The sequence below is a fragment of the Pinus tabuliformis genome, chromosome X, assembly GCF_031772625.1.
Source record: "Pinus tabuliformis cultivar Carrire ecotype Pingquan chromosome X, CPIR1, whole genome shotgun sequence".
Classification (NCBI taxonomy): Eukaryota; Viridiplantae; Streptophyta; class Pinopsida; order Pinales; family Pinaceae; genus Pinus; species Pinus tabuliformis.
Window position 1 is genome coordinate 940,911,748 of NC_142308.1, and position 144,179 is coordinate 941,055,926.

A 144,179-nucleotide genomic window follows, 5' to 3' on the forward strand; every position below is an offset into this window, starting at 1 on the left:
TCCCCTAACAGACAAACCTTGGCAAAAAGTGCATTGGGAGAAGATCCTAGCCAATTTGGAGAAGAGATGTCATCACTGGACCCATAGAGCTCTCAATTTTGCAGGGCGGTTAGTGTTAACTAAAGCAGTTCTGCAATCCATTCCTCAATACTTGCTCTCCATAATCCCTGCTCCAAGGAGTCTTGCAGAAGATGAGGGTGATTCAAAGATCCTTCTTATGGACAGGAAACGCAGAGAAGAAAAAGTGGGCACTAGTGGCATGGAATAAATTGTGCAAACCCAAAAAATTAGGAGGGTTAAACCTACTAGATCCCTGTACCATCAATAGAGCCTGTGGGGCTAAGATCTGGTGGAAATGGCTGAAGGAGCCCAATCTTCCTTGGGCTAGACATTGGAAGGAAAAATACGCTTCATTGCATAGCACTCAGAACTTAATCAGGATGCAAGAGAATCTGGAAGGATCCCCGATCTAAAACCTTGCAAAGAATAATCGAGGTATTATACAGGAGAATAGCTTTTGGGAAATTCGTAATGAGGAAACGGCCTTGTTTTGGGAGGATGTCTGGCAACAACTCCTGAAATTAGAGAGTCCAGAGTTTGCAGACCTGCAGAGAAATTATCAAGGACTGGGGAGAAACACAGTGAATCACTATTGGAATCCTAATAGCAGGGACCTGTAATGGAAAGAATGGACGATCAATGACACAAAAAACTCAACTGAGGCTAACATCGACGTCCGGAACCTGCAGAATCTATTAAACAAAAGAAGAATAAGGAAGGTTGATGACAGAGATCAACTAAGATGGGGAAAGCAAGGAGGGGGCTACTTCACGCTCAAAGAAGCCAGGGAGTGTATCGAAAACTCAGAGCCAGTCGAAGAGGTTCAATGGAGCAACTAGGTCTGGGATTCTCTATTCTGGCCGAAAATTAAAATCTTCCTCTGGCTCCTAATGCGCAGGAAAACTCTCACATGGGAGAATCTCCGCAAGAAAGGGTTTTGCGGCCCTTCCAGGTGCCCCATGTGCAATAAAGAAGAAGAAACTATGAATCATCTCTTCAACACTTGCGAGTGGGCTAACCACCTGTGGAATTGGGCGGAAAACACTTTGCAGCAAACGGACAGAACCAAAAATTCCATCCAAGAAACCATTGAGAAGTGGCGGGGCAACTTTTCTAGTAATCAGAGGATCAATACCATTTGGAAAATAATGTCGGGGTTCATCACATGGACGATTTGGAAAGAACGGAACAGGAGAGTATTCTTAAATGAAACCAGAGATATATTTCATGCTCTAGAAATTATTACCCAAAATGTAAGACAATTGGTTCTTGTCAAAAGCAAAGCAGACCAAGATAACAAAGTATCAAATCGGGACTTACAAATTTTAAAAGCCTTTAACCTGGATAATGGAATGAATGTGGCTACATCGAATCGCCAACAGGAGATGAGCACCACGTTGAGTATCTGGAAATGACCACCTGCAGGCTTCCTCAAGTTAAATTTCGATGGAGCTTCGAGAGGTAATCCAGGAATGGCCGGCATCGGGGGCATTATAAGGAATAGCGCAGGAGAAATTCAGCATATCTACAGCAGAGCCTTGGGAGAAGGAACGAACAATGAAATGGAGTTCGCAGCTATGGAACAGGGTCTCAGAATTCTCAGAAACTTACAGGCAGGCGCAGCAGTGGTTGAGGGGGACTCTCAGCTCGTGATAACAGCAGCCAGAAAGATGTATGCGGGAGCCAAAGCTAGTAAGGTCACTCAGCACTGGCGACTGGCTAAAGTTACAGAAAACATAGCTGAACATTTGGGGTGGCTGAAAGGTTTGATCTTTCAGGCTGTTAGACATAAAGCCAACGTAGTTGCGGACCATCTGGTGAATTATGGTATAGAGAACCCCACTAGCATATTGGACAGTTGTTGGCAGGACGTCATATGCCCAGAATTAAGAGATAGGTGTACCCTGCTCTCAAGGCAGGATTTGATGAATGAAAAGTAAGGCCGAAGGTCGGCGCTTTAGGCAAGGTTTACGACATGAGTAGGATCATGCATACAACAGGTAGATTTAAAGGTTGGCAGAGGAGCGAAGGACAGGTAGTTCAGGAGCATTCATTGCTCGAGCAGGAGGATAACATTCGCATCCGATACATGATCAAAAAGAATGTGCACCACCGACGCCCTTATAGTAGACAGTACACTTGGCATGCTTTGGAGGATGGCAAGGAAGGTGACCGTAAGGAAAAGAATTCGAGCCATAACCAAAATAATACACTTCCTCGCAGGAATAATGATGAAAAGACCTGTAGGCAACAGGGACTGGATCGGCACACAGCTAGTAAATCCCCCAATCATATCTATTTATTAGTAGCTCAACGCAGAGGCAAAGGCACTGTTTCTTCGATTTGGAGGCTGAAACTCTCTTCCTTCGGCCATAGAACGTTGTGCTGCCTGGCGAGTGTGGTTGAAATCATGGCGGGAGAGGGAAGCCGTAACGCTTCGACCAACAGAGATTTAAAAAGAGCTCACAAAGCATATGAGACCTGCATCTCACAGAAAGAAAAATGGAAAATCGAGGAGTTGGAGGCCATTGCCACAGAGGAGGAGGAAAATTTGAAGGCTCAAGAGCTGGAGAAGGAGATTGACTGGATTCAGGACCCTGGTTCGATTACAACGCGTGCAACTCAGTTTGTGAGAACGCAAGCAGAGGTGTGGAGAATGAAGACAATGTTGGCCAAAGCTCTGAGTATGCAGGGGAACTATTCTGACCAAGTGCATCAAGCCCAACAAGCGACTGCAGCTGCGTCAGAGGAGCACATTGCAATTCTAGAAAGCTTGGAGTTCAAGATAAGCGCACTGGAACAACAGTTTGACAACATGTCAAAGAAACTCTCGGTTCTAATTAGTCTCCTGAGGCACAATATAGGTCCTAATGCCAGGTATGTTGAGGATAGGAGGGAGGAGTGCACTGGCGATACTCAGAACACTCGTCCAGCGCCTGCTCAGACAGGCAAAGCTAAGACAGCGTCTGCACCGGATACCTCCAAAAATTATATTGTTCTTGAAATGTAACGGGTCTTGGCTTTCGTTCTTGCTGAATTCATGAGGTTGGGTCAGTTGTTGTATCTTCCTACCCTGGTGGGTTTTCTTGGTTTTGTTATAATTTTTCTCAAGAACTCACCGTTCATGGTCTGCGGCTCTAGTTGTTTAGAGGTCTGGTCTCTACTACTTTTGTCAACCCCCTTTTTCTCTGCCGCCCTGCGTGGTGAGCCCGGGTCGTTTGGCTGGTCTTTTTGGTCATCTCTTGGTGAATGCTATGTAAAATGGTAGTCTGTTGTCTGCTCGTGTAGACCTTTTGTAAAATATGTATTCTTACGCTAATATAATACGCTGATTTACACACAAAAAAAAGGAGAAATGATGGACCTTTTTCGTAGAAAAAACAGAGGAAAGGAACCTTTGATAGATCAAAAGGAATTCAAAGGGATTGGTTCAGGGAGCCTTGGTCAAAATTAGTTCTAATCATCCAGAGATATTTCACTTGTGGCAGTAGGCGCAACATAGTTTACCTTTGTCATATAAAGCTGTTACAACATATTAAAGGAGACTGCAAAATCAACATCCCTTACTTCTTTTTGAAGAGTTTGACTAAAATGATAAAAGGAGCCAAAAACAAAATAGAAGCTCAATACCATTGTGGGTTGATTAAAATACTTGTTCAATATCAAGTGAGAAACAAAGGGACACCCTGGAAGGAGTTATTGGCCAAAAATAATTTTGAAGAACAGGAAATAGGGAATGAAGAAAGACTTGAGTAGCTACATATTACAAAAAAAATATGAATTCCCCTTCATATCTTAGGACAAGATCTAAAAAGAAACAAGATAGTGTTATGGTAGTGTTGATGCCTCTAAAATTGTAGCACCAACATTGGGGGATAACCACCCGGTCCGGACCTTACTCCTTTTTCGTTTGGGATGGTGGCTCCGGCTGGGAGTTATGGGACCAATTTCCTAATAATGTGTGGTTTAATGAATGAATGTTTTAAAATGTATGTCTGAGATGGTAGATGGCTTAATATATGACTTTAAAATATACAAATATACCTATATAACCTAGGTAATCTTATAACAATGCGATTCTTGATAATTCTTATCAGACAAACAATCATATAGATGATTTTTCTTATCCATAGAAAGATGCATTTACATAATGATTACTTTGTTTAAGAAATTAAATAAAGTAATTATATAAAACATATCGCATGACATCATAATATTTATTGCTGATAAATATCTCTAATGTATCAATTCTAAATCATTCAGAAGTGACTCAATATAGAATTTCTTGAAGTGTGTGAATACATCAACAATAGCAAATTAAATGAAATGTTAATTAAGTCAAGACAAAAGGAACAATGATAAAAATACCGCATGCATTTGAGTCTTGATATGTAAATACCATTCTGGTTCCACCTCTTTATTCCAGAAACTTCCAGGAGATACATAAATGCAGGTCTTGAAAAATTTCTTTCACAAAAATCTGAAACCTTGATCCACTACTCATAAAAAATAAATTTAGAAGTACAGAAGTGAAACTTCTCAAGTCTAATTTTTATACAAATTGAGGACCCCTTCTTCAATAACATAAAAGGTTTTATATAATAGAACTAAAGCAAACTGTCAACAAAAATCTCTTAGAGTTGTTGGAACTGTAAACATTAAAATCTGGGATTTGAATTGCAAAAATAGTAGTGTGATTGCCATTGAAAAGATTCATTGTATCTATTTCTTCTCCTGTATCCGCAACTGACAAATTGGGAGCATGTTTTGAATTTCTAGAGGATGACTCATCCCGGAATGTAGTTGTCCCGTGTACGTGGCATCTAAAAGCTCGGGCACCATGCGATCAACACTGTCGACAAGGCATTTGATGGTCGTCTGTTGATTGTGTGGCTTGACCAAAAAGGACCAATATGCATCCCAAGTAAGGCTTTGTACTCTACTGAGTTATTCTTCTTTGGTGGCCAAATCCTGCTTCCATTGATTTTCTAACATTTTCTCTTTTGGGAGCTTTCTAGGGGAACAGTCATAAATAAAATTGACTCCATATAAAATATCATTTACCAGCTCTATCACATTGTTCATTATAGCTCTAGCCCTGGAAGTAGCCCTTTCTGCCTTTATTAACTGTGTTTCCCATTCTGAAAACAATACTTCTTTATGTGACTCTTGAATTTTCGGTAGATTAGCAGCTCTGCCTTCCACTATGCTTTGCCATTTGAGGAAATCTGTGACCTTGACATTTGCGTCCTCAAATTCTAATCAGGTATTAACTACCTGATCGATCAACAATGTAGTTATGATGCATAATGGGTCGACAAGTGATATTTTATGGCAAAGGAGATTGAGCTGTTGCGATAAGGCCTTATTTTCTTCTAGGGCTTCCTTCTTAAATTCCTCGACCTTAGGAGAATCTCTGAACTGTTCAGTATATAATTGTAGCTGTGAGATTTTCTCCTCTTTAGCCTTCATTCCTTGTTGATGTGTCAATTGAAGTTGTTCGAGCTACTGGGACAACTGTTGTTGTTTCTGGATGGCATGCTGGTCAATCGTTTGTTTCTCTAGGTTTAATTTCACTTTAAGTTGCTCGTTCTTCTATTTTTCTTCAGCCAATTGTTCCTCAATCCGATTAATCTTCTATTTTTCTACTGTTGTTTGCTCTTCAAGCTGAGTAAACCTTTGATATTTTTCTTTGATTAATTGGTAAACTTCAGTGGTCTTATCAATTATGGCAGCTGTGTAAGCTACTGCATATTGGGATAACTTAGTCAAATCCTCAGAAGGATTGACCTCTAAATCCTTCCATATAACATTCATAAATTCAGATTGAGGAGCTATGGATGATGTGTGGTCAATTTTCCTCTTTTTTCTCTATTTCCTGAGTACAGCCCTATGCTTTGGGTTGTAAAAGACATCCATAGGTGGTATTTCCTCAATATTTAATGTTATTTCACCTGAAGGATTTTCAGGGATTATTTCAATCTCTTTCTATATTGGGTGTCCTTTCAATCGCACTCTTAGTAACGATGAGTTGTTGTGTTGCGGGCGATGTTGATGCGATACTGTTTTGGGGGTCGCTATGGCTTTTGATCTGCTGATCAAATTGCTCCCATTCTTTTATCAAGATGGGGTCAATATTAACATCTATGCTAAGGGGTTCACTTGTTTTTTCAATTGTTTCCCCTTCCCCGGAAATCCCTTCAATAGTTTTCTCCCTGCTGTGCTCTGCTTACTGAACAGTAGGGGTAGTATTCAATAATTCTAGAGGCAATGTCTGTAACCTCCGTGTCCTGTATTCCATGAATTTATCCATCTTTTCAGCTTCTAGTTTGAATCTTTCCAGATGAGTTACTTATGAGAATAACTCTGCAAAAGCAAATAAATCATCAAACTCATCCTCCTCATGGATGAATTTGTTAATTTTCCCCTGACTGGTGAAATTGTAAGCGACCTTATTTGGATCATACTGTCTCTTAGGAATCACTACTAGACTCAAGTCCTTAGTTTTCTCTGCTTCTTTATCATTATGTTTAAAATCATGCAATGTGTAAGTGCCACAGTGGAGGGGAAATGGAGGACACACTTTGTTTTTAGGGTCTTTAAAGTTTCTAGTCATCCCCTTTTCCACTATTATGTATGCTATTTCCCTAGCTAATAGCTTGTATGGGATATAGAGTGGAAGGACATGAGAGCCTGTAATACTCCCAAAAACCCTAATATAGGTGAAATTCTCCTCCCCGAACCTACTGCCGATTGAAGTTAAGTCAATGCTTGCTTCATCAGAGACCCAAGGAGTAGGTTTGTTACAAATGGCTTGATGAACAGGTAAAACAAAACCATGGAAAATTCTGTATATATGATTCTTGTAGTGAGACTTCCATAGATACTTATGATAAATATGAATGGGGGTTGGATCTTGAACAGTCCATTTCCAACCCAAAATGGGAAAGTCATAATTAAAACAGATTGTGTCCATTATGTAGGCACTCATATAAAATGGGGGTACAACTTGGATGGTGACAAATCTGTTTCTTCTATAATCTAATATTTGACTAACCATTTTATCTGATAGAATGGTTTCCCAATCGATAATAAAAGCTTTTACTATTGCTTCTATTAATGGGACCATTTCTATATAAAACCCAGCAGAATTTGGGCTTCCAAAGAGCCTACATACCACAATACAGAGATGCTAAGGATTCCACAGAGTACATACCCAAGGATTCATGTTTATGCTTGTTTGGAAAATGTCTCCACTATTTGATAGGGTCTGACTCTATGTCATTCTCTTTAGCGAAAGCTTCCATAAATACCTTATTGTAGTGTCACTGGGGATCCGACAAGTGATACATCTTCTTGACATCTTCAGGCTTGAATGTCTCGAACATCCTCCCATCGGCTGTGAAAAAAGCTTTATCTGTTATATTAATACTTTCGATTACCCATCTCACTAGATCATTATATGGTAACACTTTGGCTTGGGCTGCTATTTTATGGAGGAAGGAGCTGGCTAAATCATTGAGCATGCTTTTTGTTTGATCGGTTCCATCCGCTATTGCTTCTTCTTCTATCTCCATTGCATTTTCTGCTTCGAGTAAAGCATAGATGCCTTCCCACAATATTTTACCAAGGCCTAGATAGGTAGTATCTACAATTACCACCAATTTTGTTGGTGCTTCTTCTACCACAACAGGGGCCTTTGCCTTCTGAGATTTCTTAGACATCTTGCGTGATTATGTGATTCTCAGTTAGTTCTGCAAAATGAGAAAGAGGAGCGTAACAGTCAAAAAACTTGAGAAGAGATAATACAAATTACGGACCAAATGCAGTTAAGTGCATTAGATGCATGAGATGTTATATTGTACTTAGCTATCACGGATGAAATCTTCAAATAATTTACCCATAATTGCTCCTTAATGTTTTACTATAACTTCCAACGTGAAACTTTAATGTTGAAACCATATGTCGCGTCACAAGTCTTGTAACAGTCTTTTGTAGAATAGGTGTCGTGACTCTACGATTTGCAATCAACGATTGTATTATTTTAATATTTGTGTAATAATCGCGTATCACAAATCAGGAGTTACAAGTGCCACACTCAAAAGGTTTGTTTGCATAGTTGCGATTGTGATGAGTGCTGAGCTGGCATGGGGAGACAGTGGGTTTTAATCTTGGAAAATCACATTATTTCTTTGTAATCGATTTATCCCTTTACCGCATGTATTCATAATATTTATCACTTTATTTTTATCGAGAGCGCGACATGCGATAATTAAATCGCATCGCGATTCTTCAATGCAGTATATTGGATGCTTCCTTATGAATCAGCGATATGCGATTGCGATAGCCTTATCGCATCATAAGATTTCAATGGAGTTTTTTGGACGCTTCACTATGAATCAGCGATATGCGATTTGCGATAGCCTTATCGCATCGCAAAGTTTCAATGCCGCTTTAAGTCATTCCGTGGGATTAATGTTGTGCGAGATGCGATAGTTTTATTACATTGTGTGTATAAAAGGCTTACCTTGATAAAACTTTGCGATGAGGGTTTTGTTATGACTATGATCGCATTGCAAGCTCTCCAAATGGATTTTCACGGGTTCTAAAGAAATGTGATTTGCGATGAGCGGTCCTAAATACTCTAAAAGCAATTTTCATATGACTTTTATGGAAAATCTATTACACTCAAAAGTTTATTGCTTTTATTTATATTCTAAAGGGGACCCATTTCTTATTTGGCATTTTAAGACTAAGAGTTTAAAAATTGAAATGGGGGGGTTGTTGTATAGCACAACAATTGGCGATTCACTGGGAGAACCAGTTATCTCTGAAAAATAATGAAATTTCTAAAACTTTCTTATGTAGAATCAATTGAGGAAAAAGACAACTATCTAAGAATTGGTTAGATAAAACTTTACTCTGAAATAAAAATATATGAATTTTGCAACTTCTTGTACAAACCCTTATGATAAAATAAAAACATTTTTTGGTTTCTTCAAGCTTTGATTGGTTGTTAAAGATAAATTTGAGGGCTCCTCCAACTTAGCTTGTTTAAATTTACTCTTTTGTCACAGGTAGTGCCTCTGCTACCAGCAAACATCTATAGTCTCAACAGGGTTACCTTTTAAGCATCAGTCATTCATTGTCCCATCCATCTAAGAGTATAACTTCTTGAAAGATAAATTCAAAAGATATGTTTACATGTATTTTTTTTTTTTACTTTTTCATTTTTTTGGGATAAAAGCCATTGTCCTGGTTTGGGAGCTAGATGATGACAATTCCATTCACTAGTTGTAATTGAACTGAACAAGCTGGCTCGTAATGAGACCTCTTATCTTATGATTATAAGCCATTACCCTGTTTTGATATGCAGTATTGGTAATGTCAGTTTAATTAGTTCCCTATGATCATGGTAAGCAGGCTTGTCATGAGACCTCTTATCTTTTAAATCAGATATATTTTAGAATTACACTCTGAAAAATCATAAACCTAGTGGATGGGGTGAATGACTTACTCCTTAAGAGTTTGTGGATGACAATTTTAGAGTTGTGGATGCTTAGCTGGAGAAAGTCTTTACCTTTTTGTAAATAACCTTTCTTAACTTTATAAAACTTCAAAATGTTTTACTTTATTTTCAAGGTTTGGAAGATTTCAAAAAATTAAAGAGGTTCTCAGAGTTTCATGTTTTATCTAATTTCCAAAACTGTAATCATTTCCTTAAAAGGTTCTATTTTTGAAAGCAAGTATTCACAATATTCTTTCAGGGAGCTTTTCAATAGTGAAAAGCCAATGGGAGACTATTTACAACATTATTTCCTAAAAGAAACTAGTTTGCACAAAGAATATGTACAGGTAAGAAGGGGTTCCCTCCTTAGGAGAAGAATTTCTTTAAGCTAAGCCCATTCACAAGAAGAGAATCTCTCTTTCCTGATAAATCTTGTAGTAGAAACGTTGATGAGCCTATCTTTTCAACTATTTGAAATGGTTCAAGCCACATCTTTTGAAATTTGGTATGCTTACCTTTGTCTTCATGTGCTTTATCCCATTTCAAAACGAGATCACCGATCTGTAATGATTTTGAGCCAACAGAACTTGCATCAAAAGAAGATTCAATGATTTGTTGATGTTTAGAATGAGTAATTTCGGCCTTTTCTCTTTCCTCATCCAATTTAGGGATTTGATCAAACCTCAATTGAATAGAAGAAGGGATTTCTTCAATAAATTGCACTAGGGCTAGAGATGGGAGTGCTAAATTTGGAGGTATTACAGCTTCTTTCCCATACATTAAGTTAAGAGGAGAAGTACCTATTGAGGTGTTATGAGTTATGCGATTTTCCCATAATGCAAATATCAAAGATTTATGCCAATTATTTTGATTTTGATCAACAGTTATTTTGATAATCTTGATGAGATTCTTGTTAGTTGACTCTCCTTGAGGATAGTAATTTGCAGAGTATTTTAACTTAAAACCTCTCTTAAGAGCAAATTCCACTATACTATTTCCAGAAAAATAAGATGCATTGTCAAAAATAAGCACGTTAGGCAAACCAAACCTTGTAATGATGAACTGATCAATAAATTCAATAATTGCATCAGAATTGGCTACCTTTAGTTTAGAGGAATTGCTTCTACCCACTTTGTGAAGTAGTTCATGGCCATGAGGATGTATCTTTGTTGCTTGGAAGAATGTGGGATAGTTTCTCCTATAATATCAAGTCCCCATTATTCAAATGGTTGCTCAATGTTTACTGGTTGTAGAGGAAAGGCTAGTATCCTTTGTCTTCCACTAGCAGTTTGGCATATCTTGCATTTCCTTACGTAGTCATGGTCATCTTTAAACAAAGTTGGCTGATAATATCCAGCATGTAGTATTTTGTGAGCTATAGTGTCTCCTCCAAAATGTCCACCTGCTGGGCCATCATGTAATTCCTGCAAAACAATTTATGCTTCAGTTTTTTCATGGCATTTTAATAAAATTGAATCATAATTTCTCCTGAATAACACATTATCAATGATTTCAAAATGTTTGGCTTTTAATCTTAAGGCACGTTTGTTTTTGTAACTAAATTCAGGGGAGCATATCCATTTTTCAAGTAAAATATCAAATCAGCATATTAAGATTCTGAATCAGTGATACTTATCTTGTTTACTTGTGCAGTATTATCTGAATCTTCATGGTCTGGAATATTGGAAGTTCCTGCCAATAACCTTCTAAAACCTTGCCCTCTAACAATTTTCACTGGTTTAATATCAATATCATATTCTTGTAAAGTTTTTACCCAGTTACCTCTCTTCTCTCCTACTTCTCTTTGAACTAGCAATTGTCTCACTGCAGAGAATGGGACTATCACTTTAGTGTGTGTTTTTAGGAGAAATGGTCTAAAGTGTTTGATAGATTTAAAAATAGTGAAAGCTTGTTTTTCAACTTCGGAATAGTTGAGCTCAGCACCTTGCAAATTAGAACTAAAGAAGGATATGGGTGCTTCTATTTGTTGGTCATTGATCTGTGTTAAAACAGTTCAGCGTAAGATTTTTCAGTGGCTAAAGTATGCAAAATAACATGACTAGAAAAATTCGGAGTATTCAATGCAGGAGCATTAATGATTGCTTGTTTGATCGAGTCAAAAGATTCTTTTTCGTTATGTCCCCATTTGAAAACTGACCTTTTCTTAATCATAGATTGCAAGGGTAAAACTATCTAAGAAAAATCAGGAACAAATCTTTTCACAAAATTTATCTGTCCCAAAAATGATTGCATAGATTTCTTGTTATGTGGCAAAGGAATATCAAAAATCTCTTTTATCCTGTCTGGATCAATGTATATGTCATCTTTGGATAAAATAAACCCTAAGAGCTTACCTTCATTAAGAGCAAAGAATGATTTCTTGGGATTTAAAGAAATCCCATATTTTTTACAATGTTCAAAGATCTGTTTTAAATCATGCATATGATTGGTCCTTTTCTTAGAATAAACAGTTATGTCATCTAAGTAAACAACAATTGTTCTATTGATCAAACCTTTTAAGGCTATATCCATTGCTCGTTGGAAAGTAGCTCCAGCATTTATCAAACCAAAAGGCATTTTCTGATAAGCATATGTTCCCCATTTAGTCCGAAATGTAGTCTTTAATCTATCATCTGGATGTACTAGTATCTGATTATATCCTGAAAAACCATCAAGAAAAGACATTAACTTTGAGCTAGCAACTGATTGAAGTATCTGTTCCATGTTTAGCAATGGGAAATTATCTTTCTGACATGCTTTGTTGAGATTTCTAAAATCTATAAAAATCCTAATATCACCATTCTTTTTCCTTACAGGTACTAAGTTTGAAACCCATTTAGAATGTCTAACAGGAAAGATTATTTTAGCTTTAAGGAGTTTATTCAACTCTGCTTTGATTTGACTTTCAAGATTTGGGTGAATTTTCCTTAGCTTCTATTATACAAGTTTCTCATCAGAAATCATTAGAATTGTGTGTTGAACGATAGAGATATCATACGTTTTCATATCTTCGTAATTCCAAGCAAAATTTTGTTTGTATTTCTTTAATAATCTGAGGAAAGAAAATCTTTCATCTGCTGAAAGTCCAAGTCCTAGATTGACATTCTGGGGTTTGGCCTCAGTGCCAAGATTTACTAATTCAAACCTTAAAGTAGAACTTTGGATTTTTGCATTAGTGACCTTTTTGAATCTATCCTTAATATCATAAAGGTCTTATAGCTTGACCACAGTTTTAGGAATAGGATTTTCATTGAGTCTTTGTTTTAATTGAAGATCATGATTGCTTTCATCGATAATCTACTCATCATAAGATCCTTCAGAAGTCAAGTAATTTAGGATATCCTTGTCATGATTAAATACACGCCAATTGGTGACATTATCTGGGACAAATGGTCGAAAAATTAATTCAATTGAAAATCTATCTAGACTATAATCCTCGGATGGAAGGAGCTTAGAAGCAACATTAACCAAAAGGTTGGCTGCTACATTCTGTGATCTAGGAATAGGAGATATGTCAAATGCCAGAAAATGAGTTATGAGATCTTGAACAAGTGACTGATAATGTTTGAGATGACCTGAGAGACAATGGATAGTATTTCTTACTTGCTTAATAACAATCTCAGAATCACCAAATAATTTCAGATATTGGATATTCAGGCCTATTTCTTTATAGAGCCCTTGAATCAATGCCTCATATTCCGCAGTGTTATTAGTACACTCAAATTATAATCTACATTATAACATGGTTTTTCCCCTTCTAGACTAACTAAAATACATCCCACTCCTGCACCGTCATTGGATTTTGATCCATCGAAATACAAAGACCAAAATAAAGGCTTATTTACAGGCTTATTTACAAGTTCATCCGCAACACTAACACACTTTGAGGTATCAACATGAGAGAAATTTTCAATTTGCGATAGGACACTATTAACAGGAAAAGGAGATTGTTGAGCATTAAAATTCCCAAAAAATGACTCAGAAGAACATTTGAATAGTTTCCGAGAATATTATTATTGAAGGCTACAGGTTGATTTTCTTGTTCAAACTCAGTTACTATATGATTCAAATGTTTTTCACGATCTATTTTGATTTGATTTGGTTTCCCATTATAGGGAAGCCACATGTGAGACCAATCAGTCGAAATGTAACTGTGCAGTTTTTCGAACCAATCTCTCTAAGGATCAAACCATAAAATTCAAGGATGTCAGCAATTAATATATTAATTCTTTGGACAACCTTGGGATCAGCTGCTAATCTTATAGTAATTGAATTTATCTCTCCTAAAACTTGTACCTTCATTCGATCTAACTGAACAATGTGAATTGTAGACTTCTGGGGTTCAATATTTAATTTGGAGCAAATGAAGGCTGGCATTATATTTGATGAAGCCCCTGAATCTATCAAGCAGTTATGCAAATTTCTATTGTAGATCTCATAAGTCAAGAGAAAAGGAGGAGTATGAGAATTTGACCTGTGCCTGATTAAAACCACATCAGTAGCATCTACCTTATCAGATGGTGGCTTACCTGATCCTTTAGCAACCTTGGATAATACACTAGTTGGAAGAGGAGAAGAAGGTACGGCATTTAATTCTTTGAGAAACAACTTTTGTTGATGTTTGAGCTTGCTAAGTTCATGCAAAGAAATATTTTCTCGAGTCTTCTTCATATCTTCCACAATGTTATAATCCATGAATTCTGAAACTACTAGCATTTTAGATGATGAGGGAGGATTGGAGGATGATGGTTGATTGTGGGGAGGTACAACTAGAGTTTTCTTTGTGGGAGTTTTGTCTCTAGTAACAGTACTTGAGTTTTTCTTCTTAGAATTTACCTGATTAGGCTCAGATATACTTTTGCTTCTGGTATTTACTGGGAGAGCTTCCTATTCACTTTCATTATCATAATTGGGTAAGATAAAGTCCCACATTCCATGACATTCAACTATTTCATCTTCTTCTGTTTCTTCAGTTGATAAAACTGTATCTTCATCTTCATCATCTTCCAGATCAGATTCAACATTAGATATAGCATTAGGTGGTTTAGGATCAGTCGGCTGATTTCTTTTAAAGTTCCTAAAAGGTTTTTTGGTAGAAGTCTCAGCTACCTGCTTTTTTATTTCAACCATTTCATTTGACATAGTTTTAAGAACTTTTTGTAAACCTTCCATGTCATATGGATCCTTGACTACTTTCTTCTTTGAATCATCTCTAAAGGTAACCTTTTTGTATTTCCTTTCTTCTATAGCGTTTTTCTTTTCCAAAGCTAGGATACATTTTTCAACAGCGATTGCTTCCTTCATATTTTCTACTAATGTTGGTTTAGCAGCCCTATCAATGAAAATGGCTATGTTTGAAGGCAAGGCAGAGATATACCATTCATTTCGGACTTCCTCACTAGGCTTGGATGTCATAGGAATTTTATTCAACAGCTTATTGAAGCGTGAGTTTAAGTATTTGATGGGTTCCTTTGATTTGGATTTAAGATTAGAGAGATCATTTATTAGAGTTGTTGTAGACCTACAATCTCCAAACTTAGTTAGAAATTTCTCCTGGAAAGCATCCCAGGTATTGATAGAACCTGGTGGCAATGAAAAGTACCATGATCCTGCTGCTCCTTGTAGAGTGTATGGAAATAGTCTAACAACAGCATCTTCTTCCGTTACCCCATTCAAGTTGATTGATAACATGAAATTATTTATATGTTCTTCTGCTAACAGGCCAATGTCAAGATTAAATTTTGGTAACCATTTTTTAGGATGAGCTGGCAATTGGCCATTGTGGAGCTAACAGTAGAAGAGGGTGATGAAGGGGTAGAAAGTGATTGGGTAGGGGGTGTTGAAGTTCCTATACCTGTTTGAACTATGATTTGAAGTTGGGAAAGGGATGACTGATCTTGCAATGGCATGGATGGAATAGATGGTGATGATGGCAAAGTCTCACTATTAGATTCAGATGGTGTCTTCCTAGCCCTTTTTTGATTTGGTAGAGGAAATTATACTGGTGGAACACCAAGTTTTTCACTCTTCGCTCTAGTAAGCGGCTGCCATGGGATATATTGTGAAGTCACACTGCCTTGGGATAACTCAGATTCTTCTTGGGATATTAAAAACCCTTGAAGTTTATGAATCAAAGACTGTGGGTTCAGGAGAATAATTATCTGGTGTGTTTAGGTTTTAGCAGTGGGTGTTGTATTATTCTTTTCAACTTATCCCTTAGGAATAGGAGATTTAGAATGCGAAGGAGAAGTTGGAGGAGATGATGAGGGAGTTTTACTCTTAGAATGGCATGTGGATTTAGATTTACTCGCCATTCACAATTAGGCCCTCCTTCTAGCACCAAAAATTTTGATGCCTCTAAAATCGTAGCACCAACATTGGAGGATAACCACCCAGTCCGGACCTTAGTACAATACCTTTTCCGTTTGGGATGGTGGATTTGACTGGGGATTATGGGACCAGATTCCCAATAATGTGTGGTTTAATGAATGAATGTTTTAAAATGTATATCGGAGATGGTAGATGGTTTAATCTATGACTTTAAAATATACCAATATACCTATATAACCCGGGTAATCTTATAACAATGTGATTCTTGATAATTCCTATCAGACAAACAATCATATAGATGATTTTTCTTATCCATAGAAAGATGCATTTACATAATGATTACTTTGTTTAAGAAATTAAACAAAGTAATTATAGAAAACATATCGCATGACATAATAATATTTATCGTTGATATATATCTCTAATGTATCAATTCTAAATCGTTCAGAAGTGACTCAATATAGAATTGCTTGAAGTGTGTGAATACATCAAAAATAGAAAATTAAATGAAATGCTAATTATATCAAGACAAAAAGAACATTGATAAAAATACCGCATGCATTTGAGTCTTGATATGTAAATAACATTTCGGTTCCACCTCTTTATTCCAGAAACTTCCAGGAGATACAGAAATGCAGGTCTTGAAAAATTTCTTTCACAAAAATATGAAACCTTGATCAATTGCTCATAAAAAATAAATTTAGAAGTGCAGAAGTGCAACTTCTCAAGTCTAATTTTTGTACAAATTGAGGACCCCTTCTTCAATAACATAAAAGGGTTTATATAATAGAACTAAAACAAACTGTCAACAAAAATCGCTTAGAGTTGTTGAAACTATAAACATTAAAATCTGGGATTTGAATTGCAAAAATAGTAGTGCGATTGCCTTTGAAAAGATTCATTGTATCTATTTATTATCCTGTATCTGCAACTGACAAATTGAGAGCATGTTTTGAATTTCTGGAGGATGACTCATCCTGGAATGTAGTTGTCCCATGTACGTGGCATCTGAAAGCTCGGGCACCATGCGATCAACACCGTCAACACGGCATTTGATGGTCGTCTGTTGATTGTGCGGCTTGACCAAAAAGGACCAATATGCATCCCAAGTAAGGCTTTTTACTCTGCTGAGTTATTCTTCTTTGGTGGCCAAATCCTGCTTCCATTGATTTTCTAACATTTTCTCTTTTGGGAGCTTTCTAGGGGAACAGTCATAAATAAAATTGACTCCATATAAACTATAATTTACCAGCTCTATCACATTGTTCATTATAGCTCTAGCCCTATGTTGAAGCCCCGAAAATCGGGTCGACAACAAGGGGGATACCCACCCGGTCCGGACCTTGGTTGGCAGCTCCTTATCCGTTTGGTATAGCGGGTCCGACTGGGGATAATGGGACCAGTCTCCCAATCTAAGGGTGTGTGTGTGCAGAGTTGGATTATGCTGATCTAAGAGTTCTGATCTAAGCTACTTTAATCTAATTCTATGCTATTGTAATCTAATGAAAACAGCACATCTAATCTATGCTAACCCGGGGTGTATTTCTTCTATTATGCGATCTAAAGAGATTTCAAACAATAACTAGTAATAAAGATCATTCAGCTATCATAAGAATGGAAATCAATTAAGATGAACCACTTTGCATAAAAAGTTAGGCAAAACAGTTGTGAACAGCATATCACATAATAAGTTATTCATATATCAAACATAAATAAATGACTCCACCGTACAAAAGTGCCAAATGGTAACTCACACATTCATGCAATAACATATAAACAACTAAAAACTGTATATCACTTCAAGAATATAAGCAAAAATGGCCAAGAGATAAAAGTACCATTTATGACTGGTCCTACTCATAAGCTTCAAGTAATAATGATTTATCTCTCCTTGTTCTGATATCTACCAAGAGTACAGAAGTGCAACATCAGTAGCAGATATCAAATGCAAAAATTAATAAACCTTGATCCTTTCATTCATCAAAACCTCCTCTGAGGGTGCAGAAGTGCATGTTCTGAGGACAAGTTTTTGACAAATTTCCGGACCCTTCTCCAAATGCATGAGAAGGGTTTAAATACTGCTAATTAAAATAACTTAATTACATAAATTTCAGATACGGTTCAAAATGACCGCCCTTTATCTAAGTAAACTTATTTCTAAAAATTGAATCTAATTTCTAACTATTTCTGCATTTACTCCTTAGTGCTATGAGCATGCAACATTTGCCTGGGAAGAGTCGGTTGGTCGTCTTCTGCTTTTGTTTGAGCTACGAAAATAGAAATGGCAAGCGCTGGCGCCTCTTTTTAGTAAACTAGAAGATATTTTTGAGAATTATCTTCTGGTTGAGTGAATTTACTGCGTGTATGCTTGGTAACAACCCAGATTCCTCTTAGTTGCCTCTGCTTTTGCTATCTCGGCTTCCGGACTCGTGGATCACTAAGCAAGTTAGGGACTTTGCTTTCTGAACAATTTTCTTAGCGATGCGCGATTAGCGCTGCCTCCGTTCTTTGATCTGGGCCTTTCTGGTGCGTTTTCCGCCTTTAGCACTTTTTCCTTTACCAGAAATGAGCTTCAGAATTTTGCAAACATGCTGCTTTTGTGAGTTTTTTGACCTTGAATGTCGAATCGCCTATTGATATCAACCTCTGTTCAGTAACACTCTGAAATCCGCGTTTCTGTTGCATGCGGTATCCGTTTATGAGAGCATCTCTTCTCTGTTCTCCGAGCATCGGCACTTTCCCCTCTTTCCTTAGATGTTTCCTGCAGTTCACGCAAAGGAAAAAGTAATGATAATAAATTTTGACATGAAAGCTTCAAGTTCTACGAATGTGTAAAATCATGACACCCACAGTGAACTGACTCTTCGAAAAACACAAAACTGTCCTTCATGAATACCTTGGCGTACATTCATTAGTTTTCTTTAAGCCGTGCACTCAATTTTTGGTTTAGGGATAGCTTTTCTTGGGTGCTGAGTCGAGGAAAATTTGCGATGGGTGATTTCTACGACTCGCAGATCGCAGATCGCATTTATCGTAGCATCGCGGCATCGCGGATCGCATTTATCGCAGATCGCATTGATCGCAGATCGCATTTATCGAAGCATCGCATTTATCGCAGATCGCATTTATCACAGCATCGCGGCATTGTGGATCGCATATCGCAAATCGCTGCAATTTGTTAAGTTATTCGTGTGCTGTTTATGCGACGTTGCGATATGCGATGTCGCATATCGGCCATCGGAGATTTCTTAAGATTCTCATTTATGGGCGCTTCTTAATGTACGCGATGTGATGAATTTAGCACCACTTCTTCGCAGTTGTTTTAATGTGCTCATAAAGAAATGCTTCGCTCTTCTCCATGTGATGTATTTTTGAGGAGTATAATACAAATTTTTTTTATTTTTTATTTTTGGATTTTTTACTAAGGGTCCCCACTTCTTTAGCGTTATTGCTAATACTAAAGGAGGAGGGGGGTTGTTGGTGGTCACAACAATGGCGATTCACTTGGAAGAACCAGTTATCTCTGCTTTTCTATTGAATTCTTTAAACTTCCAAAACAGAAAAATTTTCATAAATCTAAACTTTGTTATGGACAGACAGAGTACATTATGCCTTATTCTATCAATGATATTTTGTTTCAACTTCTTTCTTTTCTAATTGTTTGCTTCCTCAGTCTTGTCCTTGTATCTACATCAGCCATTACTTGGTCATGTAAAGAAAAATAAAGTTTTCTCTGTGTGCTAGCCTTAAAATATGCTCATTTGCCGTAGGTAGAGCCTCAGCTGCCAGCAGGCGTCCATAGCCTCGACAGGGTTACCTGTTACCCAGCAATGATCCTTTATCCTGTTTAAGGTTATCTACAACCCTCAAAGAAAAATCCATTTTGACACTTTTTCCTTTTTTATTCTTAAAGAACAATGTCTTGGTTTGGTAGCCAAATTATGACACAGTCATTCACTTGATTTACACTTTTGTTGAACAAGCTGGCTCGTGATGAGACCCCTTGTCTTTTGATTTCAATAATCTTGAGTCATTGCCCTGTTTTGATGGACAGTGTTTGGAAAAGTCAGCAAAGTTATAATATATGTGATCATGATAAGCCAGCTCGTGATGAGACCTCTTATTCTTTGAGATATAGTGTTTCTTGGATCGTCCCTCTGAATGCTGCGATTTTCTTTAACAGGGAGGATATCATTGTTTTCCTTAAGAAAGCTCTGGACAACAACAATAGAGTTTGCAAATAGCAGTTTTACAGAGAATCTTTATTTTGTTATTGATACCTTTCATTGTGCTGATATAAAACAATTCCTTCGCTAAAGGTTGCTTTCATCAAATTTTTTGAAGTTGAAACTAATATCATATCTAGGCTAAAGTTTTTTAACTGTGTCTGTCAATAATAAAGATCAGATTTTCAAAAAATTTCTATTTATACAAGCGAAAAGCTCAAAATCTGAAAGAGAATTGGTGCCTTTTTCGCGAATACCGATAGTAACCATTAACAACAGGTTTTTTATTATGAAAAAGAAAAGGAAAAAAAACAAAACTATTCTACAAAATAGAAGAATAATCTTCTATGGAAAATATATTTTAAGGATTTGACCATTAACAGGCAAAGAATCCTTTCTACCTACTAGATCCTGTAAGACAAACGTTGATGGACCTATGACTTCAACAATCTGGAAAGGACCAAGCCACATCTTTTGAAATTTTGTATGTTTGCCCTTTTCTTCATGAGCCTTATCCCATTTTAAAACTAAATCTCCCATTTGAAAATTTTTTCTGGTCATTTTGTTTGAATCGAAAGAGGATTTTATTAGCGCTTGATGATGAGCATGGGTTGTCTTAGCTTGTTCTCGCTGTTCTTCTAATTTGATTATTTCCATTTGTCTTAGCTGTATGGAGGAAGTAGGTACTTCATCAATGTATTGTATTAAAGACAAAGAGGGAATGACTAAGTGAGTTGGAAGAATCGCTTCTTTCCCATAAACTAAATTAAAGGGGGAAGTGCCGATCGAAGCTTTTTTTGTTATTCTATCTGCCCATAAAGCGTTTATCAAAGCTTTATGCCAATTCTTTTAGTTCTAGTCAACTGTTCTTTTAATAATCCTGATTAGGTTTTTATTTGTTGACTCAGCTAACCCATTACCTTGCGGATAGTAATTGGCTGAATATTTTAGTTTGAATCCCCTTTTAAGTGCGAACTCAGTCATTGCATTTCCAGAAAAGTATGATGCATTATCAAATATTAAAGCCGTTGGCAATCCAAACCTAGTGATTATAAATTGATCTATGAATTCGATAATATTTTCAGAATTAGCTGCGTTGAGAGGAACCGCCTCTACCCATTTAGTAAAATAATCTGTTGCCGTGAGGATGTATCTATGCTGCTTAGAAGAGTGAGGAACGATCTCACCTATTATGTCCAAGCCCCACTGGCTGAATGGTTGCTTGATGTTTACCGGTTGTAGTGGCAGGGACGGCTTCTTTTGTCTTCCAGCAGTAGTTTGGCAGACTTGACATTTCCTCACGTAACTGGGTGAATTTTTGAACAGCGCAGGCCAGTAATATCCTGCACATAAAATTTTATGTGCAGTAGCATCTCCAGCATAGTGTCCGCCTGCTGGTCCATCGTGGAGTTCCTGCAAAAAAAATTCGGCTTCAGTTTTTTCAAGACATCTAAGAAGAACAGAATCATAATTCCTTCTAAAGAGAATATCATTTATGAGCTGATATTGTTTAGCTTTCAATCTCAGAGCTCTTTTCTTAGTGTGATCCAGGTGTGATGGAGCATACCCGTTCTTAAGATAATAAATGATATCAGCATACAATGATTCTGCATCGTTCAGGCTTACCTCATACATTTGTACCTCTTCGGATGGAATTTCAGGGATTTGCGATGCTCCAGCCAACATCTTGCAGAAGCCTTGACCTCTTACAATGTTTGCTGGTTTGATCTCAAGATCGTATTCCTGTAAAGCAGTGATCCAATTCGCTCTTTTCTCGCCCATATCCTTCTGTACTAGAATATTTCTTACCGCTGGAAACGGTACTATGATCTTAATATGGGTTTTGAGTAAGAAAGGTCTGAAATATTTAACTGCTTTGAAAACAGCATAGGCCTGTTTCTCTACGTCTGAATAATTGAGTTCAGCACCTTGTAGATTTGAGCTAAAAAACGCAATTGGAGCTTCTGTTTTTTCTTGATTTGCTTGGGTTAAAATCGCAGCATATGATTTTTCTGAGGCAAATGTGTATAAAACAAAAGATTCTGAAAAATTCGTGGTTGCTAAAGATGGAGCATTAATAATAGCTTGTTTGATCAGGTTGAATGCTTCATGTTCATCTTGACCCCATTTGAAAGTTGAATTCTTTTTAATCATGGTTTGCAAAGGAGACACAATTCGTGAAAAATCTGGTACAAATCTCTTTACAAAATTGATTTGACCAAGGAAAGATTGCATGGCTTTTTTATTATGAGGTAGGGATATTTCTGAGATTTCTTTGATTCTGTCGGGATCAATGTGAATACCGGACTTTGACACTATGAATCCTAGAAGTTTTCCTTCACTTAATGCAAAAAAAGATTTCTTCGGGTTAAGTGAAATCCCATACCTTAAACATCGTTGAAAATTTTGCTTTAAATCTCTGAGATGGTCGCTTCGCTTCTTGGAATACACTGTTACATCATCCAAATAAATCACTACAGATTTGTTGACTAAACCCTTAAATGCGATGTCCATGGCTCTTTGAAATGTAGCGCCGGCATTAATCAAACCAAATGGCATCTTCCGATATGCGTATGTGTCCCATTTAGTTCTGAATGTGGTTTTCAACTGATCATTGGGATGCACCAGCACTTGATTATATCCTGAAAATCCGTCCAAGAAAGACATCAGTTCTGAGCCTGCTACTGCCTGTAATATCTGTTCCATAGGTGGAAGAGGAAAATTGTCTTTTTGACAGGCTTTGTTAAGATTCCGAAAATCGATACAGATTCTAATATCTCCGTTTTTCTTTCTAACAGGTACCATATTGGAGACCCATTTGGAATGTCTGACGGGGAAAATTATTCTGGCTTTTAATAACTTATTTAGCTCAGTCTTTATCTGATTTTCTAAATTGGGGTGGATCTTTCTCAGTTTCTGTTGGACAGGTTTTTCGTTGTCAATCATAGGAATAGTGTGTTGAATGATAGAAGTGTCGTATGTCTTCAGCTCATCGTAATTCCAGGCAAAAACATTTTTATATTGTCTCAAAAGACGAATATACGCTAGTTTTTCTTCAGGGGCCAGGCCTATGCCCAGATTAATGTTTTGTGGTTTATCATCGGTTCCTAGGTTTACTAATTCGTAGTTCAGAGTTGAACTGTAGAGCTTTGAATTGGTAGACCTTTTAAACCGATTTTTCAAATCGTACAAGTCTTCTAACTTAACCACCAATTTAGGTATAGCATTATCAGTGTTATTTTGTTGTGTTTGTCGATCGTGATGGTTTTCGTCAATTATCTGATTGGAGTAGGATCCTTCAGAAGTGAGGAAATTTACAATATCAGGATCGTCATTGAATACTCTCCAATTTGTAATGTTGTCAGGGATGGATGGTCTAAAGATTAATTCTATTGAGAATCTATCTGGACTAAAATCTTCGGAGGGAATAAGCCTAGAGGCTACGTTAGCCAAAAGGTCTGCACTCGCGTTTTGGAGTCTCGGGATTGAAGAGATATTAAATGCTATGAAATGCTCAGTCAGATCTTGTACTAAAGATTGATAGTGTTTTAAATGACCTGATAGGCAATGTATAGTGTTACGTACCTGTTTGACGATAACCTCAGAGTCTCCAAAGACCTGAAGATACTTGACGTTTAACCCGATTGCTTTGTATAGGCCTTGCACCAAGGCCTCATATTCTGCTGTGTTGTTTGTGCAATTGAATTCGAGTCTGCATGTAAGCATGGTCTTGTTTGCTTCTGGACTAATCAGAACGCATCCTGCTCCTGCTCCTTCGTTAGATTTAGAGCCATCGAAATATAATTTCCAAAACAAAGATGTATTTACAGGTTCATCTATAAAATTAACACACTTTGAACTATCAGTTTGGGAAAAAATTTCGACTTGGGACAAAACTGAATTTTCTAAGTAAGGTGATGCGTGAGCATTGAAATTACCGAGAAAAGAATCTACCAAGTAATTGCCTATGATACTGTTGTTATATGATACTGCTTCATTTTCTCCCTCTAATTCCGTTACTATGTACTTCTGGTGTAATTCTCGTTCAACCTTTATCTGATTCGGTTTAACGTTATAGGGTAACCACATGTGCGACCAGTCGGTTGCAAAGTATCCGTGGAGTTTCTCGGACCAATCCCTGCTAAGAATTAATCCATAGAATTCTGGGATATCGGCCACTAGAATGTCAATAACCTGACATACCTTCGGGTTAGATGACAATCTTATGGTTACTTGATTAATTTCACCAATCACTTCGACTTGAGATCGATCAAGCTGAACTATACGCACTACGGATTTTTGTGGCTGAACATTTAGCTTAGCACATATTGATCTGGGTAAAATATTCAAAGAAGCACCGGAATCTACCAAAAAATTGTGCACATTTTTGTTGAAAATCTCATAAGTGAAAAGAAACGGGGGGGTGTGAGATCTTGATCTTCCTCCAATTAAGGCGATATCATTTGGATCAATCTTATTGATCGCGTTAGTTGGAGGTCTTCCCATGTTATGGGAAGCTTGAGAGAGTACAACGGCAGGCAAAGGTACAATAGGCACAGCATGTAATTCTTTCATCATTATCTTCTGTTGATGCTTCAATTTGCTCAATTCATAAAGGGTAATATTAGCCCTAGTCTTTTTCATGTCATCAACAATATTGTACTCCATTTCATCCGACACTATCAGTGTTTTTGATGGAGTTGTTTGATCTGCTCGGACTGGGCTAGACTGAGTCGCTTTAGTTGTTGCTTTCTTTTTTGTGACTTTATCTTTTGTTGTAGGGCTTGCGCCCTTCTGCTTAGGGGTAGTTTGGGGAGGATCAAGCTGATTTTTGCTTCGTGTGCTAACCGGAAATACTTCTTGATCCTCTTCTTGTGGGAGGATGAAATCCCACATTCCTTGTAATTCTACAACTTCTTCGTCATCGGTTTGCCCTTCAGTGGTACTTTCTTCTTCTTCCTCTTCCTCAGTTTCAGCATTGGAGATGGCATTGGGTGGTTTTGCATCCGTTGAAGGACCTCTTTTAAAAGTTCTGTAGGGCTTTTTTAAAGAAGTTTCTGCTACTTGTTTTTTTATGTCAATCATCTCATTAGACATGGTTTTTAATACTTTCTGCAATCCTTCCAAATCGAAAGGGTCTTTTGTTTGTTTCTTCTTGGAGTCTTCCTTGAAGGTGACTTTTTTAGACTTTCGTTCCTCTATCGCGGATCTCTTTTCCAGGGCTATTACGCGTTTCTCTACTGCTATCGCCTCTGTCATGTTTTCAACTAAAGTTGTTTTATTTGCTCTATCCATGAAGATTGCTATGTTTGATGGTAAAGCAGTAATATACCATTCACATCGTACTTCTTCGCTGGGTTGGGAAGTAGTAGGAATTTTGTTGAGAATTTTATTGAACCGTAAATCGAAATCTTTGATAGGTTCTTTAGCTTGGGCCTTAAGATTGGATAGGTCATTGATTAATGTTGCTGTTGATCTGTCATCACCAAACTTGATAAGGAATTGATTGTGGAAGATATCCCAACTTGTGATAGACCCGGAAGGTAATGAAAAATACCATGACCCGACTGTTCCTTGCAGTGTGTAAGGAAAAGCCGAACAACAGCATCTTCATTAGTAACTCCGTTGAGATTGATAGAAAGCATGAAATTGTTTATGTGTTCTTCTGCTAGCATGCCTACTTCTGGATTGAATTTAGGCAGGCATTTCTCAGGATGGGCCGGTATTGGGCTCAAGGGTGTAGGCATCAAGACTGCCCCAGGGTTGTTCCATGGAGATTGGGCCATCGTTGAGCTGCTAGTAGAGAAAAGTGCAGGAGATGATCTCTGCGGTTGGGAAGATGAGGATACTATGATCGTGGATGATTGAAGAGGGATTGTGGTAGACGGATGAATGATGGTTTGGAATGGAGGTGTGGGTGGTTGACTTCGCAGTGAGGTAGTTGAAATGGGTGATGTAGGCGAAAGAGTCTCACTATCAGACTCTTGTGGTGATTTCCTCGCTCTTTTCCTGGTGGGAAGAGGCAACTCAGTCGGCTGGACGCCAAATTTTTCACTTTTCAATCTCGTTAGGGGATGAGCATGATTGTACTGCGAAGTCACACTGCTTTGAGATTTATCAGACCTCTGAGGAGAAATGGAAAATCCCTGAAGTTTGTGAATCAGAGATTCGACTTCAGGAGGTTTAATGGTAAATTGGTCTGAAATATCAAGGTGTGCAGCAACGATTGATACTCGAGCGACTTCCGATTCTGGATTTAAATATACTGGAGAAGTCGGGGGAGATGATAAGGGCGATTTACTCTTAGAATGGTATTTAGATTTTGATTTAAGTGCCATTCATAGTTCGGGCCCTCCTTCTAGCGCCAAATATGTTGAAGCCCCAAAAATCGGGTCGACAACAAGGGGGATACCCACCCAGTCCGGACCTTGGTTGGCAGCTCCTTATCCGTTTGGTATAGCGGGTCCGACTGGGGATAATGGGACCAGTTTCCCAATCTAAGGGTGTGTGTGGGCAGAGTTGGATTATGCTGATCTAAGAGTTCTGATCTAAGCTACTTTAATCTAATTCTATGCTATTGTAATCTAATGAAAACAGCACATCTAATCTATGCTAACCCGGGGTGTATTTCTTCTATTATGCGATCTAAAGAGATTTCAAACAATAACTGGTAATAAAGATCATTCAGCTATCATAAGAATGGAAATCAATTAAGATGAACCACTTTGCATAAAAAGTTAGGCAAAACAGTTGTGAACAACATATCGCATAATAAGTTATTCATATATCAAACATAAATAAATGACTCCACCGTACAAAAGTGCCAAATGGTAACTCACACATTCATGCAATAACATATAAACAACTAAAAACTATATATCACTTCAAGAATATAAGCAGAAATAGCCAAGAGATAAAAGTACCATTTATGATTGGTCCTACTCATAAGCTTCAAGTAATAATGATTTATCTCTCCTTGTTCCGATATCTACCAAGAGTACAGAAGTGCAACATCAGTAGCAGATATCAAATGCAAAAATTAATAAACCTTGATCCTTTCATTCATCAAAACCCCCTCTGAGGGTGCAGAAGTGCATGTTCTGAGGACAAGTTTTTGACAAATTTCCGGACCCTTCTCCAAATGCATGAGAAGGGTTTAAATACTGCTAACTAAAATAACTTAATTACATAAATTTCGGATACGGTTCAAAATGACCGCCCTTTATCTAAGTAAACTTATTTCTAAAAATTGAATCTAATTTCTAACTATTTCTGCATTTACTCCTTAGTGCTATGAGCATGCAACATTTGCCTGGGAAGAGTCGGTTGGTCATCTTCTGCTTTTGTTTGAGCTACGAAAATAGAAATGGCAAGTGTTGGAGCCTCTTTTTAGTAAACTAGAAGATATTTTTGAGAATTATCTTCTGGTTGAGCGAATTTACTGCATGTATGCTTGGTAACAACCCAGATTCCTCTTAGCTGCCTCTGCTTTTGCTATCTCGGCTTCCGGGCTCGTGGATGACTAAGCAAGTTAGGGACTTTGCTTTCTGAACAATTTTCTTAGTGATGCGCGATTAGCGCATCAAAAACTGCCTACGTTCTTTGATCTAGGCCTTTCTGGTGCGTTTTCCGCCTTTAGCGCTTTTTCCTTTACCGGACATGAGCTTCAAAATTTTGCAAACATGCTGCTTTTGTGAGTTTTTTGACCTTGAATGTCGAATCGCCTATTGATATCAGCATCTGTTTAGTAACACTCTAAAATCCGCGTTTCTGTTGCATGCGGTATCCGTTTATGAGAGCATCTCTTCTCTGTTCTCCGAGCATCGGCGCTTTCCCCTCTTTCCTTAGATGTTTCCTGCAGTTCACGCGGAAAAAGTAATGATAATAAATTTTGACATGAAAGCTTCAAGTTCTACAAATGTGTAAAATCATGACACCCAAAGTGAACTGACTTTTCGAAAAACACAAAACTGTCCTTCATGAATACCTTGGCATACATTCATTAATTTTCTTTAAGTCGTGCGCTCAATTTTTGGTTTAGGGACAGCTTTTCTTGGGTGCTGAGTCGAGGAAAATTTGCGATGGGTTATTTCTGCAACTCACAGATTGCATTTATCGCAGCATCGCGGCATCGCGGATCGCATTTATCGCAGCATCGCGGCATCGCGGATCGCATTTATCACAGATCGCATTGATCGCAGATCGCATTTATTGGAGCATCGCATTTATTGCAAATCGCATTTATCGCAGCATCGCGGCATCGCGGATCGCATATCGCAGATCGCTGCAATTTGTTAAGTTATTCATGTGCTGTTTATGCGACGTTGCGATATGCGATGTCGCATATCGGCCATCGGAGATTTCTTAAGATTCTCATTTATGGGAGCTTCTTAATGTACGCGATGTGATGAATTTAGCGCCGCTTCTTCGCAGTTGTTTTAATGTGCTCATAAAGAAATGCTTCGCTCTTCTCCGTGTGATGTTATTTTGAGGAGTATAATACAATTTTTTTTTATTTTTTATTTTTGGATTTTTTACTAAGGGTCCCCACTTCTTTAGCGTTATTGCTAATACTAAAGGAAGAGGGGGGTTGTTGGTGGTCACAACAATGGCGATTCACTTGGAAGAACCAGTTATCTCTGCTTTTCTATCGAATTCTTTAAACTTCCAAAACAGAAAAATTTTCATAAATCTAAACTTTGTTATGGACAGGCAGAGTACATTATGCCTTATTCTATCAATGATATTTTGTTTCAACTTCTTTCTTTTCTAATTGTTTGCTTCCTCAGTCTTGTCCTTGTATCTACATCAGCCATTACTTGGTCATGTAAAGAAAAATAAAGTTTTCTCTGTGTGCTAGCCTTAAAATATGCTCATTTTCCGTAGGTAGAGCCTCTGCTGCCAGCAGGCGTCCATAGCCTCGACAGGGTTACCTGTTACCCAGCAATGATCCTTTATCCTGTTTAAGGTTATCTACAACCCTCAAAGAAAAATCCATTTTGACACTTTTTCCTTTTTTATTCTTAAAGAACAATGTCTTGGTTTGGTAGCCAAATTATGACACAGTCATTCACTTGATTTACACTTTTGCTGAACAAGTTGGCTCGTGATGAGACCCCTTGTCTTTTGATTTCAATAATCTTTAGTCATTGCCCTGTTTTGATGGACAGTGTTTGGCAAAGTCAGCAAAGTTATAATATCTGTGATCATGATAAGCCGGCTCGTGATGAGACCTCTTATTCTTTGAGATATAGTGTTTCTTGGATTGTCCCTTTGAATGCTGCGATTTTCTTTAACAGGGAGGATATCATTGTTTTCCTTAAGAAAGCTCTGGATGACAACAATAGAGTTTGCAAATAGCAGTTTTACAGAGAATCTTTATTTTGTTATTGATACCTTTCATTGTGCTGATATAAAACAATTCCTTCGCTAAAGGTTGCTTTCATCAAATTTTTTGAAGTTGAAACTAATATCATATCTAGGCTAAAGTTTTTTAACTGTGTCTGTCAATAATAAAGATCAGATTTTCAAAAATTTTCTATTTATACAAGCGAAAAGCTCAAAATCTGAAAGAGAATTGGTGCCTTTTTTGAGAATACCGATAGTAACCATTAACAACAGGTTTTTTATTATGAAAAAGAAAAGGAAAAAAAAACAAAACTATTCTACAAAATAGAAGAATAATCTTCTATGGAAAATATATTTTAAGGATTTGACCATTAACAGGCAAAGAATCCTTTCTACCTGCTAGATCCTGTAAGACAAACATTGATGGACCTATGACTTCAACAATCTGGAAAGGACCAAGCAACATCTTTTGAAATTTTGTATGTTTGCCCTTTTCTTCATGAGCCTTATCCCATTTTAAAACTAAATCTCCCATCTGAAAATTTTTTCTAGTCATTTTGTTTGAATCGAAAGAGGATTTTATTAGCGCTTGATGATGAGCATGGGTTCTCTTAGCTTGTTCTCGCTGTTCTTCTAATTTGATTATTTCCATTTGTCTTAGTTGTATGGAGGAAGTAGGTACTTCATCAATGTACTGTATTAAAGACAAAGAGGGAATGACTAAGTGAGTTGGAAGAACCGCTTCTTTCCCATAAACTAAATTAAAGGGGGAAGTGCCGATCGAAGCTTTTTTTGTTATTCTATCTGCCCATAAAGCGTTTATCAAAGCTTTATGCCAATTCTTTTGGTTCTGGTCAACTGTTCTTTTAATAATCTTGATTAGGTTTTTATTTGTTGACTCAGTTAACCCATTACCTTGCAGATAGTAATTGGTCGAATATTTTAGTTTGAATCCCCTTTTAAGTATGAACTCAGTCATTGCATTTCCAGAAAAGTATGATGCATTATCAAATATTAAAGCCGTTGGCAATCCAAACCTAGTGATTATAAATTGATCTATGAATTCGATAATATTTTCAGAATTAGCTGCCTTGAGAGGAACCGCCTCTACCCATTTAGTAAAATAATCTGTTGCCGTGAGGATGTATCTATGCTGCTTAGAAGAGTGAGGAACGATCTCACCTATTATGTCCAAGCCCCACTGGCTGAATGGTTGCTCGATGTTTACCGGTTGTAGTGGCAGGGACGGCTTCTTTTGTCTTCCAGCAGTAGTTTGGCAGACTTGACATTTCCTCACGTAACTATGTGAATCTTTGAATAGCGCAGGCCAGTAATATCCTGCACGTAAAATTTTATGTGCAGTAGCATCTCTAGCATAGTGTCCACCTGCTGGTCCATCGTGGAGTTCCTGCAAAACTTTTTCGGCTTTAGTTTTTTCAAGACATCTAAGAAGAACAGAATCATAATTCTTTCTAAAGAGAATATCATTTATGAGCTGATATTGTTTAGCTTTCAATCTCAGAGCTCTTTTCTCAGTGTGATCCAGGTGTGATGGAGCATACCCGTTCTTAAGATAATAAATGATATCAGCATACAATGATTCTGCATCGTTCAGGCTTATCTCATACATTTGTACCTCTTCGGATGGAATTTCAGGGATTTGCGATGCTCCAGCCAACATCTTGCAGAAGCCTTGACCTCTTACAATGTTTGCTGGTTTGATCTCAAGATCGTATTCCTGTAAAGCAGTGATCCAATTCGCTCTTTTCTCGCCCATCTCCTTCTGTACTAGAAGATTTCTTACCGCTGGAAACGGTACTATAATCTTAATATGGGTTTTGAGTAAGAAAGGTCTGAAATATTTAACCGCTTTGAAAACAGCATAGGCCTGTTTCTCTACATCTGAATAATTGAGTTCAGCATCTTGTAGATTTGAGCTAAAAAACGCAATTGGAGCTTCTATTTTTTCTTGATTTGCTTGGGTTAAAATCGCAGCATATGATTTTTCTGAGGCAAATGTGTATAAAACAAAAGATTCTGAAAAATTCGGGGTTGCTAAAGATGGAGCATTAATAATAGCTTGTTTGATCAGGTTGAATGCTTCATGTTCATCTTGACCCCATTTGAAAGTTGAATTCTTTTTAATCATGGTTTGCAAAGGAGACACAATTCGTGAAAAATCTGGTACAAATCTCTTTACAAAATTGATTTGACCAAGGAAAGATTGCATGGCTTTTTTATTATGAGGTAGGGATATTTCTGAGATTTCTTTGATTCTGTCAGGATCAATGTGAATACCGGACTTTGACACTATGAATCCTAGAAGTTTTCCTTCACTTAATGCAAAAAAAGATTTCTTCGGGTTAAGTGAAATCCCATACCTTAAACATCGTTGAAAAATTTGCTTTAAATCTCTGAGATGGTCGCTTCGCTTCTTGGAATACACTGTTATATCATCCAAATAAATCACTACATATTTGTTGACTAAACCCTTAAATGCGATGTCCATGGTTCTTTGAAATGTAGCGCCGGCATTAATCAAACCAAATGGCATCTTCCGATATGCGTATGTGCCCCATTTAGTTCTGAATGTGGTTTTCAACTGATCATTGGGATGCACCAGCACTTGATTATATCCTGAAAATCCGTCCAAGAAAGACATCAGTTCTGAGCCTGCTACTGCCTGTAATATCTGTTCCATAGGCGGAAGAGGAAAATTGTCTTTTTGACGGGCTTTGTTAAGATTCCGAAAATCGATACAAATTCTAATATCTCCGTTTTTCTTTCTAACGGGTACCATATTGGAGACCCATTTAGAATGTCTGACGGGGAAAATTATTCGGGCTTTTAATAACTTATTTAGCTCAGTCTTTATCTGATTTTCTAAATTGGGGTGGATCTTTCTCAGTTTCTGTTGGATAGGTTTTTCATTGTCAATCATAGGAATAATATGTTGAATGATAGAAGTGTCGTATGTCTTCAACTCATCGTAATTCCAGGCAAAAACATTTTTATATTGTCTCAAAAGAGGAATATAAGCTAGTTTTTCTTCAGGGGCCAGGCCTATGCCCAGATTAATGTTTTGTGGTTTATCATCGGTTTTGTGGTTTATCATCGGTTCCTAGGTTTACTAATTCGTAGTTCAGAGTTGAACTGTAGAGCTTTGAATTGGTAGAACTTTTAAACCGATTTTTCAAATTGTACAAGTCTTCTAACTTAACCACCGATTTAGGTATAGCCTTATCAGTGCTATTTTGTTGTGTTTGTCGATCGTGATGGTCTTCGTCAATTATCTGATTGGAGTAGGATCCTTCAGAAGTGAGGAAGTTTACAATATCAAGATCGTCATTGAATACTCTCCAATTTGTAATGTTGTCGGGGATGGATGGTCTAAAGATTAATTCTATTGAGAATCTATCTGGACTAAAATCTTCGGAGGGAATAAGCCTAGAGGCTACGTTAGCCAAAAGGTCTGCACTCGTGTTTTGGAGTCTCGGGATTGAAGAGATATTAAATGCTATGAAATGCTTAGTCAGATCTTGTACTAAAGATTGATAGTGTTTTAAATGACCTGATAGGCAATGTATAGTGTTACGTACCTGTTTGACGATAACCTTAGAGTCTCCAAAGACTTGAAGATACTTGAGGTTTAACCCGATTGCTTTGTATAGGCCTTGCACCAAGGCCTCATATTCTGCTGTGTTGTTTGTGCAATTGAATTCGAGTCTGCATGTAAGCATGGTCTTGTTTCCTTCTGGACTAATCAGAACGCATCCTGCTCCTGCTCCTTCGTTAGATTTAGAGCCATCGAAATATAATTTCCAAAACAAAGATGTATTTACAGGTTCATCTACAAAATTAACACACTTTGAACTATCAGTTTGGGAAAAAATTTCGACTTGGGACAAAACTGAATTTTCTAAGTAAGGTGATGGGTGAGCATTGAAATTACTGAGAAAATAATCTACTGAGTAATTGCCTATGATACTGCTGTTATACTATACTGCTTCATTTTCTCCCTCTAATTCCGTTACTATGTACTTCTGGTGTAATTCTCGTTCAACCTTTATCTGATTCGGTTTATCGTTATAGGGTAACCACATGTGCGACCAGTCGGTTGCAAAGTATCCGTGGAGTTTCTTGGACCAATACCTACTAAGAATTAATCCATAGAATTCTGGGATATCAGCCACTAGAATGTCAATAACTTGATACCTTCGGGTTAGATGACAATCTTATGGTTACTTGATTAATTTCACCAATCACTTCGACTTGAGATCGATCGAGCTGAACTATACGCACTGCGGATTTTTGTGGTTGAAAATTTAGCTTAGCACATATTGATCTGGGTAAAATATTCGAAGAAGCACCGGAATCTACCAGACAATTGAGCACAGTTTTGTTGAAAATCTTGTAAGTGAGAAGAAACGGGGGGGTGTGAGATCTTGATCTTCCTCCAATTAAGGCGATATCATTTGGATCAATCTTATTGATCGCGTTAGTTGGAGGTCTTCCCATGTTATGGGAAGCTTGAGAGAGTACAACGGCAAGCAAAGGTACAATAGGCACAGCATGTAATTCTTTCATCATTATCTTCTATTGATGCTTCAATTTGCTCAATTCATAAAGGGTAATATTAGCCCTAGTCTTTTTCATGTCATCAACAATATTGTACTCCATTTCATCCAACACTATCAGTGTTTTTGATGGAGTTGTTTGATCTGCTCAGACTGGGCTAGACTGAGTCACTTTAGTTGTTGCTTTCTTTGTTGCGACTTTAACTTTTGTTGTAGGGCTTGCGCCCTTCTGCTTAGGGGTAGTTTGGGGAGGATCAAGCTGATTTTTGCTTCGTGTGCTAACCGGAAATACTTCTTGATCCTCTTCTTGTGGGAGGATGAAATCCCACATTCCTTGTAATTCTACAACTTCTTCGTCATCGGTTTGCCCTTCAATGGTACTTTCTTCTTCTTCCTCTTCCTCAATTTCAGCATTGGAGATGGCATTGGGTGGTTTTGCATTTGTTGAAGGACCTCTTTTAAAAGTTCTGTAGGGCTTTTTTAAAGAAGTTTCTGCTACTTGTTTTTTTATGTCAATCATCTCATTAGACATGGTTTTTAATACTTTCTGCAATCCTTCTGTTGGATACCTATACCAATAGGTTTCATATTTCATGATTGGCAAGGGAAGGTCCAAATATGCTCTGCTTTGATATCACAAAGATCCCATATTTCCTAGAGGACAAGAGGTCTGTAAAGTGTTTCAATGTTGATGACCTTATTTCAATTTTGGTGGATGATCCAACAGTTTAACCTGGATCATGCCATGTTTTCAATTTTCAGTTATAGAATAGAGAAAGAAGTCTGTCCAAACTGCTTAATCTTGGCAGACAACTAGTTCAGGTAGAGAAAAAAGGCTCCCAACAGCTTAATCTGGGACCTTGGAAGACATAAGGGTAGAAGTAGATAGAAAAAGCAAAAGAAAAAAGCCAAAGAAAAGAAAAGGCAAGTAAGGGTTTGCAAGTCCAAGTGCACCCTCCAAGAAGAAATAAAAATGCTAGGCAAGTAGCTGGGTAAGTAGTTGGGGTTGCAGAAACGCTATCCCTACCATTGCAGAGATGGTAACTGTGGGTATCAAAGAAAAGTCAATTAATTGACAAAGGTGTTCTTCTTCGTCGAATTGCAGCAGGAAGCATGACTAATTTCCCTCGTTCCCCTCCAATTTCATTTCTAACATTCCCCATCAGCTAAGATTCATGGAAAAGACTAAGCTTTCATGGTGGTTCTCAATCTTTAGAAGCCACATTTCTTGTCTAAAAATCTTTTCATTTTGATCTACTCTCAAAACCAAGTTTGTTTCACATAAACTTAAATGGTTTCCCCTCCACTCACCCTCTCATCCATATTAACTCTAATTCTACTATGTAAATCCCCTATATTACCTTTTCCCCTATTACTACTAACACCATGGTGTATAAACCCCAAGCATTATATAAATACCCACCCCTTGGTATTATAGCCAATAAGTCTTGAGTCAGGGATCGAATGACACCTGGTCATGTTGATAAACCTAGGCCAAGTACCTCTACCCCTTCATGAGCTAATTCCTTCATTTTGACCCCCTTTTTGCACATAAAAACCCCTAAAAAAGCCTAATTTCTACCCTCACCCGCTTCAAATGGCCAAAAATCATGAAAAACCGACATCTTCTCTTTATGCTAAGTCTAAAGGGCGGAGCTATTTTCAAACAAAACGTGAAAACCCACTTTTACATAGTCTCCGCCATCGCACAGATTCCCAGAAAAAACATTATTTTAACCCTCCCCTTCCCCGTACTTGGTTGTTACTTTGCTTGTCCCGATCACCGTCCGATTTGGCCCCTCCAGATCTGACGGCCACCATAGCGTCGGAGCTCATTCGATGCCCGAAGATTACCTCTCGACGGCCGTATAAAGGTTACGTCACGCTGTATCCACGCGTCGGCTCCACAATCCGTCGGAGGTACTACTGCTGCAAACCGCCATCGTACCGTAGGCGGTGCGATATCAAACCGCCGCGGTTTCTGGTTTTGCCGTTCCCGCCTATGTGACCTCAGCAACCCGTCATCGCTCCGTCACCCCAGGTACGCCGTCTTGTCATTTCCTTGCCCAGCCATTGGTCCACCTGTCCTGCCATCTCACTGCCCCAGTGGACCAACCAGACCCCGCCACCTGGCCCAATGACGTCCTGCTGACGTCATCCGGCCCCGACCCCACTCATGACGTCATGATGACGTTAGCACGAATTCGCGCCAAAATCACCAAAAAGTCTATTTTGGCTGAAAATTCGTGTTTTTTGCCATTTTGAGCGCATTCATCGTTGTTTATCCTGCATGCATAATTACGACCAAACCTGCACCAGCCGCGGAAAAGTGTTTCCTGACCGCCAGAACGTTCATCTCTTCAGCGCCAGCAAGCTCTAAACCAGTCCAACTCTACAGGTATTCCTCATTTGAGCTCTGAAACTCCATTTTCACTGCATTTCGCGTATCAATAAGTAACAGACCTTAAGACCCGAAATTCACCGTTAAATGCCACTGAATTGACATTTAGACTGAACCAGAGCCGTCACTAAACTTCTGTCGAACCACTGTGGGTAATTTGAAAGAAAACTGTCGCTGGTTCGCGCAATCGTGAACCCGTCACCTGCAGGAAACAAATCCACCACAAAAAGCATACTCTGAGCATTTCTGCCACCCACCTAATCACTCAAAGGCAGTATTTCGACTGCTGCAGCCTTTCACCTTCACCCTTCACTCATAAAACCATCATTCTCTGCAAAGAAACTTTGTTGGTGTTACTCTGCATAGTAACAGCAGTCTTCAAAGAGAACCACCTCCCAAGAAGAGTCATGGATCCCCCTGTAGCTCCTATAGCCCTCAATGTAGCTCCCCTGAATGCCCCTAATAGAACATTGGACACAAGAGCATTAGCAGACCTGGACTACAAGATATCAGAGGAAATGTTGAGCAAAAGCAGGTTCCATTTACAAATCCTAAATGAAATAAAGATCAAACATGAGAGGGGGACAGACATCCTGGGAATTTGGGATTCATTTCTCCCAATATTCAAGCTTCCTCAGGTTAATCAATTCCCTGAGCTTATCCACTTAGTTGTTGACTACTATGATGCATCCCAGAGGGCAGTGCTTGATTCTTCGGGCGCAATTTTGTTTTTCATTACCCCTGAAGCCATCAGGGAGATGCTGCAGTTCAAAACAGATAAGAAGTTGGTCCCTCTATCACTAGCTGATTTGATTATGGAGGGAGCCAGAATGACAGAGGCCCAGATTACAAAACTTAACCAGTTATTCATCAAAGCTGACACTGTGCAAGTCCCTCCCATCAACTATGTCTACCTCAACCAATTGGGCCTGGACCTTGTTGACATGATCAGTCCCATCCTGGGATATGATTCAGTGGAGTATGTGGATGAAACAGTTATGCACATAATGCTCATGTTTTCTCCAGGAAGAAAACCAGTCTGCTATGACTATGCCACATACATATCAGATAAGATGCATGAGCAGTTGATGAATCTGTCAAGAGAAAGGGTATTTAAATACACCTCTTACCTATATCATCTGCTCCTATACTTCCAGTATGATAAGTTCTCCTTCCCAAAGAAGAGAGAAGATGCACAGGGCAATCTGAGATCAGTAGTGTATTGGACATCCGTTTTTCACATAGTAAGCTGTTCTCCATACACCTACTGCGAATTTATTGATCTTTTCATCCATCCAGCCTTGACTCTACTGTTGGGTTCACCTCCTCCCAGATTGACAGACGAAATGCAAAGACTCCTGCATTTATCAAAAGCATACAGTATAGGGGATTGGTACTTCTACCAACACCACACCGTTATCAGACTATATGGGTGTGAGTTGCCCCCATTTAAACTACCTAGATTTGTGCCTATGAGGCTACTTGCCTTGGAATACTTCAGGCAGTTTGGTTATGTGGATATGCTCCACTTTTCAGGAAAAGGTAAGAAGGCACAGTTAAAAGTCAGAAATCAACTTGGCCATTTCCTTCTCAATGAAAGGGATGAAGGGTGGAGAGAGGCAGATAGAATACTTGGGTGCCTTGGTCTCAAATACAGCTTCATATGGAAACCCTATGACCCCAACAACTTCATTACAATGAGGAGGCTCAAATACAAATTATCTGCTTATGGTCATTATAGCCTTCCTCACTTAGAAAAATATGCCAACCAAAGCAAGTGGAGAAGAGGAACTTTAGAAGAAATTGTGACCCAAGAAGAGCTTAATCAAAGAGCTCTAAGAAACCTCAAGAAGATGGCTGACCTTGAGTTTTATTCACAGGTCACCTCACTGCCAAGCACACAAACTGGAGCAGCAGCGTCCTCCTCAACTGCCCAACATCAAGCTACAAGAACTGGTGAAAACATCTCAGAAAAAGGCAAAGGCAAAGAGATGGAGCAGGAACAGCAACAAAAACAACAGCAGCAAGCAGAAGGGCTGCAGCAAGGGCAGCAAGAAGAATCAGAACAGCAAGAGCGACAACATCAAGAAGAACAAGGGCAGGAGCAGTCTGCCCAGCAAAAGGAAACAGTGGAGACTCCTCAGACCACTGAAAGAACGGTGCCTACGAGACAAGACACTACCTTTGATGCCTCGGTCCTCCAAACCCCTCAAAAGGAGGATACATTTGTCTTCAGAAAAAGGGACAGAGAAACTCCCCTGACATCCTCTATAAACCAGGGAGAGAAAAGGCAGAGACTAAATGATTTTCCAGAGGAGGATATAGCAATAAGAGAGGCATTGGGCATGGGCCCACCCAGCAGAGAAGCTTCAGCAAGTTCCTTCCAGCAGGAACAGGACAGGATCAAGGAGCTTGAGAATGAGCTCAAGCTAGATAAAATCATATCTGAGATCAGAGCAATGATATGGTCCGATATTGGTCAATCCATCAACAACCAATGGCCATACATCGAGACAATCCATGAGCAACTACAGCTCATCCCAAAGGCACAGAAGGAAATCCGAACATCAAGGGCCTTATTAGGAAATATGCCTGAAGTTGCTACAAGAATGATCAATGTGCTTAACCACAAAACAAGTTCTCAGTTAGCCACCATTGGAATCACAAATAGAACTGAGACCATTCAAATGATCAAGAGGGTTCTTACTCTTAGAAATCTGGTGCAGACATTGGACAGAAGAACCCAGGATATGCAGACAGAGGTAAATAGGTTCATGGAGAAGTTTCAGGTGTTGCAGAGTAGAGGACTCCCTAGCTTACTGAACAGCAGAGGGAAATTATTCACCCATGAACAGTATGCTAAAAGAATAAATGTTTTTGCCTCAGCACAGGTCAATGAGAAGACCAGCACTTCAGAAGACACAGGGCCTATTACAGGACAGATTTTCTATAGTAAGATAGAAAATCTACTTTTTATAATGAATGAAATTAATCATTTGTTTGATGTAGCCCCAAATTTTTTCAAATATACAGAAGCTGAAGAAACAATGGAGGCCATCCTCAAGCATCAGCTCCCTACACAGGAATGGTGGACAGATGCAATACACAGAATTTTGTAATCAGTAAGGCATTCACCAAATTTCTGTTTTATTACAATTTTTTATAAAAAGCACAGTTCAGCAAAGTCAGCATGCAGCATAAATCAAAGCTGAGCCAACTCAGCGGATGTAGCGGCCAACAAAGCAGAAAAAGAGAACCACAGCTGGCAAACCCGAGAACGCACTGCGCAGCCAAAAGTAAATGCGTATCTCCAGAATTAAAACAGAGTAATGCAACCGACTCAGTGACTCTCAAAAGTCAAAACAATCCTCTGACAGATATAAAGGGCATTTACGTTGCATTTAAAATTGTAATAACTCCTTGCCTACTTTCTGAACGTAATAATGTAGATATTTTCTCTCTCAGATGACTCAATGCCTGAGATATTTTGTATACGCATTTCTATAAAGTCCCCTTCGCATAAGATTGCAAGGGTTGTTGTTGATTTCTCCTGAAGAAGTTCTTATGCTGTAATCCTTTTCAGAAGTTAATAGAGCAAAGCAATGGAATTTCTCGGATTTATGAGGTGTTGGATGCGTTCTGGTGTCTGTTGATAACTACTGGATCCCTGTGTATTTCATCATACAATAAGTCTCTGTATCTCTCTCTGTTATTTAGTTGTTTGTTAAAATCCATATACGTTATCTGTTTTCAATACTAAGCAACAAGGAAAAAGAATAGCTTTCAGGATTTATTCATTGAGTAACCTGAGTTCAATCTGCGTTGTTTATCAATGTTTTCTTCAGCGGTAATCTAGTCAAGTGTAATTCTTAAATGCTGTACTTTCGAAATACATCTATCACAGTGACCTTTGTCACAGGAATTCAGGTTTTGCTCCTATGCAGTTCACCTTCATCCACCAGCTCAATAGAAAATTCTTAAATGCTTTCTGTTGATCAACATACATCACCATTTGATCTAGTTTGTCTGTTTAAAATACACAATAGGCCCTGCAGTTTGAGCACCACCAAACCCGCGTATCAGATCACTTCACAACTTCAGACTCCATTGCCCAATGGTATTATACTGTCTAAACACTGCATCATAAGACCTGAAAGGAATCCTTCAACCAAAACATAAACCAAAACCTGAGCATAATAGCTAGCCTAAAATACCATCATAACAGAGACAAATCATAAAGAGAGAGCCCTCTCTGGTTGCAGTTAGGCTAGGAACTGTAACCCAAAGATTGGTTAGTGGTTACCCCGGCCGTATTCCCTTGGGAGTCATAGGGAACAACCTGGGTGTTAACATTATTGGCGACTCCACTGGGGACTTCTTAGGATTTTTCAATTACTATCTGTTTTCCAAAGCTACCATCAAACCTGAAACCAGCCAAGAGGCCTTAGAACTGTTTCTGCATCACAGTAACAGCTTTAAGGAGGAGCTTGTTTGGGGAATCTTCGTCTTAGCTTTGAGAATATATAGCCATTCCAAAATCTTCATCCAGTCCTTGCAAATATAAAAACTTCCTACAAAATCCAAAAAAAAAAAAAATAGGTTGGAAGCTGGCTCCTAAGAAAAATCCAAGGCATACTAGGGCAAATCCTGACCCTAATCCACCCATCATTGTTGATAATCCAAATACCATCCGAAGAAACATCCGGAGACAGCAAAAGCAGGAGGAGCCTGCTGATGCAAATATAAGTTCGGATCATCCCAGCCTCATTCCCACTCCTTGCAAAGTTCTTTTCCGGTCCACCCCTAGTTCCCCTAGTTCACCATCAACATCGCAAAGTCCTCCTCTCACATCTTCATCCACTGCACATACTCCTTTAACCAGTTTCCCACTAGCTACTCATCCCATTAACCCTGTTTTACCAGTGATCCCTGCTGTCCCGTTTGTTCCTATTAACCCTCTAAACCTCATAAATATGGCTAACAGGTATGCACCTCTGCAGATACCAGCTAATGCTGCAGCTTTACCTCAAGATTATCAAAGCAAAATCTCATATTTTGACTCCAATGGCTCTCTAACAGCTGTCCAGCATGCCAAGAAGATGCAAGACCATTTTGAGACCTATGAAATAGATGATGACAGTGTCCGAATGAGGATGTTTGTTCAAAGCCTTACCGGGGATGTAAGAACTTGGTTTAGATCCCTGAATGCAAACTCCATTGCAACTCCCAATGATCTGTATCAAGCCTTTACTACCAGATGGGAGAAGAAGAAAGATCCCCTGCACATACTTGCTGAATATGAAACAATCAAGAGAGGTCCGCAAGAAACCGTTCTGGAGTATTGTGCTAGATTCAACAATGTGTACAATGCAATACCACAAAACCTAAGACCTCCTCCTGATTTGGCCTTGTACAAATTCCCTGATGGATTTGATCCTGACATGGCATATCAGTTGAAGGAAAGAGAACCTGAAACCCTTGAAGATGCCCAGAAGGCTGTTGTCACAGTGGAGGCAAACCTGATTGCCAAAAGGAACAGGGCAAGGTTAGAAAAGAGAAGCATATACAAAGAAGAACCTACAGCCCTTGATCAAAAACTTGATGCAATACTTAATGGTATGAAGAGATTGGGTGATAGGGTAGAATCGGTTGAGAGAAAAGCATCATGGGAGGCGCCACAAAACAATCCTCCTAGGAATCCAAATTTTAGGAGAAACCCAAACCCAAACATTGGCAAGGCCAATGCTGACCAAGACATAAGACCCCCTTTCCAAGAAAATTATGCAGAAACTTCAACATCAACTGAGCCCAATGAAGATCCTGAGATTAATTTAATAGGTCTGGATGGTAAAAGCCAAGTTTTTCTAACACAAGAAGATCATGAGGATGATGAAAGTAAACTATTCCAAACTAAATCAGGTGAATCCTTTGATTTCAAACAAGGCTATGACACCGCAGTTTATGAAGTCCATAAACAATATAAGCTGAGGAGCAGAACGGTAAATATTAACCAGCCTGAAAAGAAAAAGGATAATCAGCAGCCTGAAAGAGTCACAGGCACAGAATCTGGTGACAAAATAAATTCACATACACAAGAAGTGATTGTTGAAGAGATCATTGAACCATTGCCACCACAACAACAGTCTTTGGCAGCCTCATCCTCTTGCTCTAATCTAAACTCTGTTCCTCATGAAATGGGTGAAAAGGGCAAGTCTCAAAGTCAAGATGAAAACCAACAGGAAGACCTAATCAACAAAGAAAGGACTGTTATCCATAACCCCAAAACCCAATCTGATAAACCTTTTGACTTAGGTACAGAAATTGGCAAACTAAAGATAGTGATTCCCCTCTCAGAATTAGCTAAGCATGACATCTATAAACGACAGATCAAGAAATCTCTACAACTCACTAGTAGCAAAGATGATGTCAATGTGCTGGATGACACTCCTGAATTGCTGTTTGGTCCAGAAGTGGATGGAAAAACAGTAGTTGCAGGAGTATTACCTTTTTATGTTAGCTTACACATCCATGATAAAGTACTACACAATGCAATGTTTGACTCAGGTGCATCTCACAATCTTATGCCAAAAGCTGTCATGGAAAGACTGAACCTAGACATAACAAGACCATATAAGGACCTATTTTCTTTTGACTCCAGCCAAGTCAAATGCCTAGGGCTCATAAAAGATTTATGTGTGTCCTTGGTTCAATACCCAAATAAGACAATCCTAATGGATGTGGTAGTTGCTGACATCCCACCCAAGTATGGGATGTTGTTATCAAGATCATGGGGAGCTAAACTCCAAGGTTCTCTGCAATTAGACATGTCATATGCCACCATCTCTGTTTTTGGGCAACCAAAAAGACTGTACAGAGAAACACTCATGAAATACATGGTCAGCAGTGAGGAAAAGCCTCAAAACTTTCCCATATATGCTATCCACTCAGACATAGACTCATACATTCTCTTCAACGACACTACAATCCCCTCAGAGCATGAAGTTGAAACCAAGATGTTCATACAAGAGGAAGACTCAAATAAAAGCCTTACCACCCATGAAACAAAAGTCAAACAAACACAAGATGTTGCTGCTGCCCTAACTGCCAAGATCATCCAATCAGAAGCAAAGATAGTCCCGGAAGACAAGATAAAGAAAAAACCACAATTGCTACTCACACTACCAGCCCATGAACAGATCACCAAACCTCCCCCACAAGAAGACATACTGTGGTTCCTAGAATTTGATGGCTCAGTCAACAAATTAGGGGCAGGAGCTGGAGTTTGGGTACACAATAAAGAAAATAGCTATGCAGAAGGCAGAGCCTACAGATTGAATTTCAGATGTACTAATAACATGGCTGAATATGAGGCTCTTCTACTAGGCCTCAAGTTAATAAAATCCCTACAAGCCATGAAAGTCTCAGTCATGGGTGATTCAGATTTAGTTATTCAACAAGTAAAGGGAAACTTTGTTACAAATGACAAAAGACTAAGGACTTATAGGTCTGCTGTAGCTGAGGTGCTAAACCTTTTTTCCGAATTCCAAATCACTAAGATTCCTAGATCCCAGAATCTGCATGCTCACAGTTTGGCCACCTTTGCAAGTACCTGTAAACTGCCTTTTGAGGCTCATCATTGTTTTACAGCTGAGGTGAAACACAGACCCTCCATTCCAAACAATGTTAAGGATTGGCAAGTATTTGAGAATGACAAGCAAATAAACAATTTCTTGACTTTGCAGCAGGAATTTTCAGGAATAAATATTGACAATGACAGAGCAAGTCAATCACAAATACTGTTTCAACAAATGGTTCATCCAATATCACCTAGAACAGCAAAACAATTACTGAATCCAACCAATTTCAACAACGAAGACATTCAGCAAATTCACCAAATTGACTGTGAAGAGGTGACCAGCGCTGAGGCTGAAATCATAGAGCTGAAAGACAACTTTTTACCCGCTGGTTTGGCTCCTTTGGAAGACATTTTTAATTCAAATGATGTTCCCAGCAAGCCAAAAATGCAGCCCATCAACAATGCCATAGAGAGTACAACATAGGTACAATTGACAAACCCAAAATAATTAAATTGTCTGCATCCTTACCTCCTGATCAAAAGCCAAAACACGTTGACCTTTTTAAAGAGTTCCAGGATGTCTTTGCATGGAGTTATGAGGACCTAAAGTCCTATGACACCTCTGTTATCCAGCATACTATCCCTCTCAAGCCTGATCAAAAACCCTTTAAACAAAAATTGAGAAGAATCAATCCTATGCTTCTCCCAGCAATGGAACAAGAAGTACAAAAAATGTTTAAGGCAGGCATCATAGCACCAATCAGATTCTCTGAATGGATATCCAACTTAGTCCCTACAAGAAAGAAGACCGGTGAAATTAGGCTGTGTGTGGACTTAAGGAATCTGAACCAAGTATCCCTCAAAGACAATTATCCCTTACCTAAGATGGATCATATTCTCCAAAGAGTGGTAGGGGCCTCAAGGATCTCATTACTTGATGGATTCTCGGGTTTCAATCAAATCCTAGTACACCCTGATGATCAAGACAAAACTGCATTTACAACCCCATGGGGAACTTTCAAGTATGTTAAAATGCCTTTTGGGTTGAAGAATGCTGGGGCAACATTTCAAAGAGCAATGGACATTGCTTTCGCAAAGGAAATTCATGATTTCCTTGTCATTTATTTGGATGACCTTACACCTTTTTCTAAGTCTGACCAAGAACATTTGAAACATTTGAGACAGATCTTCCTAACATGTAGGAAATATGGAATTTCGTTGAATCCCAAAAAATCCCTGTTTGGTTTAGAGGAAGGTAAACTATTGGGCCACATCATCTCTAAAGATGGCATAAGAATTGATCCAGACAGGATACAAGCGATCCTACAAATGCCCCACCCAAGAAATATAAAAGAATTGCAAGGATTCTTGGGAAAAATCAACTTCTTAAGGAGATTTATTCCAAATCTGGCCGAGTTGATCAGATTGCTTAACAACATGTTAAAGAAAGATTCAAAGGTCAAATGGACTGTTGAAGCCAAGCAAGCCTTTGAAGGAATAAAACTGGCCCTTACCCAAACTCCAGTGCTGACCAATCCTCAGTTTGACAGAGAATTCATTATCTTCTCTTTTGCCTCCCAGCATACTATTGCTGCTGTTTTATTACAGAAAGATGACCAAGGGAATGAGAAGCCTATTGCCTTCTTCAGCAGGGCTCTTAGAGATGCCCCTCTAAAATATCAAATTATGGAGAAACAAGCATATGCTTTGGTTAAGGCCATTAAAGACTTTAGGATTTACATCCTTTATTCCCATGTTGTGGCTTATGTACCAAGCCCTATTGTCAAAGACATTCTCACCCAAGAAAACTTAGAGGGCAGAAGAGGAAAATGGATTGCCAGCATACTAGAATTTGACATTGAAATAAAACCTACAAAGCTAATAAAAGGGAAAGGCTTGGTCAAATTAATGACAGAAACAAATTTCCAAGCCCTAGATATCAATCAGCTAGACAGTGAAACAGAGCTGGCGACTCCAAAGATCAATGTAGCCTTTGAACAATCTCCTTGGTACTCTGACATCTGTTATGTATTACAAAACCGGTGTGCTCCCCCAGGACTGTCCAGAACTAAGTGTAGATTCTTAAAAATGAAAACATCAAGATTTTGTGTGATGGATGGAAATCTGCTTTGGAAAAACCATGAAGGAATATTGCTGCACTGTTTAATTGAAAATGAAACTAACAAAATCATGGAAGAATTTCATGCAGGTCATTGCGGTGGACATTTGTACTGGAAGTCCACTGTGGACAAAATACTGAGGGCTGGTTATTACTGGCCCACCATGTTCTCTGATGTCAAGAGATTCACTACCTCATGCCACAAATGCCAACTGTTTGAGGGCAAAAGACAGTTGCTCCCACTCCCCCTAAGACCTATTGCAACAGAGAGACCTTTTCAACAATGGGGCTTGGATTTCATTGGGGAAATTCATCCCTCATCTTCAGGCCAACACAGATGGATTCTAACAGCCACAGACTACTTCACCAAATGGATCGAAGCTGCCCCATGCAGACAAGCAAATGACTCAGTAATCATTCAGTTTTTGGAAAATAACATACTGGCTAGGTTTGGCTGTCCTGACAAAATAATAACAGACAATGCTGCTGCTTTCAGATCCAAGAAAATGGTAAACTTCTGCCACAAATATCATATTACTTTGGGTCACTCTACGGCATACTATCCCCAAGGAAATGGCCTAGTTGAATCATCTAACAAAAGCTTAATAAATATCATAAAGAAGGTGTTGGAAGAGAACAAAAAGAACTGGCATAAGAAACTAGTCAATGCTTTATGGGCAGATAGACTAACAACAAAAAGATCAATTGGGACCAGCCCATATGAGTTAGTCTATGGATTAGAAGCCAAATTTCCTTCATCACTAGGAGTGCCGGTTATGAAGCTTCTGCAAGAGAGTCAAGCAGAGCCAAATGATATGCAAAGGAGGATCAATCAGATAATCTGTTTACAGCAAACTAGAGAACAAGTTTTCAGCAGAGTGCAGATATTACAAGAAAAATTAAAAAAGGCCTTTGATAGAAGAACTAAGGCAGAAGATTTCAGCATTGGTGATAAAGTCCTCAAGTGGGATGCAAGGAGAGAAGAAAAAGGAAAACATGGGAAATTTGATTCCCTTTGGAGAGGACCATTTGCTGTCCTAGCAGTACAGGGTAACAACACTTACTTCCTCAAAAGTCTAACTGAAACTGACTTAGATGAAGGTCTTGTCAATGGCAGGATGCTGAAGCATTATTTTGACTATTTCCCATGAGTGCAACCTGAGGTTCCCTTGTATATATGCAGATGTACATATTATTTTCTATTTAGATTGTAAAAATGCAGTTTTCTAAGTGATTCACCAACCAGCAAAAGGCAAATAGAATTAGAGGTCTTCCAAGAAAGAAGCACACAATTTTGACACATCAAAGCAGCAAATTTCAAGATTGGTATGGGCAGTCAAAAAGCAAGGCAATCTGACCTGCTGTTCTTGGTCTTTCAAAAGAAAAACCATCCCCATGTGGAGCCACTGTTGGATACCTATACCAATAGGTTTCATATTTCATGATTGGCAAGGGAAGGTCCAAATATGCTCTGCTTTGATATCACAAAGATCCCATATTTCCTAGAGGACAAGAGGTCTGTAAAGTGTTTCAATGTTGATGACCTTATTTCAATTTTGGTGGATGATCCAACAGTTTAACCTGGATCATGCCATGTTTTCAATTTTCAGTTATAGAATAGAGAAAGAAGTCTGTCCAAACTGCTTAATCTTGGCAGACAACTAGTTCAGGTAGAGAAAAAAGGCTCCCAACAGCTTAATCTGGGACCTTGGAAGACATAAGGGTAGAAGTAGATAGAAAAAGCAAAAGAAAAAAGCCAAAGAAAAGAAAAGGCAAGTAAGGGTTTGCAAGTCCAAGTGCACCCTCCAAGAAGAAATAAAAATGCTAGGCAAGTAGCTGGGTAAGTAGTTGGGGTTGCAGAAATGCTATCCCTACCATTGCAGAGATGGTAACTGTGGGTATCAAAGCAAATTCAATTAATTGACAAAGGTGTTCTTCTTCGTCGAATTGCAGCAGGAAGCATGACTAATTTCCCTCGTTCCCCTCCAATTTCATTTCTAACATTCCCCATCAGCTAAGATTCATGGAAAAGACTAAGCTTTCATGGTGGTTCTCAATCTTTAGAAGCCACATTTCTTGTCTAAAAATCTTTTCATTTTGATCTACTCTCAAAACCAAGTTTGTTTCACATAAACTTAAATGGTTTCCCCTCCACTCACCCTCTCATCCATATTAACTCTAATTCTACTATGTAAATCCCCTATATTACCTTTTCCCCTATTACTACTAACACCATGGTGTATAAACCCCAAGCATTATATAAATACCCACCCCTTGGTATTATAGCCAATAAGTCTTGAGTCAGGGATCGAATGACACCTGGTCATGTTGATAAACCTAGGCCAAGTACCTCTACCCCTTCATGAGCTAATTCCTTCATTTTGACCCCCTTTTTGCACATAAAAACCCCTAAAAAAGCCTAATTTCTACCCTCACCCGCTTCAAATGGCCAAAAATCATGAAAAACCGACATCTTCTCTTTATGCTAAGTCTAAAGGGCGGAGCTATTTTCAAACAAAACGTGAAAACCCACTTTTACATAGTCTCCGCCATCGCACAGATTCCCAGAAAAAACATTATTTTAACCCTCCCCTTCCCCGTACTTGGTTGTTACTTTGCTTGTCCCGATCACCGTCCGATTTGGCCCCTCCAGATCTGACGGCCACCATAGCGTCGGAGCTCATCCGATGCCCGAAGATTACCTCCCGACAGCCGTATAAAGGTTACATCACGCTGTATCCACGCGTCGGCTCCACAATCCGTCGGAGGTACTACTGCTGCAAACCGCCATCGTACCGTAGGCGGTGCGATATCAAACCGCCACGGTTTCTGGTTTTGCCGTTCCCGCCTATGTGACCTCAGCAACCCGTCATCGCTCCGTCACCCCAGGTACGCCGTCTTGTCATTTCCTTGCCCAGCCATTGGTCCACCTGTCCTGCCATCTCACTGCCCCAGTGGACCAACCAGACCCCGCCACCTGGCCCAATGACGTCCTGCTGACGTCATCCGGCCCCGACCCCACTCATGACGTCATGATGACGTCAGCACGAATTCGCGCCAAAATCACCAAAAAGTCTATTTTGGCCGAAAATTCGTGTTTTTTTGCCATTTTGAGCGCATTCATCGTTGTTTATCCTGCATGCATAATTACGACCAAACCTGCACCAGCCGCGGAAAAGTGTTTCCTGACCGCCAGAACGTTCATCTCTTCAGCGCCAGCAAGCTCTAAACCAGTCCAACTCTACAGGTATTCCTCATTTGAGCTCTGAAACTCCATTTTCACTGCATTTCGCGTATCAATAAGTAACAGACCTTAAGACCCGAAATTCACCGTTAAATGCCACTGAATTGACATTTAGACTGAACCAGAGCCGTCACTAAACTTCTGTCGAACCACTGTGGGTAATTTGAAAGAAAACTGTCGCTGGTTCGCGCAATCGTGAACCCGTCACCTGCAGGAAACAAATCCACCACAAAAAGCATACTCTGAGCATTTCTGCCACCCACCTAATCACTCAAAGGCAGTATTTCAACTGCTGCAGCCTTTCACCTTCACCCTTCACTCATAAAACCATCATTCTCTGCAAAGAAACTTTGTCGGTGTTACTCTGCATAGTAACAGCAGTCTTCAAAGAGAACCACCTCCCAAGAAGAGTCATGGATCCCCCTGTAGCTCCTATAGCCCTCAATGTAGCTCCCCTGAATGCCCCTAATAGAACATTGGACACAAGAGCATTAGCAGACCTGGACTACAAGATATCAGAGGAAATGTTGAGCAAAAGCAGGTTCCATTTACAAATCCTAAATGAAATAAAGATCAAACATGAGAGGGGGACAGACATCCTGGGAATTTGGGATTCATTTCTCCCAATATTCAAGCTTCCTCAGGTTAATCAATTCCCTGAGCTTATCCACTTAGTTGCTGACTACTATGATGCATCCCAGAGGGCAGTGCTTGATTCTTCGGGCGCAATTTTGTTTTTCATCACCCCTGAAGCCATCAGGGAGATGCTGCAGTTCAAAACAGATAAGAAGTTGGTCCCTCTATCACTAGCTGATTTGATTATGGAGGGAGCCAGAATGACAGAGGCCCAGATTACAAAACTTAACCAGTTATTCATCAAAGCTGACACTGTGCAAGTCCCTCCCATCAACTATGTCTACCTCAACCAATTGGGCCTGGACCTTGTTGACATGATCAGTCCCATCCTGGGATATGATTCAGTGGAGTATGTGGATGAAACAGTTATGCACATAATGCTCATGTTTTCTCCAGGAAGAAAACCAGTCTGCTATGACTATGCCACATACATATCAGATAAGATGCATGAGCAGTTGATGAATCTGTCAAGAGAAAGGGTATTTAAATACACCTCTTACCTATATCATCTGCTCCTATACTTCCAGTATGATAAGTTCTCCTTCCCAAAGAAGAGAGAAGATGCACAGTGCAATCTGAGATCAGTAGTGTATTGGACATCCGTTTTTCACATAGTAAGCTGTTCTCCATACACCTACTGCGAATTTATTGATCTTTTCATCCATCCAGCCTTGACTCTACTGTTGGGTTCACCTCCTCCCAGATAGACAGACGAAATGCAAAGACTCCTGCATTTATCAAAAGCATACAGTATAGGGGATTGGTACTTCTACCAACACCACACCGTTATCAGACTATATGGGTGTGAGTTGCCCCCATTTAAACTACCTAGATTTGTGCCTATGAGGCTACTTGCCTTGGAATACTTCAGGCAGTTTGGTTATGTGGATATGCTCCACTTTTCAGGAAAAGGTAAGAAGGCACAGTTAAAAGTCAGAAATCAACTTGGCCATTTCCTTCTCAATGAAAGGGATGAAGGGTGGAGAGAGGCAGATAGAATACTTGGGTGCCTTGGTCTCAAATACAGCTTCATATGGAAACCCTATGACCCCAACAACTTCATTACAATGAGGAGGCTCAAATACAAATTATCTGCTTATGGTCATTATAGCCTTCCTCACTTAGAAAAATATGCCAACCAAAGCAAGTGGAGAAGAGGAACTTTAGAAGAAATTGTGACCCAAGAAGAGCTTAATCAAAGAGCTCTAAGAAACCTCAAGAAGATGGCTGACCTTGAGTTTTATTCACAGGTCACCTCACTGCCAAGCACACAAACTGGAGCAGCAGCGTCCTCCTCAACTGCCCAACATCAAGCTACAAGAACTGGTGAAAACATCTCAGAAAAAGGCAAAGGCAAAGAGATGGAGCAGGAACAGCAACAAAAACAACAGCAGCAAGCAGAAGGGCTGCAGCAAGGGCAGCAAGAAGAATCAGAACAGCAAGAGCGACAACATCAAGAAGAACAAGGGCAGGAGCAGTCTGCCCAGCAAAAGGAAACAGTGGAGACTCCTCAGACCACTGAAAGAACAGTGCCTACGAGACAAGACACTACCTTTGATGCCTCGGTCCTCCAAACCCCTCAAAAGGAGGATACATTTGTCTTCAGAAAAAGGGACAGAGAAACTCCCCTGACATCCTCTATAAACCAGGGAGAGAAAAGGCAGAGACTAAATGATTTTCCAGAGGAGGATATAGCAATAAGAGAGGCATTGGGCATGGGCCCACCCAGCAGAGAAGCTTCAGCAAGTTCCTTCCAGCAGGAACAGGACAGGATCAAGGAGCTTGAGAATGAGCTCAAGCTAGATAAAATCATATCTGAGATCAGAGCAATGATATGGTCCGATATTGGTCAATCCATCAACAACCAATGGCCATACATCGAGACAATCCATGAGCAACTACAGCTCATCCCAAAGGCACAGAAGGAAATCCGAACATCAAGGGCCTTATTAGGAAATATGCCTGAAGTTGCTACAAGAATGATCAATGTGCTTAACCACAAAACAAGTTCTCAGTTAGCCACCATTGGAATCACAAATAGAACTGAGACCATTCAAATGATCAAGAGGGTTCTTACTCTTAGAAATCTGGTGCAGACATTGGACAGAAGAACCCAGGATATGCAGACAGAGGTAAATAGGTTCATGGAGAAGTTTCAGGTGTTGCAGAGTAGAGGACTCCCTAGCTTACTGAACAGCGGAGGGAAATTATTCACCCATGAACAGTATGCTAAAAGAATAAATGTTTTTGCCTCAGCACAGGTCAATGAGAAGACCAGCACTTCAGAAGACACAGGGCCTATTACAGGACAGATTTTCTATAGTAAGATAGAAAATCTACTTTTTATAATGAATGAAATTAATCATTTGTTTGATGTAGCCCCAAATTTTCTCAAATATACAGAAGCTGAAGAAACAATGGAGGCCATCCTCAAGCATCAGCTCCCTACACAGGAATGGTGGACAGATGCAATACACAGAATTTTGTAATCAGTAAGGCATTCACCAAATTTCTGTTTTATTACAATTTTTTATAAAAAGCACAGTTCAGCAAAGTCAGCATGCAGCATAAATCAAAGCTGAGCCAACTCAGCGGATGTAGCGGCCAACAAAGCAGAAAAAGAGAACCACAGCTAGCAAACCCGAGAACGCACTGCGCAGCCAAAAGTAAATGGGTATCTCCAGAATTAAAACAGAGTAATGCAACCGACTCAGTGACTCTCAAAAGTCAAAACAATCCTCTGACAGATATAAATGGCATTTACGCTGCATTTAAAATTGTAATAACTCCTTGCCTACTTTCTGAACGTAATAATGTAGATATTTTCTCTCTCAGATGACTCAATGCCTGAGATATTTTGTATACGCATTTCTATAAAGTCCCCTTCGCATAAGATTGCAAGGGTTGTTGTTGATTTCTCCTGAAGAAGTTCTTATGCTGTAATCCTTTTCAGAAGTTAATAGAGCAAAGCAATGGAATTTCTCGGATTTATGAGGTGTTGGATGCGTTCTGGTGTCTGTTGATAACTACTGGATCCCTGTGTATTTCATCATACAATAAGTCTCTGTATCTCTCTCTGTTATTTAGTTGTTTGTTAAAATCCATATACGTTATCTGTTTTCAATACTAAGCAACAAGGAAAAAGAATAGCTTTCAGGATTTATTCATTGAGTAACCTGAGTTCAATCTGCGTTGTTTATCAATGTTTTCTTCAGCGGTAATCTAGTCAAGTGTAATTCTTAAATGCTGCACTTTCGAAATACATCTATCACAGTGACCTTTGTCACAGGAATTCAAGTTTTGCTCCTGTGCAGTTCACCTTCATCCACCAGCTCAATAGAAAATTCTTAATTGCTTTCTGTTGATCAACATACATCACCATTTGATCTAGTTTGTCTGTTTAAAATACACAATAGGCCCTGCAGTTTGAGCACCACCAAACCCGCGTATCAGATCACTTCACAACTTCAGACTCCATTGCCCAATGGTATTATACTGTCTAAACACTGCATCATAAGACCTGAAAGGAATCCTTCAACCAAAACATAAACCAAAACCTGAGCATAATAGCTAGCCTAAAATACCATCATAACAGAGACAAATCATAAAGAGAGAGCCCTCTCTAGTTGCAGTTAGGCTAGGAACTGTAACCCAAAGATTGGTTAGTGGTTACCCCGGCCGTATTCCCTTGGGAGTCATAGGGAACAACCTGGGTGTTAACACCTTCCAAATCGAAAGGGTCATTTTTTTGTTTCTTCTTGGAGTCTTCCTTGAAGGTGACTTTTTTAGACTTTCGTTCCTCTATCGCGGATCTCTTTTGCAGGGCTATTACGCGTTTCTCTACTGCTATCGCCTCTGTCATGTTTTCAACTAAAGTTGTTTTATTTGCTCTATCCACGAAGATTGCTATGTTTGATGGTAAAGTAGTAATATACCATTCACATCGTACTTCTTCGTTGGGTTGGGAAGCAGTAGGAATTTTGTTGAGAATTTTATTGAACCGTAAATCGAAATAGGTTCTTTAGCTTGGGCATTAAGATTGGATAGGTCATTGATTAATGTTGTTGTTGATCTGTCATCACCAAACTTGATAAGGAATTGATTGTGGAATATATCCCAACTTGTGATAGACCCGGAAGGTAATGAAAAATACCATGACCCAGCTATTCCTTGCAGTGTGTAAGGGAAAAGCCGAACAACAGCATCTTCATTAGTAACTCCGTTGAGATTGATAGAAAGCATGAAATTGTTTATGTGTTCTTCTGCTAGCATGCCTGCTTCTAGATTGAATTTAGGCAGGCATTTCTCAGGATGGGCCGGTATTGGGCTCAAGGGTGCAGGCATCAAGACTGCCCCAGGGTTGTTCCAAGGAGATTGGGCCATCGTTGAGCTGCTAGTAGAGAAAAGTGCAGGAGATGATCTCTGCGGTTGGGAAGATGAGGATACTATGATCGTGGTTGATTCAAGAGGGATTGTAGTAGACGGATGAATGATGGTTTGGAATGGAGGTGTGGGTGGTTGACTTCGCAGTGAGGTAGTTGAAATGGGTGATGTAGGCAAGAGAGTCTCACTGTCAGACTCTTGTGGTGATTTCCTTGCTCTTTTCCTGGTGGGAAGAGGCAACTCAGTCGGCTGGATGCCAAATTTTTCACTTTTCAATCTCATTAGGGGATGAGCAGGATTGTACTGTGAAGTCACACTGCTTTGAGATTTATCAGACCTCTGAGGAGAAATGGAAAATCCATGAAGTTTGTGAATCAGAGATTCGACTTCAAGAGGTTTAATGGTAAATTGGTCTGAAATATCAAGGTGAGCAGCAGCGATTGATACTCGAGCGAATTTCGATTCTGGATTTAAATATATTGGAGAAGTTGGGGGAGATGATAAGGGCGATTTACTCTTAGAATGGTATTTAGATTTTTATTTAATTGCCATTCATAGTTTGGGCCCTCCTTCTAGCACCAAATATGTTGAAGCCCCGAAAATCGGGTCGACAACAAGGGGGATACCCACCCGGTCCGGACCTTGGTTGGCAGCTCCTTATCCGTTTGGTATAGCGGGTCCGACTGGGGATAATGGGACCAGTTTCCCAATCTAAGGGTGTGTGTGTGCATAGTTGGATTATACTAATCTAAGAGTTCTGATCTAAGCTACTTTAATCTAATTCTATGCTATTGTAATGTAATGAAAACAGCACATCTAATCTATGCTAACCCGGGGTGTATTTCTTCTATTATGCGATCTAAAGAGATTTCAAACAATAACTGGTAATAAAGATCATTCAGCTATCATAAGAATGGAAATCAATTAAGATGAACCACTTTGCATAAAAAGTTAGGCAAAACAGTTGTGAACAGCATATCGCATAATAAGTTATTCATATATCAAACATAAATAAATGACTCCACCGTACAAAAGTGCCAAATGGTAACTCACACATTCATGCAATAACATATAAACAACTAAAAACTGTATATCACTTCAAGAATATAAGCAGAAATGGCCAAGAGATAAAAGTACCATTTATGACTGGTCCTACTCATAAGCTTCAAGTAATAATGATTTATCTCTCCTTGTTCCGATATCTACCAAGAGTACAGAAGTGCAACATCAGTAGCAGATATCAAATGAAAAAATTAATAAACCTTGATCCTTTCATTCATCGAAACCTCCTCTGAGGATGCAGAAGTGCATGTTCTGAGGACAAGTTTTTGACAAATTTCCGGACCCTTCTCCAAATGCATGAGAAGGGTTTAAATACTGCTAACTAAAATAACTTAATTACATAAATTTCGGATACGGTTCAAAATGACCACCCTTTATCTAAGTAAACTTATTTCTAAAAATTGAATCTAATTTCTAACTATTTCTGCATTTACTCCTTACTGCTATAAGCATGCAACATTTGCCTGGGAAGAGTCGGCTAGTCGTCTTCTGCTTTTGTTTGAGCTACGAAAATAGAAATGGCAAGCGCTGGCGCCTCTTTTTAGTAAACTAGAAGATATTTTTGAGAATTATCTTCTGGTTGAGCGAATTTACTGCGTGTATGCTTGGTAACAACCCAGATTCCTCTTAGCTGCCTCTGCTTTTGCTATCTTGGCTTCCGGACTCGTGGATGACTAAGCAAGTTAGGGACTTTGCTTTCTAAACAATTTTCTTAGCGATGCGTGATTAGCGCTAGGCGCTAATCGCGCATCAAAAACTGCCTCCGTTCTTTGATCTGGGCCTTTCTGGTGCGTTTTCCGCCTTTAGCGCTTTTTCCTTTACCGGACATGAGCTTCAAAATTTTGCAAACATGCTGCTTTTGTGATTTTTTTGACCTTGAATGTCGAATCGCCTATTGATATCAGCATCTGTTCAGTAACACTCTGAAATCCGCGTTTCTGTTGCATGCGGTATCCGTTTATGAGAGCATCTCTTCTCTGTTCTCCGAGCATCGGCACTTTCCCCTCTTTCCTTAGATGTTTCCTGCAGTTCACGCAAAGGAAAAAGTAATGATAATAAATTTTGACATGAAAGCTTCAAGTTCTACGAATGTGTAAAATCATGACACCCACAGTGAACTGACTCTTCGAAAAACACAAAACTGTCCTTTATGAATACCTTGGTGTACATTCATTAATTTTCTTTAAGCCGTGCGCTCAATTTTTGGTTTAGGGACAGCTTTTCTTGGGTGCTGAGTCGAGGAAAATTTGCGATGGGTGATTTCTGCGACTCGCAGATCGCAAATCGCATTTATCGCAGCATTGCGGCATCGCGGATCGCATTTATCGCAGATCGCATTGATCGCAGATCGCATTTATCGGAGCATCGCATTTATCGCAGATCACATTTATCGCAGCATCGCGGCATCGCGGATCGCATATCGCAAATCGCTGCAATTTGTTAAGTTATTCGTGTGTTGTTTATGCGACGTTGCGATACGCGATGTCGCATATCGGCCATCGGAGATTTCTTAAGATTCTCATTTATGGGTGCTTCTTAATGTACACGATGTGATGAATTTAGCGCCGCTTCTTCGTAGTTGTTTTAATGTCCTCATAAAGAAATGCTTCGCTCTTCTCCGTGTGATGTATTTTTGAGGAGTATAATACAAATTTTTTTATTTTTATTTTTTGGATTTTTTACTAAGGGTCCCCACTTCTTTAGCGTTATTTCTAATAGTAAAGGAGGAGGGGGGTTGTTTGTGGTCACAACACCCTGGAAGTAGCCCTTTCTGCCTTTATTAACTGTGTTTCCCATTCCGAAAACAATACTTCTTTATGCGACTCTTGAATTTTCGGTAGATTAGCAGCTCTGCCTTCCACTGTGCTTTTCCATTTGAGGAAATTTGTGACCTTGTCATCTGCGTCCTCAAATTCTAATATGGTATTAATTTCCCGATCGATCAGAGATGTAGTTATGATGCATAATGGGTCGACAAGCGATATTTTATGGCAAAGGAGATTGAGCTATTGCGATAAGGCCTTATTTTCTTCTAGGGCTTCCTTCCTAAATTCCTTGTCCTGAGGAGAATATTTGAACTATTCAGTATATAGTTGTAGCTATGAGATTTACTCCTCTTTAGCCTTCATTCCTTGTTGATGTGTCAATTGAATTTGTTCGAGCTGTTGCGACAATTGTTGTTGTTTCTGGATGGCATGCCGGTTAATCTTTTGTTTCTCCAGGTTTAATTGCACTTTAAGTTGCTCATTCTTTTGTTTTTCTTCGGCCAACTGTTCCTCAAGCCGATTAATCTTTTGTTTTTCCACTGTTGTTTTCTCTTCAAGCTGAGTAATCCTTTGATCTTTTTCTTTGATTAATTGGTTAACTTCAGTGGCCTTATCAATTGTGGCAGCTGTGTAAGCTCCTACGTATTGGGATAACTTAGTCAAATCCTCATAAGGATTGACCTTTGAATCCTTCCATATAACATTCATAAATTCAGATTGAGGAGCTATGGATGATGTGTGGTTAATTTTCCTCTTTTTTCTCTATTTCCTGAGTACAGCCCTATGCTTTGGGCTATAAAAGACATCCAAAAGTGATATTTCCTCAATATTTAATTTTATTTCACCTGAAGGATTTTCAGGGATTATTTCAATCTCTTTTTGAGCTATGTTTGTACTGGGTGTCCCTTCATTCGCGCTCTTAGTAATGATCGGCTGTTGTGTTGCGGGCGATGCTGATGTGATACTATTTTGGGGGTCGCTATGGCTTTTGATCTGCTGATCAAATTGCTCCCATTATTTTATTAAGATGAGGTCAATATTAACATCTATGCTGAGGAGTTCACTGGTTTTTTCAATTGTTTCCCCTTCCCCCGAAATCTCTTCAATAGTTTTATCCTCGCTGTGCTCTGCTTGCTGAACAGTAGGGGTAGTATTCAATAAATCTAGAGGCAATGTTTGTAACCTATGTGTCTTGTATTCCATGAATTTATCCATCTTTGAGGCTTCTAGTTTGAATCTTTCCAGATGAGTTTCTTGTGAGAATAACTCTGCAGAAGCGAATAAATCATCAAACTCAACCTCCTCATGGATAAATTTGCTAATTTTCACCTGACTGGTGAAATTGTAAGTGGCCTTGTTTGGATCATACTGTCTCTTAGCAATCACTACTAGAATCAGGTCCTTAGTTTTCTATGCTTCTTTCTCAACATGTTTAAAATCAGGCAATGTGTAAGTGCCACAGCGGAGGGGAAATGGAGGCCACACTTGTTTTTTAGAGTCTTTAAAGTTTCTAGTCATCCCCTTTTCCACTATCTGGTATGTTATTTCCCTAGCTAATAGCTTGTCTAGGATATAGAGTGGAAGGACATGAGGGCCTGTAATACTCCCAAAAGCCCTAATATAGGTGAAATTTTCCTCCCCGAACCAACTGCCGATTGAAGTTAAGTCAATGTTGGCTTCATCAGAGACATGAGGAGCAAGTTTGTTAAAAATGGCTTGATGAACAGGTAAAACAAAACCATGGCAAATTCTGTATATATGATTCTTGTAGTCAGACTTCCATAGATACTTATGATAAATATGAATGGGGATTGGATCTTGAACACTCCATTTCCAACCCAAAATGGGAAAGTCAGAATTAAAACAAATTGTGTCCATTATGTAGGCGCTCATATAAAATGGGGGCACAACTCGGGTGGTGACAAATCTGTTTGTTCTATAATCTAATATTTGACTGGCCATTTTATCTTATAGAATGGTTGCCCAATCCATAATAAAAGAGTTCACTGTTGCTTCTATTAATGGGACCATTTCCATAGAAAACCTAGAAAAATATGGGCTTCCAAAGGGCCTACATACCATTGTAGCAGCATAACAACACACAGATGCTAAGGAGTCCACAGAGTACATACCCTAGGATTTGTGTTTATGCTTGTATGGAAAATGTCTCCACTATTTCATAAGGTCTGACTCTATGTCATTCTCTTTAGCGAAAGCTTCCAGAAATGCCTTATTGTAGTGCCGCTGGGGATCCAGCAAGTGATACATATTCTTAACATCTTCAGGCTTGAATGTCCTGAACATCCTCCCATCAGTTGTGAAAAAAACTCTGTTTGTTATATTAATACTTTCGATTACCCATCTCACTAGATCATTATATGGTAACACTTTGGCTCGGGCTTCTATTTTATGGAGGAAGGAGCTGGCCAACTCATTGAGTGTGTTTTCTATTCGATTAGTTCCATCCGCTGTTGCTTCTTCTTCTATCTCCATTAGATTTTCTGCTTCGAGTAAAGCATAGATGCCTTCCCACAAGATTTTACCGAGGCCTAGAGAGGTAGTATCTACAGTTACCACCAATTTTGTTGGTGCTTCACGTATCACAAATCAGGAGTTACAAGCGCCACACTCAAAAGGCTTGTTTGCATAGTTGCAATTGCAATGAGGGTTGAGCTGGCATGGGGAGACAATGGGTTTTAATCTTGGAAAATCATGTTATTTCTTTGTAATCGATTTATCCCTTTACCACATGTATTCATAATATTTATCACTTTATTTTTATTGAGAGCATGACATGCGATAATTAAATTGCATTGCAATTCTTCAATGCAGTATATTGGATGCTTCCTTATGAATCAGCAATATGCGATTGCAATAGCCTTATCGCATCGTAAGATTTCAATGGAGTTTTTTGGATGCTTCACTATGAATCAGAGATATGCGATTTGCGATAGCCTTATCGCATCGCAAAGTTTCAATGTCGTTTTAAGTCATTCCATGGGATTAATGTTGTGTGAGATGCGATAGTTTTATTATATTGTGTGTATAAAAAGCTTACCTTGATAAAACTTTGTGATGAGGGTTTTATTATGACTATGATCGCATCTCAAGCTCTCCAAATGGATTTTCATGGGTTCTAAAGAAATTTGATTCGCGATGAGTGGTCCTAAATATTCTAAAAGCAATTTTCATATGACTTTTATGGAAAATCTATTACACTCATAAGTTTATTGCTTTTATTTATATTCTAAAGGGAACACATTTCTTATTTGGCATTTTAAGACTAAGAGTTTAAAAATTGAAATAGGGGGGGTTGTTGTATAGCACAACAGGTATAAAAAGAAAAATCTTTCTTGTCCATTCCAAGTAAACCAAGAAGGAGATCACAAGAAGGACCAAGTAACCAAGAGAAAGAACTAGAACTTGAGAATGTTAAGAAAGAACATCTATAAACATCGAAACAAATTGATGAAATCATACAAAGATTGGAAGAGGAAGCTCGGGAAGGGCCTATAGAAAAAGGCTCTTATTTTTAGGATCCTTGGATAGAAACCACTTCATCACATGCATATTCTAAAGAGGTAAGAGCAGAATTTCACAATGAGGAAGATATGAAGAAAACAACAGAGTTGACTGATGAGATAAGGGATAGCAAAATAATGGAAAGATAGTTAAAGAAGGAACATAAGATGTACAGGGAAAACAACAACAATAACATGGCCAAAGAGAATAAGAAATTGGAAAAGCAAGTCAAAAATCTTGAAACTCAAAACATGCTCATTTCAAAACAAGCTTATAGATGGCTAAAAGAGAAGAAACTATGGCAATACAAATATGAAAAACAAAAAGTAAAAGTTGCCATCTATAAAGCAGGGGAACATGAGGGCATTGATATTTTACTTCAAGCTTCATAAGAGGAGGATATAGCTACAAGTATAGATACAGCAAGGACATCAACACTCAGAAGGTCCAAGTGAAGGAAGCAAGCATGAGGACATGCTTGAACATCAGCAAGGGGGAGATGTTGGCCCTCAATTTTGGTCATTTTTGTTTATCATAAACCCACTTACTTACCATCATATTCCACCTTATTCCACTCACATATGATTCATTTTACCCTTATTTTTCATATTCAGGTAATTAGATTAAGTTTTTTAATTTTTAGATTTTTTTGTAAAAATTGGGTTTTAAAATTAATTTTAGACTGCATTGAAAATTCTCGTAATAGCTCCATTAAAGTGATATGTGCAAGACACCTGGGCACGATCTGAATACATATTTGGAAAGCTTAGGAACCACGGATGGATGAACATCTATTGGTTCGGTCAAAATGAGCAAATATAGGCCTGGTCAAAGTTGGTCAAACTTGACCTATCACCCAGAAATCCCTATTAAAAAGGGGCAGTTTTAGGATTTTTTGGAATTCTTCCAGATTTCTTGTAACTAATGGATGGCTTCGACCTAATGAAGTGGGATAATATTAATGATGGTTGTTTCATACTTTTTAGCTTATATGGTTATTATTTTGCCTATTTAAATAGAGGCATTCATAGTTGGAACATGTAGAAAAACTTGAAGATTATTATTTTGAGATAATTGAAGACAGGGATTTTGTTTCATGATTTCTTTATGTTTGCTGGAGTGAATGAGTTGACATAGCTGAGTATTTTAACAGTGTACCAGCAAGGTTGGAAGGCCCCCATACCAAGCTAAGTACACTCTGTTGTATGATGTTTATATTTGTGCATATGTTAGTTTAATTCTCCATGTTTATTATATTCATTTGCTGTAAATATTTGTAAATATATTTAATGTGACTTCATTTTATGGCCATGTGTTAAGTGAATATTGCTTCCTTTTAGTAATTAGCTTGAATGTGGAAGGACAACCAAGTCTCTTAGAAAAGAGCCTCTTCTCCGTGAGCTAGGACTAAGATTGAACAAGATTCACTTCTTTCAAAGCTTTCTTAGATTAAATTCTTATGCTTTCATTACATTTTCTTATGCTTACTTAGATATTGGCAATGTCATTATAGAAATATTGAGGAAGGACAACCAAGTCTCTTTGAAAAGAGCCTCTTCCTTGTTTTTCTAAAATAGTCTAATTTCATTGACCAATCATGTATGCTTTTATGAAATAGACTTAAATGTTTTTTCTTAGTTGTGTAGAATGATTTATATTTGTAATATGCACTTCTATTCTCATAACTACTTTCTATATTATTTCTTATCCAAAAATCCATAAATTGTGGTTTGCTTTTAAGATTACCAACCTAGATTGATAGTAAAATACATGCCTTAATTTACACAATAAATTGAGTTGATAGGTATAGAGATGATGCTCATATTTTAAGCCCAAAATTCCTCCATGAAAAGATCTATAACTCAGTCGTCCAGCACTTAATACAAAGATCTGAAGCATGTCTTCCTCTTCTAGCTGATTCAGCTCATTTAGATGTTTGTGGCCCTCTTGTGCTTGCCTCCTTATGGTGATCACGACCTCCCGTGTAGCCCTTCTAGGCATACTATCTTGGCCTCTCCTAGGGCTACATCTCTACTAGCCTCCATGACCAAATGATGCTTCTCTCACTTGATTGCTAGGATTAATCCTTAGGCCTATTAAAATATAATTTCCTTTAGCCTCTTAGGAACCCTCTAGATCTAGGTTTTTAGTCCTCTTGACCTTAGGAATGAATAAAAAATTATTTTAGATCTTAAAACCCTTTATTAGGTTTAAAACTCCATTGCTTGGGTACTTTCACTACAAGGGAAATACCTTCTAGCAGAGGTTATAATAGAGGTTTTTAGTGTTATAAATTTTGCAAAAATTGTAAAAAGAAACCTTTGTTACAACGTTCAGTTGCAGTAGCAAATATTCTAGTGGAGTTCATAACGAAACTTCATCGCAACTAAAAGGAACTAGGCAGTTGGAGGTTTTAGAGAATGTTTTTTAGCAGTGCGCTTAATAGAAAAAAAAAAAGCATCGCTACACTACCACTATAAAAACATCGGTGCTATAAATTTAAATAAAATCACTAGGAATGGAAACAAATGTTTGGAGCTCTAGTGTGTCATCTTTATAAAAGCACTAGAGCTTTAATAATAAAAATTCACTCACTTGGACAATCTATGATACCATGCACTGGGGAATTGAATGAAAACAACATCGGTCCCTGAAAAGTATATTTCTCTGGTGCTTATGTCTTCAACAAACACCTCGGGTTGTACTTTATAGGAATAACATCGGGGCAAGCAAGGAAACCTGGCAGACCCGACGTTTTTTTTAAGGTATAGCACCAGTGCTTATGAGTTGTACAAAATCACTAGTTTGCTACTAATATAAAAGAATCAGTGTTTTTAATTTAAATAATGCACCGAGGCATTGGTTCTATGAAAGCAACAATGCTTTAAGAATTACAATGCATCGGAACATACAATCTATGATACCATGCATTGGGGCATTAAATGAAAACAAAGTTGGTGTTTAAAAAGTATAATGACTCGGTGATAATGTTTTTTTGAATGCCCTAGTGTTGTACTTTTCATAAACACATCGAGTCATGCAAAAACACTTATCGTATCGGTTCTTTTAGGTGATATAATTCACTAGTGCATATTTATTTTACAGAGACTCTAGGATTTTATATGGGATACCATTTTTTATTATTATAAATATTGTTGCTGAAAAATTTGTATTCAGAGCAGTGCACATACATTTACAATGTCCTGGTATCCATTTTCTCTTTTTTAGAAACATCGACCTGTGACTATGCACTTATTGTTATTTTTAAAATCTGTTATTCATAAGAAAATCAACATATATCTTATAACAATATTCATATAAATTAAATTTTGATTAGGGAATTTGTATATGATGTTTGGATTAATTTGTTATATCATCAAATTTTGCATATCTTCATTTAACGGTGTTGGACCTACCAAAATTCAGGGGATATCCCCTGTATGATGTCCCAACCAGACCTCACACCGTTTAGTGTAGGAGTCCCATCTGGTGTGATGGCCTGATTGCCATTATCTTATAGATTTTCCTTAGCTCTTACTGTTCAACACATGAGAGTGTTATGCTTGTAACTTCAAGAAAGTGAGGTGAGTATGCCTCGTGAATGCGTAACGTAACTTTGTGTCTAGGTTCTCTTACTGTAAGGGAGAGGGTAAAAGTGAGCCTCTAGATGAGAGGTAGTAGTACCACCCAGGGTGAGACACACATGAAAACAACAAGGGTATTTCCAGCATCCAGCGGAATACTCCACAGTGGATGTGGTAGTCATTAAAACCAAAGTACAAGGGAAAACACGTACACTGTCTAGTGGATTAGTCCACACGGTGGTGATGACCATTATAACCAAGAAAAAAATAAGAATGGTTTGTTTAATGTCTACCAGAGTAGTCCACACAAACAAGACAACAGTGATAAACAATACAATGCATCTTCAACAATGTAAGTACTAAAATAACCGAAGTAGTTCAACTATCTTAGTATAGGTTAAGCAAAGATGCATTACAAATGTTTAAATAATAGTCTTACAAACATATACAAAATATGTGTGAAAACATGCTAGCCTGAGATAGGCTTCTGAATTAAGCAAAAGTTCCAAGACACATCTATACACCATACATCACTAGCCCCAATAATGGTACCTTGGAGCCACCCCTCACAAGTCTATGTGGGAGGAGCCAAGGCAAAAATTCCTTTGCTCATATAATGAGGGGGTATATATAGCCAAGGGAGATACTTGAACCTTATGACTCTTGGACTTCCCTCATGACTGTTCAACTTCCTACGAATTTTGAACTGACGTGACTCTTCAACTTCATATGTGTGTATCTTGGACTTTCACATTACATTACATGTGATTACAACAAGTATGGCCCATAGTAGTGATGTGGTTGAGACAACTCATGACACCAATCGACATGACACTACTGACATGTACTAGCTAACTGTGGTGTCCATGTCGAGTTGTTATGTTGTTGAGTGATGGATGTGCTCTCGGTGTGTTGTGTCTTCACCTCCACATGGAAAAGTGTTGCAGGGTCTTCGATGGTCTCGGTCTTTGTTTGATGGTTCAGAAACATTTATCCCTTTTGCTTTCTACTCAATGTGCTTCATACATTCATTCAACTGCGAGAAATTCTTATAGCATGTGCTCCTTCTTCATCTCATTCATCGTTGCACCATGTTTCATTAATGTACATGTTCCTACAATCACTCATGACGAGACGACAACAAATCGAGAAAATCTCCTAGTCTAGCATGATGCATTGTTTTTTATTTCAGGTGCAGGTGACCGAGAGGGAGGACAAAGCATTGAAACTGTGAAGAGCACAGCTCTGGCCGAGATGAGAGGCTCCAGAGTACTATCAGGAAAAACTACATAGATGTCACTGGGAGGCAGATTTGCACAATCTGGGACAGTAGTGACAGTTGCAAGGTAGAACCCAACTGGGAAGAACTATGCAGTTACTGGGTGGAAGACAAGGTAGGGTGTCGGGAGGAACTGTTGGGCGATTCTGCACAGTTTTTAGGATGAGGACTAGGTAGGTCATCCGGGGGTCCAGTTGGGAATCTGCAAAGTTTCTATGAGGAAGACAGAGCGAGCAACGAGAGGTACTGGCAGATATTTCTGCGCAATTTTCCATAGCAAGGCTAGATCGAGCTACGAGGAGCTGTTGGTCACAACTGCACAATTTTGAGGGATAGTGTCAGGTAGGCAGCAAGGGCCTTCCCAACACAACTATGCAGTTTCTGGGATGAGTGCACAGTAGGGCAGTAGGGAGAGTGCCAGTCAGAACTCCGTAATTTTTAGGGATAGGGTAGAGCAAGCCAGTAGGGGGGCCTCCCAGTCAAATTTGTGCAATTTGTTGGAATACTGTAGTGCTAGGCAACAGAGGCCTAACTCACATGACTGTGCAATTTTTGTAGGAAGTGCAAGGCAGGTAGTTGGGCATGTCTGTGCATTTTTGGAGAGCAATGCAGCCTGGGGTCCCAATATAGTTCAGGTTTCCAGTAGACGAAAGGGAGGCTTGATGAGTGATCTTGTGGGAAGCACAGATTGGATTAGACTTGGGGATAACTTCTGTTCAGTTATGGGAGATAGTTAGCTTGCTCACTTCCAGGATTGCGCAGTTTAAGCTACCCAGGAGGACAACTTCAAGCTCTGCACAGTTATGGGCAGTAAAGCAGGGTCACTGAGAGCTAAGATTGCGTAGTGCATCTCAGTCAGGGTTCGGATGAAGGAGGGTTGTCCGGTCAAAATATTTTTAGGAAAAATGGCTAAGTGTGAGAGAAAGTGAACTTGTGCATAGATGACATTGTGATCACAGACTTAGCATGACTCAATGGCAAGACACCTCAAGCCAACAAGACAAACATATTCTCAGTGACATCTTAAAGGTTAAGAGTGACAAGTGTGACACTTGACATAGATCTTTGAATGATCGTGACAAAACTTGCACGACAGTGCTTGCAACTTTGTGTGTGAGTGCGACCAATGTGCACAGAGTGAAAACAACACAGGCACACAAATACAAACCTTCAAAATTTCCAGAACAAGATTGCAATCATGACATAAAAATCAGCATGCCAAAGATGATCGGTGGTCGATCAAGCAAAAAGGGTGTAAAAACTTGATGAGAGCTCGTGGAATGAGCCCGAGTGTTTGCAACCATTAGGTGGGAAATGAAGGAAGGCTCTGAAATTTGGATGTAGGCCAAAATTTTGGAGGGTGTTGCAACTGCTACAACACTTGGCAACACACTGGTTGAATACCAGCTTCTCTGTTTCGGTTCATTTTCAACACAGGACCTTGGCCTTTCAGGGAGTATTGATTTGTTGTGCAAGTTACTTTGGCTTCCCCACTTACCCCATCTATAGACATGATTCACCTTGTACCAACTCAGTCAAACACGGCGAAAGTTTCAGCTAGATCACAATGTTTCAAAATCGGGAAGGGTAGTGTGGCTCATGAGCTTAAGAGTTTCAGAGTATAAGTTTTCATCTCTGGTGTTGCTCCGCTGCCAGCAGGCCTAGATAGTACCCTGGCAGAGTCACGCAGGAACACAAGCATTGCTCCACTTCCAGCGAGCCTAGTCAGTATCTCAGTGGAGTTGCCTGCTTCACCTCTCTGCGCAGAAAGCCTTTCTCTTCTTTCACCTTTGTAATTTTTTTTTGAAAGAGGATTGTGCATAGGCACTTATTTATTGTTGGGTGGAAGAGGGATCCTGACTTATTGAGAGAAGAAGAGGTTTTTCCTTTAGAGAAGAATTTAATACCTCTGATTTAGGTTTTCTCGTTTAGATTTTCCCCTTCTCCATTTCTACTAGTTGGATGAGATTTCACACACAAAGAAGAATACTGAGTACGGGCATGGGGTTTCCCAATTTGGACATAGGTTCATGGTTTGACCAGAGCTTCCCTTACAAACGGATCATATTTTTCGTCAAGACTTCATCAGCCAAAAGTTACAACCAAGTACAAAGAAGATGGACATAGGACTAGCGAAGCATTGCAGTGTCACAAGACTCCTGTACTTCAGCCACATACTTATTTAAAAGCCAGAACACAATGCGGGGCAACACTTATTAAAAAAACGAAATGGCAAGACATCAAAGAAAAGCAAAGAAAGATGAAGCAAAAATACCAAAGAAAAACAACATAACATCAATAAGCATGTTATGTACATAGGGTGAGGCACGGCCCCAAATCATTGAAAATAACATTTTAAATATTGGCCATTGATAGGAAGGTTGTCAATCCTCCCATCTAGTGATTGTAGACAATATATGTGTTGGCCACGTTTTTTGTGAACCATGAAAGGGCCAATCCATAGGGACTGGAACTTCGTGTGTTTGCCTTTGCCTTCGTGGGGTTTATCCCACTTCAAGAGTAAGTCATCCACAACAAATTTGGTGTTCTCTGTAGACTTTTGATTGAACCATCTCTTGATATGGTTCTGGTGGAGTGAAATTTTTTCTTTTACTTTCATCCGTTCTTCCTGTAACTTGTGTAATGTGTCCATCCTACATTAGACCAATAGACACAACTTGTCTTGGGATTCTTGGGATATTTGGAGAGCAGGAAAGTAGATATTTGGTGGGAGGATGGCTTCTTTTCTGTATACAAGGAAGTATGGAGATGTGTTCAGAGAGGGTTTGGGTGTAACTCGGTCAGCCCAAAGAGCATTCACCAGAGCAAAATTCCATTTTCGTTGTTCAAAGTAAATGGTATTTTTTATGATGCAAATGAGATTCTTGTTTGTAGATTTGACAAGACCATTTCCCTGCGGGTAGTAGTTAGTTGAATTCTTGAGCATAATACCATATTGCAATGAAAAATCATAAAGTTTCAATAAAGAGAAGTAAGTTGCATTGTCAAAACAAGTGATAGAGGAATGCCAAACCTCGAAATGATGTTCTGTTGAAGGAAGTTGATGACTTCCTGGTCATTCACTTGTTTGAGCAGAACTACTTATGTCCACCACGTGAAGTAACATATAGTAGTCGGGATGTAGCGGTGCCTCTTTGATGAATGTGGGAAGATTTCCCCAATGATTTCTAAGCCGCATTGTTGGAATAGTTCGTCCACTGCAGTGGGGTTGCTGGCCTTCAAGTTCTGTCGGCGCATCACTGACAGACCAGGCAATTGCGGGCATAAGCATGTGCATATTTGAACAATGTGGGCTAGTAGAAACTGGCTCTCATGAATTTATGAGTTGTGTTACCCGCAAAGTGACCTCCAGCTGGTCATCATGCAGATCATGTAACACTGTCTCTAAGTCATGTGCTTGCAGGCACCTGAGAAAAATGCCATTGTTGTGCTTTCTGTAAAGCACTCCATGCACCAACTGGTAAGATAAGGCTTTGAGTCAGAGTGCCCTCTTCTACCACATGGAAAATAAGTAGGGCATGGTGTCATGTTCAAGGTATTCGCAGACTTCTTCATACCAAGCGCTGTCATGCAAAGTGGGTGGTGCTTGCCCTACATTATACTTATCGATTTCTTGCTCCCGTCCAGCGAGCTCTTCTTCTTCATTTTGTGTGTGTATCACTTATGCTACAAGTCTGCAGAGGCAATGACCATTGATGGTGTGAACTAGCTTGATATCAAGATCATACTCTTGCAGTCCTATCATCCAGTTTGCCCATCTTTCACCCAGCTCTTGTTGAACAAGTAGTAATCTCACTGTTGTATGTGGCACAAAGATTATGCAATTGCTTTTCAGCAAGTAAGGTCTGAAGTGTTTCACCACCTTGTATACAACATATGCTTATTTATCCATGGCAGGATAGTTGAGCTCAAGTCCCTACATGATTGCGCTCATGAAGGATATGGGACGTTCATTGTTCAGCTCATCCTTCTGAGTGAGCACTACAACAAGTGAAGTGTCAGAAGCGAATGTGTAAAGAAAGAAATCTTTGTTGAAATCCAGGCTATATAGTGTCAGTGCATCTGCTATCGCATGCTTTATACAGGAAAATGCGTCCTTTTCATTCTTTCCCCAGTTGTAGAGTGAGTCCTTCTTGATCATATCTTGGATAGGTTTAACAATCTGCGCATAATCTGAGACAAACTTATGGAGGAAGTTGATCTTCCCTAAGAAGGACCGCATAGCATTCTTGTTCACTGGGTGAGAAATCTGCGTGATAGTCCAAACTCGATTTGGATCAACCTTGATCGCACTCTTGGCAATGATGTGCGCAAGGAGGTTCCCCTCAAACACTGCAAAGAAGCTCTTCTTGGAATTCAAGGATATCTTGTACTTGTGACATCACTCAAAAATCTTCTTGAGATGGCACAAGTGGTCTGACCATTTTCTAGAAAAAAAAGTATGTCATCAAGGCATACCACAATGCTTTGTGCAATGAGCCCACGGAAGATGATGTCCATAGCGCGCTGAAAAGTTGCACTTGTGTTTACCAGCCCAAATGGCATTCTTTGATAAGTGAACGTACCCCACTTAGTACAGAATGTAGTTTTAAGCCTGTCAGGTTCTGCTACCAGAACCTGGTTATATCCGGAAAATTCATCAAGCAGAGAAAACATTTCTACTCCAAATATTTTTTGCAAGATGTGCTCCATAGACAGCACAGGGTAATTGTCTTTTTTCGAGGCACGATTCACTTTTCAGAAATCAATACACAGGAGGATCTTCCCAAAATTCTTTCTGACAGGAACTAAGTTTGAAACCCAAGTAGAATGATGAACCTTGTAAATGATCCAAGCATTCAACAACTTAGTCAATTCTTTCTGTATGAGGGGTTCAAGTGACAGATGGACTTTTCTGAGCTTCTGCTGAAATGGCTTGACCCCTTCTTTGATCGAAATGATCTGTTAGATTATTTGTGTGTCATATGTTTTCAAGTTATCATATTTCCACGTGAATACATCACGGTAGTATCTAAACAAGTGGACAAAGGCTTGCCGCTCTTCCGGTATGCAACACATAGCAAGATTCACGAACTTCGGATCTCTGTCTGTTCCCAAATTAATTTGTTTGTGCATCAGTGTGGAACTGTGGGTTTTAGTGTTCCTAGGCCCTTTGAATTGGTTTTTCAATTCATATATATTCTAAAGTGAAACCACACCATTGGGGATGAGGTTTCCTTTACTGTCATCAGTTGTGTCTTGCAGAGACTGCTCGTGCACGTCTTTATATATTGTTTCATCCTTGAAGACATCAGAATTGGCCATGAAATGCAATATCTATTCATCATCATCAAAAACATGTAAATTAGTGATGTTTTCAGGGATAGATGACTTATACAAAATTTCAATAGAAAATCTATCCCTAAGCAGTGTCATCCTAGTAGCTACATTTTCCAGAGCATCTGCAACTGCATTACGCATTCTTGGTACAAAGATGATATTGAAACCTAGGAAATTAGAGATAAGTCGTGATACATCCTATCGGTAACTCTTAAGACAGGGTGAAACATAGTGTATGGCATTACATACCTGACGTACCACAATCTCTGAATCACCTACCACTTTCAGCATTAAAAAGTTAGGGTTGATGGCTTTCTGTGAGCCCAAAACAAGTGCTTCATATTTGATAGTATTGTGCATGCACTCGAACTCCAAGCGGCTTGAAACTAAGTGTTTCCTTTGACTCGGGTCTACCAAAACACACCCTGCTCCAGAGCCATCTTGTTTTTTGGATCCGTCGAAATAAAAGGTCCACACTTCATCTGTACAAGGACCGCTTGTTGTGATAGTACTACTAATGCTATTGCTACTATTGTTACAATGTACTATACAAGTTTTATTTCTGTCATTTGGGCAAGGAAGTATCTGTTGGGGTGAGGCTTGGTTGTGCAAGATAACACCCCAACTTTGCTTCCAGAAAGCAATTGTCGAACAGAAGTTTTGTGAAAGCCAAAGCTTCATTTTGACCATTCAAGGGAGTAACGTTATGTTTCATATATCTCCGAAAACACTCGGATATGGTTTTTTCTACCCTGGTATGGAATCCATAAGTGTGACCACTCTGCAGCAAAATATCCTTGCAAATTAACGAACCAGTATTTGCTGAGCAATAAGCCATATGCTTCTAGGATGTCCACGATCGAAATGTTAATGCACTGGTGAACTCATTCGTCAGACGATAATCGAATGATCACATCCCGGATTTCACCAATGGTTGGTACACATGTTCGTTCAAGTTGGATGATATGCGCAATTGTACTGCTCCATTGTGCATTGATTTGTTTAGCAATGGAGAGTGGCATGACATTGACTGATGTGCCAGAGTCAACCAAACAGTTATGGACATTGAAGTTGAATATTTCAAATGATAACAAAAATGGTGGGCAAAGCAAGTTTGCTACTTCCATACGAAGCACATTGAGCACAGATGCAAGTGATCCATGAGACTTGCTTGGTTCCTTGTGGGAAGAGGCAACATTGTCTGTGGATGTTTTCCCTAATGTGCGCAAAAGAATATCCTGTTGACCCATGAGCTTGGTTATCTTGTACAAAGAAATGTTCGCACGGGTCTTTTTCATATCTTCAACAATATTGTAATCCAAAGTGGGAAGACTCACCGAGTTGTCCGGGAGAAGACTGGTGTTTGTACTGTCCAATGGAGTGTTTTGGACTTTTTTGCTCATGGAAGTATCTTTCATTGTAGCTATCTTCCCAAACTTACTTTGTGTTTTCTATGTTGAGGAGGCCTTTGGATCAACTATTCTGAGTAGTGGTTTAAATTTTTCTGTCGGTATCTCAAACACAGTGGGATCCCTTTGGCTTCTCAAGTTGTATCGATTGTTTTGCTTTAGAGGCTCCTTCTCGGTGGTTGTTTTCTTCTGGGCAGCATTAAGACATTGATACATGTTAACTACATGCCTAGAACTTGGAGCTTCATCATATGCAACATCCTCTTCTTCATTTCATCCTCTGGCTGAACCTACTCACTAACTTTAAGATGATCAGCCAACCTTGAAGCCATATTGCTCATAACTCGGTTCCATTCTAGACAAGACTTCTCTGAATGTCATTCTTCATGGATCACGCACTAGTTATCCTTCGCAATTTGTTCCACTTGGAACACAACATTGGATATTTGCGCGTATTTAGTGGGGTGTCTACTACTGCTACCTGATGTCGCATTCTTCCCCTGTGCAAATCTGGGAGGTCTACTGCTCATAGTTGTCTTGGTCGTCTGTTGCTTAAGTTCAGCTACTTCGGTTGTCAAGGACTTGAGGAGATGAGTAAGGGTCTAAATTTCACTTGCTTCCTTTTCCTTTACCTTACTCACAGCAGTCTGAGACCTCCTACTCGTGTCTTTGGAGTCCTTAGTTGGTTCATCATGTACAATGACTCCAATAGCGTGTAGGTCTTTCTCCACATCAATTGCTTCTCAAAAATTTTCTAAAATTGTTGGTTTCACAGCTCACTTGACGAACTATGCAATAATGGTCAGCAATGCTGACGTGTAGTTGTCAACTGTGACGGAGTCATGAGGTTTGGTGTCTGTAGTGAACTTGTTTAAGATAAAATTAAACCTCTAGTTAAAATCATTCACTTTTTCTTTCTGCTCCATCTTGAGACTACCCAACTCTTTTAACAACATGGCGAGGGTTTTGTCCTCAACAAACTTCTCCAGGAAAATTCTCTTGAACATCCCCCAGTTCTGAATGGAGTTGACATGAAGGCTATTTTACCATACAACTGCTCTGCCATCCAAGGTACATGGAAACAGTCTACATGTAACATCGTCATAACATACCTCGAGTATCTGCAGATGTAGGTAGAACGTGTCTAGATGGTCTTCTGCCTTCACTATTATGTCAGGGTTATACTTTGTCAACAACTTCTCTGAATGTATTGGCATCTTGTGCAAGACACCCTAGAGTGTCAAGGGGCCCTGTGTCATCCATTCCATATTTTGATCAGCAATATTGTCCTATTCTTCGTCCTCCTCCTCTTTGATCCAGGTGGATATTGGTGGCCACCCGCTAATCCCACTTGGATCCGCTCTAGTGCTTCTTACAGTTTTTTTCAGTTTCCTTAATTATAGCACAGTTTACTATTTTTAGCAGTTTTTCGCGTCCTAAACTTCCGGAGCCGTTTTAAGGCCCTAAACGACGTTTTTTGGGCAATCTACCGCCAGTGATTTTTCTGATAAAAATCATGTTTTCCATCGTAGTCCTCGGAGAGATCTTTCCAACGGGCTATCATGCACGTCAAACGGAGATAGTACGACCAATTCGCGACCCCAGGAAGTTGATGTACCAACTTACCCAAAAACGGGGCCCACAATTTGGCATTTCATCTTCTAGGGTTAGGTTTTGGAATGTGAAGGGTTTTCCATTGTTTCTCAACAATAAATAGGCCTTCGAGCCTCATTGTAAGACAGTTCAGAGGCATGTAGCCACCACATCTCTTCTCAGAGATAAGCTACCATCGCCCTAGCTGGTTTATTTTTCCATTTCTGTTTGTAAGCATATTTCAGTATTTTACAGTAATGAATTGAGGTATTATTTCCGCTGCATATCTGTCTTTATGGTTATCTCTGTATTTTATTGCGTTCCTGTTTAAATCCGGATCAGTGGTATCAGAGTGGTCTGCTTTTCTTCTCTGTTTTTCTTTGCATGTCCCCAACGAGGTCGGGATATAAGGAGTTAGGGCTTGAACTGGTCGAACCTTTGCAAGACCAGCCTCGCAAATCTCGACGGCCTCCCATGGCAGATGAAAAGAAAGACGAGGGGGCAAGAGATCCTATCAAAATCTTGCTCGAAGAAGCCCTTGAGCGACAAAGGAACGCGATGATGGACAACTTTGCCCAAATCCTTCAGCGGCTACCCAAGGGCGACGCATCGGCTTCCAACAGCAACTCTGGAAATGCCACACCATTTAAGGTACAAGTTAATTTTGAAATCCCCATATTCGAGGGTCAGATAGACGCAAATGCCGTCGATAAATGGTTAAATGTGCTAGAGGGTTATTTTTCTGTTCATGATTTTTCCAGTCGGGAAAAGATTATTTTCGCTCTTCTCAAAGCAGCCCCCCACGTCAAGGATTGGTGGGAAACCTACTACGAGCAGAAGGATGAAAGTACAGGCTCACTATTTTCAGTCGCACCGACTTGGGATTCATTCCGAGATGCCATAAAGGAGCAGTACTACCCTGTCGGAAGATATGAGGATCAATACATAAATTGGACCACGCTATGGCAGGGAAGGGACCAAGACGTACCAGAGTTTACCAATATTTTCCATACCCTTCGCACAAAGTTGGGTATCAAGGATATAGAGCAGCATTTGGTACTCAAATACCGTGGCTGCCTACACAAGTACATCCAAGAAGAAATAGAATTCCTGAACATCTCCTCGCTCGGCACGGCATACCGATATGCCGTCAAGGTCGAGCAAAAGTTTAAACAGAAGAAGCGAGACTTTGGGTCTATGAATTCGAAACAAGGGAAAGGTGCCCCCAAACCGCAGAACAAAGGACAAAGCCAAGGCGGGGCAGCCCAAGACAACCCGCCAAAGCTGCAAGCAAAGAACAACGCCACGAAGCCGAAAAAGGACACGAGAAAGTGGTGTGAGTTCCATAAGAGCTCCACTCACAACACAAGTGAGTGTCGGGCCAAGCAGTCACTAGTGGCCGAGCTAAAGGTTTCAGAATCAGATGCATGTTCTGACTCTGAGTCAGAACCTGATAAGGGGAATGACAAAGGGAAGCAGATTATCGATGCGGAGCCCAACGCCACCGTTGCCACCACGAAGATCCAGAAGGAGGAACCTGAAGATCCAGAGGAGGAGGAGTGTCTCTTCCACTCCCAGATGTGGGTAAAGGGCTCCCCGCTACAGTTCATTGTCGACAGCGGGAGACAAAAGAACCTCATTTCGGTAGAGGTCGTGAAACGGCTGGGCTTACCGACCACAGCACATCCACAACCTTACACCATTGGGTGGCTGCACCAAGGACGGGATCTTCGCGTGAGCCAACAGTGTCGCCTTCCATACAACATCAAGCCCTTCATGGATGAGGTATTGTGTGACATTGCTCCCCTTGAAGTTTGTGATGTGTTATTAGGACAACCATACTTGTGGAAGCGACATGCTATGTATGAGTCAAGGCCCCGTGCTGTTATTGTTACTTTGGGAAATAAGTTGTATAGGATACCAGAGGTTGCACCGTCTACCGCCATCTCTTTGGTTACTGCAAAACAATGTAGTAAGCTCATTTCCAAAACCGGGAAGTTTGTTTTCCTGATGATACGCCCTCAAGAAAAGAAGAAGACGGTGGCCACGACCTCCAGACAGGGCCCCTCTGCACGACAACTACAGATGGACAAGGTCGTGGAGGAGTATGAGGACATCTTCACCTCCCCCGCAGGGGTTCCTCTGCACTGTCAGGTCAAGCACTCCATTGATCTGACCCCAGGTTCGCCGCTGCCCAATGGACCAATCTATCGGCGCTCTGTTTTGGAGAACGATGAAATCAAGAGGCAGATTCATGAGCTACTGCAAAAAGGTCACATCCATCCGAGTTCATCGCCCTGTGGGAGCCCGATCGTGCTAGTACAAAAGAAGGATGGGACTTGGAGACTCTGTATTGACTATCGGACGCTGAACAAGATCACTGTCCGTAATAGGTACCCAATCCCACGGATTGATGACCTCCTGGACCAACTAAAGGGGGAAAATATTTCAGCAAGATCGATTTGAAGTCAGGATATCACCAGGTACCAATCGAACCCTCTGATGTGTGGAAGACTGCCTTCAAAGCCAAGAAGGACCTTTTCGAATGGTTGGTTATGCCTTTCGGATTGACGAATGCTCCTGCAACCTTCATGAGGCTAATGGACAACATCTTGCGGCCATTCACCAACTCATTTGTAGTGGTATACTTGGATGACATCTTGATCTTTAGCAAGACTTGGGAAGAGCACCTCCACCACATTCGACAGGTTCTCCAAACACTGCGACAACACAAGTTATGTGCCAATTTGGAGAAATGCACTTTTGGCATGACCCAGGTTCAGTATCTAGGATACATTATTGATGAACGGGGGGTGCATGTGGATCCATCCAAGATCCAAGTCATTCGGGATTGGCCATCTCCAACCACTCTGACAGAGCTTCGCAGCTTTCTAGGCCTTGCCAACTTCTACTGCAGGTTCGTGTTGGGATTTTCTCATATCACTTGGCCCTTGACTCAGGTCACCAAGGGAGGAGCGAAAGCAAAAAAAATTTGGTCTGAATCTCAACAGAAGGCATTCACAGAGTTGAAAGATTGACTCTGCATAGCACCAGTTCTTGCATTACCAGACTTGCAACAACCATTTGAGGTTGAGACAGATGCCTCTGACTATGCTATTGGGGCAGTCCTTACTCAACACGGGCATCCAGTGGCATATCACAGTGAGACACTTTCAGACACAGTCCGGAAGTATCCCACTTATGACAAAGAGATGTATTCCATTATGCAGGCCTGCCGACAATGGAAGCATTACATTTTGGGGAAGGAAACGGTCATCCACACGGACCACCGACCCCTGCAGTTCATACAGACCCAAGGGAAATTGCAGAATGATCGCCATCAGAAGTGGTCCACATACCTGCAACAGTTCCATTTGAATATCAAGTATAAGAAGGGCAGCACCAATAATTTTGCAGATTGCCTCAGTCGACCACCGATCATGGCGTTAACCACCGTGCTCAACTCTTGTGGGCACGAGACTTCTGATTGGCCACTGCTCTACAAAAGCGACCCAGAATTCGGCCACACATACCAGACACTCTTGGAGGGTCAGCATGTTCCAGATTTTCACCTCCAGGACGACCTGTTATGCCACCTGGGTCACCTTTGTGTTCCTTCAAGCGAGCGTGCCAAGATGATCTGGGAAGCACACTACAGTCGGGCCGTTGGGCATTTTGGGGTCGAAAAAACCGTGGCAGTACTGCAGAAATATTTCTATTGGCCGAATCTTCGACAGGATGTCGGGAAGTACATCAGATCATGCACTGCTTGTGCCATTGCCAAACCGACCATCAAGAAGCAAGGCCTCTATACCCCGCTGCCTACCCCTAGTCGACCTTGGGAATCCGTCTCCATGGATTACATGTCAGGCCTCCCTTCCATTAGGCATGGAAATGACTGTGTTTTTGTGGTCGTCGACAGGTTCTCGAAGATGGCCATTATGGCGGCCTGCAAGAAGAATATCACAGCAGAAGCCACTGCTAAACTCTTCTTTGAATGAGTATGGGTACACTTTGGGATCCCACAGTCTATCATTTCAGATCGGAACAGCAGGTTCCTCAGTACATTTTTGTCTAGCCTCTGGTCGATGCTGGACACCAAACTCACTAAGTCCACAGCCTTCCGTCTTCAAACTGATGGCCAGACTGAGGTCGTCAACAGAATGATCGTACACATTCTGCGCATGTAGAACTCAAAGCATCCACGCACATGGGACGAGAGCCTCCCCTATTGTTGTGGGGAAAAATGCCTATGCAGGACGATCCTATCCACCTAAGGTGTGACAGTGCCTTAGCAACAAACAGAGACAGCTATTCTGATTTCTTCCTTTATGAAATGGGAAAGAAGAGAGATCAATGGACTTACCGGTGTCTTCCGTTTGTCCCTCGATCTAGATCCTCTTCTCCTTTGGGTGTTCACAGCTACTTGCCTCCTCACAAAACCATAAGAGAACAGCTACTTGCCTTCCTGCAAGATCACAAGAGAACAGCTACTTGCGACAAGAGAACAGCTACTTTAGATAAGAGAAGAACACAACACAAAGGCAGATATTCATATTCATAAATGATTCAGGATTAGAAATAAATCAAATACACTAATGCAATCATACATCAAAGATACATCAGTATATAGGAGAAAACCAAGATAGCTTTATTGATAAATAACAAGGTTCAGGAAGAGATACAACCCAGAGGGCTCCAATCCAGCATCTCCTTCCCAGCAGAATGGAATTCCTATCTTCACCTCCCTTCAAAGCATTAAGCACCCAATGATTCCAGTCTCAAACCAACAGCATTCTTTGCAATAACAAAATTCCAGCCTCCTCTCCCCATGGAGGAGAGATCTATATATAGATCTTTTGGAGAGAGGATGAGTCAGCTTGAGATCTGACTAGTGTCCTCTCCCTCTCTCAGTTCTTGAGTCCACTTGGAGGTTCTTGCTTCCACTTGGAGATTTGGAACCTCTTACTCATCACCAGTCGAATTCCTTGATGCAAGTGTCATTTTGGAAGCTTCCTGAGCATTGACACATTGAGAAATGAGCCTGCCACTTGTCCAGTTACGCTCAGCGCAGGTAGCCTTTGTTGCAGTTGACATTCAACGCAGGTAGATAGTGGAGCAGTTGACATTCAACGCAGATGCTCAGTGGAGCAGCTGACATGATCCAGAATTGGCTTGTTTTTGAGTGTTTTCAGGTGGAGAACTTTTGTGAACTGCTGTGGTTTGTTGGCCTTGTTCCTCTAGGGGTAGGAACAACATGTTTAGGGACTTTGGACCCCTTAGATTATTGACATTTCATGCTCAGTGATGCAAGGCACAAAAATGTCTATAACAGTTGCCCCCTAAAGTATGAGGCCGTTTATCGGGTGAAATGCTTTATCCAGGAGAGTCCGAAGTTCATCCATTTGCTGGGAGGAGACCTGTAATAAGATACAATACAATACAAGACATTATGATTCATACTGCTTTCATGATCTAGCTGAGGCGGGCATTTCCATGCTCAGCTTTATAAATTCATTTTTGTACATAGAACAGACGATCGTCTGATGGTAGACTGATAATTTTGGTGAAATTATCATCCTTTGAGTAGGATGATCATCTGCTGCAATGATGTACATGACAAATGTCTTTATCTTTCCTGAATATATATCGCAGCCCGGATGGATGAAACTAGATCCGGGGTCTTCAAACTCGTCCGATCTTCACTCTAAGTACAAGTCGATCCATGTGAGAATTGCGCTGAAGTCGAACATGGAAAGACATCGCTTGATTACCGGTCAATGATGTAAACCGTTAACAAGCGCGAGAGGAATCACCGATAATGATAATGACCCTCAAGGTACTGCAGTACAATTCACGTGGTGTGAATAAAGGACTTGGCGTCGAACACCACGCAAAATCTTCTGGTCGAAGGTCATTGATGTATACCTGTCGCCGGAAGTGAGAAACTTGCCATTGAGGCATGCAAGCTTCAAAGTACTGAGGGGGTGTTCCTAGATCAACTTCTTGGATAATGAGCTGATGTCGACAAGAAGCGATCCGTCAAAGGAGGGCCTTAATGAATCCCATATCAATGACACGGAACGGAGCTAATGATTTTAATGGAGGTGAAAACGATCTGTGACATATGATTCAGGGTGGCGGTCATGAACGGATGAAGGATAATGTATGGCAGTGGATGGGACCCGGTTGACTCTTTCTGAACGACTTCTCTTGAACATGTGGCGACACTGATGCGATGGATCGGTAGCATTACCCCAATTATGGATGGTATGGCGAGACCATGGTGATGTGACCGGTGAATGAAACAACCCAACCCGATTGTGGTACGGAGGAAAAGTGTCATGTTCAAGAGCGACCTGCTACCATCAAAGTTCTCTTTAGTTTTCTCCCAATTTTTCCCCTGTCATTGCTGACCAGTACCTCTTTATTTTTGTCAAGCTTGAGGAGGATAACATATGCTTGTTCTATAACCTGCCCTTTAGGCAAGCCCATCGCTATGTTTTAACGAGCCTAGCGATAGTGAAACTCGTTCTCGTCTAAAGACAAGTTTGTCGCTATTTAGTGGTTTAACGAGTCTAACGACAAAGACAACTCGGTCCCTTTTCATTTTTAGAGAGTCTGAAAAGGTACGTAAAGTTAACTCCAAAATTCCTTTTTCGTCATCTAATCCCTTAAGTCCGAAAAAGTATAAAACAATACAGAAGGGATGAGTTTTCGATCGTTTTAACGAGCCGAACAAAACAAGCGCTCGATCTTTTTGTGCAATAATCCCTCAGGTCCAAAAAGATTAAAATCTAGAGGAGGGATAGCACTTCCGGTCGCTTTAACGAGCTAGAAGGCCAAAACTCGGCAATTTTTTCATATTTTACGAGTCAGTTGAAAAGAGCTTAAAGAAGACTCGTCTTTTGAGGAACGAGTGATAAACAGGGTTAGCAGCTGATTCCAGGTACAGGTTGGAATTTTCCAATCACGGCAGTGTCACAAGGATGGCTAGGTGAAATCACTCTTCGCAGCTGTTCCTCAAAATGGGTAAACAATCAGATGGAGGTGAACGATCGGCCAAATGAAAAGTGGAGGTGATGGTGCACAAAACACGACCAAGGCTTTTATGGTTGATCAGGTTACATACTCAATGGTTATTTACCGGGATGGGTTCATTTTTTAACGAGCTTGAATGCGCCAAAACACTGCTCAATATCGCTTTTCTATTTTTTAACGAGCATAAATTCCGCGTTAAAACTGCTCGACATCGCTTTTCTATTTTTTAACGAGCATAAATTCCGCGTTAAAACTGCTCGACATCGCTTTTCTATTTTTTAACGAGCATAAATTCCGCGTTAAAACTGCTCGATATCGCTTTTCTATTTTTTAACGAGCATAAATTCCGCGTTAAAACTGCTCGATTATACCAGTCATATGATAAGAGTGTCTCATTGGAGATCGCTATTTTTTATGGAGCTTCATCTCACTACGCTTTGCTCCGCATCCTTTCTTTATGCAAGTTCGGAAACGACTAATCCTACGAGTTTAAAGGGTTAGAGGTCCTAAAAATTTAAAAAATAAATAGTCGCCCCTTGCTTGCACTCCAAAAGGTTTGCATGCCCCCAGGTATAAAACAGAATTTCAAGGTTACCTCTACTTCTCTTCCGCCAAAACATTTGTTTTAACGAGAGAGGCTTACCTCTTTCAGGTTACCCAAAGATTGTTTCGTTTTTTCTTCAAACAAAACACTTCCTCAGCAATGTCTACCAAAATGGACAAAGGTGAGCGACGGGTTCCATCCTCTCACATAACTTTGACAAAAGAATCTTATTCTAGAACAACCCCTCTTCCGTGCCGGACGGGGTACGGACTAGTCATATTCTCCCGCGGAAACCTACCCTATACCCAAAGTTCTCTGCCGAAGCAGACCAGGACGCATGCCCCCTGGGTTCCAGTCATATCCTCTCGGATTACTCGCGCTCATCAGGAGGATGGACGGTGGGTTGAGACACTTCTTGCGTGAATAGACCATTTAGGGATGGTTCATGACTACTTGCGATGCGTGATCCGGGGAATGAAAGTTGGTCCACGAGCTTAACCATTCTTCCTTCATGCGGAAAACACATTACTCTAAAGAGTGATGAGACGATGGCTCCCATGCAATATATGTAGTCTCGTCCAAGGAGTAGGTTATAATCCAAGGGTCCTTGAACGACCATCACGTTCATTTGAACGATCTTCCCTTTCAATGTTATGGGCACATTGGGGAGGATCCCTAAAGGGCGACTGGTTCCCTTATCAAAGCCTGATAGATTTCTCATTTCAGGAAAAAGCGCAGGCGAACCAAGCGCTTTCCAAGCAATAGAGGAAAGGATACTCACAGATGCCCCTTCATCAATAATTGTACCAGCCATTACCATTCTGTATATTTGGACGATAATTCTGAATGGTATGCTAGCTGGCAAGCGGGGTCTGCCTAGTTGGTTCCAGTCAAAGGACACAACTAGGTTGCTTGGTGGTGGGACCGAATATACGGCCGGATAGCACTCTGATGAACTTCCATCCTGCGATAAAGGAATGGTGGCATTGCCCCCTTGATCATCAGAGTCAGTGCTGATGAAGAGAATTTGGACGGTGTTGTCTTTATTCTCCTCTGTGATGATGTCATTCGAAGATAGAGCCTCTGAAGGCAAAACCGGGTCAACTGCCGTTTCAACCTTTAGACTTTCATCAGGTATGGATTCAGACGGTTCATCTTCAATGACAGGTGTTTCGGCTGACCACCTGGGGTCAGCCGGGTTCTCAACTAGCGAGGGACTTGGCAAGAGTTTTTGATATCCAGGAGGAAGATGCGCTCGTAAAATTGGGCGATCTTCCAGAACTCTTTTTGCCTCGTCTAAGAAGGGACAACTGTGGATGGCGTGATCGCCTTCACACAGTCTGCAGGGAAATTTAGCTTTCCCACTCTGTCCTGGGGCTTCACTCCCACTAGTTGACGGTGAACAGTCGACATGGTTATCAGAGGTCGACGCTATCGAATTGTGCAAACGGGGGGACCAGTCTCTTAGTATCCGGGGATACAGGGACAATCTCTATGGAAGTGGTCTCCCTTGCATATGACGCATGGCGATTTAGGCCTTACGAGTGCTGTGTGTGGATTTTTGTCAGATGACACTTGTTTGCCCCCAGTCGCCTTTGGCTCCTTCTTCTTCTTCTCTTTCTTCTTCTTCTCCTTCTTCTCCTTAGGAACTCGGTTTTTTGATTTACCAGTTCCGTCAAGCGAAGAGGAAGGAGGAGAGGAAGATGAAGTAGAAGGCTGGGAGGCAACTCTTGTCTGATCTAACTGTTGACTCGACTGTTCAGGAATTGTGGTATTCTGAACGACATTGGTTGAAAAGAGCCAGACTGGTAGGCCAATTGTCAATCCTGGAAGCGACAATGTGGCCATGTGGGGCGCACCAACATCTCCCCAAGAGGAGAAGGGACTAGGATTTCCACCAAGGGGAATTCCTTGGTTGGTGTGCTCCATCTTTTCAACCTAAAGATCAACGCGGGAATAATGGGTGATTGTTCCGTTTAAAATAAATTGTTAACGACGCTTTAGACACAACTTGCTTTTTCACTTTTAAAGAGTCGAGAAAAAGCTAAAGATGACTCTAGTCTCCTTCGATGTTTTAACGAGCCCGAAGTGACAAATGCTCGGATGGACTTTTTCTGTTATAGAGTCTGAAAAAGGCCAAAAGAAACTGCTCTGGAGATCTAGGCGGAGGGTGTGCCAAACTTTTCGCAAAACCGCAGAATACTTTTTAAGGTACGGGCGGTCGATCTTCGTGAATGTTGTGTTCACTGCATTGCGATCAGTAGGGTGGCCGACACGGCTTCCAAAGGATAAAGGATATATGCCTATAGGGGTCTCCCAATATATACGCGGCGGTACGTGGGAGCACAATCCATACTAGTGCTATCGTCCCTCAGGAGGAATCACCCACCTTCTACGAGATCGACAGTCACTAGGCTTAACGACGCCGGAACACGTCTCTAGCCTAGACCTCTATGTTGTGCGTTATGTTGCAAAGCGTTGTTAGGTTCATTCAGTTTATTTTAAGTTGATCTTTTTAGAAGTTTGCCTTTCAAGGTTCACCACGAGATGTATGATACAAATTCCTAAATGCAGTCTAAAGATGATAAGCAAGCTTTATATATTTTCAACTTTGAAAATCCTAGCTACTAAGGGAAAAGAAAGACACCATCTTTTCTCAAAGAGCAATCAGCACACTCTAATGCACTCTTCCTAAATCAAGCATGCAAACTTATCAAAATGCAAATGCACAATGCAGGTGTTTGTTTTCCGCTTTCTTAGTATTGATGCCTACAAAGAAAGCTTTTTGTACAACTTTGAATTTGCTTTTGAATGACAGATACAAACAAGTTTACTTTTTCGAAATCAACAAGGGTAGGAGAGATTACAACACTTTGTGACTTTCGAAATGAATACTTGTTTCGACACTTTAAAAAAGACAAAATCAAACCAATAAGCAAAAGCGAACGTATAATCAACTGTAAACAGCCAATGAACTCTCTCCTAAGATCACAGTCAATCAGATCTGAATCAAGGGCTACAGGATGATTATTTCACTCATGCAAAGGAAAACTGTAAATGACGTAAAAACACATAAAAACACTCACAGTCTTTTTGTACAAAAGGAGGCGGAATCTAAGCAAAGAAAAGGAGTTATCAGACTGGTACCTATGCTGGTTAAAGGCTGCAAAAAACAGAGATCAAAACAGGGCAACAGACAGCAAAGAACCCCAGCTGCACAAGGCTAAACTGGTTCAGCGCAAGTCCAACACTGTGGGTTTGACATTCAATGCAGGTAGCCTTCACGGGACCTGCGTTGAAATGCAGACTGCCTTCACAGCAGTTGCGCTGAAGAAGAAACTCTCGTTTCCTCTGGGTTCTGGGTCATAAAATGCTCAAAAATCAACTGTTTCAGGCCAAATCAGAAACACAAGCAAGGTATAATCAGAGGGATGCTTTGAGAGGGTACTAAGATCTATCACAAAGGATCATCAAGTCATTTGTGAGTCCATTGTTCAGATCATAGACAAAATCCAGTGAAGGATCAAGGCAGCAACAGTCTACTTTGCAGAAGCAGTTCGATTGTTGCTATTAAATCTATGAGGTAAACAATGATGTAAACACAAATAAAATGACTAAAACAAATCTCCCCAGTGGAGTCGCCAATTTGTTGTGGGGAAAAATGCCTATGCAGGACGATCCTATCCACCTAAGGTGTGACAGTGCCTTAGCAACAAACAGAGACAGCTATTATAGTTTCTTCCTTTATGAAATGGGAAAGAAGAGAGATCAATGGACTTACCGGTGTCTTCCATTTGTCCCTCGATCTAGATCCTCTTCTCCTTTGGGTGTTCACAGCTACTTGCCTCCTCACAAAACCACAAGAGAACAGCTACTTGCCTTCCTGCAAGATCACAAGAGAACAGCTACTTGCGACAAGAGAACAGCTACTTGAGACAAGAGAAGAACACAACACAAAGGCAGATATTCATATTCATAAATGATTCAGGATTAGAAATAAATCAAATACACTAATGCAATCATACATCAAAGATACATCAGTATATAGGAGAAAACCAAGATAGCTTTATTGATAAATAACAAGGTTCAGGAAGAGATACAACCCAGAGGGCTCCAATCCAGCATCTCCTTCCCAGCAGAATGGAATTCCTATCTTCACCTCCCTTCAAAGCATTAAGCACCCAATGATTCCAGTCTCAAACCAACAGCAATTCTTTGCAATAACAAAATTCCAGCCTCCTCTTCCCATGGAGGAGAGATCTATATATAGATCTTTTGGAGAGAGGATGAGTCAGCTTGAGATCTGACTAGTGTCCTCTCCCTCTCTCAGTTCTTGAGTCCACTTGGAGGTTCTTGCTTCCACTTGGAGATTTGGAACCTCTTACTCATCACCAGTCGAATTCCTTGATGCAAGTGTCATTTTGGAAGCTTCCTGAGCATTGACACATTGAGAAATGAGCCTGCCACTTGTCCAGTTACGCTCAGCGCAGGTAGCCTTTGTTGCAGTTGACATTCAACGCAGGTAGACAGTGGAGCAGTTGACATTCAGCGCAGATGCTCAGTGGAGCAGCTGACATGATCCAGAATTGGCTTGTTTTTGAGTGTTTTCAGGTGGAGAACTTCTGTGAATTGTTGTGGTTTGTTGGCCTTGTTCCTCTAGGGGTAGGAACAACATGTTTAGGGACTTTGGACCCCTTAGATTATTGACATTTCATGCTCAGTGATGCAAGGCACAAAAATGTCTATAACACCTATGTTCAGCATAGCTACAACCGGGCTCTACACAGCTCGACTGGCCACAGCCCTTTCCAGGTGGGATTGGGATTCCAGCCACTATGTCCCATCAATGTGGCCATGCCATTTGCAGCTACTCACGCAGATTCTGCTCATGTCCAGTCCAAAACAGATAAGGCAAATAGCTTCATTGAGCACATCCAACATATTCGCCAGCAGGTCCATGACATTCTGGAGAAATCAAATGCCAAGTACAAGCAGCGACATGATCAACATCAGGTGCCACACAAGTTTCAAGTGGGCGACAAAGTCTGGTTGCATTTGTAAAAGGAACGCCTTACCGGAGCCTATCGGAAACTCAGACCACTCCGATATGGCCCTTACACCATTACCAAGGCTGTGGGAGACAATGCATTTGAGCTCAGCATTCCCCCATTCCTTGGCCTGCACCCGGTGTTCAATGTCGACCCCCTTTGGCCATACTTTCCACCATTACTAGACACGTCCGACATTGCAGAACAACTAACACCCCACAGAGTTAAATCCAGCTTGCATGGAACAAGTTGCAACTGATCGGATCATGGACACACAGATCAAGCACACTCGCCAGCAGAATATCCAACTGTATCGGGTTGTCAAAGCAGGACAACTCCTTCACCAGGGCAAGTGGCTCACCAGGGACCAAGTGCAGCAGAAGTTCCCTCATCTCATGGAGGAACTCAACGCAATGGGGACCATTGCTTCCTAAGGGGGTAGGAATGATCCAGGTGGATATTGGTGGCCACCCGCTAATCCCACTTAGATCCCCTATAGTGCTTCTTACAGTTTTTTCAGTTTCCTTAATTATAGCACAGTTTACTATTTTTAGCAATTTTTCGGGTCCTAAACTTCCAGAGCCGTTTTGAGGCCCTAAACGACGTTTTTTGGGAAATCTACTACCAGCAATTTTTCTGATAAAATTCATTTTTTTGTCGTAGTCCTCGGAGAGATCTTTCCAACGGGCTATCATGCACGTCAAACGGAGATAGTACGACCAATTCGCGACCCCGGGAAGTTGATATACCAACTTACCCAAAAACGGGGCCCACAATTTGGCGTTTCATCTTCTAGGGTTAGGTTTTGGAATGTGAAGGGTTTTCCATTGTTTCTCAACAATAAATAGGCCTTCGAGCCTCATTGTAAGACAGTTCAGAGGAATATAGCCACCACATCTCTTCTCAGAGATAAGCTACCATCGCCCTAGCTTGTTTATTTTTCCATTTCTATTTGTAAGCATACTTCAGTATTTTACAGTAATGAATTGAGGTATTATTTCCGCTACATATCTGTCTTTATGGTTATCTTTGTATTTTATTGCGTTCCTGTTTAAATACGGATCACTCTTCTTCTGAATATGACAGTTCAACCTCTGAGTTTGTTGGTTCATCTCCACCTCCGCCTCCTTCACTGCCTTCCCCTCCACTGCCTCTCCTAGAACCTGAGCCCAAGAGTTTGTTTTTAACTTCTTCTCGTTCTAGGAAAACAAGAGGTTCCTCTTCATTCTCAACAGCTTCTACCAACTCTACAAGAGTGGCAAGGCTTGCTTCTTTAACAAATGAGACTACCACTCATGTGGGTTTAGTCTTTCGCTTCCTCTACGAAGAGGAAAAAGTGTGTACTCTTGGAATCAGTCCAACAACTTGGAAAACTGGCGGGTGATGGGATAGAAAACATGGATGTGATGATATGAAATTTCCTATTCAAGTTTGGGAGGTGAGGAGTAACCAACTTCAGAGTTGCACATGGGAGAGAGGGATTCTGTGTTACTACTTTGACCAAATTATAGATAAGTGGGGTTCAGAGGACATCCAATCATTAGCTACTGGCGGCCCTCCTTCTAGAGCCAAAATTTTTGACAATGTTGGACCTGCCAACATTCAGGGGATCTCCTCAGTATGAAGTCCTAACTAGACCTCACACCATTTGTTGTAGGAGTCCCATCTGGTAGGATGGCCTAGTTTCCATTAATCTTAGATATTTGTCTTAGCTCTTGTTGTTCAGCACATGAGAGTGTTATGCTTGTAACTTCAAGAAAGTGAGACGAGTGTGCCTGGTGAGTGCGTAATATAACTTTGTACCAGGGTTCTCTTAATATAAGGGAGAGGGTAAAAGTGAGCCTCTAAATGAGAGGTAGTAGTACCACCCAGGGAGAGACACACGCAACATCTAGTGGAATAGTCCACAGCAGATGCGACAGTCAGTAAAACCAAATTACAAGGGAAAACACATACATTATCCAATGGATTAGTCCACACGGGGGTGACAATCATTATAACCAAGAAAACACAAGAATGTTCTATCTAATGTCCGGCAGAGTAGTCCACATGGATGAGACATCATGGATAAAAAAAACAACACATATTTAACAATGTAAGTACTAAAATAACCGAAAATGTTCAACTATATTAGTACAAGTTAAGCAAACATGCAATACAAACGTTTAAAGAATAGTCTTACAAATGGATACAAAACATGCGTGAAAATGTGTTGGCCTAAGACAGGCTTCTGAGTTAAGAAAAAGTTCCAAGATACATATGTACACCATACATCACTAGCCCCAATAGTAGGACATTAGAGCCACTCCTCGCTCCTTAAAGAACAAACTACAAACTCTCAAGGCTATGTGGGAGGAGCCAAGGTGAAAAGTCCTTTACTCATACAATGAGGGGGTATATATAGCCAAGGGGGATACTTGACCCTTGTGACTCTTAGACTTCCCTCATGACTGTTCAAATTCCTATGATTTTTCAACTAACGTGACTCTTTGTCTTCTTATGTACGTCTCTTGGACTTTCATATTACATTACATTTGATTACAACAAGTATGGCCCATAGTAGTGATGTGGTTAAGACAACTCATGACACAACTCGACATGACATTGCTAACATAACTAGCTAAATCTGGCGTCTATGTCGAACTTCTATATTGTTGAGTGATGGATGTGCTCTCGGTGTGTTATGTCTTCACCTCCGCATAGTAAAGCGTTGTGGGGTCTTCGATGGTCTTGGTCTTTTCTTAATGGTTCATAAACATGTATCCATTTCACTTGCTTCTCGATGTTCTTCGTATGTTCGTTCAACTGCAAGCAATTCTTCTAGCATGTGCTCCTTCTTCATCTCATTTGTCTCCGCGCTATGTTTCATCAATGTACCTATTCCTACAATCACTCATGGCAAGACGACATCAAATCCAAAAAATCTCCCAGTCTAGCATGATACATTGTTTTCCATTTTGGGTGAAAGTGACTAAGAAGGAGGACAAGCCACTAAAACTCTGCAGAGTACAGCTTAGGTCGGGATGAGCAGATCTGAAGAACTATCAAGAAAAATTGTGTAGATGTCACTGGGAAGAATATTTACGCAATCCCAAACAACAATGATAGCTGCAAGGTAGAACCCAGCCGGGCAGAACTACGCAGTTCCTAGGAGGAAGATAAGGCAGGGTGTTGGGAGGAACTGCTTGGAAATTCTGCATAATTTTTAGAATGAGGATTGAGCAAGTCATCCAAAGATCCAGCTAGAAAACTGCACAGTTTCTCAAAGGAAGAAAGAGGTGGAAGTGGGAGGCTCTGGCTGATATTTCTACACATTTTTCAGAGGAAGGCTGGGGGAGTTGTTGGTCAAAACTGCGCAATTTTTAGAGGAAAGTTGGATCGGGTTGCAGGGAGTTGTTGGACACAACTACACAATTTTGAGGGACAATGTCAGACAGATAGCAAGGGCCTTCCCAACACAACTATGAAGTTTCTAGGATGAATGTAGAGTGAGGCAACAGGGAGAGTGTTAGTCAAAACTGCACAATTTTTAGGAATAGGGCAGAGCAAGCCAGTAGGGGGGCCTGCCAGTCAAATCTGTGCAATTTATGCATGCAGTGTAAGGCAGGAAACTAGGCATGTCTTTGTATTTTTGGAGAGAAGTGCAACCTGGGGTCCCAATGCAATTCAGCTTTCCAGTAGACCAGAGGGAGGCTTGATGAGTGATCTTGTGGGAAGCGGAGATTGGATCGAACTTGGGAATAACTTCTGCACAGTTTTGGGAGACAGACAGCTTTCTCACTTAAAGGATTGCATAGTTTAATCTGCCCCAGATGAAAACCTCAAGCTCTACATAGTTTTGGGCAGCAGAGCAGGGTCACTGAGAGCTGAGACTACGCAGTGTAGCTCAGTTAGGGTCTAATTGAAGGAGGGTTGTCTAGTCGAAATATTTTTAGGAAAAATGGCTAAGTGTGAGAGCAAGTGAACTTGTGCATACATGACATTATGATCACACACTTAGCATGACTCGACAATAAGACACCTCAAGCCAACAAGACAAACGTGTGCTTAATGAGATTTTCTTAAAGGTTAAGAGTGACAAGTGCGACACTTGAGATAGATCTTCGAACAACCCTAATGACATTGCAGGACAATGCTTGCAACATTGTGTGTGAGTGTGACTGATGTTCACAGAGTGAAAACAACTCATGCACACAAAGGAAAACCATCAAACTGGCCAGAACAAGATCACAAGCATGACATAGCAATCAACATGCCAAAGATGACCGATGGTCGATTAACAAAAAAGGGTGTAAATACTCGACAAGATCTCATGGAATGAGCCCGAGTGCTTGCAACCATCAGGGCGGAAACCCAGGAAGGCTCCAAATTTGGATGCAGGCCAAATTTTGGAGGGTGTTGCAGTCGCTACAACACTTCATTATAATATTTAATCATCCATGCATTTAATCAGTAGTGTAACATTTCACATTGACTTTGGACAATGCAATATAATAAATTAAAATGCATTTTATTATATATGAATAAGAGGATATTTGTCATACAAAATGGGATAGTTATTAGTAATCCCTAGTCTTTCAATTGGCACACTATGTCCATTACATTAAACAAAATGTTTGATTTTCATAGACAATTATTTTAAAAAATAAGCAGCTTGCATTAATATCTCATCATTCTTCGCTGAAACTATTGTTAGTGCTCAAGCTACTTCCATGACTTGGGTTATCTAGACAAATTTTTTGTTGATTTCATCTATTTTTTTGTCTTCTTAAAATTTAGTCTACAAACATAAAAATAAAGTGTAATGAGTGTATCTACATTGGTGAGAATAATGAAAATTGAACCAGATCCCATTTCTTCTTTCAACAACTCTTATGTTGGCGTAGTTCCATACTTTGTTTCCTACAAGTTTTATACCCCGTAATGAATCATAGATTTAATATAAAGGATCTTTTTGTTCTATTAATTATAAACTTGGAGAAGTAAAACAATATTGATACTTATAAATTCCAAAATTAATTTTTGATATGCCAACATACTCTCACAACCCATATTTAACCCAATGTCAATCAATTCTTCAAATTGCTCTTTTTTGAATGTTAGCACCTATTTGAATACATTCAAGGATGGTTGATATTAAACAACTTAAAATATACAAAAATTAAATCTAAGTTGTTATAAGGAAATATTAACAATTACTCACAAACTTTTATATCAACCCTTTTCTTCCTTGTCGTCTTATTTTATGTTCTGAATGGGTTCCATTTTGTTTTCTTTTCTGCAAAAAATACTTGAAAATTAGTATTTAATGCTAAATTATTTTTTTATATGTACATAATAGAAAAATTCAATTATTACATACATTTGAAGTGCATTGTTGTTGAGATGGCTCCTCTTGTGATGTAATTATGTCCATTTATTTGACCATCTCCTTGTACACTTTTTTGGACATTCCTACTGTCATGTTTTAGATATCATCTCATTGATCCCTGGGATTTTCATAATCTTCTTAAAAAGGTAATAAACTATTTTTATATTGACATATGAAAACTAAATATAACAAGATTTATATTAATGAATGAATGCTTTGTAGTAATATATACATATAATTCTAGAAAATCATTTTAATAAGTCTGACAGGTCTCATTGACCATTGTTCTAGAAATACTTCCTATAGTTTTAATAAAACTTGGTTCTTGGAATCGTTGGATTGATTTTTGTTTGTAAGTGGAAATTGCGTCTATACATTCGTTCCACTATATCCCTCATAGTGTTGTCAAAATAATTCCCTCTTTCATTAACCTCCAACACCACTCCGTATGAGCTAAGGACCAATTCATCGTCATTTACATGTTCTATAAAAAAAAAAATTAGAACGACATTCTTTTCCTTCGTTGTTGATCCCTGTAGAACATTAAACTTATGTCAATTAATAGATTGTTTGAAACATGTTATCTAATATTCTTAAGTATATTATTAATGAACATTCAAAAGACAAAACTCATTTGAATAGTATTTTTTCATTCACTTGATTCATCCTTTTGCAATTTTTCCATCAGGCTTTTATGCGCTTTTACATTTAGATCAGAAATAACCTTATAGAACTTCCTCATTTTGTGGCTTTGCATGACACACAGTAACCAATAAATATTAGTTACACTTACATATAGTTCAAACATATTAATTTTGTAAAGAATTTACAAAGAACTTGCCTTTTCTTCTTTTTTCGATGTGTTATCATTGTATCAATCAATATTTTTGCTACTTGACCACTTTTCATACATCTTTTTTATAATATACAACATGTCCTTTCAATACATAAACCATTAAATATATTTTATAAATAAATAACATAATTTTCAGCCAAAAAGAGCTCTCAAAACGGATGGGCTTATCTGAATAAACGCATAGGTGCATTTAATTTAGTAAATGCACCAGGCAGTTAATTATTGAGAACCGGCGAAGATTTTTTTTTTAATTACTTTAAATTATGATGGTGTGATAGGTAACGATAAATGCACCACCATCACGGTAAATAAGGAAAACATAAAAAATTAAACACAATAACGGTTCTATTTGTCATAGGCACGCCGATGTGTTTTATAAAACATGGCACATCGATAAACATAAGCCATTAAAAAAATGGACAAGGTCATCAAGGTTTGGATCCGATTCAACAACTGGTCCCCATGTTTTACATCATACACACCTTATATAATAACACAAACCCATGAAATATAAAATGCCAAAAATGAAAAGCCTTTATTGTGAAGTGGTAGAGGGAGTTAAACCCTAAGGTAAAATTTTCCAGTCACATAAGCAAGAAGAAGCAAGGGTTTAAGGTAACTACTTAATTTTTTTATTTTTCTTATGAATTTTAATTAAATCTAAATAGGAACAGATATTGTAAAAAAAATTATTAGTAAATACAAATTTTACTATGTAGGGTTTTTAGTGAATAACCATACCTTTCAATTTTGATCTTTTGAATATTTATGTTGTTCCAAAGTATTCTACTGCTCCAAGCTCTGTTGCAAATCACTCTTTTAATTAAATCTAATAGAAATTGTAAAAAAAAAATTAGTAAAATCAACAGTACAATTTAAAATTTTTACCATGTAGGTTTTGAGTGAATCGCCATACCTTTCAAATTTTGATCTTCTAAATAGTTATGTTATTCCAAAGCATCTTTTTGCTCCATAGTGCTCCTAGTAGAGTCTCTCTTTCAAATCTCTCCCTTCGTATTTTGGGAAAAATAATGAAATATTGAATAGCTTCTTACTATTTAAAAGACTTTATGAAATTAGATTTCGAAAAATCAATTACCGCTCATTTTTCAATTTGAAAAAATAAACATGCATTTTTTTTCAGTTTTTCCAAACATTGGTGCATTTCATAGTAAAACACACCAATGTGTTTATGAGAAACGTGCACTACTTAAGATAACTTATCGGTGCGCTAAATTTTTTAACACACTGATATGATAGAATTCCTTTTTTATTTTTGAAATCCTAGAAATCGATGCAGTTATTATTTTAATGCATTGGTGCGGTTATTACTTAAACGCATCATGAGATTAGTTTTAGAAGAGAACCGATATAATAGAATCCTTTTTTTATTTGTGAAATCCCAGAAACCAGTGCGGTTATTATGTTAACGCATCAATGTGGTTATTACTTAAACGCCTCAATGGGATTAGTTTTAGAAGAGCATCGATATGATAGAATCATTTTTTTATTTTCGAGATCTTGGAAACCAGTGTGGTTATTATTTTAACGCATCGTTGTGGTTATTACTTAAACGCATCAGTGCGATTAGTTTTAGAAGAGCATTGATATAACATAATTCATTTTTTATTTTTGAAATTCTGGAAAATGATGTGGCTACTATTTTAAGCATCAATGTTTTTATTATTTAAATGCATCGATGCAGTTACTTTTACAAGCACACCGATATGCTTTAAAAGTTATCTGAAATTTTATTTTCACATAAAATGGCATATTCATCTCAAATTATCCTTTAGGATGCATCCACATGAGTTACAGTAGTTCATAGTATACATTTTTTGCTTAAAGTTGCCTTATTATTGAAAAATGGTTTGAAAACTATATTGAAATTCATATTGTGGTTATATGGTTCTCGAAATTAATTTTAGGTATGTACACAAAAATTTATTGTTGATTTTTCTCAAATGCAGGGAGAAAATATCATAATATCAAATGGTCAATTCTTCAAATTCCAACTCGTTCCATATTGCTCAAAGTCCTTCGCAAAGTTCTCCCTTTCCATCTCCAGTAAGTTCAAATTTTATTTATAATCTGATTATCTAATTAATTAATTTTTTTGTCCATGTTAATTTGAATAAAAATGTTCAGAATCGAGTTCAGATGCAGAAAATATTCCACCATTTCAAAAATGTTGAAAGCTCTTATGAGGAGCAGCATACTGCAAGCAGTTGGTAGATGAAAATGCACAGTTACTTCACCCTACCAATTGGAAATGACATCTTCCAGTCACAATCCTAGGTTAGCGATGGTAATTGTTTGGTATAGTGTAATTTCAACAAACCAATTGCATTGTGCTTAGTAATATCATTGATGTACTAATGTTTAACATTTTTTGAAACTAGGATTCTAGTGATGATGAGTGACCCACCTACCATCTTCTGGAGCACCCCACTATAATTTCAAATCCAGAGAAATTTGCATTAAGAGAAAAACTAAGAGAGGAAGCATACAAAGAATGGTTGAATCAACCACCTATTCAATTCCCACTACTCAAGATTCACCAAGTAGGAATGACTACAACAGTATTAGTTCTTCATCACAAGTTGACAATGGAGGAAATCAAATAGAGGTTGGTATGGATTATTACTTACAGGATATGACTTCCATGGAGGCAATTTTGTTAGATGCATTCCAGAATGATGAACTAGGGGATGATGCTCATATCGCTGATACCATATTCGAAAGCCTAAAATTTTCTTCCACCACCCATCTCTCTGGACCTGGTGGCTAGTCAAAGTCTATCCAGTTGGGGAAAACAATGTTATTATATAACTTGAAAGAAAATTTTGGTATGTTGAATGCATGTTTCTCAAAAATATTGAGGTAATTGACCATGATCAAGTCCCTTATATTTTGCGAAATCTCGTCACATAATAAATTGTATTAAAAATGGTCAATTTTATGAGCTTTAAATGTTAACATTATACATAATTTTATATTTCCCACCAACTACAGGCTATTTAAAGATAAGGTTCTTTTGAGTGATAATGTCTTTCCTGGTAGCTGTGAAGAGGCAAAACAGTTGTTGAAAATGTTAGGTGTTGAGTACATATCATATCATGCATGTTCAAATGATTGTATTCTATATAGAGGAGAATATGCATACAAAGAGATATGTCTGAAATGTGGGCATGATATATACCATAAATAAATAAATAAAAAGGGTAAATCACATGGTCCTCCTCATAATATATTGAGGCACATGCCTATAATCCCAAGGATTCAAAGGCTCTTTCATTGCAAAGAATTAGCTATGTTGCAAGGATGGCATGCCTCACACAGAAGTGAGTCAGGAGTTATGTGAATCCCAATAGATTCAATAGCCATGAAGCATATAGAGGATACATGGCCTGAAAAATTCAAGGATGAAGTACGAAGTCTATGATTCAGCATATCCATGGATGGCGTCAACCCATATTCCCTCCAAAACACCAATTATTTTATTTGGCTTGTAGTAGTGATCAATAGAAATACCCCCCCATGGTTTTCCGTGAAGAATGAACATCTTATGTTGACTCTCATTTTCCATGGTAGAAGAAAAGTGAATAATATGGATGCCTACTTACAACCATTGATAGATGAATTGAATGATGGGAAGGGATACATATATATTATGTATTAAGACCCATCGCAATAGAGAGAAGTTTTACATTGTATGGCATATGTGCTTACACCACACATGATTATTGAGGATTAGGATTTTGCTATGATAAATCACATGTTTATTGATTTGTTTATATGTGGTTTATATGTGTAACAATATTGTTTCGCATATTCATTTAATTTGCTACAATTTTTCTGATCTTCATGATAACTAACATGCCTTGTATTATACAATAATTTCGCAGGTCTTGTAACAAAAGTGTATCATGGATGTAAATGTTTTGGACATTATTTGAAGGATAGGTGGTACAACCACCTATGAAACCAGTGTATGACTACTCCAAGGTATTCCTCCCAGAAGAACACTCTTATAGAAGAGAAACATCAGTTTTCAATGGTAAATCGGAGAGCACCCAAAGGCCTACAATAATGACACAAATTGAATGGTTTAGAGCATATGAGAGAGAGAAGGGGAAGGAGATGACATAAATGTTTGATTCAAATGGGGAGCATATGTTCGATGATCCAGAATTCTTTGACACGTATGTTGAGAAATTTCCCATTGGGATGAAAAGGAAATTTGTCTTTTATGAGCTCCCATATTGGGAGCATCTTAAGATTTCCCACTTACTATATCCCATGCATATATTCAAAAATGTTTCATCTTCTTTATGGAGGCACATATCATCGAAATAAAATGACACATTGGTTGTTAGGAGAGATCTTATTTCTTCAAAAACTAAAAAGAAACATTGGCCAAGATAAGAAAGTAGAGGAGAGGTTGGTCCCTCTAGGTCTTTCAAAGAATGTGATGTCCCATGGATTTTAAAGAAATATGATCTTTCTTTGGAAAAGGATATTATAATGGGTGTGAGGGTTCCTTCTTTATATGGTTCTTCACTATGGTGTTGCTTCACTGTGGAATACCATTTGTCGGGCCTGCAATTGCATGACCATTTGAACCTTCTAAAAGTACATATGTCAAAAACATGATTTTATTATTTTTACACAATGGGATAAAATATAATTAACTTTTGTATGTGTTTATTTTGCAGTTTCATTATCCTCTATTTGTGCATGGGTGTGTGAACCATGACTTCCCCCAATACCTATGATGTTCCATATCTAAATTATTTGTATTTGTACGTTGGATAAGATCAAATGAGATTCATATGGCTAGCATTCCATGGTGGCATCAAGAGATAGCTAAGATTGTTTGTATGTTTGATATGGAACTGCAAACGAGTTTCATGGACTTGCATTGTCATCTTCTAATTCGCCTAATAAATAAGGTTGAATTAGTTGGGGTGGTTTCTTGTCATTAGATGTTCTTCTTAGAGAGGTACATGAATAAATTGAAATATTTTATTCAACAAAGGGAAAAACTTGAGAGGTCTATGGTAGAGGGGTACATATCATATGAGTATTTCTATTATTCCAGTGAGTACATCAAGCAGAACGACAACACACCAGGTGTGGTGATTTGGGACGACGAAAGGGATGAAGATAAAATACAAGGGGAGCTTCTCCAAATGAATGGAAAAGGGCACCTGATAAAGAGTAAGTGAATTATCATTTGTGAAATTTCTACGTAGTAACTATTCACATTGAACTTCATAATGCATATTTTGATCTCATGCGTACTATATATGTTGGTTTGATTTCATCAGTGAATTCAAAAATTAAATCCATCAAAAAATTCATTCTTTACAATTCGGAAGCGAAACGGCCATGGGTCACATTGTACGAACACAAGAGGAGGAAATGGGACAGTGACAAGAAAGAATTATGATGGTTGAACGGTAGAAGTGTGCCTTATCCTGATCATTTAAAAGAAAATATGCCAATGATATGCCCCAGCAGTTGGGTTGTTGATCAAGTTGGAGAGAAATACAATGCATCTGGTCATTACCCACGTGCTAAAGAGGATGCACTAAACATAGGGATTGGGTGAAACAACTTGGTAATCTCTTTATGTACATTTATTTTAACTTCATAATGCACCTTTGAATTGTAACATCTATATTTTATATTTTAATTATGTTCAAGTCATTAGACACATGACACTATGATTTTTTCACCTTTTTATAGGTGTAATTGTTCCCATCTATGTGGACATATGGACATCATTTTCACACGGAGGACATCAATGATGGATGCATGACACGAGACCATGGAGTGGAAGTTGTTTTCGACCAATCTATTCATGTTAGGCAATGTGATCAAAACCTAATACAGGGGACATTAGGTTACATCAGAAAGATATAAGAGATCATTGAAGTGGACTTCTCTTCATTCCATTGTGTTATTTTTAGGTGCAAGTGGGGGGACACCTTTGATTGGAATAATGTAAATGAAGATCGCAATAGTGGAATGATATCTATCGACTCTAGAAAAATGTGGCATGAAGCTAAGCAGCCTTATGTTTTCCCCAAACATTGCAACCAAGTGTTTTTTATCCAGATGTGTTGGATAGGGATTGATGGTTCGTATTAAGACATGACAGTAGATCAAAACATATTTTTGAGAATAGCAGTGTTATCATTCCAAGCGAGGAAGATAATCAAGGTGATGACAATGAAGACTGATATGTGCTTATGTTATTTCGTCATTTATACTATTGTTGTATTATTTAATTTTCTTTATTTCGCTAATTATATTTTTTTTTGTTCGCCTTTTTGGAATTTTATATAATTGGTAAGATTCACAAACGTTTTTACTCATTTTTTTCTAGTGGAAACATTTTTACACTTAAAACTAAGTATTTCCAATTGTGTAATTTATAATTTAAAAATTAAAATTTTAACATATTTGTTTAATTTGTTTAATTCTAATTTACAGTAGACTTCTTCTATAGGCTTTGGATAGACATCAGGATAGATCAAAAGATTGTAATTATAAACATGAGTTATCAATTTTATACTATTTTATTGTACTTTTGTGACCCCAAACATATATTTATAATATAAAACATCTTCTACTCTAGATAATATAAAATTCCATTTTGAATCCTAAAGGTGAACTCTTCATTAAGAATGGTTATTTATAGCTATATATTTTTAAGATATCAATCTAAATATATTCTCAAATGACAATGTGAGTATCAATAAAAAATAACTCACAAAGTGCTACAAAATGGAGAAGGAAAATCATATATGTGTTATATGTGTGTACTAAAGGGTCTACTACAACCATCGTCAAAGTTTTTCAATATAGTAAAATAACATCCCATATTTTCACTATGCAACATATCTCCATAAATATAAATGCTTTATAAACATGGTGTAAAATATCTATGATAATAAGGATTCTGTTATCACTGAAAATTCTGTTGTCAAAAAATTTTTTAGCCTAGCTTAAAGACAGGGTGTTTTCGCAGCGCATGAATTCTTTTTTAGCAGTTTCGTAGCGCTGCCTGTTTAGGTGATTTCGTAGCATGCTACGAAATTGGGATTTGTTCAAGTTTTCAGTGGAGGTCCAAATCCTATCATGCCTTTTGTACACAGGCTACAACTGCTGTGGATGAGGTTGATCTGCTTAAAGGTCTAATGTCAGATCTTTCAGATAAGATTGAAGATATCAAGGTTTACATGGTTGTGGGATCATGTACGTGTCAGTGATGAGTTTTTGAAATGTTAAAGATTGGGTAAACGATACTAGTTGTTCGTGTATTAGTTCTTCCATCGACAGAGAACATAGACACCTGATTGACATTTGTTTTTCTTTGGCGGAAAATGGGGTCGTATTAGTCAAGATCATTCCACCAGCACAATGATGCAAACGGTATTGTGATTGTATCTGCTAGAGGCAAAGCAATGGATATGTAAGCAGTTTTTATTCTTGTATGTTATTCCCCATGCCATCCTCAACTAATTCAGAACTCCGAGCCTCTGTCCTGTCATATACATATCCCGAAAGTGGCTCTGAACAAAACGATTAAATGGGTCCAAATGAATGTCACTTTGATTCTTCTTACTATGTCCCTTACTGACCTGAGCATTTTGTTTCATCTTCTCATGAAAATACTTCTGCAAGTTGAGAGTGCATAACCGTTGCCCCACTTGCAGACATGAACTGGGGAATATAAGATGTATGGCTTTTGAAAAGGTTGCAGAATCTCTGGAACTTCCTTGCAGACATCGAAAGCTTGGTTGTCACGACATATTCACATATTATAGCAAACTCAAGCATGAACAACAATGCATGTTCAGGCCTTACAGTTGCCCTTACGCGGGTTCTGAATGCTCAGTTACTGGGTACATGCCAGCGCTTTTGACTCACTTGAGAAATGATCACAAGGTGGACATGCACAATGGCTGCACCTTCAATCGTTGATATGTAAAACCTAATCCTCAGGAGGTGGATAATGTAACATGGATGCTGACGGTATTCAACTGTTTTGGTCAACAAATCTGTTTGCACTTTGAAACATTCCAGCTTGGAATGGCCCCTGTGTATATGGCCTTTTTGCGCTTTATTGGTGATGATAATGAAGCAAAAAAAATTTGCGTGGGGGAAAATGGACGAAAGCTGTGTTGGCAAGGAATACCAAGAAGCATTTGCGACAGCCATAAGAAAGTCCGGGACAGTCATGATGTTTTGATTATTCAGAGGAAACTGAGGGTCACAGGTCGTATATGGAAAGAACAGAGATGATGCTATGAAATTGTCTTATTGGTGATGGAAGCATTTGGTGTTCGCATGCTCAAGTCTGATGCAAAAATCATCTATACATACAGGTGAAAAGTACATAATGCTACCGGGTTTCAAATCAATATGAGAATATGATGGATCCTAATGTTGAAATTCAAGGAGATGTGGCGTCTTTGGAGAACGCATGCCTACTGTTTGATAAAATGCATACACCAGAAATGTTCTTATGGAATGTTAATCCAGTTATATTTCCATGTGCATGGCTATATCGGCAAGGCGTTTTGACCCCTTGGAGCCGTAACAGGAGACCTGTATTACAAGGTGACAGTTGGTGGCGGGGTCGTGCTGAGGCATATCCGAAATTTGTTAATCTACCTCCTGACACCCTACGAAAAGGACGTGTCTATCAAGCGAAACGTGAAGCTGCATATTTTGCTGTGGTGTTGCGCCATTTGCCGTGTGTGGTTATTTCTGTTAAAGGAACTGAAACTCCCGAAAATCTTATGACAGATGTTCTCTGTAGGGAATATGCGCTGTCAAAGACAGATTTGGATGGATTGCTTAATAGTGATATCCTTGATGATAATGTAAAGCAACGTGTTGCCACAACTTTCCCGCATTTTGGGTAGCTCGAGATCCATCAGGTGTTTGGTCGCCTTACCAATTTATCTGAAGGGTTCCAGGCCTTGATGATATCTCATTAAAGATAATTCATGGTGGAGTTTGTTACGCCGATGTTGTATGGACCCGGAATGAACATGATGATTCAGAGTATCCATTGATGCCAGGGCATGAAATTGTTGGAATTGTGAAAGTGAAATTGGTAGACAAGAAACTAGCAATGCGAGTCATGTTTCAGAAATGCATTTTCAAGCACCAGCTGACAGACACCTTATCTTAATTCCAGAAACTGATGCATTCTGTAAAGTAGCGCAGGGGATAGCTCTTGTAAAGGATTCTATAATAGTATCGAATGAAACTTCTAAAAAAAATCACTGGGGATATAAGGAAGCGTTTGCTTCTCATAAGCATGCTTTGGGGCATGGCAAACATGAGATTGAAGTTTGTAATGGCGCTGAGGTTCTAAAAGATGGCATTGTTTCTGACTCACCTTGTAACACTACCGACAGTGAACCAAATGATTGATGCGTTTTTCTCAGTTGAAGGATTTCGCAGTGTTAATGCGACTATGGCTGTCAATGATAATTTCTGCCATAATGATGAACCTGGTTTAAAAGATGAAAGCCTGGGCATGGTTGAAGAACCCATGGCAATTGATGAGAGTGTTTCTAAGGTTGATGCCCCAGTAACTGGTAATGAGAGTGCCTACAAGGCTGAGTTCATTGAGGCTGTTGAAGAAAGGAAAGTCAATATTGGGTTTCCAGTGACAGTTGATGAGAGCGCTTGCAATGTGAAAGACATTGTAGCAATTACTCAGGGTGTGTGTATGGTTGATTGTCATGTGGCTGTTGAACAGAGTGTCTGCAAGCTGGATGCTTTTGCAGCTGTTGATGCATGCACCAACATTGGGAAGTCTAAAGGTCGAGGAGGCCGAAGATTCAATCAAGGTATTGGAGAATAGAAAATCTGGTTTCTTATATTTCCTACAAGATGTCTGATCTTTTCAAGATAAGGATGTGGAATTGGCACATTTCAATAGAAGGAAGTAGGTTATCATATGTACAATGTTTTCCAGAACCTTCAAAGCGGTTGAAGGAGCAACCTCCAATAGCATCATTTATAGTTCAAATTCAGACCTTGGAAGGAAATCATCAGATTTTTAACACATCCAAAAGTAATTGACAAGGTGGTCAAAAACAGTGAGGATTTTGTTTGGCAGGTGGAATTGCCATTCCATGGAAAAATGATCATTGATGTGGAGCTTCCAATTATTGTCAAACATTGCTTTTGCTTTCATTCCCTCATCTTCTGCTGTGCTAATTGCAAAGGAAAGTAAAGTAAAAAGCGAAACACCAACAGATTGATTTCATAGATATAAGTGAAGACCAGAAATTTGAGCGAAAGGCCAATGTGGATTATTTAGTATTTCGTTCAGATGTCAAGACAAGACAAATCTGGTGCTCCTTTTTCAGGAAATGAAACTGAAGAATGGCAACAGTAGCTATTCAATTTTGTGAGGAGTTTAGAGGTAGACTGTGTTTTTTAAAAATCACACAGCAGTTTCGTAGCGCGCTACGAAACTGCTGTAGGTGGTGATTTTAAACGCACAGCAGCTATTGTGATATTGTGAGCGGGAGTTGAGGAAGAGAAACACCTGTATATCAATACCACTTACAGCACATCAGAAACATGGCAGCATTCCATACTTGGGGTTATTAAAAGAGCTGGGACATGTTGCTGAATTTTCGAAGGATGGTAGGAGACAGGGACCTTAAAAATAGGTGTTTTGATTCTGATGATAAATGAGCCATCAGCGCTAGCAGGTATCCAAAGTCAGCGTTCCTTGCATCTTTAGCTCAGCCATCTCAGCCTAACTGAAGGAGGACAGCTGTCAAGGATCCAAGAAGAATCAAGCATACGAGGAGAATGGAATTAGTGTTTTAGTTTGATTAGGATTTTGTGTAATTACAGCTCAGCATGTTTGTAATTAATAAATTAGTTATGCACTAGATAGGGATAGTCAATAGCCACCTTCGAGGCTCCCCTCATGCTGGAGGAGGAAGCTCGAGGTGGTTAAGCTTGTTTGCCTATATATGGATCAATGTTGGATGAAGAAAGGGTTGGAGATTTTATAAAAAACAGAGTTTTATTTGGGCCAAGGTAAAAGACTTATTACAGTAATAGTAAAACAGTTGTTGTTTCTTCTCAAGATTCTCAATGAATTATATTGTTCAAATGTGATGGTGGTTTATTCTCTTAATTTTCTTTGACAGCCTTGTTACAGCATAATCACTCAGAATTCATGTTTAATGCTCTGACTTCCTGTATGCTTGGCAAGCTGTGGTTTATGTAAAGTATGTTTGAACATCTGATGCAAAGAGCCTTGACTTCCATGAAATGACTGTGCTTTTGTTTACTAAATGTGTGAGACTCCATAGCCCAATGAAGACCAATTTGATATGTGTCCAACCAGCTTTATTTTCATATACTGTTTGAAGAGTTAGCCATCTTTTCTTGTTATTAAAGCATATCAAAAATCTGTGAGAGAGCCCTCTCTGACTAGGGAGGCTAAGCCTTAGTCTAAAGCCTGGTTTGAAATAGTTACATGAGATCTTGCTAAGTAGCAGCCCTTAGTACACGATTTTGTGATAACATTTTGGTGCGTCTGCCGGGAGCCTGAAGTCTATTCATTCCCGAAATCAATGGTTGAACTTCTGAAGGTAGCAGGAGCTCAGACATCAATTTGAGGCTGCAAAACTACCTTGGCGACTCCACACAGCAAATAACAAATTAGAAGGTGACTCCACTGCTAGAAGATCAGTAGCTTGATGAAGTCTCAAGATGGATTCTACTGCAAGAATGAATGCCAGGTATGCTCCTATGGATCGGTCTCATATCCCTGGTTTTCCAAATCCTATGCCAAAGGTTGATTGGTTAGATGATCTTCCAATATTCAAAGATGAAAAGAAGGACAATGCTGCTCTTCATTTGGTTAGGTTTCATATGCATGTACGCAGTCTTAAGGTTCACTTTCCTGAGGATTGTCTCATGAGGATGTTTATGGCCACTTTAGAAGGAAAAGCATGGTCTTGGTATAAAAGTCTGGAAAATGGTTCAATCTATTCGCTTGCTAGTTTTCATGATGTGTTCTGTGAAATGTATAAAGAATGTTATCCTTCTTTGTTGTTGCTCAAAGATTGCTGTGGGCATTCTTTAAATCTTATTCAGTACTTGGAGGATTGTTATGGTGATGATGAATTTATGGATGAAGAAATTTTAGAGGCTCTTCATAACAATGCATTCCAGCACCAAGGAGAAGATATAACATCCCATGAAACACAGCATGAAGATCAGCAGGAGTTTAGTTGTGAAACCCATGTTTCATCCTTTGATATTGATGTAGAGATGCAGCAGATTGGTCCGGCTTCAGATCATGATGAAGATGAAATTGATTGCACCCAGCAAGAAGAAATATTGGAGGAAATTTTCTATGACCCTCAGGCAGAGGAAAAGCTTGCTCAATTTTGTAATTCCTTGCAACAGCTTACTTCATATAATGATCATAGTAGTGAGGAAAATTACATTGTTTGTGAGCATCATTCAGATAAATTTGGTGTGGCTGAAGATAAGTTGCCTAAAGATACAGAAAGTTTTGAGAATCAGCAAACTAACCATGTGTTTTTTGACCCTATCGCTGAATACATGGAAAAGATTTACTGTTCAGGCGGCTTCCAGTTATATTTTCATGTTGAAGAACAGTTACACCTCATGCTGCCTCGGTTACTTCAGTATCTGATTTATTTTTGTTTCAAGCGCAGCCAAAGGACTCAAATGTCAGATAAGATAAATGATTGGCTACATTGGAAATATCATGTTGCTTGAGCTACAAGTGGAGCTTGCAGCTGATAGGGTAGGTAGGTAGAGGTAAATGCAAATAAGCTCAAGGTTAACTGAGCATTTCTTTTTTCAGTAGATGTAGTTTTCTTTCTCCTACAGTTATGCTTGTCAAGCAAAGTTATGTTTGTCACAAATGGATAAGGCACTGGAGCTGCATGTTCTTAGCGTACCACAAGGGCACACTATCCCAAGTGGAGCCACTGTTATCACTGAAAATTCTATTGTCAAAAAATTTTTTAGCCTAGCTTAAAGACAGGGTGTTTTCGCAGCGCATGAATTCTTTTTTAGCAGTTTCGCAGCGCTGCCTGTTTAGGTGATTTCGTAGCATGCTACGAAATTGGGATTTGTTCAAGTTTTCAGTGGAGGTCCAAATCCTATCATGCCTTTTGTACACGGGCTACAACTGCTGTGGATGAGGTTGATCTGCTTAAAGGTCTAATGTCAGATCTTTCAGATAAGATTGAAGATATCAAGGTTTACATGGTTGTGGGATCATGTACGTGTCAGTGATGAGTTTTTGAAATGTTAAAGATTGGGTAAACGATACTAGCTGTTCGTGTATTAGTTCTTCCATCGACAGAGAACATAGACACCTGATTGACATTTGTTTTTCTTTGGCGGAAAATGGGGTCGTATTAGTCAAGATCATTCCACCAGCACAATGATGCAAACGGTATTGTGATTGTATCTGCTAGAGGCAAAGCAACGGATATGTAAGCAGTTTTTATTCTTGTATGTTATTCCCCATGCCATCCTCAACTAATTCAGAACTCCGAGCCTCTGTCCTGTCATATACATATCCCGAAAGTGGCTCTGAACAAAACGATTAAATGGGTCCAAATGAATGTCACTTTGATTCTTCTTACTATGTCCCTTACTGACCTGAGCATTTTGTTTCATCTTCTCATGAAAATACTTCTGCAAGTTGAGAGTGCATAACCGTTGCCCCACTTGCAGACATGAACTGGGGAATATAAGATGTATGGCTTTTGAAAAGGTTGCAGAATCTCTGGAACTTCCTTGCAGACATCGAAAGCTTGGTTGTCACGACATATTCACATATTATAGCAAACTCAAGCATGAACAACAATGCATGTTCAGGCCTTACAGTTGCCCTTACGCGGGTTCTGAATGCTCAGTTACTGGGTACATGCCAGCGCTTGTGACTCACTTGAGAAATGATCACAAGGTGGACATGCACAATGGCTGCACCTTCAATCGTTGATATGTAAAACCTAATCCTCAGGAGGTGGATAATGTAACATGGATGCTGACGGTATTCAACTGTTTTGGTCAACAAATCTGTTTGCACTTTGAAACATTCCAGCTTGGAATGGCCCCTGTGTATATGGCCTTTTTGCGCTTTATTGGTGATGATAATGAAGCAAAAAAATTTTGCGTGGGGGAAAATGGACGAAAGTTGTGTTGGCAAGGAATACCAAGAAGCATTTGCGACAGCCATAAGAAAGTCCGGGACAGTCATGATGGTTTGATTATTCAGAGGAAACTGAGGGTCACAGGTCGTATATGGAAAGAACAGAGATGATGCTATGAAATTGTCTTATTGGTGATGGAAGCATTTGGTGTTCGCATGCTCAAGTCTGATGCAAAAATCATCTATACATACAGGTGAAATGTACATAATGCTACCGGGTTTCAAATCAATATGAGAATATGATGGATCCTAATGTTGAAATTCAAGGAGATGTGGCGTCTTTGGAGAACGCATGCCTACTGTTTGATAAAATGCATACACCAGAAATGTTCTTATGGAATGTTAATCCAATTATATTTCCATGTGCATGGCTATATCGGCAAGGCGTTTTGACCCCTTGGAGCCGTAACAGGAGACCTGTATTACAAGGTGACAGTTGGTGGCGGGGTCGTGCTGAGGCATATCCGAAATTTGTTAATCTACCTCCTGACACCCTGCGAAAAGGACGTGTCTATCAAGCGAAACGGGAAGCTGCATATTTTGCTGTGGTGTTGCGCCATTTGCCGTGTGTGGTTATTTCTGTTAAAGGAACTGAAACTCCCGAAAATCTTGTGACAGATGTTCTCTGTAGGGAATATGCGCTGTCAAAGACAGATTTGGATGGATTGCTTAATAGTGATATCCTTGATGATAATGTAAAGCAACGTGTTGCCACAACTTTCCCGCATTTTGGGCAGCTCGAGATCCATCAGGTGTTTGGTCGCCTTACCAATTTATCCGAAGGGTTCCAGGCCTTGATGATATCTCATTAAAGATAATTCATGGTGGAGTTTGTTACGCCGATGTTGTATGGACCCGGAATGAACATGATGATTCAGAGTATCCATTGATGCCAGGGCATGAAATTGTTGGAATTGTGAAAGTGAAATTGGTAGACAAGAAACTAGCAATGCGAGTCATGTTTCAGAAATGCATCTTCAAGCACCAGCTGACAGACACCTTATCTTAATTCCAGAAACTGATGCATTCTGTAAAGTAGCGCAGGGGATAGCTCTTGTAAAGGATTCTATAACAGTATCGAATGAAACTTCTAAAAAAAATCACTGGGGATATAAGGAAGCGTTTGCTTCTCATAAGCATGCTTTGGGGCATGGCAAACATGAGATTGAAGTTTGTAATGGCGCTGAGGTTCTAAAAGATGGCATTGTTTCTGACTCACCTTGTAACACTACCGACAGTGAACCAAATGATTGATGCGTTTTTCTCAGTTGAAGGATTTCGCAGTGTTAATGCGACTATGGCTGTCAATGATAATTTCTGCCATAATGATGAACCTGGTTTAAAAGATGAAAGCCTGGGCATGGTTGAAGAACCCATGGCAATTGATGAGAGTGTTTCTAAGGTTGATGCCCAGTAACTGGTAATGAGAGTGCCTACAAGGCTGAGTTCATTGAGGCTGTTGAAGAAAGGAAAGTCAATATTGGGTTTCCATTGACAGTTGATGAGAGCGCTTGCAATGTGAAAGACACTGTAGCAATTACTCAGGGTGTGTGTATGGTTGATTGTCATGTGGCTGTTGAACAGAGTGTCTGCAAGCTGGATGCTTTTGCAGCTGTTGATGCATGCACCAACATTGGGAAGTCTAAAGGTCGAGGAGGCCGAAGATTCAATCAAGGTATTGGAGAATAGAAAATCTGGTTTCTTATATTTCCTACAGGATGTCTGATCTTTTCAAGATAAGGATGTGGAATTGGCACATTTCAATAGAAGGAAGTAGGTTATCATATGTACAATGTTTTCCAGAACCTTCAAAGCGGTTGAAGGAGCAACCTCCAATAGCATCATTTATAGTTCAAATTCAGACCTTGGAAGGAAATCATCAGATTTTTAACACATCCAAAAGTAATTGACAAGGTGGTCAAAAACAGTGAGGATTTTGTTTGGTAGGTGGAATTGCCATTCCATGGAAAAATGATCATTGATGTGGAGCTTCCAATTATTGTCAAACATTGCTTTTGCTTTCATTCCCTCATCTTCTGCTGTGCTAATTGCAAAGGAAAGTAAAGTAAAAAGTGAAACACCAACAGATTGATTTCATAGATATAAGTGAAGACCAGAAATTTGAGCGAAAGGCCAATGTGGATTATTTAGTATTTCGTTCAGATGTCAAGACAAGACAAATCTGGTGCTCCTTTTTCAGGAAATGAAACTGAAGAATGGCAACAGTAGCTATTCAATTTTGTGAGGAGTTTAGAGGTAGACTGTGTTTTTTAAAAATCACACAGCAGTTTCGTAGCGCGCTACGAAACTGCTGTAGGTGGTGATTTTAAACGCACAGCAGCTATTGTGATACTGTGAGCGGGAGTTGAGGAAGAGAAACACCTGTATATCAATACCACTTACAGCACATCAGAAACATGGCAGCATTCCATACTTGGGGTTATTAAAAGAGCTGGGACATGTTGCTGAATTTTCGAAGGATGGTAGGAGACAGGGACCTTAAAAATAGGTGTTTTGATTCTGATGATAAATGAGCCATCAGCGCTAGCAGGTATCCAAAGTCAGCGTTCCTTGCATCTTTAGCTCAGCCATCTCAGCCTAACTGAAGGAGGACAACTGTCAAGGATCCAAGAAGAATCAAGCATACGAGGAGAATGGAATTAGTGTTTTAGTTTGATTAGGATTTTGTGTAATTACAGCTCAGCATGTTTGTAATTAATAAATTAGTTATGCACTAGATAGGGATAGTCAATAGCCACCTTCGAGGCTCCCCTCATGCTGGAGGAGGAAGCTCGAGGTGGTTAAGCTTGTTTGCCTATATATGGATCAATGTTGGATGAAGAAAGGGTTGGAGATTTTATAAAAAACAGAGTTTTATTTGGGCCAAGGTAAAAGACTTATTACAGTAATAGTAAAACAGCTGTTGTTTCTTCTCAAGATTCTCAATGGATTATATTGTTCAAATGTGATGGTGGTTTATTCTCTTAATGTTCTTTGACAGCCTTGTTACAGCATAATCACTCAGAATTCATGTTTAATGCTCTGACTTCCTGTATGCTTGGCAAGCTGTGGTTTATGTAAAGTATGTTTGAACATCTGATGCAAAGAGCCTTGACTTCCATGAAATGACTGTGCTTTTGTTTACTAAATGTGTGAGACTCCATAGCCCAATGAAGACCAATTTGATATGTGTCCAACCAGCTTTATTTTCATATACTGTTTGAAGAGTTAGCCATCTTTTCTTGTTATTAAAGCATATCAAAAATCTGTGAGAGAGCCCTCTCTGACTAGGGAGGCTAAGCCTTAGTCTAAAGCCTGGTTTGAAATAGTTACATGAGATCTTGCTAAGTAGCAGCCCTTAGTACACGATTTTGTGATAACAGATTCAAGGTGACAATCCTTCTTAAATAGGAAAATGAGAATAATATCCTAAAAGTGAGAAAATGGGAAATTTGGAAACAACATTGAAAATTTATTCTAGAAAGGTTCACAAGAGCACTCCGTGATTTCGATAAAATAAGTTGATTCTTCCCTACTTGACATAAAATGGTTGAGATGAAGGAATTAAAGATAAGTAATGCATAATTAAATGTTATATACTTTTTGGTTTATTAATCATTTCATGTTGGGTCCTTTTTTTTTTAAGGAATAGAAGTTGTGGAGGAAATTTTGGATAAATTTGTTGGAAGAAGAGCACTGGAAAATCAAAGCAGAAGTAGAATAAATTTTTTTGGGACTTGCGTAGCAAAAATTAAGGGTGTGCACCATAGAAGTTGGAACCAATTTTGATTGAGTCAATAGGAAACCAAGGTAATGGGTCAAGGTTTTGGAAAACCGTGGATCAAGTGAGCAAAGGATCGAAGACCAGATCAAGCGAACATGGGTTATAAAAGAAGATGCAAAGAAGTAAGAAAAAAGTTTAGAAGGCAATGCAAAGCTTTTGTAATAATCTTGGAAGTTCTATTAGAAATCTGAGTTGTGCGAAAGAAAGACTGGTTGCAGGCATATCTGTTTATGTAATGATCTATGTTTGATACTTGTTTGGAGCTTTAATATCTGTGCACAAGTCCATAATGTGTTGTAAGTTGTATTGAGGGAATGTTGTTGTGATTGGGCTCTAAAATTTAATAATAAAAGGAGAATGGGAGTTTTATCATATGTTTATGCATTTCACACCCCCTTTTAAAATTTTCTACATGTTGTTATTCTCTTTTAAATGTATAATTTATCTTGTCGTGAATGAATGTATGGATGGTTGTGTAGATTGCATAATATCTAATTCTAAATCCCCTTCCACCTTTCTATGGTTCTATCTCACCTCAGGTGAGACACTCCTTTCATCCAAGGGACTGAAAATGTTGACTAAGTGCTAAACTATGTGGAAACCTTTGTTGGAACCCTAGGACGAACCTTGGGTCATTCTTCATTTAAACTTTTCCACCAACAAATTATTCTGTTGTCAAGACCTCGAGTTTCTTAGGAGATCTAAATCATGCAACCAAGGTATATTGACCGGGAGATCCAAGAATGATTCCATGAGAAATTTGATCACTTTACTTTGCAGCAAACAGAATTGAGACAGAAGGATCAAGATTGGATTTGAGAGGAGGTTTTGTATGATGAGCCTGCTTGTGCTTAATACGAGATCTTCTGGTGCAATTTTCTAGAGGAATTAGAGAATTGGTTGACTCGACTTCAACATAATTCAAGTGTTGTGACATGACCAAGGTTGTGTAGAACTTGGACTGCAACTAATATCTCTAATCTTCATCAGTTGGATACAGATCTAATGAGAGTTGTCAACTTTTGGGTTGATGTGACTCTTGAGAGCAACATCATTGAATTTACGATAGAGAATCACCAATACTTCTCTCGTGAAAAGGACATATTCAAGTTTGGGCTATGGGGATGACTACTAAAAGAGATCCCTCTTTGGATTAAAGTACTAATGGTTGACAACAGCTTGTTGGTATTTCCACAAGGTCAAATGGTAGCTTAAATTTTTAGTACTGGGGGAATGGATTAGGGGAGAGGAATGTCGATCATATGCGAGAGAATGAAGAAGTTATTATAATGAATCAAGAATATTTGTAGAAGGCGAGATATTTCAGAGCATTTTAGAGGGAAAAAATAACTTGCGATTGGCGAGAAAGGAAGTTGCTGGAAGTTAGGGTTAGAAGAAGGGAATTGTGGCGCAAAGTGTTGAAATGCAACTAGGTTCGGTATTCATAATGACATGTGTAATTGTGATTTTATTTAATTAAGGAAAAGAAGGAAAATAAAATTATTATTGTAGTGCTTGTCTCATGGGTTTCATGAGCAAGGAATTTTATTTTAGTAATGGCTCCCATTGTGAGCCTTTAGGATTTGTCATCTAGTCATAAAAGTCAATTTGAGTCTATGTCATGTATGAAGGACCCTTCTTGGGCATATTACACCTATGTATGAGTCAATAGAAATGTCAAGTAGCCCTCCAAGACAATCACAAAGCATCCCTTTACAATTCGGCTTCAAATGAATTAATTAAATCCTCCAAATAGTCATGTTGGCTCACCTTATTCATGTCTTCTTATATTATAGGCAAACCACTATAAATAGGCCCATCTGAATTTCATTTAGACACTGGGATTTTTCGGTGATCAAGTCTGAAATGTGAGTTACATAAAAATAGTGCCAAGGTGATCAAGAAAGAGCCTAAGGATTAGCGAAGGGAGAAGGAATTCTTGGGGCTACTTTTGGGTATTGTAGTTGTCACTTGTGTAAAGAAGAAATAGCCATTTGTTGCAGCAATTTTGAGTTTCAGAGGCAACCAAATTAAAGTCATAAGGAAGTCCGAGTTGTCAAAAAAGTATCGTCCACCTCAAGCAAAGGAGATTAAGGACTGTCATCTACACGTGCAAGGATTTTGATTTACGGTCGAAATGGTGCAAGCCTGAAACAAAGGAAAGAAAGCCTAGAACTAAAAGGAAGTTGGAGCAGAAGGAAGGAGCAGGCAGTTGACCATCATTGATTAAAGAGGGCAAGATAGGAATCTTGGTGTCTTGGCCTTGGATAGGTCTAAAAGTTCAAGGGCTTTGGTCTTAGTATTCGTTAATTGGAACCTCTATAAGAAGAAGAATTTGTTTGGGTTTTCCTCTCAAAGAGTGAAAGGTTTTGGCCCTGGCTAATAGCCTATGTTTTCTGTCTCTTGTCTCTTTATGGTATATGCATTGGTAATTTTTTGATGAATAAGATAACTAATAAATTAATTAAAAGAAGATCCTAATCTGAAGAATTAAAAAGCACTCACAAGCAGTTACTAATAGAAGATAAATCACATAATAACTATGCCCTAGATTTCTCAACACATAGGAGACAATGTAAGAATTTTGGCGGTGCATAATAAGGAAATGGAGGCTCTGGAGTTGTGGAAAGAAAATGAGGAAGAATGTTCTTTTTCTGGAAAAATAGGAGCTTCTAGTGGGAGTAAAGTGGAGGTTTTCCAAACATCAAAGAAGCAGATGCTAAAGCCAATATAGCAGTTCTTCTCCCTCTCGGAAAATATATAAGAGATGGAGAAGAAGGTTGGGATCCCATCCCCTATCTGCCCAATAATAATGTATTACTGTGTACTTCTGAAGCAGTTTGTTTGTATTTTTAAATTAGGACAGATTGAAAATTCTGCAAGAAGAAAAAAATGTAAAATCAACAAAATCTTTAAGAGGACAGCTATATGGATACTGGATGAGGCAAAAGCTGAGCCTCTCCTCCCATTTTGTAATTTGAATTGAGGCATTTCAGCGAAGAAGGAATATATCAGTCTAATCGTTTCTTTTAAAAAAATAAGTGGAGGTTTTCGAAGTGGCTACTGAAATACACGTAATCAGAAGGATTTTAGATGCCTGAGCCAAGTGTCCAACCGATTATGTTATCATATGAGCATACACAGGCAGATGATGATCTACACTTTGCTATGAGACGACTTTTCTTTGAGGATGATTCAATACCGGAATATATAACCCCACAACATAGCAACACAACTCCTCCTCTCCCTAACCTTCCCCTGGTGCCATATCAAAGTCCCGATCTTCTTTTTTCTAAGGTACATAATATTATTAAATTCTATCTAGTGCATAGTCAATATAGGGGTAAAGGTAGTTTTAGTGGTATTGATCATCCAATTTTAGCTAGTTGTTCTCAACCGGGTTCCCAAGGATTTATACTTGTTTCCTCAAGTCAATTTACTATGGATGGAGTCACAACTAGCTCACTTACTAGATACCCATAATTCTCGGGAAGGGGGGGTGAAGATGTCGAACAACACTGGAATTTATGTGAAGCTGTCTAGAGAGCTCGTCAAACCCCTGACACAACTAAGCTTATTTAATTTTAAACTATGTTGTGGGATAGAGCATTGCAGTGGTTTATCAAATGGATCGATGCTAACCCCAATGCCGGTATGGATCTAGTCAAACAAGAGTTTATTCAGGAATTTAAGTTACCTCAGTCAAATCAACAAGGATTGGCAGAATTGTTGGATATTTGCTAGCGGGAGGGAGAATCTGCGTGGCAATGTATGCAGGGTTTAAAGATGTTATCAGCAAATTGTCTTACCCCATTGATTTTCATCATCAAAGAGATTGCTTCATTAAGGCCCTGTTATCAATGAATCATATTCCCTTGTCTCAAGCAAATATTGATACACTTCAAAATGCTTTGGAACAAGTGATGCAGATAGAAGTTATGGCTAGCTATCTGCAATACTATAGAACTAGTGGTTTTTCAATAGATCATGTTATTGTGGGCCTTCATAATCATATTGCTACCTTGAAAAACATATTAAAATATCTTGCACGTTTACATCCCGTGAGACCTCATATTTGGTGTACTCATTGTCAGGTTGAAGGACATCATGTCATATTATGCCCACGACTGAGGAGACCAGGACCGTCCAGTGTCCTTATGGGACCTCCTCCACCACAATCCCCTGCAGTTGAACAAATTTTATTTTCTATTCCTTTTCTGGGCCATACACTTCCATTCATTTCCAAATGCTCAAGGTATGTCTAGGAATGATTATTGTGAGATTTGTTGAATTTTTGGTCATTTACCTCGCCTGTGTCCAATTCTGCAGAAGTACTCCAATGTTCCCAATAATTTGTTTTGTGAGTTGTGTGGATCACCCAACCATCATACGGATCATGTCAGTCCTTGGATGCTTTAGCTAACCTCCTTGACTATTTAGCCTTTCGCATCAATGAGACTCCTCGAGTATGAGGAGGTGGAGCTCACAGGGGAGGAGGGACGGGAGGGAGAGGCCTGATTAGGTGTTATAACTATAATGCCACAAAAAACTTGGTGTTCATATTGTCAAGTGAATACCCATGCAACTAAATATTTTCCTAAACTTATTTCTCGATGTGAGGAGAGCAACCAGGCTAAAGGAGCTAATTTGGTTTGTGCAAAGCCTTGGGATCCTAGTCCTACAATGCAGCCCAATATCAATGTTGTTACGAGAGGAGGAAAGAAGACTGGAGTTGATGTTGGAAATCTTGATCAACCAGTTGTAATAAGATCTGCATATCCAAAGAAGTCTTATGATCCAAATCAGCACAAGGAATACTAGAGAGACGCAGCTAAACTTTTCAGTCAATTGATTTATTTGCAAGGATCTTGTAGTGAACAACAACAACAACTAAAGGTCTGTGATGAGAAAATTTTTGTAGAACCCTTCCAACCAATAATGGATTGGTTTAAGTTATTTCTACAAACTATGAATGATGAACAACTCATTGGTCAGTTGAGGAAAAGGTTAAAGACTATTGTTAAGGATGATGTGTTTTTTGAAGAACCAATTTTCGTGAATTTACCTGAGTGACATTCCAGGGGAGTACAACGGAACAAGAAGCAAATTGGAGGGGAGTTACAAATAGACTCTCATATTGTATGTTTTCGAATTAAGGACTCCATGTTGGACTTAGGCTTAGATGTCAAGTAATTTTGTCTTTTCCCCTATTCAGATGCAAATGGAAAATAAATATTGTATTCTTCCTATTGGAAGAATAGAGTATGTTGAAGTTGATATTGTCGGTGTCAAAACATATGCATATTTTGAATTTAGTGATATTATTGGGGATAAAGATCCATATCCAGCTTTATTGGGCATCGACTGGGCTTTTGAAAATTATGCAGTGATTAATTTGAAGCGGGAAATGATGACCTTTGAAGCAGATGGCATGCGATTTATACGACCTCTTAATCCTTATCAAGGCCTTAGATTTACTGAACCAGTTGACAATGTTGAGCCATCTAATTTACTAGACCAATTATATCAATTGACCGTTGAGAGGTGAGAGTATTATATTAGCCCCACTTTAGTTGGATCTATCAGTTGGCAGAGTATTCAAAGTATTGAAGTTGGATCTAATGTTGCGATGGAAGATTGGCAACAAGGATCTAATGAACCTCATTCCCCACATTGTGTCATTATTTGATGTGTCCTCCAGATAGGTACTGAGGTACGCGAGTATCCCATCTTCAATGGTACTAACTTTGTTGTAAATTTTATTAAATAAGTTGACTCTTGCATAGAAGAAGTCAAAAGGTTCCTCTAATGAGTGTTCCTCTAATGTCCCTGTTGTTTTCTCACTCATTGTTATTGTTGCCTTCTGTGAATATATACTTAAGTTTACTGAATTTTATATGGATGATTGGACCATTTATAGCCTACTCAAGAAACATCCTAGCTTGTTGAGAGTTATGTTTAATAGATGTAGACAACTTCAAATATATTTGAACCTGAAGAAATTTATTTTTGTTGTGCCTTTTAGAACATTATTGGGGCATATCGTTTGCAAAGAAGGTGTATGTGTGGACCCTGCCAAGGTTGCGGTAATACTGAATATGTCACCACCCACTATTGTCAGAAAGTTGCGTTCCACTTTGGGACACACTAGTTATTATCACAGATTTATAAGAAATTATGCTTTAATCATAGCACCGCTTGAGAAGCTTCTTAAGAAATCTGAACGATTTGTGTGGTCTACTGAATGTGATGTTGCATTTGATACTTTGAAGGAGAAACTTGCAAGTGCACCCATCTTGGTCTACCTTGACTGGAATAAGAAATTCCATGTCCATATTGATGCATCTGGAATTGCCTTAGGAGCTATATTAATGCAACCAGGTGAAGGAAACTTGGATCATCCTATTTATTTTGCAAGCAGAAAACTTTCCACCGTGAAGAAAAATTATACTACTACAGAACGGGAGGCTTTAGCTATGGTATATTCTCTCCAAAAATTCTGACATTATTTGTTGGGAGGTCCATTCAAGTTCTTCACAGACCACTTAGCACTGAAATATTTAGTCAATAAGCCTGTACTCAAAGGAAGGATTTTTCGGTGGTTATTGTTATTTTAGGAATTTACTTTTGAGGTGATTGTCAAGATGGGAGGATAGAATGCGGGGCCAAACCATTTTTCTAGGTTAGAGTCAGGAGAGTCGGGGGTATTAATTAATGATCAGTTGTCAAATTCTCAATTATTTCATATTAAAGCTGTCCCTGATTAGTTAGAATATATTTCCACTTTTCTTTCTATCGGACAATGCCCTCGTAATTATACCACTGGGAAAAAGAAGCATTTGGTAGTTAGAGTAGCAAACTGCCAACTTATTGCATGAAGACTATATAAAATGGGACTAGAGCAAATTTTACGTCATTGTATTCTTGACCATGAACGTGAAGGCGTATTATGGGAATGTCATGCTGGAATTGTAGGAGGTCATGTTGGAGGGAAAGCTATTGCTTGAAAAGTTATGCAAGTTGGCCTCTGGTGGCCAACTCTCTTTAAGGATGTGAAAGAATATGCAAAGACTTGCGATGTCTCTCAACGGGTTGGCCGACTATTGTGTTGTGATGAAATTCCCTTGCATTTGGTACAAGCCCTTGTTTCTTTTTAGAAATGGGATATTGATTTTATTGAGCCTATTCACCCTCCTTCTCGTCATTCGCATGCTCGATATATCATTACCGCATATATTATTTGATTCGTTGGGTGAAAGGTACTCCTGTTAAAGATTACATTACTGATACGGATACTTGGTTTATTTTTGAAAATATTATTACTAGGTTTGGTTGTCCCCGAAGTCTTACGAGTGACCAAGGATCCCATTTCATCAATGAAATAGTCCATGATCTGCTGCAGAATTTCATGATACAGCACCATAAGGGCACTCCTTATCATTTGCAGGCCAATGTTATTGTTGAATCTTTTAATGAAATTTTATAAAAAGGAATTACAAAGGTTTGCTACGCTAATAGAGATGATTGGGATGAACGAGTTCCTGCGAATTTATGGGCCTACTGAACTACAGTCAAGTGGTTGCACAAGTAGACTCCTTTTGAACTAGTTTATGGGAAAGAAGTGTGTTCCCACTGAGTTCATTGTTTTTAATATTATTATTGCTCATGCAACTTGAATGGCTAAAGATGATTCCATTCCCAAATGAGTGCATGAATTATTACAACTTGATGAGTCCTAATTTCTTGCTTATTTCCATCAAATTGTTGAGAAGGAGCGCTAGAAGGCTTGGCACAATCGACATATCAAGAAGAAATCATTTTCTGTGGGTGACTAGGTATTACTCTATGATAGAAAGTATCACAAGCATCTTGGTAAGATCCAAATGCATTGGCTTGGTCCTTTTTATGTTGCAGAAATCAAAGATTCTGGTGTTGTTCAACTTGCTCAATTAGATGGTATACTTTTCTCTAGATGGGTGAATGGTACTTGCCTAAAGCCCTATTTTTCTTATTCAACCTCGAAATAAAGTGTGCTCTCTTCACAAGAGTAGTAGGTAGGAGTTAGGATATTTGTATCAATAAGCCTTTTATCAGTTTGGTAGTTTATGTCTTAAGTCTTTTCTGCATATATATTGCCTTTCAGTTGCGACCCACCGCAACCCATTGTGGTCGGGGATATTTTGTCATATCTTATCATGTCAGTGTCATTAATGCTCATCCTCTATGTCATCACTTCATGTCATGTCCAAGTTAGTTTCCAAATCCATTTCCCAATTCTTGATAAGATTTCCTTCTACCGTTATGCAGGAATCACAACAAATGTTCAATCAAATTTCTTATTAGAGTAGTGTTCCTACGAAGAAGAATGCACCTATTTATCCCTTGCACGAGAATGTCAAGAACCTATTCCAGCAAGCGATGATGACTTCAGATCTGGAAGTGAACAAGAAACTCTTGGATTAAACTGATGTATTAGATGCTCAGATTAATCAGTTCAAAGACACATCACAGGAAACTAAACGTGTTCTTAAGACGTCTGCCCAGAGGCACAGAAACATTTCATCACCCTGAGCATGTTGTCCACTATAGCTGATTAACATATCTAGGATCTTGTCCAGTCACAACCCAATGATCTCAATGCCCTGATGGTTGAAGAATTTTCAAGTAAGGTGTCTACACTTTTGGACTCATGAAACTCATATGTTTCTACATTCACCACATTTAAGGAATCTTATCTTCAAAGTGTTTCAGAATTGGGTCCTTTGTTTGAAGGTACCGCAACTGATCAGAGTGAAATCCAACCACCCCGTAGTTCAGATACAACAGCATTAATAGCACATTGAATCAAGGGCGAGTCAATGGATTGTGGTCGAGGCATGTTGGGTCCTTCATTTTTTAAGGAATAGAAGTTGTGAAGGGCATTTTGGATAAGGTCACCAGAAGAAGAGCACTGAAAAATCAAAGCGACAGCAGAATATTTCTTTTGGGACTTGCGCGACAAAAATTAAGGGTGCACACAATAGAAGTTGGAACCAATTTTGATAGAGTCAATAGGAAACCAAGGTAATGGCTTCAGGTTTTGGAAAACATAGATCAAGTGAGCGAAGGATCGATTACCAAATCAAGTGAACACGGGTTATAAAAGAATGTCAAAAGATTTAAGAATGTGAAAAGTATGTGGAAAAAATAATATTTCTTGAGTTCTTAATTAAGAAATAATCAGATATATTATTTTTGAAGAAGTTAAATCTAATATGGCATGATTTTTGTATTATTTCACGCGTATTTATTATTAAAAAAAAAAAAAAAAAACTACAATAGCAAATAAAGAACCAAAATAGCACCAAAATGTTCTATATTTATTACTAGAAAAAAGATCACTTGCCTCTTTAAGGGAGAACTTCCAATAGAGTAAATCCCCAACTACAAGTAAGTTCACAAGCCTTATTTTACATTTCTTCCTCCTAATTAGAGAGAAATTTCTAATTTAAATTGGTAAGAGTTGCTACAAATATTAAATTTAAATTGCTTGAAACTCCTATAACACTAGTGATGAATTAAATTTTATTAAATATAATTTTCTAAGTTATATTAAATCTAATATATTGAATTATATAAATGTGTATATATCCATCTTAACAATGGATCTACCAAGATCTGAGAGTGATTGAATCTCATTATATGAAAATCTCTTTTTAGAATGAAAAACTTGAAAAAAGAGGTACATGTCAAAAGATTTAATCTCTTTTATAGTGCTTCATAAATCTATGACTAAGATGGATCTATACTGGTTTTCTATCTCTATATGTATACCATGTGTAACTTTTCATTGTTTAAATTGTATTTTTGAATAAAAAAAATTCAGTTGTGGCTCACTGCCACTGAGTGGCCGCTACATCCACGAGTAATAATCTGGGCAGACCCACCCACCCAAAGGGATGTACCCACCGGCTTATCTAGTTGGGCCTAACCCCAAAGGCATCGAGGAGATTTGACCCTATGACCTCCCAATTGGCAAGGTACTTAGCAACAGGAACTTGACCAATTGAGCTATCCCTTGGGGCTTTTTTTTTTTAATAACTTATTATTAATAATATTTTATATTAAAAATCGAATGAGTTACACATTTTCGTCTTATTAAGAAGTAACTAAATTATTTTACATTTAATTATTTTTTCCTTGTGAATATTGAAATATTTTACTGATTAGATTAGAATGAATATGTATGAACTATCTAAGCAATAGAAAAATATTTATGGTAATTTTACAATTAGAGTTTCAACCATATTAAACTTTGTAATTTATAAAAATATCTTTGCATTTTTTTTAAGATGTTTTACATGTAATATCATATATAAAATTTTGATATAAGTTCACCGATACATAATCTATAATAAATATAACTTCATAAAAATAAACATCATGATGATAACCATCTAACAAACATAAACATTATCTAAAATACACATTCAAATTCACTAACATCATCTAATTATATACACCTCTAGCAGATAAACGTCATTTGCTAGCACACAAATCTAATAATATAACATGGCATCATCATCGTGATCACATCTAACAAAACAAAAGCATTTTAGTCTAACATCATCACCACACACATCCTCAAATATACAAGTCATGTCAAATAAATGTTATCACATACACATCTATCTACAAGAAAATTAAATGAGTATATCTAACATGACCTAATAATATACACATCAACACCAATATACATATACATATATATATATATATATATATATATATATATATATATATATATATATATATATAAACCAGTCAAATAACTACATCAAGTCAAATATATGATACAAAAGTAATAGTGACAACCTAGTATGTAGCAAAAGATGATGTATGGTCAACTGCCCTAACAGTTGAACTATGAGGTGGAGGAGAAGTTGGTTGGTCTGTTCTCTCATAAGAAACATGAGGCAATGGGTGATCATGAGGTGAATGATGGGGAGGTGGAGTAATACCAGAAGGATCATCGGCACCCTAATCATGATCCAATGGGGTAGTATGTCTGGGTGAAGATTGTGTATCTGATGGATCACCACCCTGATCACTAGAAGAATCATCATCTTGGTCATCATGATCCGATGGGGCAGTATTGGGTGAAGACTCATGTGTATTTATTGCATGCCTATCCCTCCTCGCTATAGCCAATACCCTAGTAGCTCTGATAATATGATGGATAAGACTCATCATATCACATATACAGTCCCTCAAGAGATCTAGGAGCCTAGGATTTTCCCTAATGTCTCAAGCTATCGTAGGGCGGACTCCCTCCCTAACCAAAAGTCTATAGAGTCGGTTGCAGTACTCCATCTTGAATCTGACAGAATCCCTATGTGGCCACATGCTTGTGCCCATCTACATCTGAGGATTTGCTTCACCCATTGTGACCCCAACCATCTCCACATATGCATCTGGTGGGGGAGGAGGCATGTCCCCAACGAATGTGCCAATATCTACAAAATATATAGTACAAAACAATAAATAGACAATTTCACTTAACAAATTAATAAAACAAGTTAAATAACGTGTTAGAATAAATTTTATTCTAATTAATGTGAAAGTAGATTAATTCAAATAAAACATTAATATTACCTCTATCATTTGTAGGCTCATCCGGTGTGAAGAGGATGTTGGGACATTGTTGCCAATCCATCCCCACATAAGGATACAGCACCAAGACAAACATGTGGTCATCCTCACTAGCCAATAGCCCCAACGCCTCAGTGTAAATCCTAGTTGGATACTCCAGTTGGCCCCTCTTTGGAATTATCTTGCCCCACATGTGCATCTGCAACTCAATCATTTCTTAGGAGGGCGACAATCAAAAGTAGGCCTCATCTCTAGAAACCTCTCAAGAAATAAACAAAAAAGCTTTGAAGCAAAAGGGAAGTTGGCCCTCCCATGTATCATAGCGCAACATCTATCTAAAACCTTTTAAAAATGCCACAAAAAAATGGCAGACCATCTGATACATCATGGCCTTTGCACCAAATAATCAACATAAAATAAAAGAGGGAAATTAATGCACTGCCATCACTAGTATAGTGTGTAATGGTACTCACTAACAATGAGAGGCACCTAAACTCCTTTGTCCCAAAAGAGGCAATTTGTAGTTGTCCACGAGACACTTGAATTTTTTTTGGATGCACTACATGATCCTCAACATATCTCTAAGATTAGTTAAGATGACTCTCTGTTGCAACACCATGCGGGACATCAGGACCTAGGGAAAATCCTGCCCTCTCCTAGATAGGCCAATGATAAAATAAATATCCTCCTCAGTAGGCTAATACCAATGATCAACATTGACACTTTAAACCTATTAGTGGAAATCCCACTGACAACTCAGTTGTGCTAACAACCCAAAGTGCCCCTTTAGGGATGTAGCATCTTCATAGTATTTAAGCATTCCTACATTCCTTAAGAGGATCTAGGTCACTGCGGTAATAGGGCGAGGGTATAAATATCTCTCCCTTTCTTGTGCCTCCCACAATGGGACCATATTTTACTGGTCCACCCTTTGCTCTTGCTACTATTTCTCCTCCCTCTGTCGACGTCTCTGCATGATTGACATATAAAATACATCAACCTCATACATAAAATATAATTTATTTTTATTAAATGAAAAAAGAGTTTAGAAATATGGACATATAACTTTCAATTAAAAAAAAAAATCATCCTCTTTGTGCCAAAAAAGCAAGAATGCACTGGACACAGAGCGCCACAAAAAAAGGAAAGCATCGCCCATGGTGCGTACATCGGCTTGATGCACCAATTTCGATACACTTACATACAAACAAATTTTTTATTTTTATTTTTCAACATGGTGCATCGGCATAACATTTCACATCGATGTGTATGCATAACCTTTTCACATCAAAATGGAATGTTCAGGTTAACGAATGCACTGAGTTATAAAATTTTATATTTTGCATGCAGTGCATTTGGTAAAAATAAACACATGAGGAAGTAACTTTCACAAAAATTTCAAAAATAATGGTTTTTTTTTACTTAATTTTCAATTCTACTCTGCTAAAAAAATAAATTAAAGAGAAACATAAACATTACCTGGATATTTTCTCATCAGGGAGGCATGGTTTCCATGGAAAGGAAAAAAATTAATTTGACCATTGTTTGATAAACTTTGAATAGCACCAGTGCTTTGTGGAGCACTGAAATGGTGAAAATAAATTTTAGAACCGACATTTTTAAATTTAACCTTTGTATGGTGCTATCGAGTAGTAGAGAGCCTTTCCCTTGTAGTGTTTTCCCACAAAACCTTTTGTAATCAAAATTCTCATAACCCAACTCCTAGGGTTGTGGAGTACCTCCCAAGCTACACAAATCAATAACAATGTCACAATTAACTCCATAATGGGTGCCCCTTTCTTTGTATTTTCTTACCATAATTGAAGAAAAGAGAATAGAGCATAGACTTCACCTTTGAGCTAGGTTTTCTCCCATTTTGGGTTTCTGATGATACATCTTGTGTTCATTGTCTAGATGGTCTGTTCATTTTCTTTACTATTTCATTTTGATTCCAATTATTTTCATAAATTTGACTAATAAGCTAGTAATAATTAATATGGGATCCAAGCAAATAAATTGCATAGTAAAAAAATCAAAATATTATAAGATTTATTATGAAAATTTATTCTAATGGAATATCCACAACAATTTACAGATCATATTGGTTTTAGAGTAGTTTCCTTTACAATATTTGTGGAAAGTGGTAAGACCTAGGAATTCGCTTAGGAAGAAGATGTGAAACCCTAGCCATGGTATATGAGTATGTTCTTAAAAACTCTTGGGATGCAACAGAAGAGAAATTTTTGAGGCTTGAAGAGAAAGTTGTTGATATTTCTCACATCCACCTCCTCGTGGTGGATCGAGTGAACAAGTTCAGACCTTTTAGGGAGGTTGACAGCTCTAACTCAAAATCTAGATAAAATGAGAAATTAGAAGATAGTGAAGGCCTATAAAACAAGCCAAGAAAGGGCCTAAGAAAGAGTAACCAAGTTCTAGTGCCATCACTCCTTCACAATCTATATTTAAAATGGAATCAGAAGTGGACAGCAAACTCTATCAATGTACAATGTTGTTAATTTGAATCATTGGTTGCAACAATTAGAAGTGTATTTCAATGTCCATAATATAAACTAAGAACATAAAATTTTGTTTTCTTAATTGAAAATAGAGGTACATGCACTAACTTGGTGGGAAATCCACCTAGAGACATTTAGGCTAGAGGGTGATCTACCAGTAACAAAGTGGGAGGATTATAAAACCCTCATCAAGTATTATTTCTATGTTATGGGGTATGTAGAGGACCAATGAAGCTTAGCATCACATTAGGTAGAGGTAACAATAGGGCATATAAGTGTACACCATTGAATTCAAGGAGATGGAAATTATATTGGGTGTGTGTCCTAAGAACTCATAGGTACTCCTCAAGTATCTAGTGGATTTACATAGTCATTGTGAATGCAACTAATGTTCTTAAAACCAAATGATTGTGATGAGGAATGTGTGGAAGTACAATAACTACGAAAAAAATGGCATCCAAGTGGTTTTAAACAAAAATGTCACCAAGAAGCTTCCAAGGAAGGGAAGAAGAACAATAAGGAAAAAACAAAAAAGTGATATTTGTTGCACATAATTGCAAGGATCCAAAAAATCATTGCAATATTGATGATAAAACTAAAGATAAGTTTTAGAAGCTACATCTAGAGTTGAATATAAATAACCATGATAAGGATGTCAAGAAGAACAACATACTAGGAATGGATTTGGGAAACCAGGTAGAGAGTAGCTTGAATGTGAATGAGAAGATTGTATGCACTTCAATGTAGGAGGAGGTGAATTTGAGTAGCCTTATTCACAATGAAGAGGAAGATATGACAAAACTCTTCCAAATTAATATCCAAATTACAAATACACCAAGGGGGGCACTCTATATGATTTAAGTTCGCAAGCCAGTCTCATAATAGATGATATAGTGAGCAAGCTAGAATTGGGTGTTCATCATCATCTAAGCCTATATCCTTTGTGATGAGTGAATAAGGATACAGGGATAAAAATCACTAAATAGTGTAAGATAAAGTTTTCTATAAGTGTGGAGTTTAATAATGAAGTGGACTTATATGTCGTGCCCCATGATGTGTGTGGTGTAGTGTTTGGAATCCCCTACATGTATATGAGGGATGCAATATTCATGCAAAGAGAAAACCAGTAGCACTTGGTCAAGGATGGGAAGTATTACATCATCAAACACGCATCAAGGCAATTCAAAGATATCTCTAGTAAATGCTAATCAAACTAAAATGTTTATTTGTTCTAGGAAGAAGTATATATTGTTTTTCTTCAAAGAGAATTAACAAGGAAGGAATATGTATGAATAAATGTGTCCCTAGAGGAATGTACCAAAGAACATAAACATAAGTTGGAGTTGTTGTTGTAGGTGTACAGAGGAGTGTTGCAAGAGCCTAAATAGTTACCTCCTAAAAGGGAAATGGAGCATGAGATACAATTATTCTTTGACTCCCCATCACCGAAGATTCGGTTGTGCAAATAGTCTATTTTGGAAGTAGATAAAGTGAAGAAGCAAATATAGCAATTGTTGGAGCAGGGAGTAATTCAACCAAGAACTTCACCTTGTAGATTACCTATCATCATAATACCCAAGAAGGATGGGACTTGGTGAATATGTATTGACTATAGAGATTTAAGAAAGACCACACTTAAGAATCAATATCCTCTACCTAGGATTAATAATTTTTTAGATTAATTGCAACATGCCAAGTACTTTACCAAGTTGGATATCAAATCAAGATACTACAAAATATGCATTATAGAAGAAGACACCTAGAAGACCACCATAAAGACAAGGCAAGGTATGTATGAATGATTACACCTTTTGGCTTATGTAGCAATAACTACAATTATGCAATTAATGAATGAGTGTTATGTCCCTATTTAGATTCATTTGTAATAGTGTATTTCGATGACATATTGGTTTATAGCTCCACTTGGGAGGATCACATCCCACATCTCATGTAGGTGTTAGAGACTCTAAAAAAACATTAATTGTTGGCTATCCTCAAGAAATGTGAGTTTTCTCAATAACCATTGGTGTATTTAGGTTAATATATGATAAGCGAAGTGGAACTCAAGATAAGTCCTACAAATATGGAGACCATCATGAAGTGCTCGATAACTACAAATATAAAAAAAGTCAGGAGCTTTGTTGGGGAAGTGCAATACCTATAAAAGTTCATAGCATCCTTTTCAATTGTAGCTACACCACTCCATGTTATAAAAGCCAATGATAATAGTTTCCAATGGGAAAGGAGTCAGTGAAAATATTTAAACGTGCCAAAGTGAAAGATGAGTCAAGAACCATTCTTGAATTCCCTAAATTGTATATTCATTTTGAAGTGGAGATAGATACAAGTTGGTATATTACAGGACTAGTTTTGATGCAAAGAAGTAAGCTAGTATTCTATCAATCCAAGATGTTTCAAGGGGGAGTTTTGAACTACCCTACATATGATAAGTAACTCTATGCCTTGGCTCAAGTTGTTAAGAAATGGAAGCACAAATTGATGGGTAAGGAAACCATTATCCACACTAATCACCAATCATTATAATATTTGTAGGTACAGAGTAAGCCATAACAAACTAGAGATTATAAATAGATGGGGTTTTTGCAGAAATTGCATCTAGTCATCAAATATAAGAAGGGCATCACTAACATGTTGGTGTACATGCATTCAATGCCACCCACATTGATCCATATCTTTTAACTTCAAGGATGCGTACAGAATTGCATATAAAAGAGAATATTAAGCAAGTAACTTAACACATGGAAAAGAAGTAGAAATCATAAAGCAACCATGAGATCAGAGGCACACAAACTATTTGATTATGGAGTTCACCCAGTGGGCTATGTCTTAGGGCCCTACTCAAAGTGGGGAGGCCTTCTTTCATTAAGTGGCAGCAATGAAATGAATTACAATCAACTTTAAAAAAATGAATCTTATACCTCCAATCTCTGTCATGGACAAAAAATGGAGACCTCGGTTGGAGAAATAGACTACACGGTTGGAATCCTGGCACGAAAACATGCAAAAATGACTATAAACTTGTCAAATTCTGACACTGGCACCTCTGGCCCCCCAAGGGAATCTTTTCAGCAACTAGCAAATTCCTGGCTCATGGTTCCGACTCTCCTAGCTGCTTAGGGTTCCGCACTTCGCTCCTCAGCTGGTCTAGTCGAATGGCAAAGTTTTGAGGCTTAAATAAAATAATATGGGTGGGTTTTCCAATGAAGGCCGCTTGGGTCATTGGTAATTGGGTGTGTTTGGATGGGGGAGGTCCCAGGGTCCAACCTGCAGGACTCCCCTCCCCCCATTATAGCTCCTTCGTGTTAATTTTGGTGCAGTCATTACTTTTTGGTTAGGCTCCATTGTATGGGGCCACCCAGATTGCGGGTCAAGTGGGTTCAAACACCGTCAGCCCCGGTTCCTTACCACTTGTGGCATATTAAATGGAAACATTTTGGTTTATCATTGAAACGTATGGTATTTGGGCCTTCAAGATACGTCATGCGATGGCAGGGTTTGACCACCCACCACTATATATATAATATATGTGTTTTGGCATCTAGTTGATAGGGTTGATGGCTTGCCAACCAATTTCTTATATATATATATATATATATATATATATATATATATATATATATATGTTGTTATATAGCTCGCATTAGCCAAAGTTTTTCCACTGATTTTTGGAGGTCACCGAAAAAAATAAATATGTGAAAAATTCACCCATTCTGGTGGTCAGATTCTATGCGTCGATATTCTGCCAAATTTTCCTTGTTAGTGGCTTCCACTTGGCCAACTTTGACCATAACTTTGACTAGCTATAACTTGAGCATACGAACTTGGATTTGAGTGTCGTTTGTACCGTTGGAATCAGGGCAACGAGCACTACAATATGGAACTAGTTTCATTTCAATCTGATGACTTTTATTATTGAGCTATTTCAAGGCCACTTCTATTTCTAGAGCCACCCAAATCATTCCACCCCACTAAGGAATCCTTGTCAAGCCACACTTTCAACATCTGCATTGCATGCAAATCTGGTACATTCTTTGCAATCACATACAAAACCACACATGACTCAAACAACCCCATACTTGCCAAGAGTTTATAACACACACTCTTTGGTCAAGTTTACATCATAATAGAAACCAATACCCTAGCTATCAACAAAAGGCCAAAACATCATTGTTGCTTTAATAAGCGATGGAAAACACATCATCATTTTTACAATTATTCACAACACATGATTTACAAAATGTGGCCATGACAAGCTACTATATCTAGTAAAACCATCTCTTACTCAACAAAGTGAAGGGGTCATCATCCTGGAGCTGATTTCTGGTCCTGGAGCATCTAACATGTGGCATCTAATAGTGGAACGTGGCTCGTTGCAGTGACTACAATGATTCTTTATCCTCCAAAATTTCTGGATCATTTTGGAACGCTTATTTCTAGTGCGCCTTTGATAAGTGTCCGTGGAACCCTCACTATCACTAGAATGTGATGAAGTGCTCTCATCATCTGTCGCTTTTTGGTCACTGGTTGTCTTGGAACATTCCCTAGCCTCTTTTAGGACATATCCAAGTCTTGCATAACGAGGTGATTCCTCCACTTTGATCGGATTCACAATGTCTTGGCCATTAATTCGAAGGCCTATTCCTTGATACCCCATCTTCTTCAACAATTTTAATCCAATTCCTATAGTATGTTTCTCAAAAGCAGCAAAATTATTATCATAAAAAGTACATGAAATTGAAGAATCACTTTTTACCTCAAGCTTGTTATGCTGCAACTTTTCCAAGGCCTCCTCCTTGGCTTGTAATTGATGTTACAACCTTTTTTTCTTCTTCTTTTATTCTTGTAGGAGTATCCTTAATTCAACATTCTCCACATGAATGCTTTGTTTGATTTCTTTGAGTTCTTGGAGCCATGCCGCATTTGGTGCCCTTTTCATTTTTGGCACAACATCTGTTGAAATCTTTGTCTCATCACCCAAATCAGAACCTAAATCGATGGGTCCATACATTGCAATCCCAAGAGCTACAATCTTCATTTCGCCACCTGAGTCTGATCCCGGGTCAATTGGTCCACCGCCTGCAAATTCTACAGTTGTGATCTTTTCACCATCCTTTGATTCAAATTCTTGGTCTTGTTGCACATTTCCAACAGTCTTGTGCTTCTCTTTTTTGTCATTCCTCTTAGGCCTCAATTCTGGATGCAGTTTCCAGCAATTCTCCTCATCATGCCCTTCTTTCTCACAATGAGTACAACAGGGCCTTGCTTCTCTTCTCTTGGTTGTTGTTGCCCTCTTCGGGTCGTCACCTTGCTCATGATTCTCCCTACTTTCAAGATGTACAGTCTTCACACTAGCTTCATGAAGAGACAGGTTCAAATAATAACAATGAATGACACAAATAACTATGCAAAGAGCTAATATATTTCATCAACGTCATAGGAGTGTCCAGTGGAACATTCAATGCTAATGCTTGTTTTCTAAACTTCTTTATAAAATTTTGAACAGTTTGACCTTTGCTTTGTTTCAAATGTTGTCATTCCACCATGGCCTTTTGTCTATAACCTAATGGGTAAAATTGTCCTCTTAAAGTAGAAATGATCTCATACCAAGATTAAAGAAGTTTACGACTACTCTTACCACCTTGCTGTAGCTTACCTTCCCACAATACAAGAGTGGCACCACTCAATCGAAGGGATGCTAGCTGGATCTTAGCTTCATCCTCTTTGATTTTTTTATGCAGCAATACACTTCAACCTGTCTTATCTAGTTATCTAGTTTTTCTGCATTAGATTCTCCATTAAATACAGGTAAATCAAATTTGACATCCAGCTTGAAAAGGGGCTTTTCAGATGCATTCATATGATGCCTGTTAGAATGACAAGAAGAGGAAGAAGAAGAACTCTCACTGAAGGACAGAGATGGAAGAGGCTCTTCTCCTCCACCTTCATGATTTACCAAGGCATGATCATTTGGTTCTTTTTTCTCAAGCTTGATTGTCTTTTCATATATTGCAAACAACCTGTCAACTTTCTCTGCCATAGTGAAGAAGATCTTGCAATAATTTCACTCTTCATCTATTCGAGCTTCCTCATATGCCATGTTTCGCCTTCTTGGTGCATGCCCTGCTTCGGATCAAAGGATTTAAGTTTTCCTTCACCTATTTGTACCTTGTTCCTGGTTAGCATTCAATCATGCAACTCACATCAAGAAGACTTTCTCTGATACCAAACTTGATCCAGATATTTTAACTTCAAGGATGCATACAAAATTGCATATAAAAGAGCATATTAACCAAGTAACTTAACAGATGGAAAAGAAGTGTAAATCATACAGCAACCATGAGATCAAAGACACACAAACGATTTGATTATGGAGTTCACCCAATGTGGGTTACGTCTTCAGGCCCTGCTCAAAGTGGAGTGGCCTTCTTTCATTAAGTGGCATCAAAGAAATGAATTACAATCAACTTTACAAAAACGACCCTTATACCTCCAATATTTGTCATGGACAAAAAATGGAGACCTTGACTAGAAAAACGAGCTGCATGGTTGGATTCCTGGCATGAAAACGTGCAAAAATAACTATAAACTTGTCAAATTGTGACACTGGCACCTATGGCCCCACAAGGGAATGTTTTCAGCATCTAGCAGATTCCTAGCTCATGGTTCTGCCCCTTCTGGCAGCTCAAGTTTCCATGCTCCACTCCTCCGCCATTTTGGTCGATTGGAAAAGTTTTGAGGCTTAAATAAAATAAGATTGGTAGATTTTCCAGCGAAGGCTGCTTGGGTCGTTGGTAATTGGGTGCGTTTAGATGGGGGAGGTCTCGGGGTCCAACCCGCGGGACCCCTATTATAGCTCCTTTATGTTAATTTTGGTGTGGTAATTGCTTTTTGGTTAGGCTTTATTGTATGGGGCCACTCGAATGGCAGGTTGGCTAGCTAGCCGAGTGATTTCAAACCCCGCAAGCCCCGGTTCCTTGCCACTTGTGGCATATTATGATAGCATTTTGGTTTACCGTTGCAACATATGGTGGTTGGGCCTTCAGGCTATGTCATGCAGTGGTGGGATTTGACCACCTGCCACCATCTATATAATATGTGTGTTTTGGCATCCATTTGGCGAGGTTGGTACTCTCCCAACTAATTTCTTATATTTTTTTTTGTTATATAGCCTGTATTAGCTAAATTTTTTTGCCGATTTTTGGGGGTCACCGGAAAAATTAAGAAGGCGAAAAATTCACCCATTCCAGTGACCAGATTCTATGCACCAATATTATGCCAAATTGTTGCCTTGTTAGTGACTAACACTTGGCCAAGTTTGACCAGAACTTTGACCAACTATAACTTAAGCATGCGAACTCAGATTTAAGTGTTGTTCACACCGTTGGAATCAGGGAAATGAGCACTACGATCTAGTTCTAGTTTCATTTCAATCCGATGACTTTGATTTTTGAGCTATTTCAAGGCCACTTCTATTTCTAGATCCACCCGAATCACACATCCAATATCACAAATTTGGGGATTCTTATGCACATGGATCCTTTTACCCATGATGCATGTAAGGAGGCATACATAGAATATGATGACTATATCCTTAGATTATCCTTACTTGGAACTATTCAATTCAACATATTTTGTATAGCATGGACCTTATCCTTCCTAGAATGGCATTTAGATGATAATCACTTGAGAGAGAAACTTTTGTCATATGATTAACTATTATTTGAGTCACTAATCATTGTCAATGAGGAATGTTGGAGAAGTCAAGTAATAAGAAACTCTTGGAGTGGTAGGCCTTTGTTATGCTATTTGAAACTGAACTCAGTTGTTCCACAAGACAAAAGATAACCCCCCACCATGCACCTACCTCCTCTAATATTTCAAAATATCAGATAATATATTGTGATAAATTGTTCCAATAAAACATCTACAATAAATTTACATATCATAATGTTTCAAACACTTTTACTCACATATGTATTTATGATCTTTTGAACATTAATCTTTTAACTCAAATTATGTTAAAAACCAAATATAATACTAAATATAAAATATTACTTTACACTACAAAGTCTACATTTATTATGGATAAATGGTAGCCTCATTTTTTTAAAACAAAGTTCTTAGGTTTTAAAGAAAAGAATAGATGACCTTCATGGTAAAAAGATTTGAAAAAAAGATAACCACAAGGTAGAACTATCCAATCCCTTACATTATCCCAATAGCAGAGATCCTACAAATACCTTTCTCAAATATCTCAAAAAAAAAAAGGGTGAAAAAAACACCAATTCATCGTTTCACTACCAATTTTTGTAAGTGTAAGAGAGCTTTTTAAAAAAATATACCTACAAGAAATTCCCAACACATTTGAAAAAATGGGAAAACATTAATTCACAATTTCATTGTCACTTTTTATAATGTAAGAAAAGAAACAATAAGTTCTTTAAGTTAGGAAAGTGAGATGTGATTTCTGCTAATTTGTTTCTATGACTTAAGTAATAAGTTTAACAAAATGAAATAAAAAGAAATATCTAATTATAAGTTTTTTTTTTCCATTCTATTTTATTTTATTTAGGTTGAGTTTGTTATCAATTATGTGTTTTAAAATGATAAATCTATAATTATATCAATTTAGAGGGGATCTTTTTTACAATGAATACAATATATAAAGTAAGATTTGATGATCCCAGGACTAAGTCTCTTTGGTATATATATAGAATATAAAGGGTATAATTATAATGAAAATATACAATGAATGGTTATACCCTACATAACAATAAAACAATATAAATGTAACGACTCAATATCTAGGGCTTAATAAGGGGTTTTGGGTTAACATGGGGATTATCAAGGGATGAATAAGGTATTTTGGGGTTAACATGGGGATTATTTAGGGCTTAACATGCCCCTCTCCTTCAAACAAGTGTTTTCCTCATAACTTGACTAATTGTAGATGTTTCTACATGAATAAATCATCTTCCCATGTCACCTTTTCCACTAGTAGGTTCTTCTATTTAATGAGCTACTCAATAATTGCTTGATTTCTCAACTACTTAATCCTTGTTTCTAGTTGAGCCCAGAGGCTCATTCTACAACCCAATGTGAGGGGATGTATAAGTCTATCCGTCCATATAGTTGACACGTGCCCCTCTAAAATAAAATAAATTATGCTCTAAATAGATAAACAATGTTGCCTATAATAAATAAATAAAAAATATCCTCTAAAGTAATTAGAAGTGAAAAAAGTGTGAGTGCGATGTTTAAACCTTATACTTTTCAAAAATATTTGAACGAGAGTTTTAAATAAACTATTTGAATATATATGTTAACTAATTTATGTCGATATCAACTTCATATATATCTATATATAGAAAAGAAATTGTTAAAATAAAATATTTTAATGTTGTATATAAAAAAATATTCAATGTGGGTTATCAATAGAATATTTTAATACGAACTAATATTGACATATATTTAAAAATATATTAATAATAATGATATCATTTCGTTGTACATGTGATGTAAAATATTTTACTGTCAATTATGTATATCTTATATGTGATTTAAAAAAATATATGTATATATCAAAAAAAAAATCTTTTATGGTTAAAACATTTATTTGGTCCTTAAAATAGTATTCAAAAATACAATTAAACAATAAAAATTTACACATTTCATTTTGCACTCTAAAGAAGTTTGCACATGAAGAAATTTGATCACTCTCGGCTCATGTTATATCTATACTTAAGATGGATCTATGATGGTTTTAGTGTGATGTTCTCTTCTTCATTAATCTCTAGTATAAGAGTTTGAACCATGATCTTGTCATTGATTACCTTATTTAAGCAAGAAACATGGAATATTAGGTGTACATGTGAAAATGGGGGCAAGTCCAATTTTTAATCCATTCTACCAATCCTCTAAAACACCTTATAGGGGCCACAATAACTCAATGCTAATTTATGTTCCCTTTTTTATTGCTTGAGGAACATTTATTTATGTGGTTATAGTATCAAAAATACATAATATCCTAATTCAAATTAGGCTTTCACCATGATATTGATCTACTTGTTTTTTTATCTCATATTGTACTATAAGCATATTGTCTTTCAATAGTATGAGAACCTCTTGTTTTTGCCCTATGTGGTCCTCCATTGCTTGAGCCTTTATAGTCCCTTTCAAGGGTGATGCGATGGATGGAGGCTGATGTCCATAAGGTGTCATAAATGGGGACATTTTTTATGAAGTATAGAAAGATATGTTGTATCACCATCCTGCTAAGGGTGACCACTTGACTCATTGTGTCTATTTAATGGATACAAAGCAAACACAGATATACTTCTAAACATTTATTCACAAACTCAGTTTTCCCATCGAATTGAGGATGGTAAGATGAGTTGTGATTCAATTGAGTACCCAAACAAGAAAATAATTTAGTCCAAAAATTTCCAATGAAAATTGGATTTCTGTCAATCATAAAAATCTTTGGGATTCCTTGTAACTTTTAGATTGTTTCCATGAATTATTTTTCCACTATAAATGATTTGAAAGGATGAGAAAGACAACACAAATAGGCATACTTTTTCATCTAATCTATCACTACCATACTTTCCTTCAAATTTGGGTAATCCTGTAATAAAATCCATTGAAACTTCTTCCCAACATTGGCTTGATGTGGCTAATGGTTATAGGAGTCATAGGGTCTTCATTATCTCTCCCTTATTCTATTGGCATACCAAACATTTGGCCAAAAATCTTTGCATTTCTACTTGAATACCTTCCAAAAAAATATATTTCTTGATACTATGGTATATTTTCAAGAACCATGAATATCCTCCCATGGGAGAAATATGTAATTTCAAAAGGATATTCTATTTGACTTGAGAATTCTTACATAGGTATAAGAAATTTTGATACCACAACAAATAAATCTTCCACATAATGTTTTCTACTACATTTGAGCCCTCCTATAGTTTTTGGATAATCTTGCATACCTTCTCATCTTGTTTTCATTCTATGCTTGTTTCTCCCACCTAGTCAAATTGTGGAATGGAAATAGTGCATAGTAAACCCTATGTGTCTTCCTCTTTTGTTGAGAGTGCATCTCACACAATATTTTGTTTTTCCCTTTTGTAGATAATTTCAAAGTCATAAACTGACATATTTATAAGCAATTTTTGTTGATCTTCCAAAGATAGTCTTTGTTCTAAGAAGTAATTCAAACTATCATGATAAGTTTTTACTTTGGAGTTTCTTCCTATTAGGTATGGACGCCATTTCTTAACTATATGTAATATGGCCAACATCTATTTTTCATATACGGGTTTAAGTAAGTTCGCTACTTTCAAAGGCAAGGGGGCTTCCTTCTTGCATCAAAACTACATCAATGGCGCAGCCTGAGCAATCACACTCCACAATGAAGTTTTTTTGAAGTCAGGTGTGGCTAAGATAGGAGTTGTACACATAGCCTCTTTAAGTTTTTCAAAATATTTGATTCCTTCTTTAGTATAATAAAATGCTTACTTCTTCAACATTTTTGTTAGATATGTTGGTATTTAACCATAATTATTAACAAACTTGTGATAATATCATATCAATCCTAAGAAACCTTTGAGTTTCTTCAATGCCTTTGGGATTGGCCATTCTGTCATAGCTTTGATTTTGTTAGGGTCCACTTTGACAGCTTCATGAGATACAATATGACCCAAATATTCCAATTCTTGAACCCTAAAGACATTGTTAGAGGCTTTGCATATAACTATTTCTCTTCCAATAGTGTTAAGACCTTATAAACATGTTGTACATGCTCTTCCTAAGATTTTTGTAGTTTAGTATGTTATCAAAAAATACTAACACAAATTTTCTAAGGAAGGATTTGAAAATAAAATTCATCAAGATTTGAAATGATGAAGGTGAATTAGCAACTCCAAATGGCACAATCAAAAACTCATAATGACTTCCATGTGCTCTAAAGCCTATTTTTGGAATGACTTCTAGCGTCATTCTAATTTGATGATATCCTTAATGAACATCCAACTTAGTAAAGAAAATTGTTCCATGCAATTCATCAATGATAGGAATGGGAAACTTTTGTTTGTCATTTTGTCGATCTCTCTGTAATCTAGACACATACACCATGAGCCATCTTTTTTAATAACCATCACCACTAGTGAAGAGAAAGTAATTTGGCTAGGTTAAATGATGTTGGCCTCTAACATTTCTTGAACCATGCACACAATATCACTCTTTTGTGCATATGGATACATGTAAGGTCTAATGTTAGGTGGTACACTTTTGGATTGCACATGAATAACATGGTCATGGTATTGAACATGGAGAAGACCCTTAGGAGTATCTCCAAAGACCTTGAAATGATTGTTGATAGCTTTCTAGAGATCCAAGGGAATATAGGATATAGATGTTTGAAAATTTAACGAACACAATTGGTCAATTACACCATGGTGTCCATTTTCAAGTAATTCTATCATGTTTTTAGAGCTTATCACTTTATAGGGATTCCATTGGATACTTCTAAGCTCAAATTCCTTTCCTTCTAAGGAAAATCTCATGAAAATATCTTGAAAATTTAAGGGCAATTATTCCCAATGATTGTAATCATTGGACCCCTAATTTAACATCAAAAAAACCCATTTGGATTGGATTCATGGGAATATTCAATAAATATCCCCCCATATTCAACTTAATACTATGACACTTAAACAATTTATGGTACCTCCATCCACAACCATTACTTGAAACTCTAGTGTTGGATATACAAAACAACTCATAAGTTTTTCCAATTTGTAATTAATGAATTTATGGGTGCTATCTAAATCAATAAACAATATTTCCTTTTTATTTTTTATATATCATTATATCTTGAGGGTTTTTGTAGTGTTGATATTGGCCAACACATGACAAGATATTATTGGAGTAGTCTTTTTAACTCTAGATCTTGTGATGATTCCAATTCTTGATCTTCTTCCTCTTAATGGTCTATGTAGAATAATTTCTTCTTATGAAATTTAAGCCTCTTACTGTACTTGCTTCACAATTGAAACATAGTCTCTTTGCTCTTCTTTCATCCATTTGTTGAGGTGTCAACTTTGTCATTGAGAGAAATTGGGAAGGAGCATTATGTTCTTTATAATTGTTAGTAACCACTTTTTCCAATAGCCATATTTTTACTTTTTGTAACTATCCCTCCCACATTTACCCACTTTTACAAGCTCACTAGGGTAAACATGAGCTGAGTGTCACTATGATATGACCCAACCTCCATGTTCCAGTTATGGAAGTGTGGCCTACAAACCAGAAGTAAATTGACATCCCTCAGAGACTGTAGATCACTCAGGAACCTACCAACCACCCTGGGTGATCAATCCCTGAGATGGAACTCCTTTTCACTAGGTTTACTCCCCAACCACACCCTTTACACACTGTGTATTTGGTTATGAGGTTCCAACCACACCCATAAGCCTGCCTACATGCGGTTATGACCCAAATTCATCGGTTCAGTGCATGCAGTCACTATGGGGGCTTCACTGGAGGAGAAATACCATACCATGTGCATTCATATTGGGGGAAATATATTGAGAAAAAAATGGCATAATATATTGGGGGATATATAGGGGGTAAAGGGTTTTTATATTGGTAGGTATAAAAAATGGAGCTCAAAGTTAATGAAAAAATATAAAGGGTTATTAAAAATGTTGATGAAAAAGTGGATGCCTACAATATCTAATGAAAGTAGGGGTTTTTCAAATTGGGAAGGTGTATTGGGTTTATATTGGTAGGGGGTTAAATAATGCTATTTTTAGAGGTATTTTCCAATATGTAGTCAAATTAGTGGTATTGTTTAATATTCCATGAATGAATGTGATATGTAAGAGGTTCATCAACTGAAGCCCCCATGGAGATTGCGAGATATATGCCATTTTTTCAGGCTAGCCTCCTGACCACTGCCTATAACTTTCCAGAATCATGACAATGATGATAATAATGCTAAACGATCAAAGCTTGAGCAAGATATTGACCAATACATGCCTAATGCAAGATAGGCATTTCGTCAAAAACATGACAAACATATAAGCTACAGGTCATGAATGCATATATAATCATAAAATTATGAACTTCATTTGAGCATCACCAAGAAGGATCAATGCCCTCTCAAGCTAGTTGCAATAACATTTGTTAGCCCATGCATTCATCAACCATCCAGTAACTTATCAAATCATGAACAACATCCATAGCTAGAGAACATAATAAAACCATGCATATAACCAACATATAACTAGAATAAAAACTATGAAAAATCAGCCATAAGATCGCCATAATAACTAGCACAAGTGCTCATAGATCACAAGAGGAAAATAAATCATTTTAACATATGAAAATTCCAACCAAGTTAGGGACTTCCACATACCACTCGACCATAGATTGGGATGAACCAAATATCTCTTTCATCCAATCACACCCACGCAATATTCCAAGCATGAATGTGGGATCATACGGGTTAAACCAAAATAAAACCAACCAGGGCTTCTAGAGGTCAAACCACCTCAACCCTCAACCACAATGATTTCACCTATACAATACATAAATCACTAACATCAACCAAATTGGTCTCTACCCAAGTTGTCCAGGGCTCCAGGAACTAGTAAATCAACTCACATCCTCCAAGGAACCTGAGTTGTTTCAGGGTTCCCAAGAATTTTCCCCAACCCACAGGCTCTAGGGACTATTAACTCAACCCACAGCCTCCAGGGAACCCAAGTTGTTTCAGGTCTCTAGAGGAATTGTTCCAACCCATAGTCGTAGGAACCTGAGAAACAATCAGAAAAACCAAGTGGGGAATCCACTACACCATGGTTATCGAGGAAATGGAAAGGCAAGGTTGAAACCACTATCACTCCAGGAAAATCTCCATTTCAATGGAAACACATAACCAAGGAACCATGTGCATATACCATACATCCAAAAACGAGCAAGGAGATAACACATGCAACCTGTTACCTGCAAAGTAAGCTTGTTGTAATTGTTGATCCAACTATCTCTTTGTGCTTCCTTCCTTCCTTTGTTTTCTTCTCCAATACAAGTAATTGACAGAGTTCTCCAAGAATACTCTAAGTGTGCAAGAGTGTAAGAGATCCAAATGATAAACTGACAAAATCCATCAACTATTTCCCTAATGCCTTTTATTATTGATGTCTCCTTTTCCTTCATTTTTCCTCTAATTTCCCTTGCATGCAAATTTGTGTCTCTTTGCCTTCATTTTCTCATTTTCCCCTTTGTTTTCGTAATTAAATGCCAATTATTGTCTCTTTTCCTTTGTCAATGCCTATGCCAATTTCCATAGACATTAATAAACCACAAGTGATTCCCACCATTCGACTTGGAATACATGTCCCATGACCTTGGTCTTATTTTTTTTACATGGAGAATCAACCAGGGGTTGTTACAAACCCCTCCCCCTTGGGGGAACGTCATCCTTAGTGTTCAATGATGATTATAACTAGAAAAACATGCTACCCATGGAGCTTTATAACACAACTCAATGCAACATTTACATCATACCAAACTACTAAAACCATGAACACCACACTACTTATTGGAGCTTTATAACACAACTCATTGAAGTATATACAACACATGTATGCATTTATAAGTATAAACCAAACACATCTACTCAACCAGCAAATAAGGAAGGATGCAAAGCCCGCATCTAATCAACCATCTCCCATGTAGCTTCATCGGGCCCAAAGTGCTTGCACTGCACTTTAACTTGCTCGATTCTGGAGCATGAGTTGTTTCTATTGCAAAATGCACTGAGTTTATGGTTGAAACTCTCCCTCTGGTTCCACCTGCAATATATACCAATCAATCACATGATCAACATCCTAGACATATCTTGTAAGCAATGAAACATGGAAAAAAAATTGGACTTTCACTAGGTGGCAGTGCAAGTCTGTAGGCCACTAGTTGAATCCTCTCAAGGATCTCAAAAGGCCCACAATACTGAGGTTCCAACTTGGCACATGATCCAATCCTCAAGTATCTCCTCTTGGGCTTAATGTGCAAGTACACATGCTCTCCAAACTGAAACTTCTTGAATGCTCTATGTTGAATTGCATAACTCTTTTGCCTACCTTGTGCTATCTTTAAATTCTTCTTAATAACCTGCATTTCATGCTCCATATCAAAAAACATATCCGGCCCAATCAACACCCTGTTCACTAGATCACTCCAACTAATAGGAGTATTACAACTCTGCCCATAAAGAGCCTCAAACGGACTCATCCTCAAGGATTCTTGATACCCATTATTATATGTAAACTCCACCAGTGGAAGATACTCCTCCCACTTCGAGTGATGATGCATGACATACATCTTCAACATGTCCTCAAAAAAATGTTTTGCCCTCTCCGTCTGCCCATCTGTCTGCAAATGATAAGTTGACTAAAAGCTAACTCGGTCCCCAAGAATGCAAACAACTTCTTCCAAAAATTAGAATTGAACTTAGCATCTCTCATATGATATTCTTGGGAACACCATGCAATATCACTATGTCCCTGATGAAGATCTGAGCTACCTCACTAGCTGAATTTGTAGACTTCACTACAATGAAGTAAGCTACCTTGCTCAACATGTCAACCGCAACCATGATTGAATCATGTTTTATGGATGTCCTCACTAAATTTGTAATGAAGTACATGGAAATAACCTCCCAATTCCATTTTGGAATCAGAATAGAATGCAGTAGATCAGTTGGGTGCTTACACTTAGCTTTCGATTGCTGACAATGTAGAAATTCTCACTGTAGATTAAACTGATTATGCAATGTACTAAAGCAAAATACGTAATCTACTTCTACAATCAAACTTGTGGAAGCTTAATCAATTTTGAGCAAGATCAAACACAACACATATATCAGAGAAGAAGATTCAATCACACATGAAACACAGAAGAATAATTTGGGGAAAGCCTCAGCTAAAAACCTCGCTATCTGTATTATCATACAAGTGGAAATATCTCAGGATTACACAAAGCTTTAGCTCATAAGCTATCCAACTCTCAGTATAATCCCTCACTGCTGCTCATAGACAGAATAGACAACACCTGTGCCTTCCTTCAGTCCTCCAAGCCTCCTATTTCCTTGCATAGTTTCTCCTAGGTCCTCAAGCTGCCACCTGTGTGTAATTATCCCTCACACACTGCTCTAACCTCTGAAATAACTGCGCAATCCTGAAGGAGATCATTCCTTCTGCATGGATGAGTTTCCTTTATAGGAAAATTCCTCCAACTGATAGTACATTGTCCCTTCCTTTAATCTCAACTAGGTCTCTGTCTGAACTGACATGCATTAGTTATTTATGAGAGAATATTCAATTATCTGGAGAACACTAGTTGCATGCATGCATGCAATAACTGACTGAACTCACAATTAGTTCCACAAACTGTTTGGAACTAATCTAACTGGACTTAACTCAGTTAACTGAGCTAACTAATTACAACTCATCCTTATCTCCTTAATTAAGGGATAACTTCCTCAATCAAAGGGATAACTGTTGCATGTCTTCACATAGACTTCATGTTTTATTTTCTCCAACTAATTAACTCAAGATGAATTAATTAATTATTTTACAAACAGTTTCTAAGATCAAATTCGAATTTTACTTCTCAATTTAGTTCAAGGACTAACTAAAATTGGAATCTATCCTGATATATTATTTACAGCAATGCTATTTTTAGCATTTCCATTTTTTCCATTCCTTGTTTCTATGTCCAACACTGGTACCTGAGATGCTATTTATAGCATTTCTTGTTGCCATTTTCAACAGACAATCCAATCATCTCACAACAAACTCAGCCACTTCTTTCTTCAAATTCGGCCAATGATAGAACTTATTAACAGTTGTCCTGGGTGGACTGAATATGGCTTGACATGAAACTTCCTCAAGTTAAACTTCTTAAGCTTACTGTTATCTAGCACATAAATCATGTTCTTGAATCTCACCAAGCCATCGGTCATGAGGTAATACTCCTCATCTCTATCACCTTCACCCTATTGTTGCAACCTGTGCTTCAGTTATTGGTACCTCTCACCATGCTACCTTGCATGCAAGATGAGATCATTTAAATCTATCCCATAAGATCTCACAACTAAAATATGATTCATCTGCACTCTCCTACTGAGAGCATCTGCAACCCTATTCTCCTTTCCCTTGATGTATTTGATCTCTGTAACCCCCTCCCATATCTACCCAGTTTCACCGACCTGCCGGGGTAAACATGGGAGGAAGAGCTACTATAACATGAATCAACCTTCAAAGTATAGTTAAGGAAGTGGTATCAACAAACCAAAACTTTACTTTCCTTTCTCAGGAGCTACAAGACCGCCAGGAGCCAACCAAGCCATTCCAGGTGCCCAAGCCCTTAGTTAACTTGCCTTTTTAACGATATAGATTCCTAGTCGCTTGCATAACAAGGCAAGCCAATGGCTGTAACCCTCCAGTTGCATGGATAACCCTGCCTCCCAGCAACTGCAGTCTAGAATTCCCAGTTTTGTGCATGCGACCTTGGAATCTAAGCCACTTTTGCAGGGATAGTATCTAGACCTCTACCCAGAACTTGATAGAACTTTCCAAAATGATGAATAACACAAGGAAAAATGTATTAATGCAAAACTTAGTCAAGAAATTGACCTAACTAGGCCTAACTATGACAGACATTTCGTCAAACATATTGAGAACATGTAATCTACAAGTCAAGGATGCATATCTGAACATAAGGATTTGATACTTATCTGAGAATCATCAAGAATGTACAATGCCCTCTCATAATAGCTTTAGTAACATCTATTAGGTATTGCATTTAATAACCATTCATTTGCCAATCAAAACATGTTAAGAGCCATAACTAGAATCTGTCATGAAACCATGCTATAATGAACATATAACTAGAATAATAACAGTGATAGAAAAACCATCAAATTCACATCATAACAAGTACATTTACTCATAAAATACAAGAGGACATATGCAAAATACAACCAAGGGACTTCCACATTCCCCCCGACCATAGATTGGGTTGAACCAAATCTTTCTTTCAACCAATAAACCCCATGCCATATTCCAAG

At 38.6% G+C, this 144,179-nt stretch overlaps 1 protein-coding gene and 2 pseudogenes across 1 annotated transcript; all 3 read left to right on the plus strand.

Annotated features, from left to right (window-relative positions):
• Positions 1-1,532: 1,532 nt before the first annotated feature.
• Positions 1,533-2,000, plus strand: LOC149142801 (uncharacterized). The gene has a single exon (XM_089451584.1). The coding sequence runs from the start codon at positions 1,533-1,535 to the stop codon at positions 1,998-2,000; it is 468 nt and encodes a 155-aa protein (XP_089307710.1).
• A 67,033-nt stretch (positions 2,001-69,033) lies between these two features.
• Positions 69,034-101,142, plus strand: LOC149142802 (E3 ubiquitin-protein ligase SINAT2 pseudogene; annotated as a pseudogene).
• A 5,434-nt stretch (positions 101,143-106,576) lies between these two features.
• On the plus strand, positions 106,577-107,203 carry LOC149142803 (E3 ubiquitin-protein ligase SINAT2 pseudogene; annotated as a pseudogene).
• The last annotated feature ends 36,976 nt before the right edge of the window (positions 107,204-144,179 follow it).

Bases quoted from the DNA above. Each gene is read 5' to 3' on its own strand.
- LOC149142801 (XM_089451584.1), top strand. From the start codon at position 1,533: ATGGCCGGCATCGGGGGCATTATAAGGAATAGCGCAGGAGAAATTCAG.